Here is a 144,179-nt window from a genome sequence, read left to right on the forward strand (position 1 = left end):
ACAAAAAAAGCTACAGGACCAGATGGAGTCAGTTCTCAAGTACTTAACACCTATGCAGACCAACTTTGGGGTGTCCCCTGTTCAGTTTGTCACTAGGTCTCCAGGATGTGGTGCTGTTTTGGAAAACATGATAGATGCCTCTTCAACCAACTGACTACACACCAATGGTCCTTACATTCAACATCATGAAGCCCTTCGCGAGGTTGGTCCAGGACTACACGAGTCCGCTTGTGACAGATCACCTGGCCCACTGCAGTTTGGGTCTTGGACAAAGATTGTAGTGGAAGATTCAATTATGTATCAGTTCCACAAGGCTTAGGCCCACCTGGACAAAGATAGCAGCACTGTGAAGATTAGATTTTTTTTTTCCATTTCTCCAGTGCCTTCACTCCTATCAAGCCATCCATGTTAAGGGGTCAACTTAGAAATATGTAGGAGGATGAGCATATGGTGTCCTAGATAATGGACTACCTGCCCAGCACTCTGCAGTTTGTAAGGCTCAAGGACTGTGTCTCTGACTTGGATGTAAGCAAAACTGGAGCACCACAAGGAACTGTCTTGTCTCCTTTAAACTTCACACAATACGCCGCAGACTCAAAATATAACAGGACGCCAGGTCACTTGCAGAAATTCTCAAGATGATTCGGCACTTATGGGGTGTAATGGTAGAGGGAATGTCACAGAGGAGAGGAGTCAGGGGGAGAACTTTTGAGAATTGCCTGCAACTGAACTTCAGCAAAACCAAGGAAGTGCCATACCAAAGAGTGTCCACACCCAGTCATTTACTCATGGAGTGGATATGGAGGTGTTACCCAGCTACAAGTATTTGGGGTCTACATCAGTGATGGGCTGGACTGGTATCATAACACTGAGGAACTACATTAGAAAGGGGAGAGCAAACCCTTTTTTCTTAGGAGACAGTTCTTTTAACGTGGGTAGTGACATCTTTTACATGTTCTGTTCCTTTGTGATGGCCAGTATGATGTGCGGAGTTAGTAACATCAAATCACTTCAAGAGGGGCCCACCAAATTAACAAACTAATTAAGAAGAAAGGCCTATTTATGGGACACACTTTGGACCTCCTGTATGAAGCACCAAGGAAGAGTATGAAGACGAAATGGAGTGCCATTATGAACAACACTGCACATCCTGTCATGTGTCGACTTTCAGCCAACGAATCATTCAGCAGGAGTGTGTCAAGAAACGCTATTGGTTGGGGGGGGGGGGGGGGGGGGGGGGCTCCTTCATACCAGCAGGCCTTTATAGTGCCTTACTGGAGCTGGGACTGCTCTTTTTATCTTAAGCCAAGGCATAAGTATTTCTTTTAGTTGCCTTTCATTTCAGTCATTCTGGTGTGTATCCGAGAGGGTGTTTGCCAGATTTATTTATTTATTGGTTTTCTGTAAAAAGACAAAATTTCTCCCAGTAGTATACAGAGTGCTTGCTATCTATCTATTGTATAGTGCCTTTCACATCTATCAAATAATGCCTTTCCTATCTATCCATCAATCAATCAATCTAGTGCCTTTCCTATCAATCAATCATATACAGTAGTGCCTTTCCTATCTAGCTATCATATAGTGCCTTTCACATCTGTCTATCATATAGTGCCTTTCCTATCTATTTATTATATAGTGTCTTTCACATCTATCTAACAAGAGATGGTTTTGCATTTTTGTGAACACACTTCTAATCAATAAATAAATCTCAACGTATATTGCAGAGGTCGAATACATAAAAGCATCATTACCTTTTAGTTTTACCAGTTCAATTGCCTTAAATTAAAATACTTCAACTTTGTGAAAAACTAGGTTTGTATAAACCCAGTGGCTAGTAACTTCCTCTTCTGTTTCACGGAATACACTGGTTTCATCAACCTCTTGCCTAACAATGTAGTTACATTCTTTCCTGAGTATATGAACTAAATATTTTTCAATGACATGTGTGCACAGGGGTGGCACAGTGTTAGCGCTGCTGCCTCACAGTAATGAGACCCGCCGGGTCCTCCCTGCGTGGAGTTTGCATGTTCTTCCCGTGTTTGCGTGGGTTTACTCCCACAGTCCAAAGACATGCAGGTTAGGTGGATTGGTGATTCTAAATTGGCCCTAGTGTGTGCTTGGTGTGTTTGTGTGTGTCCTGTTGTGGGTTGGCACCCTGCCTGGGATTGGTTCCTGCCTTGTGCCCTGTGTTGGCTGGGATTGGCTCCAGCAGACCCCTGTGACCCTGTGTTCGGATTCAGCGGGTTGGAAAATGGATGGATGGATGGATGTGCGCACAGTGGTTAGCGCTGCTGCTGCCTTGCAAATCCAGCATGCTGGGTTCAATCCTGCATCTAGCTGCCATCCCCGTGGATTTTGTACATTCTCCCCTTAAATTCAGCTAACAGGGTTAGAGATTGCTAGGTTATCTTATTGGTTTCGAACAAAATTTCATACATTTCCATATAATATTCTTGTATTAGGAATTCCAAAATGTGTTTGGGTATGTGGGTACTTGTCCGGGATGCATTTTCATCCCAGAATGCTTCCATAACTGGCTTCTCATCTCCATGCCAACATAAGCTGAGACTGTAGCTGCATTCCATTTACCTCGGAAGTGGGAATGACGTCACAACCAAGTTGACTACATTCCAGAAAAACATTCAGTAAAGCAATTTCCTGCTTCTAGAAAAACCTTTGCTGTGCTTGCTCCACTTGAATAAATGGCAGTTGATATTACGTGGCATTTTGCATATCCATGAACCGTAGCAGTACGTCCACAAACAGAATTTGGACAGTATTGCGTGTACAACTGATTTAATGTAACACTTCTGTCCACTTGTGTCTAAAGTGTAGAATACTACAGGTGTCACAAATGTTCATGGTATTTGTCACCATTTTGGAGAAACTCAAACATGACAGACCAGTCCCAAGTTTCTGAGGTAGAGATGCAACTTAAGGGGGTGTTTCAGTGGAAAACCCCAATTAGGAACTCAGGAATTTCATCTTTCCATGTCAAATGGAACGCAGCATGTGACATCAACCCACAGACTCACCGAGGTGAACCTCGCAAGCAACTTGACGACTGTTAGGTTTCTGCTGTTCCTACAAACACATCAAGGTTGTCCTTTAATAACTGCTATTCGTCCACCTTCAGCCAATCATCATTAAAGTCAGCCTCTGACATCATACAAAAGGCGGCCAGCAATTTCACACATTTTAATAAAACTGCTTACCTAATCAATTAAAATGGTGATGGCTTTTTTACCTCAAAACAGTAAGTTATTTGATTAAAGGTTTAAGCCAACTGCCTCCATGTGACAGCTGAATTACAGGCAAGAGCTGAACCACGCCAAGGTGAGGTGTGCGCTAAACATTCATAGGACAGCTGGTGACTGCCCTGCTTATGCCCTACAACTGGTTGGCACTGCACCCACTCCTGCTTTTCACTGTGCAGACTGAAATCGCAGTTTGGCACAATGTGGTTCACCTGGTGCCAAGCAAAGGTCTTTGATTTAACGTTAACCATCATGGGTGTCCATTTTGGATCATTGTTTAATTATTGGCCTCTTCTATTTTGATCACCCTAGTCAGAACACTAGGCACTCAAAATCCCTACAGGGATCCATGAGATATGCAAAGCCCCCACGAACCCAAATGTCAAGAGCATGATTAGGATAAGACAGTCAAAAAACAGTCTAAAGCCCGATCAGTTTTCTTAATCAGATACAGATATCGGCTTTCATTAAAATTCCTGCTATGTATTGGACTATTTCAATTAAATCAACACTTAGTCTTCAGGTCCACCTTTTGAATTAACCTATTTATATACAAGTCTTTTACAAATGCCCATATTTGCTGTCTTACTTGAAAATTAACAACTTTTGCACAGGATTAACCCAAGTTAGGAGTAAACTTATCCCGGCTTCACTGGGTGCAGCGCAGGTAACAGAAGAATGAGACAGTAGACGCGCACACACAACATCAATTTAGAAGTGCAGAAGAACCTCACGGAAATCTTTGGGATGACTGAGATGAGCCACCCAAGCAAGGGGTGAACATATAAACTGCACACACAACCACAAAGCTGGAATTTACACCAATAATATGGAGCCACAAGGCAGCCACTCTAGCCAATGTGCCACTCCGCCAATTTATTTGGGAATTTCTTGGTTGTAAAGCTTTTTGCTTTCTACTCTTTGTTAATTATCACTATTTGCACCCACTTTTTGTAACCAAGAATCAACAGGAAAAAAAAATCCTGTGCTAAATCACATTAAGAAGAAGTAAAAATCAAAGTGTCTATCAAAATACAAAATAAGACCAGAAAAAGGGTGTACTAATTTAAAAAAAGGTTACAGTCTGGAGCAGCAATCATTAATTGAAATTAAATAGTCACAATGTAAGGGCAGATAGGGGGGCAAATGAATGGAGAGGGTGCATCATGGTTATCTTGAAGACCTACAAGTAGGGGCAAAATGCAATCTGTGTTTTAATACCCATGTGTTTAAGCATTTGCCTGATCAAGTCACTAAACCTGCCTGTAGCAAATTCTAAAATATTTATAGAAACTACACACCAGGTAGCTGTAGTGGCATCAAGCTCACTTTATAGTGTATGTATGTGATTGTTAAACTATTCTCCTGTCTCATTGGAGGACATATGGACTGAAAAAATTAAAACGCTGTAGAATATGTACAAATATAATCCACACTGCATATAAATTAGTACACAAAAAAATGTGCTAAAAGAACAGAACATCAGAATCACAATACATGGAAATACCTCGGGGTCAATTCAGAACCCTGAAAGTTTCACCACTGGTTGTGGATGCCACCTTGTTCTGGGTTAACTCACTGACTCTTTACATGGATTCAGATAACCGTTTCAAATACAAGAGGTATCAGAATATACAGTGCACCCGGAAAGTATTCACAGTGCATCACCGTTTCCACATTTTGTTATGTTACAGCCTTATTCCAAAATGGATTAAATTCATTTTTTTCCTCAGAATTCTACACACAACACCCCATAATGACAACGTGAAAAAAGTTTACTTGGTTTTTGCAAATTTATTAAAAAAAAAAGGACATTCACAGAGTTGTCCTGAAGCCACTCCTTTGATATCTTGGCTGTGTGCTTAGGGTCGTTGTCCTGCTGAAAGATGAACCATCGCCCCAGTCTGAGGTCAAGAGCGCTCTGGAGCAGGTTTTCATCCAGGATGTCTCTGTACATTGCTGCAGTCATCTTTCCCTTTATCCTGACTAGTCTCCCAGTTCCCGCCGCTGAAAAACATCCCCACAGCATGATGCTGCCACCACCATGCTTCACTGTAGGGATGGTGTTGGCCTGGTGATGAGCGGTGCCTGGTTTCCTCCAAACGTGACGCCTGGCATTCACACCAAAGAGTTCAATCTTTGTCTCATCAGATCAGAGAAATTTTCTTTCTCATGGTCTGAGTGTCTTTCAGGTGCCTTTTGGCAAACTCCAGGCGGGCTGCCATGTGCCTTTTTACTAAGGAGTGGCTTCCGTCTGGCAATTCTACCATACAGGCCCGATTGGTGGATTGCTGCAGAGATGGTTGTCCTTCTGGAAGGTTCTCCTCTCTCCACAGAGGACCTCTGGAGCTCTGACAGAGTGACCATTGGGTTCTTGATCACCTCCCTGACTAAGGCCCTTCTCCCACGATCGCTCAGTTTAGATGGCCGGCCAGCTCTAGGAAGAGTCCTGGTGGTTTTGAACTTCTTCCACTTATGGATGATGGAGGCCACTGTGCTCATTGGGACCTTCAAAGCAGCAGAAATTTTTCTGTAACCTTCCCCAGATTTGTGCCTCGAGACAATCCTGTCTTGGAGGTCTACAGACAATTCCTTTGACTTCATGCTTGGTCTGTGCTCTGACATGAACTGTCAACTGTGGGACCTTATATAGACAGGTGTGTGCCTTTCCAAATCATGTCCGGTCAACTGAATTTACCACAGGTGGACTCCAATTAAGCCACAGAAACATCAAGGATGATCAGGGGAAACAGGATGCACCTGAGCTCAATTTTGAGCTTCATGGCAAAGGCTGTGAATACTTATGTACGTGTGCTTTCTCAATTTTTTTATTTTTAATAAACTTGGAAAAGTCTCAAGTAAACTTTTTTCACGTTGTCATTATGGGGTGTTGTGTGTAGAATTCTGAGGAAAAAAAGGAATTTAATCCATTCTGGAATAAGGCTGTAACATAAAATGTGGAAAAAGTGATGCGCCGTGAATACTTTCCGGATGCACTGTAAATTGTATTAATAAAAAATATGCAGCAAACGGGACTCTCGACAGTTATGTTCAATAAAAACAGCAGAGAAAACTGCAATACATAAATAACCACAAAGAAAGGTCAATGCCAGGACAAACATAGTCAGGGGTTGAGAAATTTGAGATTACAATATAAAGCCTACATTAAGTTTCAAACCAAACAGAAAGGCCTTAAAAGACATAACAGATTACAGCAAACATTACTTTATCCTAAATAATGCAACACGACTGGATTGCAACATAAATCAGAAAAATGGAGATTGTACTAATTAAACATGTGCACAGTGGCACCAGTAGTTTTTGCTTTAACATTTGTTGCAAGTTCATTTGCAACTGTATTCCTTCTATTGAATAAGTTCCTAACTGGCACAAAACTGTACCAAATACAGTACTTTTCCTGCCTTGTATTTTTGATATTGCTGGGTTAGATTCAACCACGGGTATTATGATACTGAGGAGACTGTTGTGGTGAGAAACTCTTGCTGGGTTCAAGCACCATACACCTTTGTAATCTCAGTTTAAAACTGCAAAGGTTCAACTAACTTTCTAGTAGCAGTATGCTATAAAAATCCAAAGCTGCTTTTTGCCATGTCTGTGCAAAAGCACATACAAGAATTAGACAGTATTTGTTATTAGTACTCAATAGGTAAAGTCATTTACATTTCACATTTATAATATCTATGTATAAAATAAGGGATATGTGCATCCGGACTGAAACCCAAGCTTATCCTTACACACAAGATGCAATGAGATATACTGCTCAGCAAATAGTTTTGGTCGTTGATATACACAGATACCATTTAGAGATTTTAAGCTTAAGAATCTACTTTCATTTGTATTTGATGTAGTTGATACAAGAGTTTTACTTGGTGAGCTGGCTTCAAATATTAATGTACAATACTACTATATTAATACAACTATGAAACCTGTACTAACGGAAGCATTAGTCACAACATTGTATGCCTGGGTATTTCAGGAGTCATTTCTGAGTAGATTAACCAAATAAAAAGGATTAAACAAAATTAGGTTAAGGCATTTTTTTATTATTCTTCTTCTTCATGATCTGTGGCAACAAATGCCACTATTTTAGAAACCAGTTCCCTTTCACACATGCTTATTCGTTAAATATTCACTGCAGCAAAGCAAGTGCTCTCTGAACTGTTTATACATATATATATAAAAAATACCAGCATTAACAAGTAATTAAATAGTCATACTAGTCATTTTCAATAAGGAATGATGCAGTAAAATTGTAAAACCTTTTAAAATGTCAAAGTTATTTAATCACTCCTACACTGAGGATTACATTAGTTGCCCAGTCCTACAGTACATTAATATCAAGACTTCATATTTGTGTTAATTGGTCCACCCCCCACATCGCCAAATTCAACTTTTTTTCCCCCAGGTATCTATCAAACCCCTACCCACTTTTCCTACAGCAGCATTACATAGTGGAATCTGTACAAGTCAGTTTAAGAATAACTGATAAATAAAAAGGAAAGGGGAGAAGTTTTAAGGTAGATAAATAGGAACAATGGGGTGAAAAAGGGAACAAACGCAGCATAGATTAAATCAGACAGCCAGTTTGCTTGCAACAAGTGAAGGTTTCCTCTGAGGCAAGTCCTGAGGAGTAGGGATATGGTCTCCTGTGACCTCGGTTTTATCTGCTGCAGCACTCAACAGTTGCTTATTCTTCATCTTAGCCTTTGCCATATTGTAATCACCAGAGTCAAAGTATTTTTGCTTTATGATGGAGAAGTTGTGGTTGGCCAAGAAGAAGGGAGAGAAAAAATAAATATTAATGCAAATGAGACAAAAGAGCTCCATATTCATACACATGATGAAATACCAAAAGTATGGGGGCAAGGAAGAGAAGGAGCAATTTAAAAATCAAGGCTGCATAATTAATGCCAAAACAAAACATTTTACCATAACAAAATGTAAATTTGAGTTGGTGCCGATATATACACACACAGTAAGCAAAACTATTTTATAATTGGTATACCACAGATTACTGGCCCAGAAGGACTATGGAATTTCTCTTTTCTTTTCTTCTTTTTTCTGTGAAAGAGTTTTGGCAGATGCAGTCCTACCCTCCCCAAAACAATTCCTCCTGGCAAACAGGCACTTATACACTTAACCAAAATGGAAAATTAAACCAGCCTAAATGGGAAAACTAAAAATCCAAAACAGACATTTCCTCAGATACTTCTTACTTTCACATACAAGTATTTTGTTAAATTTAAAAACACTAATACAAAAACAAAAAACATCACTTTAGCCATTTATGTTCAAGCACTATGGAATCCTTGTTATTTACTGTATGTCTCTAGCCAATGGATTAGAACAAATGTTGTTACCCCTTTTTGCAATCTTTTTCTTAAGAAATCGGAGCCACCAGGCTTGGCACCAAGGTGTGGATATCTTGCTTTAAGTTTGGCTTCTTCCACCTTTTCTGGACTGACAACCTTGTCTTCCATTTCCTTAAAAGAGAAAAAAATAATTATTGTTTGTACATGACTCAACCAGTTTAAAAGGTGAACTAGAATCTGCAACTAAGGATAACTTTACACCCTGTAGAAACCAAAAGTAAAACATCTCATGCCTAAAGGTCTAATACTGATGTTCGAGATGTTGTACTACAAGTGGTGCAAACAGAGGACACTGGCATAACAGGACAAATTAAAATAACTTGCATGTTTGTTTGCACCTAGGTATGATCTTTTTGGATTTGAGACTAACTTCAATGGTTACTCCATCAATATTAGAGAATTGGCAGTTTGTGTCTGGGCTTTATTAACACTTCCAAGTTACAAAAACAAGCACTACCAACTTCAGCATCAACAGTCATAATTACAAATAAAGAATTTTTCTATGCTGTATTGACCAGTTACCAAAGGTGGTGTTACTGCTGCATGGATAAATCAAGACATCCAACTGGTTCTCTCTATTCCACCTTCTCCTCATAATGCATACTACATTAACTGGCGCCATAAGTGTCTATGATTGTGTTTATAAAAAGTACCCCATGGAGAATGGACAGGCCACCTGGTGTTCATTCCTGTGTTCTGCCCAAAGTTGCTGGGATTAATCCTCACTCCTGGACAACATCATACTAAAACAGATTAAGCAACTGGGGGGTAAAGCGATGGACATCTATAATCTTCAAAAATGATTAAATATTTGAATTGATATTCTGCTCATCAAGCCAAGAGCAGGAAATTGATATGGCACAGATGAGAAAGTCAGAAAAAGGCAACAACCTCCACTATCACAAAAGAATGGCAAATATCTTCACAGCAGCAGGACACACGAAGCCATGTACAAAACAAATTGACTTAAACTTTTGCTCAAATACTGCAAGTTTAAAGACAAATCTCTTACTTCTCAGACACTATCAATAATCAAAAGAGAATAAGCTGTCACTTCTACAGTGCAATATGAAACACTCAATACTCTGAACAAAGTATGTTGCACAATTTCTAAAAATAGTCATGAATCTTAACTCCCTTCCCTTAATGACAATTACACAGCAAACAACTTGTAGAGCAACTAACATCAGTTTTTCATAACTGGTATCGCTTATGGATTTTAAAAAGGTACAAGAAAAATGTCAATTTCAATTTCCTACTTTTATGACCAAATAAACTTCACAAAAAACATTTGTCAACTTTAAGGCACTATATTCTCTACATGTATTACTTGGGGAAATTGGGATTAATAAAGCAGTGATAATTTTTCCATGTACAGTAATGCTAAATTTAACACAGAAAACTGCCTTTCTAAATTAACAGACAAATTTCAACTTCTCATCCAAATGTCACTGCCTATTTGGCTAAAATTAATGGTTTTAGGGTGACAGTCTAACCAGTATCAGGTAAAAGGAAGGAAAAATTTAACATACACCACCTTGATGCAGGATTGTTAAGTTCTTTCAAGTTCATTTCAGTAACACAAATAATTTGAACTTGTTTTTGCCAACTGTGTCCTGAATTTGCCTCAATTGTGGTTGGAACCCTGACTAATAAAATGAAAAAGCAACATACCAGATTTTAGCCTGTTAAGGCAATTTGTGCCCAATTACATGGATTTGAATTCTGCTCTGGTTGTTTTAGAATTTTCTTCCTTAACAGTGATTTTTTTTTTTTTAATATATATATATATATATATATAAGACAAAGGTTATTCCCACCTACACAGTTATGTGTTGCATATTTCAATGTAACTGGAGTTCATTTTTATGTGGAGTGCATTCAATTTCAGTTAATATTACAAGGAAGACATTTACAGTATATGAAGTCTACAATCTGAATTATATGGAAAAAATCAAGTAATCTGACACCACAAAGTCTCAACTCAAAAGGCACCACCCAGAGCAGAATTTAGACAAAACACCAGTATGTATTCTCTGTCTATTGAGATATCTGAAAATCATTGCCAGAACTAAAACCTTCCAAAATTGATGAATCGACTGAAATCTGGTCAATATTGGAAAAATGTCGAATTACACTTTAGACTACTAAAATGACCAGATTATATTGCTTAAATACTCAATGAAAATGCACACACACCTTTTACTGTCACCATCTTTGTCAAAGGTGGAAATACTTTCACTTAAAAAGACAACATATTACCATATTTTTTATATCTAATACCAATATTTGTGCTTACCTCATACAAGTGCACTTATACATTCTAGTCTTGCTACAAAAAAAACTTTACTGGCAATTTAAAAAATGCACTGTTTATGCAAAAAAGCAAGGAAGAAAGTGAAGTAATAAACAGAATCAGGAGTCTTCCTGTGCAATTAGATACAGGAAGAGCTACTTTAATGAATTCAGGCATTATTGTCATTTAATTTAAATGAAAACTGCATTTCAGAGTTTGGACGGTGAGGGAGCTTGTGTCAAGTACAGCTGCTTACATTAACAATTAGAAAAAGAGAAAGAATTTGAAATTGCTGCCAACAAGTTTGTTAGCCTAACAGCAAAATTAGTCTATTTTACTTGTAAACTTGAGCATGTCAGCCTTGCAACTTCTTGATCTTAAAAACTTTTGTTTAAAAAACGTTTGTACTGTGTGTGTGTGTGTGTGTGTCATGTAGTAAATGTTTTAGGAAGAAACAAGTACTGCATAATCAAAATGATAATCCATATTTATAATCAAACCTCTAGTATCAGGAATATCTAGGTGGTACACTGGGGGGAAAAAACCCTGTAAAAATATAGTAAATACACTTTAACAGCAAAGAAACTATAGTGCAATTAAGGTTTAAAATCTTTAAGTGCAAGTACATTTACATTTAGGCAGTATTCAACTGCCAATACCAATTAATTGAATCAATGTGTGAGGATCGATACAAATGGTGCTTAACTACTTTAAATTATGCTTTGTTTCATGTAAACATTACAAAAGAAATTAAATGCAATTACAACTTGTAATTATGAGAAAAAGTTTAATTCCATATGTATTATGGATAAATACTTTTCTAGATATTTTAGTTACAAAAAAGTATTTTTAAGATAATTTTATTTATTTTGGTAGTTTTATGGTCATTGAACTAAATGCCAACAGAATTTCAGGTTGTTAAAACAAAATGAAAAGGCCACACCTGTGGTCAATAAAAATACCCAACTTAACACTTCAATATAGAACAATACAGAACTTCTCTGTACAGAATCTGGTTATTCATAAGCTTAGTGTAAAAGTTTATTTTTTTTTTTTTAAATGATAAAAGAAAAATTTGAATTAGCAAACACACACAACAACCCACACGCTGATGAGACCATTCTTATTACTAATTTTAAAAGGTCAACCTCAGCACTTTCAAGGCTGCTGTTGACATCAAGGGGTTGAAAGCTGAAGCCATTGTTCTGCATACAAAAGTTGCCTAGAGTATCATTTTATTTTATCCACTAGATGGGAGCAAAGACCATAATATGAATCAAGTGCCCTGTATTTCAGGTCTCTATTTTCTTTACAGTAAAAGACAATATAGCAGCTGTCATCATAATCAAAATATATACTTTGTAAAATGAGTTCTCTATGAGACTATATGTATATTACATTGATTCTGCAATGAAATAAGGATTTTGAGCTGTCAGAAGAAATAGCAGAATGTGAAGAGTGCTGCTGGATTATCCCAAAGTGTGACAGAGAGATGGATCACCGTTACTTCAATGAGTTTTCTTTTCAGGTGCTCCCAAACAAAGTGAGCATATTTTTTTTTTTTTTTTAACAGATCTTTGAAAAGACAATTAACCAGATGTGTAGGTGAAAGGACTTCACACTTTTGAATTCTTAGATCTTCCACCATATTTACATCCATCCCCACTACATCTTAAACTGTGATTAACACCTGGTCAATGAAGTAATGTACGTAATGGGACTAACTTTCATGAGGGGCAGAGGGGGAATACTCCCCGAAACAAGGAGATGAGGATAAGTAATGATGCAATCATGGACTACCTGATTGACCTTAACATGTATGTAGCAAGCTGATAAAAATATGTATTAGACCATTGTAGCCAGTATGTTCTACACTGCAGTCTGTTGGAGAAGCAACTATAGCTCACAAGAAGCACAATGCCAGAACAAACTTAGCAGGAATTTCTGCTCCACTACAAGGACAACCCTGGACACACTGGGAGCAGTTGTGAAAAGAGGATGGTGACAAAATTGGACACCATTCTGAAAAATCCCCTTCAGTAGCCACAGGCTCATTTCTCCACAGTGTGGTGAGCGGCACCTCTGGAGGGGAGGTCTGTTCTGCCAGTTGCTATCAGGCAATTCAATGCTACCTCCCAACATACTAGAATTTCATTTTGTAATATCTGCACAATATTTTTAAGCGACTAATTGGCTGTATTGCTTCTTCTGTAAGTCTGTATTCTTGTTTACATTTCTGCTACTGTATGTACCGGAGTTTTCCCCCATGGGATTAAAAGTTCTATCCCCCAAAAAAATCCTCCTCCTCCTAACCTCAATATTAAAACCAATTACTATCCTATCATTGTCGCATGAAGTGTTTACTTTCACGTACATGAACTCTTGTTGCATGTTTTAAACCAGGTTTGTTAGAAATCTACTTTTCATTGTCAGGTTTGTGGCAGTTCTTGTAAGATTTATGTTTGCATGGTGTATAGTTAATGCATTAGCTGATTATTACCCATTAAGAATATTTAATAGACAAGTCAAATTAACTCAAATTGCAAATGTCAAACACCAGATGCTTTGATTTCCCCAAATGACTACCCCCTTTTCATATATTGGTAGCAACTTTAAGGCTACTTTTGAGAAGCCATACATTTCAATTTAAGATACTTCAGGATTCCAGTGAAGCAGCCTGGATTCCCCATCCAACTACCTCACATATATAGTAAAACTCAGCTATTGCTTATGCCTGTGCACTAATACAGAATTAACTGTCAAACTGGGTTGTAAATGCAGTACTTACTCTTAAATGTAGACTGCTTTCATTCCACCTCATACCATTCAAATATGCATCTTAAGGCTTTCACTATGATAGTTATACTTCAGTAGTTATATTAACAAACATTAGATTGGCTTTAAAAGACTCGCTGCTTACAGATTAATTTACAACATATAGGTATGCCGTTGTAGTTGCACCATAACCCGATTGATCATGCACATCTTTTAATGCATTACATATTGAATCACTGCACTCCAAAGCAGTAGCAGCTGAACCACACAGATGTCTAGAAACTTAAACACTAAAACTTTTTTAGAATATATAAATCAGCTAAATTTTCACTACTATAGACAGACATGTGCGAAAGATGCATCCTATCAAAGGTTGGAGCCTGTCTCACATCCAATGCAGCCAGGACAGGCACTAGCTCACTGCAACCCTAAACTGGATAAACTTGTTACAGAAATGGATCCTGGGTTGGAAGGACAACTATAGCCATGTTCCTAACAATCAGAAGGTGAATGCAAAGCTTTCCTCTTTTTTAAACAAATCAGTGCAATGTATCACACTTAAAAGGTAATCTTGTCCCCATTTCAACTCACTAAAATGTGGGACAACAAGGTAAAGCAAATGCAACCAACAGCTTATTGGTCACATCAATGCAATCCAAGCATGCACAGATTGTATATTTATTTTCTCTCAAATAATTCCAAAAATAGGATAAAAAAGTGGCAATGAAAGCCCCCCCCCCACTTACAGAGCAGTAAGATTTTCCGGTTTTACCAAATTAAACAATGCATGACCCTTAAACAGGAAAAATACCCAAAGTCTCAGCAAAATTCAAGCGCCAATATAACTATGACAACTAATAACTAATAGAAGTAAATTCACTGGCAACTATTTTCATCATGAATTATTGATATTGACCCCTCCTTTAACCGTCACCTTATCGTGGTGGAGGGGTTTGCGTGTCCCAATGATCCTAGGAGCTCTGTTGTCCGGGGCTTTATGCCCCTGGTAGGGCCACCCAAGGCAAACTGGTCCTAGGTGAGGGATGAGACAAAGAGCGGTTTAAACAAACCTCCTATGAAGAAAAACCATTTTGGACAGCGTTTTCCCTTGCCCGGACGCGGGTCACCAGGGCCCCACTCTGGAGCCAGGCCTGGAGGTGGGGCTCGATGGCGAGCGCCTGGTGGCCGGGCCTGCACCCATGGGGCTCGGCCGGGCACAGCCCGAAGAGGCAACGTGGGTCCCCCTTCCCATGGGCTCACCACCTATGGGAGGGGCCAAGGAGGTCGGGTGCAGTGTGAGTTGGGTGGTGGCCGAAGGCGGGGGACCTTGGCGGTCCGATCCTCGGCTACAGAAACTGGCTCTTGGGACGTGGAATGTCACCTCTCTGAAGGGGAAGGAGCCTGAGCTAGTGCGCAAAGTTGAGAGGTTCCGGCTAGATATAGTCGGGCTCACCTCGACGCACAGCTTGGACTCTGGAACCAATCTCCTTGAGAGGGGCTGGACTCTCTACCACTCTGGAGTTGCCCCCGGTGAGAGGCGCCGAGCAGGTGTGGGTATACTTATTGCCCCCCAACTTGGAGCCTGTACATTGGGGTTTACCCCGGTGGACGAGAGGGTAGCCTCCCTTCGCCTTCGGGTGGGGGGGACGGGTCCTAACTGTTGTCTGTGCGTATGCACCGAACAGCAATTCGGAGTACCCACCCTTTTTGGAGTCCTGGAGGGGGTGCTAGAGGGCATACCTTCTGGGGACTCCCTCGTTCTGCTGGGAGACTTCAATGCTCACGTGGGCAATGACAGTGAGACCTGGAAGGGCGTGATTGGGAGGAATGGCCCCCCTGATCTGAACCCGAGCGGTGTTTTTGTTATTGGACTTCTGTGCTCGTCACGGATTGTCCATAACGAACACCATGTTCAAGCATAGGGGTGTTCATATGTGCACTTGGCACCAGGACACCCTAGGCCTCAGTTCGATGATCGACTTTGTGGTCGTGTCGTCGGACTTGCGGCCACATGTCTTGGACACTCGGGTGAAGAGAGGGGGCGGAGCTGTCAACTGATCACCACCTGGTGGTGAGTTGGCTTCGATGGTGGGGGAGGATGCCGGTCAGGCGTGGTAGGCCCAAACGTGTTGTGAGGGTCTGCTGGAAACGTCTGGCAGAGGCCCCCTGTCAGAAGTAGCTTCAACTCCCACCTCCGGCAGAACTTCGACCACATCCCGAGGGGAGGTGGGGGACATTGAGTCCGAATGGGCCATGTTCCGTGCCTCTATTGTTGAGGCAGCTGACCGGAGCTGTGGCCGTAAGGGTGGTCGGTGCCTGTCGTGGCGGCAATCCCCGAACCCGCTGGTGGACACCGGCGGTGAAGGATGCCGTCAAGCTGAAGAAGGAGTCCTACGGGACCCTTTTGTCCTGTGGGACCCCGGAGGCAGCTGATAGGTACCGGCAGGCCAAGCGGAATGCGGCTTTGGTGGTTGCTGAGGCAAAAACTCGGGCGTGGGAGGAGTTTGGGGAGGCCATGGAGAATGACTTTCGGACGGCTTCGAGGAGATTCTGGTCCACCATCCGGCGTCTCAGGAAGGGGAAGCAGTGCAGTGTCAACACTGTATATGGTGGGGATGGTGCGCTGCTGACCTCGACGTGGGGTCGGTGGGGGGGAATACTTCGAAGACCTCCTCAATCCCATTAACATGCCTTCCAATGAGGAAGCAGAGCCCTGGGGACTCAGAGGTGGGCTCCCCCATCTCTGGGACTGAGGTCACCGAGGTGGTCAAAAAACTCCTTGGTGGGCAGGGCCCCGGGGGTGGATGAGATACGCCCGGAGTTCCTCAAGGCTCTGGATGTTGTAGGACTGTCTTGGCTGACACGCCTCTGCAACATCGCATGGACATCAGGGACAGTGCCTCTGGATGGCAGACCGGGGTGGTGGTCCCCCTCTTTAAGAAGGGGGATCGGAGGGTGTGTTCCAACTACAGAGGGATCACACTCCTCAGCCTCCCTGGAAAAGTCTATTCAGGGTCCTGGAGAGGAGGGTCCGTCGGATAGTCGAGCCTCGATTCAGGAGGAACAGTGTGGTTTTCGTCCTGGTCGCGGAACAGTGGACCAGCTCTATACCCTTAGCAGGGTCCTGGAGGGTGCATGGGAGTGTGCCCAACCAGTCTACATGTGTTTTTGTGGACTTAGAAAAGGCATTCGACCGTGTCCCTCGGGGAATCCTGTGGGGGGGTACTCCGAGAGTATGGGGGTACCGGCCCCCCTGATAAGGGCTGTTCAGTCCCTGTACGATCAGTGCCAGAGCTTGGTCTGCATTGCCGGCAAGTAAGTCGAACCCGTTTCCAGTGAGAGTTGGGACTCCGCCAGGGCTGCCCTTGTCACCGAGTCTGTTCATAACTTATGGACAGAATTTCTAGGCGCAGCCAGGGTGTTGAGGGGGTCCGGTTTGGTGGGCTCAGGATTGGGTCACTGCTTTTTGCAGATGATGTTGTCCTGTTTGCTTCATCAGGCCGTGATCTTCAGCTCTCTCTGGATCGGTTCGCAGCCGAGTGTGAAGCGGCTGGGATGAGAATCAGCACCTCCAAATCCGAGACCATGGTCCTCAACCGGAAAAGGGTGGAGTGCCCTCTCAGGGTTGGTAGCGAGATCCTGCCCCAAGTGGAGGAGTTCAAGTATCTCGGGGTCTTGTTCACGAGTGAGGGAAGAATGGAGCGTGAGATCGACAGGCGGATCGGTGCGGCATCCGCAGTAATGCGGGGCGTTGCATCGGTCTGTCGTGGTGAAAAAGGAGCTGAGCCGCAAGGCGAAGCTCTCAATTTACCAGTCGATCTATGTTCCTACCCTCACCTATGGTCATGAGCTATGGGTAGTGACCGAAAGAACGAGATCGCGAATACAAGCGGCTGAAATGAGTTTTCCTCCGCAGGGTGTCTGGGCTTTCCCTTAAAGATAGGGTGAAAAACTCAGTCATCCGGGAGGGGCTCAGAGTAGAGCCGCTGCTCCTCCGCATCGAGAGGAGTCAGATGAGGTGGCTCGGGCATCTGATCAGGATGCCTCCTGGACGCCTCCCTGGTGAGGTGTTCCAGGCACGTCCAACCGGGAGGAGGCCCCGGGGAAGACCCAGGACACGCTGGAGGGACTATGTCTCTCGACTGGCCTGGGAATGCCTTGGGATTCTCCCGGAAGAGCTAGAAGAAGTGGCCGGGGAGAGGGAAGTCTGGGCATCTCTGCTCAAGCTGCTGCCCCCGCGACCCGACCTCGGATAAGCGGGAGACAATGGATGGATTATTGATATTGATTAGTTGTCACGGCTCTAGCACTTTCAGATTGTAAATTAAACAAGTGAAGGAAATGTAAAATGTGGAAACATTACAGAAATGAATGAGAGTTGACATATCATGCCTTTGTAAGCTTGGATAAATCTGCACTAAAACAGCAATGAAAAATAAAATTGCTGTAGGCAAGACAGATACTGACAAATTAAAAAAAAGTTCACTTCTTACAACATTCACTAAAATAGGTGTAAAAATGCATTTTTCTTTGCATATAATTGTTCTACAGATGAAAAATCTAAAGTTACTGTATGTAGCTTTAACTTCATAGCAGTACCTGAAATTATAAGTTGCCACCAGACGTTCAGTGCTACAATGTGATCGTAATACGTTATTAGAGCCTACTATTTTAGTTATTGTGTGTCAAGTCAGCAGCCACCGAAGAGCATGCTTGAAGCTGTATTGGCTGAGGTAACTAAAAAGAAAAATGCCAACATTGAAAAGGTTCTTTAAAATGTCAAGTAGTATCAGAATCAGAAATAAAGCAGCTACTTTATATTGTCCATAATGAGAAAGAAATATTGCTTTTGCTTGCTGAGATGGGTACTTAACTGCTGCTTTATGGTAAAGCTGTTATGATTTTCTCTTAAACCCGAGAAAACTTAATGGGCTCAGGACATGAACAATACTTGTAGGCTGCTGAAAAAGAATTTAAAAAGCCTGTTGTTTGCACAAAGTGAGATAGAAAAGTTTGCCCCAAAACTTGTGTTGTGAAGGGGTGTGTTCAAGAAATAACCATTAGTAAAACGGACAGATACAACCTAATCATTTAAAATTAAAAAACTGACACAGTCAGAATAGATCCCTAAAGAGGCATGCAAAATGTATAAAATATAATTCTTCACTGTGTGGTAAAAACTCCTTTCATATTAAATCAGCAGCTTGTGTCTATGAAGATTTTTTGAAAACAGATTCAATGCCACAGATTAAACAATTCTAATGTGACAGACCCAGTGTGATTTAACTTTGATTTAAAAAACAAGTTGAAGTAAAGCTCAAGGACTAAATAATCCAACAAATATATTTATTTTCATTAAAAAAAAAAAAGAGCTCTAGCATCTGATCTCAGCCAAAACAATTCAATCAGACAAGAGTCACTGATGGTGGATTTCTCCAAAACTGAGTATCAAGATAAAAGTGTAACAATTAGAATATAAAAAAAAACATGCTATTTATTTTCAATAATGCATTAAAAACTAGTAAGACAGCACAGCTCAAAGTGCCACTTTCTGTAAAGCTGGCATGCAAAATGGTCTTAAGTTAACTATCAGACTTGTTCAAGTCACCTCAGTCTTCCATACCAACCAAGCCCTCCAATGCTTTTGATCAATGAGCATTTCTTAATATCTTGCATTTTGGTCTCCTTTTCTGAGAATGACAATTTTTCTGTCAGTATTTAATTACCATCTTTTGCATGATACTATCAGGTTAGTCCCTGAATGATTAGGCAGATTTAATCATAAATGAATTGATAGATGAAAATTCTTAAAAGAAAAAAAAAAAAACTTTTGCCAGAATTTGTACAAGTTGAGAATGTGCCAAGGAAAAAAACAAAAAAAAACAACAACAAAAAAAAACCAAAAAACATACATGCTACTTTTAGACTGATGGAAATAGTTTTGATTTGTAATTGCAAAGCAGTTTTCTTTTTTAAAAAAAAAAACCCTGATAATGCACTAGAAGGTAAGCAGTTATGTAATCCTCCCCCCCCCCCTTAAAAAAAAAAAAAAAAAAAAATTATATCCTAACACAGGGTCACGGGGGTCTGCTGGAGCCAATTCCAGGCAGGGTGCCAGCCCACCGCAGGACACCAACACACACACACCCAACCAACCAAACCCACAAAAGGGACAATTTAGGACAGTATGCAAGTGTATTCTGTAATGCATAAAAATAACAAATATTACTGTACATATATGTAGAGATCACAAGGTAAATGTATCTTAACATTTTACCAACCCAGTTAATCATACAGTAAGAATTAAAATGGACAATCACAACTTATCTTCCTGTGTGTACAATATCTGGAATTATCAGCGTGCACATAAACAGGAAAACCAAGAACTCACAGGAAGGCCTTTTGAATAAAAGGCAGGACTCCTGACTAACAAATGTGAATTGTGCTACATGAGCAGTGCAAGATCTCCTCCTCACCAATCCATGGACATTTTTCACATCATTTTCCACTGTACTACTCTGGTCATGACGGACATCCGTTATATCAAGCGTCTCCTCTGCATTTTACTGGAGAACTTCTTTCAGCTGCTCCCGTTAGGGGTTGCCACAGCAGATCATCTTCTTCCATCTCTTTCTGTGCTCTGCATCTTGTTCTGTTACACCCATCACCTGCATGTCTTCTCTGACCACATTCATAAACCTTCTCTTAGGCCTTCCTCTTTTCCTCTTCCCTGGCAGCTCTATCCTTAGCATCCTTCTCCCAATATACCCAGCATCTCTCCACTGCACATGTCCAAACCAACTCAATCTCGCCTCTCTGACTTTGTCTCTCAACTGTCCAACCTCAGCTGACCCTCTAATGTACTAATTTCTAATCATATGATTCTTTGTCACACCCAATGCAAATCTTAGCATCTTTAACTACCACCTCCAGCTCTGTCTCCTGCTTTCTGGTCAGTGCCACCATCTCCAACCCATATACAATGGGGCAAAAAAGTATTTAGTCAGCCACCAATTGTGCAAGTTCTCCCACTTAAAAAGATGAGAGAGGCCTGTAATTTTCATCATAGGTATACCTCAAATATGAGAGACAAAATTAGAAAAAAATCCAGAAAAATCACATTGTTTGATTTTAAAGAATTTATTGGCAAATTATGGTGGAAAATAAGTATTTGGTTACCTACAAACAAGCAAGATTTCTGACTCTCACAGACCTGTAACTTCTTCTGTAAGAGGCTCCTCTGTCCTCCACTCGTTACCTGTATTAATGGCACCTGTTTGAACTCGTTATCAATATAAAAGACACCTGTCCACAACCTCAAACAGTCACACTCCAAACTCCACTATGGCCAAGACCAAAGAGCTGTCAAAGGACACCAGAAACAAAATTGTAGACCTGCACCAGGCTGGGAAGACTGAATCTGCAATAGGTAAGCAGCTTGGTGTGAAGAAATCAACTGTGGGAGCAATTATTAGAAAACGGAAGACATACAAGACCACTGATAATCTCCCTCGATCTGGGGCTCCATGCAAGATCTCACCCCGTGGGGTCAAAATGATCACAAGAACGGTGAGCAAAAATCCCAGAACCACACGGGGGGACCTAGTAAATGACCTGCAGAGAGCTGGGACCAAAGTAACAAAGGCTACCATCAGTAACACACTACACCGCCAGGGACTCAAATCCTGCAGTGCCAGACGTGTCCCCCTGCTTAAGCCAGTACATGTGCAGGCCCGTCTGAAGTTTGCTAGAGAGCATTTGGATGATCCAGAAGAGGATTGGGAGAAGGTCATATGGTCAGATGAAAAAAACTACTCATCGTGTTTGGAGGAGAAAGAATGCTGAGTTGCATCCAAAGAACACCATACCTACTGTAAAGCATGGGGGTGGAAACATCATGCTTTGGGGCTGTTTTTCTGCAAAGGGACCAGGACGACTGATCCGTGTAAAGGAAAGAATGAATGGGGCCATGTATCGTCAGATTTTGAGTGAAAACCTCCTTCCATCAGCAAGGGCATTGAAGATGAAACGTGGCTGGGTCTTTCAGCATGACAATGATCCCAAACACACCGCCCGGGTAACGAAGGAGTGGCTTCATAAGAAGCATTTCAAGGTCCTGGAGTGGCCTAGCCAGTCTCCAGATCTCAACCCCATAGAAAATCTTTGGAGGGAGTTGAAAGTCCATGTTACCCAGCGACCGCCCCAAAACATCACTGCTCTAGAGGAGATCTGCATGGAGGAATGGGCCAAAATACCAGCAACAGTGTGTGAAAACCTTGTGAAGACTTACAGAAAACCTTTGACCTCTGTCATTGCCAACAAAGGGTATATAACAAAGTATTGAGATGAACTTTTGTTATTGACCAAATACTTTTTTTTCCCCACCATAATTTGCAAATAAATTCTTCAAAAAATCAGACAATGATTTTCTGGATTTTTTTTCTCTCATTTTGTCTCACATAGTTGAGGTATACCTAGGATGAAAATTACAGGCCTCTCTCATCTTTTCAAGTGGGACAACTTGCACAATTGGTGGCTGACTAAATACTTTTTTGCCCCACTGTAACATAGCTGGTCCCACTACCGTCCTGTAGACCTTCCCTTTCACTCTTGCCGATACTCGTCTGTCACAAATCACTCCTGATATTCTTCTCCACCCATTCCACCCTGCCTGCACTCTTTTTCATCTCTCTTCCACAATCCCCATTACTCTGTTCTGTTGATCCCAAATATTTAAACTCATTCACCTTCGCCAACTCTGCTCCCTGCATCCTCACCATTCCACTGACCTCCCTCTCATTTACACACATGTATTCTGTCTTGTTCCTACTGACCTTCATTCCTCTCCTCTCTAGAGCATATCTCTAACTCTCCAGGGTCATGAGATTAAAAATGTTTCACAACCACCACTAGGAAGTGTATAGGGTAAGGACCATATAAAGAAAATAGTATTGTGGGGTAATATTGCAATATTCTTTTAACACAATTGTATCTATTCATTGTTATCTCGTTTAAAGATGAGCTACCATAGCAATTATATATTTTTAAAGTATTGCTTCTAAAAGTGAATTAAAACAAGTATATAAACAAAAAAGCCCACTTCAGCTATTAAATGCGTAACAAAAACGATCAACTTTATTTTTGAGGGGTGAGCAAAGTAACAATTAGGTAATAAAACTATGAGCTTAATTTAACGAATGAATGGGTTTTAGGTTATGAAATTTTGGTGAAAGAAACGCTGCAACCGGTGTCCTTAAGACAAACGTCAGAAATCTAAGCTCTACTTAACAGAAATCGACCCCAACCGCACCAATCACACTCACACCCTAACCCAGCCCCACCCCATCACATCAAAAGGGTTTTTCTGACCAACACCTGCATCATTCTTGAATTGTAAATCACATTATAAAAGCACCATGTTGGCGTTAGAGACAGAACAGAAACAAGTCTGTTCGATCGTCTTATTTTTCTTTAAGGTATCTGCCAATAAATCGATGTTTCAGCTGCTGCCTTATAACAAATCGATTTCATTTCCAAAAGCACAATAAAGGTTCACGAAAGGTGACCGTAAACAACAGGTTTTATCCTTCATTAAGGACAGAATGAATCGAGCTAAAAACCGAACTCTTTCAAGACTATCAACTTTCAACTATTTCCATTTTGTATAGTGCCTTTCGTCACTGTACGCAAAGCTTGCAGATGATGCCAAGTGTGTGTTTCTGCTCAAAGAAACGACCAGATACGTTATGGTGCCACACTATATGCCTAATAAGACTTGAGGGATCAGGCTCTGTCCAGCCGGCCGCACTGACCATTAGCAATTGCGCATAAAACCGTAACAAGGGCGTTAACTCTGGACTTTTTTTTTATTATTATTATTTAGACCAGTATGAATGGAAACTCCAGGATATGTGCTTTTCTTGTCTCTTTCTCATTTAATCACACCATCTCTTCATGGTTTGTCAAACAAATAACTTATACAATTACTCCTCCATTTTAAAGCCGCTAAATCCTATTAAAAGTCGGGAGGAAGCCCCAGTATTAAAAACTTGCAATGCTGCTTCAGCACATGAAGGAGAGCTCAAACATGTTCTACGCTGAAATTATGAATGGTGCAATATTATACATGTGCTCTACGGATGATAAATTAAATGAACTAAAGAAAGGTATCCGCTACACGCGAGCAGAGCCCACAGCCTCACCAACACTCTGCAGGCTGACAGGAAACGCTCTATGAAGAACACAAAACGTGCCTTACAGCGCCTTAACTCCACTTACCCGCTGCTCTTCAGCTGAAGCGTCTTCAATAGTCTTCACTTTTTCCACTTCACTGGACATGACTATAAAGAAGCAGCAGCAAAATAAAAAATAAAAATAAAAAAATAAAACAAACCCTCAACGATTTCTTTCTTTTTCTTTTTTTTTCCTCGATGCCTTCACGCGTATCACGCTTCTTACCACATCCTCCTCCTACACCTCCTCCCGCGTAAATATGGCTGCCGCCTTTAAGCGGCCCCCACCGTCAACGGGTCACTCTTCTCGATTACTTTAGAGCGCATGTCCGTCACAATATCAGCCATAAAGTACAAATCTGAATAATATTTGCCTGTCGTATCGTCTATTCGTTTTTTGCAAGTCTTATTAAATCTAAATAAAAAAGCTACAAACGTTTTGCCGTAGGGGATTTTGGGAAATGTAGTTTGCACTTTTACTTCAGTCATCGAGGCGCAAGGGGTTGACGTCAGCTGTTCATGAGGATGAAAACAAAACGCTTATTCAACAGACCGCGTGGCCTAATGGATAAGGCGTCTGACTTCGGATCAGAAGATTGAGGGTTCGAGTCCCTTCGTGGTCGTTTTTTATTTTTTTTAATAACCACCATAAATAGATACTTGATACTTTATATGTCTTCAAAGGAACGTTAAAACGTTATAAAAGCTCAATAAATATAAATGTTATAATAAAACAAACAGCACATCCCTAAACACTCATAAGAACTTCTGGTTTGGATAAGAGAGAGCTGCTGCTGTTAGCAACAACTACAACAACTCAGACTTTAAAATAAAAAAAAATCTTATTTATACAGGTATAACGTTAGGCTCCATCTTTCTTGCAACCTTGCCCTGGATAGAGCAGTTTAAGGAAACTGATGTATGTATGGATGAATGGAAGAATGTTAAGAATCATTTGTGAATTTCCCCCTGGGATTAATAAAGTATCTATCTATCTATCTATCTATCTATCTATCTATCTATCTATCTATCTATCTATCTATCTATCTATCTATCTATCTATCTATCTATCTATCTATCTATCTATCTATACATATTGTCACATTCTCAAACTCTGTTTACCCATAGTTAAGGTTGCAGGGCACCTGGAGCCTATTCTGACATTGCTGGGCACAATGCAGGAAACAACACTGGACAGGCTGCCAGTAAATTGCTGGCAAATTCACAGACACACCATCTCATGCATTAGGTGTGGGTTGAGTTGGGAGTCAAACTGGAAGAGCTGAAGGAAGACCAAGGCAGGAACAAGAATTACAGTTACTGATATATCGTCTTCCAATACAACATATAATTCAAGGCGCCTTACAAATGGGAGTAAGTGGAAACAAAGAAAACCCGAGAATGAAACCCGTACAAGAACCCAGAACCTTTCTGGCCATTAATTATTATTATTATTATTATTATTATTATTATTATTATTAACAACTGGTGTGAGTGATTGCCTTAAAGTGTGTCCTGAAGTGGAATGGCACCTGATCCATTGCTGGTTTTACTCTGATGTAGATTAATGTGGTTTAATAATTGTTATCTAGACACATGGATATTTGTTATCCATCCATCCATTATCCAACCCACTATATCCTAACTACAGGGTCACGGGGGTCTGCTGGAGCCAATCCCAGCCAACACAGGGCGCAAGGCAGGAAACAAACCCCAGGCAGGGCGTCAGACCACCGTAGGATATTTGTTATTGTGTAACTAAATGGCAGATGTACCCTAAAAAGTACTGTTGTCCTGTCTGGGACAGATTCCTGCCCTTTACTAAGTGGTTCCAGAATGACCCAGTAAGTGTAATGAATGAGACTGGAATGAATTAAAATAGTTCATACGCAAATCTACAGTGCCCTCCATAATGTTTGGGACAAAGGCCCATTTGTCCTTGATTTACCATATGGCTCCACGGTTTTAAATTACAAATCAAATAACTCCTCCACTTCAATGAAAGTCTGCAATGTGCACTTTAATCACACCTGAATGGTCAGTCCTGCGGTGGGTTGGCACCCTGCCCGGGATTGGTTCCTGCCTTGTGCCCTGTGTTGGCTGGGATTGGCTCCAGCAGACCCCCGTGACCCTGTGTTCGGATTCAGCGGGTTGGAAAATGGATGGATGGATGGTCAGTCAGTCAGTCATTCTCCAACCCGCTATATCCTACCACAGGGTCACGGGGGTCTGGTGGAGCCAATCTCAGCCAACACAGGGCACAAGGCAGGAACAAACCCCGGGCAGTGTGCCAGCCCACCGCAGCACCTGAATGGTCTGATTTGTAATTATTCATTATGGAGGAGAGGGGTAAATCTAGGACAAATGGGACTTTGTCCCAAACATTATGTAATTACATAACATTACATAACAGTGTAAATTTGCTGTCCCCTCAAAATAACTCAACACACACATCTAAACCGCTGGCAACAAAAGTGAGTACACCCCTAAGTGAAAAATGTCCAAATTGTACCCAATTAACCATTTTCTCTCCCCGGTGTCATGTGACTCGTTCGTGTTACAAGGTCTCAGGTGTGTTAAATTTGGTGTTATCGCTCTCACACGCTCTCATACTGCTCACTGGAAGTTCAACATGGCACCTCATGGCAAAGAACTCTCTGAGGATCTGAACACAAGAATTGTCGCTCTACATAAAGATAGCGTAGGTGATAAGAAGATTGCCAACACCCTGAAACTGAGCTGCAGCACGGTGGCCAAGACCATACAGCGGTTTAACAGGACAGGTTCCACTCAGAACAGGCCTCGTCATGGTCACCCAAAGAAGTTGAGTGCCCGTGCTCAGCGTCATATCCAGAGGTTGTCTTTTGAAAATAGACGTATGAGTGCTGCCAGCATAGCTGCAGAGGTTGAAGGGGTCGGGGGGTCAGCCTGTCAGTGCTCAGACCATACGCCCGCCGCACACTGCATTAAACTGGTCTGCATGGCTGTCGTCCCAGAAGGAAGCCTCTTCTAAAGATGATGCACAAGAAAGCCCGTAAACAGTTTGCTAAAGACAAGCAGACTAAGGACATGGATTACTGGAATCATGTCCTGTGGTCTGAGGAGACCAAGATAAACTTATTTGGTTCAGATTGTGTCAAGCGTGTGTGGTGGCAACCAGGTGAGGAGAACAAAGACAAGTGTGTCTTGCCTACAGTCAAGCATGGTGGTGGGAGTGTCCTGGTTTGGGGCTGCTTGAGTGCTGCCGGCACTGGGGAGCTACAGTTCATTGAGGGAACCATGAATGCCAACATGTACTGTGACATACTGAAGCAGAGCATTGTCCCCTCCCTGGGCTGCACGGCAGTATTCCAACATGATAACGACCCCAAACACACCTCCAGGACGACCACTGCCTTGCTAAAGAAACTGAGGGTAAAGGTGCTGGACTGGCCAAGCATGTCTCCAGACCTAAACCCTATTGAGCATCTGTGGGGCATCCTCAAATGGAAGGTGGAGGAGCGCAAGGTCTCTGACATCCACCAGCTCCGTGATGTCGTCATGGAGGAGTGGAAGAGGATTCCAGTGGCAACCTATGAAGCTCGTGTGAACTCCATGCCCAACAGAGTTAAGGCAGTGCTGGAAAATAATGTTGGCCACACAAAATATTGACACTTTGGGCACAATTTGGACATTCTTCACTTAGGGGTGTACTCACTTTTGTTGCCAGTGGTTTAGACGTTAATGGCTGTGTGTTGAGTTATTGTGAGGGGACAGCAAATTTACACTGTTATACAAGCTGTACACGGACTACTTTACATGGGATCAAAGTGTCATATCTTCAGTGTTGTCCCATGAAAAGATAGAATATTTACAAAAATGTGAGGGGTGGCTGTACTCACTTTTGTGAGATACTGTAAATTATAAGTGTATAAATTGTGAGATTTTTGAGCTCTTTTGAGACCATCCCCAGCAGTGCTGCACACTGAAACGCACTTGACGCATCTGTCGAGGGTTGCTTGTCTGTTGCCAAGGCATCTGCTGGGGTGCGGCGCCATCAAGGCAACAGTAAATTTGCAGCCTCCCTGCGTAACATGTCTGTCACCTGATGGTTGAGGTGGGGAACATTATTTTTTTTTTTTTGTCTTATTTGAATTTATTAAAAGCATGTAACGTTCCATACAATCAAGTCAAACTTAACAAAACTAAATTCAATTCACCCCTCACCCATATGAGAAAGAGAGGAAGGCCAACAGCCTGAGTAAAACTTGTAGTGAGAGTAGTAAAGAGGGAAAGGAGTCCTCCTCCCCAATATAAGTGCTTATTCTAAAACACTAGGGGGCTCCGCCCCCTGCTCGCTTCGCTCGCCAACCCCTGGTGTTGGGAATGACAAAGAGCGTGATGTATGAATGAGATATAGAATAGTGTGACGGTGTAGATGATGCAAATAGAAAGCAAACAATAAAGTGTGTGGCACAGTGTAAAGGTTTATTTGAAAATGTCTTTGTACACGCCGTTTAAGTGTAAAAGGTAATTCCAGCTCAGAACTTGTAAGGTCATTTAAGATGGTTATTGTTGTGATCAGAGTCAAGTTTGTCAGAGCTTAGAAAGAGTTGTGTCTCTCCAGGAAGTAATGGAATGACTTGGGTATTAATGTTTTCCATATTAATATTTTTTGGACATAATATAGTGCGTTGTGTTAAAAGGGGCATTTGGTCTAATGAGATTGCTGTTCCAAATCTCTCTGTAACTAAGTCGTCGCAGATAAAGGCTTGAGGAATTGTAATAATATGTGCCTGAAGTCCATCTGTATTGGTGAGTGTACCATCTCTCAGTTGTAATAAGCAATTGTTATGATCTGGTTCTGGACATCGTATCTTTTTTACTAACTGTATCTTTTGAAAGCAATGCCAATTGTCTGCGTATTTTAAGGTGCACTGAACAATAGCTGAGTGCATGGCATCTGGAAGAATAGCTAATCACTGTCTAAAATCTCCTCCTCATAAAAGTACCTTTCCTCCAAATCGAATATTATTATTCATAAATGTTTGTAGAAGTTTATGAATGGTGTTGAGTAAGTGACTTCATGCCATTGAACATTCATCAATAAACAACATTTTTTCAAGACGGATGTCACGTGCAGTGCCACCGTTAATGTTCATAGTGGATACCGATTTGTAGGATCTAATGTAGTTGCTAAAGATTTTACTTTCAGGTACATCGTCAGTTATAAGCCTCTGTAGATATTCAGTATATGAATGTAAAGAAGGCAGTCTAATTTGACCCTTTTGACAACAACGTGTAAATGTATAACTTGTATTGCCAGTTGTTTCTTCAGGGAAGTGAACTGAATGACAATGATTGCAAATGACATTCATTAATCCGAATGAATTTTCCTGGTGTATGTTTTCCTTGTGCCGTTTGAGAGGCGCGTTGTTGCATGTGTAGTATTTGGGACGTGTTGTTTTGGAGCTGTAATCGATTTGCCTGTGCTGTGTGAGAAGCCCGTTGTAGCCTTCGCTGCCATCAACGTATGTCTGAGACGGGAGGTGTTTCGTTTTGAATCCGTGCCTGTTGCGATGCAGCACTTTGATTGATAGTTTGCGTCATGTGGATCTAGGATGTAGATTTGTGCATATTTGTGTTGTTGATTTGTCTCAGGGTGCACTGTTCCAATGCGATGCAGTATTTGTGCACATATGCGAAAGTAGTATGGGCCATTGCCTTTTGGTGGCCTGATATTTACTCCGGTATATGCAAAAGCAAATGAACTATTGTAGGATCTCATGCAGTTCATAAAGTTTTTTACTTTTAGGTACATCGTTAGTTAGAAGCTTTAGTTGAGCTTTGCGTTTTTTGGAGTCGAGACATTTTTTCTTTTAGAAATATGGATAAGTAATAAGGAGTATTGCACTCACTGTTAATATGGAGCCTTTTCTGCGGTTTGAAACGGTTTAATAGAGCCTTATTGTAATGAGATCCACCTATGCTGCATAGCCGTCTATTTTGTTGTTTCTTTCGTTTTCGTGTGTTTGTTCCTGTTATCCTTTCCTTTTCGTTTTGTACCCGTGACCGTGTATTCATGACTTGTTTCTTTCTCAGCATGCGAAATATGGATAAGTAATAAGAAGGATCGCAGTCACTGTTAATATGTTTCCTTTTCTGCAGTTGAACGGTTAATAGTGCTTTATTGTAAGGAGATCCACCAATGCTGACACCTATGCTGTCTAGTGTGAAGGTGTTGATGTTCACTTTAGAATATGTGGCTTTGGGTGTCACTTCTTATGGATGTGTGTGTGTGTGTGTGTGTGGGGGGGGGGGGGGGGGGGGTTGAGGATTGTTGTCGCGCGAGCGTCTTCTTTCTTTTTGTGTTCCTGTGTCTTGTTTGAATCCCCCTCTTTGTGTGTGTCCCGTCCCTTGCTTGTAGGGTCTGTGGGGTGGTTTTGTGTTCTTTTTTTTGTGTTCCATGGGCTTGTTGAATCCCCCTCTTGGTGTGTGTCCCGTCCGGTGCCTGTAGGGGGGGGGGGGTGCCTTGCTGTTGTGCGTGAGCCTCTTTTTTTTTTTTTTTTTTTTTTTTTTTTTGGGGTCTAGTTTCGTGTGCAATGTGTTTTGTGCTTTGCTTGCGTTTGAATACTTTTTTATGTGCCGTTTCCTTTTTTCGGTGCTCTTTGCGCCTCATTTCTCAATTTTTCCTGTGCCCACTCCTTTTTTCTGTGGTCTTGTCCGCCTCTCGCGGCCCCTCATCCGCCTTTCTCGGCTCCTCAGCCGACCCTCGCGGACTCTTTTTGCGCCTGCGCAGTACGTCTTTTTGCAGCTACGGCCCATTGCCGGATGTGCCTGCGTCCATCATCCGGTTTAGCATTCTCGGTTAGTAATATGGATTATTGATTAGATCCTGCCGGGGTTTAACTCTGTGAGGGTTGAATATTTTTTCCCAAAACCTCAAGTTTTCTGAAAAGCACACAAAGCAATGGTTTCATACATAAATCAACATAAAACTGTGCTGCTGTTGACGCAAATTCGGCATTTCTGGGAGCAGTGGCTGCGCAGGGGAGCCTCGATGGCCAGCTACCTGGCAGTCTTCGCAAGTGGGCATTGTGACCCAATATGGTTTGTTCCTCTTGTCAGCATAAATTGTGATCAATCCCAGGTGAACGCTGCTGTAGGAGTATGAGCTACACGAATGTGTTCAGCACCACGATCAGCTGGGGACTGATCAGCCAATGCTGGTACCTCACTTTCATTTTTGATCTCCATCTCCAGATCACTTGCATCAAATTCCAAGTCTGACAAGTCAGAGTCCGGTTCAGCAACAATATGTAAAACGTCCATGGAGCTCTTCGCTACTCATGCACGCACAGGAAATCTAGGTTAAACTAGCAAAGCTACTTAACTTTTCTTCTAGCAAAGAGAGTCGAACCAAAATGTAAGGGCGAGTTTTGTCACAGTTTACAGTTGATTACCATCCTTTACCCTTGAATTTAGACAAAAGTCGACATCAGCCCTGAAAGAGTTAAGAAAGTTTTATTTACACAGATCCTCTAAGTGAGAATTTGATTGTTTCCAATTTCAAATAATATACAACATAAGTTACCCACTGACTTAAAAGAGGAGAGTCAGGATTCTTCCAGTTGAGAAAGATAGGTCTACATGCCGATAGTGTAGTAAAGGCCATTACAGTTTGTGTGTCCTTCTCCACTTTAAGCCCCTCTGTAAGCCCACCAAACACGGCTGTTAGTGGATTACGAGTGATTGGGACACTAAGGCCGGGTTTATACTTCACGCGACGCGACACATGCTGCAGTGGATGCTCCTGCTACCCAAGCATTTCACTGTTTATACCTGCGCGCATACTTTACGTAAATCTGGAGGAGTCCACCAGGTGGCAGTGTGAGATATTATCACAGTGAGAACAGGTTCATCTTTGCTGTGTTGTGAATTGCCTGGAACACCCATTTAATTCCGATGACATCTTACCGCAATATCTCTGAAAAGGATGTTTAATGATTAAATCCATCAGTCCAGGGATTTGTCCATTTCATGTACGCATTGGGCACGAAAAAGAAATAATCCCTGGACGAGGCATCAGCTCATCGCAAGGTGAATACAAGCACACACTCACATACACTGGCATGAGTTTAGTGCCACCAAATCTGCATATCTTCGGAAGGAAACCCAGCAGGAAAACATGTAAACTCCAGGCAGGGAATATTAGCGACGTGACTCCCTGCAAGAGAGCAGCGCTACCGCTCCGCCACCGTGTCACCCCCATGTGTGTAATTATTAACAGCATTCATTATTTAAATGAAATTACCGAGTTATCTGTAAAATGTAACATACATACTTTAATATCAAGTATAAATCTAAGGATTCTAAATGTGCAGAGAGTTGGAATATCATACATTTAATGTGCTCTGTGTGGCGATTGCTGCTGTCAGGACCGGATGGAAGCCCTAGAAAAAAAAGACGGCACAGAAGACGGTATGTGAGACATTTAAAATGTACCGTGTCATTACGATCGGGAATATGTGACGCTTGAATATGAAAGCACCACGAATGCATCTGTATGTCTGCATTTTGCTTCACCACATCGAACCATTTATCAAGTATCGAAGCGTGCACACCGATCTCATAGGATCCGCGAAGCGGCTTTCTGTCACATGTAGATAGTAAACAGACTCTGACGTCACATTCCAACTTTTAGCACACTGCGCCCCCCGACTTTTTGCTGGTACTGCAACTCGCGCACGTGTCACATTAATTTCCGAGGACCTGCTCAGAAGACGCGTCAAATGAACGCTGGGAATGCGTGACAGCCATGATGCGGGCGCGTACGCGTTCTGAGCGTGAAGTATAAACGAGCCCAAAGGCTGTCCGATAGGCTTTTAAACATTTTTGGTTGACATTAATGTTAATTTGGTGCACACCCAAAACATGTGGCCCAGTGAGCTTGGTGCACGATTGCAACGTTTGCAGGTTGGATCTTGCCCTAGAAACATTTTGGACAGTTTTTAAACGAGAGACATGTGCTCGATAAAAGATTTTGAGTTGAATAATTGAATGCTTTGCACATATGGAGCTCGAATGAATTCTGGGCATGGCTGACTTCCACTCCTTTTCTGAAATGTTGAGTAAGAGATCCTTTTCCTACTCTACTCATGGATCTTTAAAAGGAAGTGACTTTAAAATGGTTTCATGTGGGGAACATTCTAACCTGGCCCCATCTTTGTTCGTTTGCTGTGTCTCTGTGTTCTGATGGGTTGTTGGTTTTTTTGAGTCTGTGCCTGTACAAGAAAACTGATGTTTATTGTGTGGCCTGGGTTAGACTTGGGATTCCCGGGCCTGAATAAAGTTCCCAGTCTGGCCCTGCTCCACCATGTGTGGTTAACTTGTGTCTGTGCCTGTCTGTCACGCTCCTAATGTATTGAAGTGGTAGCTCCCATTTGAATGAATACACACCTTGTCTGTTCCTGTTTTGAGTGGAATTATGTTGGTTTTCTTGAAGACATTGGACTCAGCGTCTTCTCATGGTTGTAAGACAGTAACTCAGCGTCACGATGTATTCACATATCTTAACTCAATTCAGAGTTACAGGGGGGCAGAGCCTGAATTAGCTGAGATAACACTGTGCTCAGATCTCCAAAGGTCACGCAGAAAAACAATTTCCCCTCGGCGGATTAATAAAGTGTACCAAATTACAAAAATAAATAAATAAAAGTCGGGCTCATGATCTCTTACAAACTCTCCTGAATCCAGGTAAAGGTCGCAGTAGTTTCCTAAATGAAGAGAATAGCATGCTATCCCTCCTATTCCTGAAAGTAGAAACCTCTCTTGAGATGTTTGAGCCACTTAGGACCATTTTCCTGCTCTGTGGTGCCTGATAGATTCAGGCACTGGTGCCCCATCAGGATTTGGACCTTGTCCTGTACACAGTGCTGCCAATAAATTGTAGAAGAACCCTGAACTGGATTAAGAGTGGTTGAAAATGGATGAACAAATAAGGAAACCTGCATTCCATCTGGAGAAGCTGTCAAGATGGCCCCCAGGACCTGAATTGGATTAAATCAGTTTGAAAAATGGATGACTGGACAGAAGAGTAATGAAATTGGCATCCTTCTGGATTTGGATCACATCTTGCACACAGCACTTCCAAGGAGGCTCTTATGACCCAGGATTGTGGATGAAAAATATAGTCACTACACCAAATCTGATTCCTCAAATCCAATGTCATCTGTATATTGCCTCACTCGAAAAAGCACTGCCTTGTTGCTTTGAGGTTCTGAAAGGTGCTATACACTCACCAGCCACTTTATGAGGTACACCTTGTTAGTACCCGGTTGGACCCCCTTTTGCCTTCAGAACTTCTCCATGTCATCGATTCAACAAGGTACTGGAAATATTCCTTAGTGATTCTGGTCCATATTGACAGGATAGGATCACACAGTTGCTGCAGATTTGTCAGCTGCACATCCATGATGCGAATCTTGTGTTCCACCACAACCCAAAGGTGCACTATTGGATTGATATGTGCCGAGTGTGGGGGCCATTTGAGGGCAGTGAACTCATTGTCATGTTCAGGAAACCAGTTTGAGATGATCTGAGCTTTGAGATGTGATATGTTATCCTGCTGGAAGAAGTCATCAGAAGATGGATACGCTGCTGTCATAAAGGGATGGATGTGGTCAGCAGCAATACTCAGGTAGGCTGTGGCATTTAAACGAGGGTACTGGTACTGGGTACTGAGGGGCCCAAAGTGTGCCAAGAAAATATCCCCCACACCATTACAACATGACCACCAGCTTGAACCGTTGATACAAGGCAGGATGGACCCATGCTTTCATGTTTTTAACACCAAATTCTGACCCAACCAACCAAATGTCACAGCAGAAACTGAGACTCGTCACACCAGGAAACGTTTTACCAATCTTCTATTGTTCAGTTTTGGTGAGCTCATGTGAAATGTAGCAACAGTTGCCTGTTCTTAGCCGACAGGAGTGGCACCCAGAGTGGTTTCTTGCTGCTGTAGCCCACCTGCTTCAAGGTTCGACGTGTTGTGTGTTCAGAACTGCTCTTCTGCACACCTCTGTTGTAACGAGTGCTTATTGGAGTTCCTGTTGCCTTTCCATCAACTCAAATCAGTCTAGCAGTTTTCCTCTTCCTCTCATCAACAAGGCATTTCCACCCAGAGATCTGCCACTCACTGATATTTTCCCTTTGTCGGACCATTCTCTGTAAACCCTAGAGATGGTTGCATGTGAAAATCCCAACAGATCAGCAGTTTCAGCAATACTCTGGCACCAATGACCATGCCACTTTCAAAGTCACTTCAACCCCCTTTCTTTCCCATTCTGCTTGGTGTGAACGTCAGCAAGTCGTCTTGACAATGTCTATGTGCTGAAACGCATTGAGATGCTGCTATGTGATTGGCCGATTAGATAGTTGTGTTAACAAGCAGCTGAACAGGTGTACCTAACAAAGTAGCCAGTGAGCGTAAAGTATATTTCAGTCACTGCCTGTGACACTCCCTTTCCTAATGAGCATTTTTATAGGTTTATTACAGTCACATTCATTTTGTCGGGAAAGTTGGCTATAGTGAGGAGTGAAACTGACGCGTTTAGTCAAACAGACTCTATAATTAGCTTTGCACGTAATTTCACAAATTGAGAAAATGGGGAAACTCGCTTAAGAGTTTTAAAGGTTTCTTTGTAGTGGAAAATGAGAACGATCCATCTCTGAAGCCTCATTCCCACTTTCGTTTACCTGTGTTCTTCTGTGTAGCTTTTTGGTCTCCAATGCAGTTTTAGACTGCAACTAACAACCATACCAGCAGAACAAACACCAACGCACATCTGGAGGCTCAATCAGATACAGGAATTATCAATACATCATAAACACTTCTAGACTGATGCTCATTCTTTCTTTTTAACATTTTCCATTTCTCAAAGGCATAGTCTTATAATAATTATTTACATTTATATTGCACTTTCCTCACTACTCAAAGCACTTTAAAAAGTGAGTGGGGAGCCACTTCAAAAAGTAATGTGCAGCACCCCCATGGATGATGCAACGGCAGCCATTTGTGCGCTAGTACGTTCACCACACATGAGCTATTAGGTGGTGAAGGGATGACTAGGGGTCCCAGAATGACCAGGCCATGGCGAGATATTTAACCAGGACATTGGGATACCCCCTACTCTTTACAAAGGATGCCCAAGAACCTTTAAAGACCAGAGAGTCTCAGGACTTTGGTTTCACATCTCACTTGAAGGATGGCACTAGCACTGTATCCCCCGTCATTGCACTGGTATCCCCACACAGACCACAGGGTAAGCATCCCCTGCTGGCATCGCCAACAACTCTTCCAGCAGCAACCCAAGCTTTTCCTGATTGGTCCCCTATCCAAGTACCGGTGGGGTCTGAACGTGCTTAGCTTTAGGTGGCTGATCTCTTCTGATGTGCAGGTGGTATGGCTTCTATGGTGAAGTGTCCTCCTTGGGCAGTTTAAGTAAGCCACATTGCTCCTGTGTGAGCAATATTAACAATTCTCAATTCTGATGGCTGTCTTCGACTGGGTCTTGAAGACACCAAGAAGGGCAAGACTGGGTCACAGGGGGTGGGGGTGGGGTTCTGGAGGGGGAAGTTTTAACAAACAATAGTTTAAATTTTTTGGACTTCTGTTTTGAATTTTATTTCCCCAAAGTGCAGATTTATGGTTTGATTTGATGGCATTTTAGGACTGTCGTTATGAAGTTAGTCTGTAAGCAAAGAGTGATAAGCTTGTGGACAAAGGGAAAGAGACCTGGCAGGTGACTTGTTACGGCACATTATAAACCAATTGCAGCTCAACATTATATAATTAAAAAAAAATATATAACGATATAAAAAAAAAAAAAAATTTTTTATTGTACTTCAGGAAGAGCAAGGATTGGGCTATACAGGTCTCCATCCAGGTAGTGGAGGGTTAGGCAATTCAAGTATGCAAATGTCTGACCTGGACAAAACTGTGCTGCAAAAACTAGTCGATGGACTCTTTGACAATGTTGAACCCGTGCACACAAACCCAGACTTACAGAATGAAAACAAGCCTGTAGACTATTTAACTAGGTAGGCACTAACCTGGAATCGGGGACAAAACAAAGTTATTGGTGACGATCTCCCACGAACAATGCATCATATAGGTTTTTATTTTTATTTATTTTTTTAAATAAACCAGTGGATTTCTCTTTGCCACTAGGACCCACTGTAGCTTGTAACTACACAGAAGTCTTTTGGTGGCCTCATTTGTTTTAGATTTACAGATTTCTAGCTCTGCCATACTGTTTCTACTTCTTCATGGTTAATTTAACTGGATTCACAGTGATTTGGAAATTCTCTTTTACAACCCCTGACTTATGCTTTTAATAGCAATTCATTAAATTTATATTAGTGCTTTTCTCACTACTCAAAGTGAGATGTGTAGCACTTACCTGGATGAAGTGACAGCAGCTATCATTACACCCATATGCTCACCACACACAAGTTATTAGGAGGTAAAGCGATGAAAGGGAGCCAGTTAGAAACCAGGGATTATTAGGGGGACCTGAATGACTACGCAATGGTGGGAAATTTAACCAGAACAGTATGATACACCCTTACTCCTTTACAAAGGATGCCCTGGGATCTTTTCTTACCATGGTGGGTCAAAACCTTGGTTTTTACGTCTCATCTGAAGCAGTGACCCCATCACTGCACTGGTGCATTGAGATCCACACACCGACTACAGGGTACGTGGCCCCTGCTGACCTCACCAACACCGGTACCAGCAGCAACCCAAAGCTTTACCTGGTTGATCTCCTAGCCAAGTAGTGGCTGGGCCTGAAAATGCTTAGCTTCAGGTGGGTGACCCGTTCTGAAGTGCAGGTGGTATGGTTGCTGCCAGCCAGAGTTAACTGGTGTCTTGTTTTGTATTTAGCATGTATGTTAGCTCACCATACTGTCGCAATACAAGTTGGAACTTCCTCATACAATGGCATTTATTTATACTAAAGTCAAGTGAATCTCCAGACAGGTGATGTTCACTGAATTAATTGACTTCTAAAACCAGTTAGCTACACCAGCGATGATTTAGGGATGTCGTATTAATTATTCAACTATTTTGTATCTAATTTAGACCACTTTGCAGAGATCCATTTTCACTTTGGCATTCAAGAATTTTTCTGATAATCCACTGACCAAAAAAAAAAAAAAAGGCAAAATTAAATCCACTGTAGCTCACTGTTATATAATAATAATAATATAATGACAACTCTAAGGGGGTGAAAACTTTTTGTAAGCACTCTATCTACACCAGGATAAGATGTTCTAAGAGTAACAAAAGGCAGGGCAAGGCCCAGATATGTCCTCTTCCAGTCTTTGTCCTGCATTTGCAAACCTTTTCACAAGGAGTACTGCTCAAGAACATGTGCAGACTTAGACTAAACTCCCAAGAAAGTAAAACAGAAATAAACAGTATGTTAAACAGGAAAACGCAAAGTGCATTTTAAAAGTATATATATCTTAGATTTGGTAAGTAATGTCAAAAATACATAGTATGAGTTTACATACATCTTTTATACTACATTATAATGCTAAGACAACCACCATATGTAGCATCTGAAAATATTAAATAAGTGACAAAACCATGTAAACACTAAATAGGGGTTTTTTTCATTCTTTAATAGTCTATTGCAACAATTCCAATCAAATGACTCTGTAACAGTACAAAAAAAAATTACTAATTTTCCCACTCATTTTGGAAATGCACAGTGTTCTTCTCATCACAACTATACAAATATTCCTTGTTTTTTCACTATTCTAAAACAACAAACATTTGTCAATTGTGATAAATTGGGTTAACAAATTTTCCTTTTGTTAAAATAAGGGGAAAACTAAACAAGAAGGCGCATTCTCCTTTATAGATCAGCATCTTGGAGAAAATGGAGGATTAGCTGGGGTTTCAGTGTATGATTTGAGTTCGTATGCAGCACCACTGTCAACTTCCATAGATTTGCGAGAAAACAGGAGCCTTATGTCTGTATGGAGGTAGATTTTTCCAGATTTAGTGCTCTGGAACCTGTAAAATACAACAGTTTAGGATTATTAAGATGCCTTAGTTTGAAACATTTACCCTACATGAAATGCCAGAAAAGTGAAAAACATACAGCATCCACCATTCCGTATTTCATAAAAGGCACTTTCACAATACTATATTACGTTTATCATATGCAAGCACAAGTATATGAAGTTATTGAAACATCTGCTGGATATACTGCATTTGATCACCTTTGTGAAGTAAACTCTACATTTTAAAATGATTGTGTGTCAATAAATTAACATCTAAACCTACAGGACTGAATGTTAATTTGTGGACTTTTCAATCAAAATGTAACCATTTCTGCTAGTGAATGACCAATTAACTGGCTAAAAATTGAAGTTAGCCAGCTCTCTTCAAACTCAATCAGCAATTGGTTTATAAAGTGGCTGTTATTGTGCCAAGTGTATGAGTTAAATAATGCAAGTCTCCAGAGTGTCCAGGTACCAGATTTTTTGGTTTTGGTGGTCTGGATCTTTTTTAAAAGAGAAAAGGCCAGAGTTTGTTTCTGCCAGCTTAAAAAGTGCAGTTTATTATCTAAACACAAATTATGACAAGCAATCTGCATTTACTATTGTCTCAGATCTTGTCAGAACACACAAATGGCCATTAAAAAGGGGCCCAGACAACTTCATGTATTATATAATAAGTTGAGAGTGGTAATGGAGCCGACCGCATTGTTGGGATTTAGATGGCTACTCAGATTTAAGTGGTTTAAATAGTGTATTGTCCCAGATGCAAACTAATGAAAACATTAAGTTGATCACTACTAAAGGCCACGTTTCAGGAATTTTCCAGATGGTTTGTATTTAATTTTTTAGGGAGAGGGGGGCATCCCTTCCACAGAAACAGGCTTTCATTTAGTTCGTTTTCACTAATATCCCCTAAACCTCACTTTACTGCATATTTGTGAAGGAGACATGTCAGAGCAGAACTGAAAAGGTAGAAAATTTTTTGTACTCCATCTATTTGCATGACCACATTGTTAATTTCCATGGTATATTTAATTTCTAAATGTACCATATCATTAATGCATGGTAAGGCACATGGCTGACAAGGCTACTGTACAAGTCACATCAATTTAATTGATTTGAGTACGTGCCTTAAGTTAAAGGTGGCTGTTAGATGTTTATTAAAGTAATGCACAGATACATTTTTTTTTTTATTAATGTTCGAGAGGCTGAGGAGTGTTTCTCCTTTACAATGCATATTAATGGATTGGCAGGGGTTAGCCGAAGTGCACATGTGGAAATATGGATGTAGACAGAGCTTCTGGACCGTGTGACATGAAAATTTAATTAATATACAAATTTATCAGAACCTGGCAGGATACCTCCATTATATACAATAACAGGCTGAATGTGACACACTACCTTGTTAATAATTTGAACATCTGTTTTAATAAAACACTTTAGATACTGCAAAAATGCATCAATTACTCATTAAGCCTTGCATAAGACCCTAATAAAGGCGTCTTTTGGTCTTGATTATGCTTATTAAGCATCAGTAAACATGTTACAGTGGCAGTGTGAGATATTAGGAGCCTTTGAAACACTGGAAAAATGATCTGCGAACATGAAGGTTCAACAGATCCCATGCAGAAACATGCAAGCTCAAGAGAAACACGTCTCAATTAAGCCACTTCTGACCGGTCTAAAGTGAAATTATTTTTCTAGTCTACATTACACAGATGAAAAACCACTTTACTGATGCTTTCTAAGTGTCACTGACACCAACAGAGGCCTTTTCTAAAGGTCTAATTACATAGGACTAAATGAATAATAGACCTATTTTTTGCAATACCTAAAATGAAATGTTACCCCCCAAAAAATCTCAAAGCTTGAGGCTTTGAGGAGATTTTCTTACTTCACTTTACATATAGTTTATTTATTTATTCATTTTAAACATTGGAGGAGGATTTCTTGGGTGTAGAATTAAATTTATCACAGTCTGATCAATGCTGTGTACTTGCACACACTGCTAGCCTCTTGCTCAGCCAATCCCTGCTCTCCTGGAAATGGCAGCACAGATAATTCATGGATCTGTGGAGTAGCAGTGCATTTCTGTTCATTTTCACTTGAGCTACAATCAGCTATAAACATTATTCATCTTCCCCCCGTTCTCCTGAAAGGTTTTCCATTACTTTTTATGAGGTATGCTCTAGTATGAAGTACTAATGTTTCCTGCTTTGTAAGGAGCACTGCAGATCCATGAAGCACACCGACTTATTTTGGGTGTGTGTTAGTTTTTAGTAGCCCTTTATTCTCCATGCAGCTGGTCAATGAAAAATGTACCGAAATCTGAATGATGGCCTGGGACAAACTTTATTCAATTAGATCATTTAACAACAATGTAGAATATACCACTAAATTTGTCTGGAGGCATGTGCACTCATTGTCACTTGAGCCAAATAGTGAAAGGATTTGACACCTGTGCAGTTGAGGATTCATATGCATAAGCAAGGAAAATGCAGCACATTCAAACCTGCAAACACAGCCTGAGGGAACTGGCCTGCTGAGGGCAAACCAAAAAAAAAAAAAAAAAGCTAACTTCAGCCAAGTGTGAATTTAGCAAAGATAACACATCTATCTTGTAAAAATAAAATGTCAGGATGTGTGTAATATTTATTAAAATTTACATTAAAAATAGATTTGCTTCATCCCAATGCACATATTTTGCAGATGTCCCTACCAGATTCTGCCTGGATTGGCTTTAACACTCCTTGACTATGAAGTGGACTAAGCAGGCAAGAAACAGAATGTACTGAAAATTGCTGTAACATTTCTAAGAATAAAACAAAATTTGTGGGCAACATACTGCTTTAGAATTCGCAAACTGATTCAGAATCTGACAATATTCTGTGAAAAAAAGAATCTTTTTGGGGGGTTGGGTTAACCCAACTGACCATTCTTTAAATTTCAGTCTCTTCTAATTCCTTACATAGATTGTTATTTGACCTTTAGTTTTAACAGATGTCACAGAAAGACTGAATCACTATGACTACTTCACATATGGGTTTGTCATGTCACATTTTCCAACTCACATAATCCAGTCCAGGGTCATGGGAGTGGGGCTGGCGCCTATCGAGGCTAGCATAGGGTGCAAGGAAGGAACAAGCCCTGAACAGGGTGCTAGCCCATCACAGGGCAAACATACTCACCCAAAGTCCCCTCAACCCCACCCAAGCCCCAAACCATAAAATCGCGTCAATTTTACTTTGCCAATTCATCTAACCAGAACGTCCTTGGACAGGGGGAGGAAACTCACACATACATGGGAGAACAAGCAAACTCCACACAAGGACTTAAACCCTGGTCTCCTTACTGCAAGGCAGCAGGACTAATCACTGCTCCACTGTAACACCCATCATATGTGGAGTTAATCAAGGTAAAATATATTATTGCTTTAGAATCTATACTAATAGCAACATAAAAAATCCAAAGACTGGGCAGCTAAATTATGTGGTGTTAACCTAGATACACCAAATTGTGCAGTTCTACCAAAATGAAGCAAAATACAACAGCCATGATTGGCAACTCTAGAAGACTCGAGTATCCACTTGTTTCATACCTCCCTTGCCCATGGACAATGGTAATATAAAAAGGCGGTTCATACCTCAGGTGTACGAGGTAGCGCAGAAGTCTTTCCTCAGTCTGAAGGAGGGTTTTTTTATTGCCATTTCTACTGACATCATGTTTCACAGGAACAGAAAATGTCCTTTGTCTGAGGAATGTTTGATGATTGGCTGGCATCTCTCTTAGATTATAAATCACAACAAACATTTTCACCACTGTCTTGTTTGGATTAAATAAGGTCTAACAAAAAAAAAAAAAAAAAAAAAAATGCAGAATTTAATGTTCAAAAGTCTATTCTTCTAAAATGGTACATTTTAAAAAAATAAAACAGGAATTGGAAGACTCAAAACTGAAATGTGGCAAGTTAGCTCTAAAATACATGATTTTCTGTTTGACTACCTGCTAAACCAACTCTTCCGTAACTGCACATATTACAAAGTCTCATTAAATTGTTACTGCATATCTAATTTTGGGCCAACCAAGGTTACTGCACAGATCAAAAACAGATTAGCAGATTGTGAAGTGAAACTAAAAAAGTTATTTTTATACACACACACACACGACAAAAATGCATCTCAAATGTACATAAATGTTCTATCTTAAAACCATTACATTTTAATTTTCTTAAAAAAAAAAAAAAAAAAAAACAGTTGAAGAATTTTACATGCTTCACATTTAAACTCACCACTTGAATTGTTCCTGATGGAGGTACTCTATAACCCTTTTTTCCTAAGGGTTCCAAGTTGATTATACCCTTAAACCAAAAGGTAAATAGGATTAATTGCAGTTCTCAAAAGTAAAATGAAGACAGCCCTAAAATTTTAAGCACTTTAAATGGATTGTTAAGTACATAAAAAATTAACATTTTTTTGTAAATCACAAATAGGGACTGACTCTAGAGTCCAATTGAAAATTACAGGTTTGGAAAATGGATCTCTGTTCAGAGGTAGTTGCTCATTTAACTCCACAAAGAGTAACAGTTAAGGAAATTTTTTTGTGCTGCCAATCATGTACTGATTGTAAAAAAAGAATTTAAAGAGATGCACAAATGAAAAATTGATACGCAAGCAGACGTTCAGCAATCAATGTACAAGGTAGCTCAAGATGAGGATTAATTCTTATGTAGCCCCTACATAACAGGCAGTCTCATAGCAAAGCATAGGTACTAACGATAACAGTACACTTTCGCAAATGGCACTTAGGAGATCACTTTAATACAAACACAGATTGAGTTCCATTTTATGTTGTCCTCTTGACATTTAAGGTAGGTAGGCAACTGGAAATGTAAAGTTAAGAATTCAGATTGACAGTTTGTTCGTGGAATTCTTTTGGTCTCATTTAGTACTCAGTCTATTTTTCTATAAGGTCAAGGTGTCCTCCATGTACATCCCATCCAAAAATACGTGACTGGGAAAAAATTATTAAAAACAAGACTTAAACAAAAATTCTGCAAACTGTTTTTTAATAGCAGCCAGTATCACCTACTGCTGACCAGCCAACCTATGTAAAAGATCACCTATTGGGCCACCAGATTGTTTGAAACATTTACATTTCTTGTAACATAATTCACACAGGAAAAATATGTTGACAGCTTGCATTTAGTATCCGAGAACCAAGAGCCATTAGGTTCAAAGATGTCTCCATGCCCTATGTGGTCATTTCAGTTCTGTTGGTTACTGATGCAGTGGATTTTTTTTTTCTGTGACAAGAATTCAAAGACAAAAATAAAATCAGCAGAAACTAAACTGATCAAACTTGATTCTTTTGTATCAGTTCTATATTCTTTGTTCCCCACACCCTCCACCCCCCTTTGAAAGCTCAAATCACCGTTTGTGTTAACTATAATACTAGGGTGTTAGCCATTATGAACATAGTGAGAAGTCAAGCAAAATGACCCCTTTTATTGGCCAACTAAAATGTATAAAATGATCCCAATACAATACAAACCTATTCTGCAGCTTGCAGAACTATGCTCTAAATGGTACAATATAGCTATTATTACATGGAGAAAAAGGAAAGTAGGCTCTTACCATGTAGGGAGAGGGGGCATTATCATCTGAAACACTATAAAATGAAACTTCTACGGGGAGGGTCATGTGACTGGGACAAAATATTCCGCTAGCACCCACTTCTGCTGTGAAACCATCCACAACACCCAAAGGTTCCAAACGAAAGTTCAGTACCGATTCCTGTTTATAAAAAAAGAAAAACTATTATTCAAGTGCAAGTTTATCTTGTGTAATAAGAAAATTAATGACCACTGAGTCACTTATTTTATAAAAAGGTCTTACTCCAGGGCTATTCAATTACAAATTCAGTTGGGCCAGATTTTCAAAGCAAGAAATTTAACAGGGACAGACATGTTCAGCAGCAGGTATGACAAATTTTAAACTAACATGAATCTATTGAAAAACAAGTAATGTTTATTCATTATTTGGTCACATCTGACACAGGCAAATAAAGTGCATTAAAAAAGCTAACACGGAACAGAATCTGAGGTAGTAGCAATACTTTTTCCCCCCACTTTTGAAATAAAAATTTGCTCACATCTCTGAACCAGGAACATCTCAATGTGATAAAATCAAAATAACTGCACAGTATTTAGCAATAACATTTGCTTCCCTTTTGAAGAAAAAAAAAAAAAAAAAAAAAAAATCAATATTTTGGTCTACATGACCCAGACACATCTAAGTGCATTTAACAGAAACCAAAACAAGTGATAACAGTAACTAACACACAAGTACAACATTTACTGCTCACTGAGGGAACACAGGGTTGTTTTAAATCACCACACGTGATTAATTAGGCTTGGCTTTGTTACATTCTACATTATATGTTTATATTGTGACAGGTCTCACTACTGCAAGGGCTGTGGAGGGTGGAGTCTTGGGGGAAGGCACTTTGTGAGGGCTCAGGGCAACTCCTAGGGAGAACTGAGAGACAGGATCAGGGTGAGGGGAGCAAATAGTAAAGCAGGCAGAGGCAGTCAAACGGAAGACAAAAAAAAAAAAAAAAAAAAAAAAAAGGTTAAGAGGCGTTCCCATGACTCGGACAAGGAATGGCATGGCATCATTTATAAATAATAATAATACATTACATTTATATAGTGCTTTTCTCAGTACTCAAAGCACTATCCACACAGGGAGGAACAAGGAAGCGAACCCACAATCTTCCACAGTCTCCTTACTGCAAAGCAGCAGCGGCACTACCACTGCGCCACCTGCGAGGACATACGCCGCACCAAATAAAAAGCCAGTCAGCAATTTGAAGAGTCCTCTGGAGGAGTGGCTCCTGTACGTCTTATTTGACAGGTTGTCAAGTATCATGGACTACTACCACCACTTCTAGACACACAATGTATTGCATTGTGGTGTGAATGTTGCTAGGCTATGTGTAGTGTTGCATTCATGGTCGGTAGGAATTTCTGGAGGCTCGTGAAATGCGTTTTTCCCCTAAGAAAGTCTAGCTGGACCATGGGCTGGCCCACTCAGAGGTTGCCTCTAGGTTGCATGTGGCCCTCAGGCCGCCATTTGATTAGCCAGTCTTAGGCCATCCAAAGAAAGAAAGAAAAAAACAAAAACACACACAAACACACACATTCGTAAAGCTCATCTAGACCTTGTTTCTTTTTTTCTATTTTCATATGAAAACAACATTCACACATTGAAAAAAATTAACAATATCTCGGGTTTTCAAAAAAGATATGGCAAGACAGTCGCAGGTTTGGTTCCCAACCCTATAAGACACGTCAGCCATTCCACGGATTTGTTAAATTTCAACCAACAAAACGGATTCAAACTAACAAAATAAGTGATTTTATACCACTAGCCCACCTGATTTGGCCGAATGTAGTGGATGGTTACCACAAATGCTGGAGTAACTTGAAGGGAAATGTGGAAATGGCTAAGCTGACACACACTGCTAGATGCACATATAATTTAGAGTTGGGGGTAAGGGTATAGTCAGTGACCAATAGCACATCAAACAAGATTAAAAAGAGGTGCTCAAAAGGGCAAAGAAATGAAACGAAGATGGCCAAGTTGAAGAAAGAAAGCAGGGTGGAAGACCCACAATGTATCAGATGCAGACAGCTTTAAAAAGGCTGCCATCTTGGGGGAAATGAGCTTGTTCAGTATCTACCCAAAGTACAGGTTTCAACTGCATGAAGAAGTCTTATAAGAGATGATCTTGTAGGAAAAGATGCAGCTATAAAAAGAAATTCAATAGGAAATGTTGGTTCACAAAGCTGCCAGTATGTTAGAAGGTGGCTTGGTGTGAAGTATACAAATACCTGACTACTGCCTTCTGTGCAGCATAGTGGCAGCTCTGCCATGGTATATTGGAGGACTTCAGAAAATATGATTGGGGAAAAAACTGCCAAAGTCAAAAGAAGAGTGATAGAAAATCTTGCAATAAACCTGGAAGAAAGTAACTCAATAAGCTCAGGGCTACTTGAAAAACGTGCAGTGTACCCAAGTAAATCACTTTAGTTTTGCACATGATGCTGTGACTTGTTTTTAAAAATCTGAAACGAGAGTGTCTTTTTTACTGCTATATATGCTGCTACTACATTCTAATACACAAATACTACTGAAAGCTAGCTTTAAAAACAAAAATTATACTGGGTGGTGCAAAACTTTTGCATAGTACTGTATAGCATATATACTGAAAAAAGAAATCTGGTCTGGTTATATGCACAAAATGCCTAATACACACAACAGTGCTAAGCTTTTAGGTTGGAAAAAATTCTTCTGATCCAGGACAAGCTGGTTGATGTAGTTTTACAGTCAACTAGAGCTTTACCAGTACTCAATTTGTGGAAAACCATCCATCCATCCATTTTCCAACCCTCTGAATCCGAACACAGGTTCACAGGGGTCTTCTGGAGCCAATCCCAGCCAACACAGGGCACAAGGTAGGAACCAATCCCGGGCAGGGTGCCAACCCACCGCAGGACACACACACACACACACACCCCACACACCAAGCACACACTAGGGCCAATTTTAGAATCGCCAATCCACCTAACCTGCATGTCTTTGGACTGTGGGAGGAAACCGGAGCGCCCGGAGGAAACCCACGCAGACACGGGGAGAACATGCAAACTCCACGCAGGGAGGACCCGGGAAGCGAACCCAGGTCCCCAGGTCTCCTAACTGCGAGGCAGCAGCACTACCCACTGCGCCACCGTGATGAGCGCTTAAACACAAAACAAAATTTTATGCATGCGAAATGGAAATGTAATTTTAAATGTTTGGTATTGGTGTCTTACAGGGAATATTTGTGTATGGAGTTGTATGTGGACTGTGTATATACAGTAAGTGAGCCCAACCCTTTCGCAGCAGTTCACCACAGTGCAAATCTCTGAACCGAGAGGTTTCATGGTGCGAGTCCACACCAGTTCAGGTACTCATCAGGATGTGTAGGTCAATCGGAATGGCAAGCCAATGCTGGCTTAGAACCCACTCATGATTGTGCATTAAATGAAGTGGGTTTGATGATTTAACCATGTTCAAAGCTGCTGATAAACAGAAGACAGGCTTGGCAGAGAATATATCTACTATCATCATAGCAGTCTTCTATAACAATATCTATAACTGGGTGGGTCCCACTTTTAGACTTCTTGCAAAGGATTACACAATTTGGTACAATTAATTGTACAGTGCAGTTAACCTTTTATTTGCATGGTTTTGTGGTTTCTGTTTGTAAGCAGAACTTCTCCTTGAGTTATTTGATTTGTTTTGCCACATCTAAAATTAAACTGTTTACTAGCTGCATGAATTTTTTACTACACAAATTTTATTCCTTTGTGCAATTGTCACTACATGCTTTTGTCAATATCCATTTGTCAAACTGCCCTTTCAATCAACTACACTACACTAATCTTCACTTTTTAAAACACCACCAAAGCAAAAGAAATTATGTGCTGAAGAAAGGGATGAGCAAACGCTTGGTCTACAAGCAGAGATATGCTAATAAACGTGGGCGTAATTTTCTAACTTAGTGGTTATAAGAAAATTCTCAAGAGTCAGGAAGGACCAAAAGATGAGCAAACAGAATATTTAAGAACATGGTATCTTTAAAAAAAAAAAAAAAAAAAAAAAAAAAAATTGGGATAAATACACATTCAAGAAACCAAAAAATTTATAAAACCAAAACAAGACTATACCTCAAAGTTTCCTAGAAGGCTAAGACTTGTTGTTGGTGGGGCACTTGTACTTAGCAGCTGTTGACCTTGTTGTTCTCGGCTATGTAGTTTTAGAAACACTCTGTCAAAAGGAAAGAAATCAACAAGCCATAACATTAGTGTAGTACGCACGTGTCTAAAATCAATATACTAAAACTCCAGTGGAATCTTAGCATATTTTAAAAATATAAAGTTGTAGTTGCTTAATATTTACAGTAAATAAATGCAGAAAACCCAGGTAAATCCCAAATATCTATGTACTTTAAAATAAAGAATACATTTTATGAACAAGAGCATTAACGTAGTCAACATGTGAAAATAGAAAGAGTAGCTAAACAAAAACAAACATCAGATTGTAACAGTAAATATATATGAAGTTTGTGGACATTTTTTCCTCTTCTACTGATGATCTCCAATGGAGAATCAATGTTATGTAAAGTTTGGCGTTAATGCTTGCTATAAGAGATTTCCATCCACTGGTGATGGTAAGCAGAAGATAAGCTACCTTGTATAACATGAATCTCAGCAGGAATATATGGTAATGAAAAATGAGATGATGGAAATAAAGAAAACAAAATAAAGCCACACACATATCCAGCAATAACAAACGACAAACCAAAAAGGTACCTCTTTGTAGCAGACCACGGTAAGCTTTTATAAGAAGAGAGTGTAGTATCTAAATCAAAACAACCACTCCTTGTTCTTCTTTGTGGAACCTAAAAAAACAAAACAAAATTAAAACCCAAAATGGTCTCCATCCCACACCATAGCACTCAAAGTAAATGTTCCATAGGTATGCTGAGTTTACAGAATACCATTAAACCCACTTTAAAACAGACATTAGCCAGAATGTATATAGTATTCTAAGAAAATGCACACAATTACAGCACCAACCCTTTATCAAAAAAAAAAAAAAAAAAAATGCATGTACAGCAAAAATGATTCAATAGTTAAATCAGTTAACCTCCAAAATTAAGGTCAAATAGAAAATACTTGAATGCTTACATTTTTATTTTATGTTAGTACTTTTTTAGAACACTTGTCCAAAAAACAATGACTCTTGTAGCTACAAGTCTCTATGTGCCTTTTCTTTTACTGTACCAGTGACAACTTAGTACAAAAAGCAGATGTACTACAATTTCAAAGACCACACTGTAGAGATTTAAAGGTCAGAACTCTGGCCAGGCTACCCAGCAACATCCATTTTCTTAAATGTAAGACACTGCTGTCCTTCAGGTTTCAAACCTCACTGAAGTTTATGTCAATACCAGTAACAGTGCCAAACCTTGATGGTGAAAATGGCTCCCATGCTACTCATTCATAATATTTCATGATGGAAGCAGTGTGACCTGGCAAGATCGCAAGGTTTTACTTAAAACATCGTCGCTTAGTATTTTGGTTCTACTTTGTCACATATCAGCACATAATGTTTGCAGAGTCTTGCTGAGGCCAAACACTTTGCAGCAAAATACACCTTTTTTTTTAGTATGGACATCTTCTCAGCAAATGCCTTATGAAGACATTGTTGAATGTTATGCTGAAGTCAATGTGTCCATTTCAAGACATCCTTTTCTCAGTCCCTACAATCTCAAACAAAAAAAAAAAAAACCACAAGCTGGAGGCACTAAAACAGATGCTACTGCAGGTACAAGGGAGAAAGCATGAGGAATTTTATCTCAGTCTGAAGGGTGGAGTTAGCTTTTCCCAGATATCAGAGATCGTAGGAAGGATGAAGCTTTGTCAGAATAAGGATCACCCATGACGGATGCTACTGCCCTATAAATTGCTAATATGATTAACTACAGTAGTTGACTTCTGTGATTCATTAAGAGTCACAACTGGTCTTACTGTAAATTCCAAAAAAAAAATAAAAAAATAAAAAATACACTTGTGAATAAGCAAAGTTTAAAGTGACAGCTGGATGTAGTCTAATCAGCAGCAGTTTCCAATTTTGATTACTTCAGTACAATGGATTACTTTGAGCTACAACAGACACGTAACGGCTAGTGAAATGATTTCAGTATGCTATCTTAGACGTCCACTTTTTATTATGAAACTTGCATCTGGCTTGGAGACCTTGAACAGTAAGACTTTTTAAAATAAAAAAATTCCCAAATAAATGTGATCCGTAATTTTTCAGTTGTGTCAGTTATGTTAATCAATAAACTGTATATTTTAGAAAAACTTGTAAAATTCGCCACCCTGCTTAAGCAAATATAATTATTATATCTGTGCAACATGTAGGCGTGTTACTCTAAAAGGAATACACACTTAACCTAATTGTGTGGAGGAAAAAAAAAAAAGCTTACACAATCTGATTTGAAATGTTGCACACTTTTATATAAAACAAAAGAAGTTGTTTATTTCAATTTTAAAATCTACAACAAATGTTTCTCCATCTCTCCCCCCACCCCACCGCCCAATAAGATAACCTGAAGTAAAGAGAATGTAAAATGACTTACAGGGCTTGAGAGAAGAGGCAATCCAGTGCATGGATGAAATGCTTTTGCAGCAGTCCCATCTAGAGAACGACATTTTTGACTTTTCCAAAGGTTACAAGGTTTAAGGGAAGACTCTCCATTGATTGTCTGTGGAAATAATTTTATTTTTAATACTTATAAAAATGGACAAACATATTAAACAAATTTTAGAACAAACATTCAAATACAGTTAAAAACAATTTCATGAACTTGAGTCCATGATAAAAGAAATTCCCAATGTGGCACTTAATGCTAACAGGAAATAAATCAAAGAGTAGGTGTCCAGTCTAAGACCAAAATATAACACAGAGCCTCAGAAATATCACAGACTAAGCATGAAAAGGTTCCCTAAGAACTGACTCAAAGAAAGTATTCAGTAATTGTAATTGTACAGTTTCTAGAGAGCAACAGGCACATCATGTACAGGTATATAGGTTGTGCAATGGGTAATTAGTCCATGAACCAACAATATAGCAGTGGCTGCAAGTTGTATAGTTAAACAACTTCTGATACAAGACAAGGAGGGAATGGCAGTCATCAGATAACCACACTTGCAAACTCATACTGTGGGATTCCAAGGTGTTCCCAGGCCATCTGGCAGATGTAATCCTCCCAGAAAGCCCTGGGTCTTCCCTGGGGTCCCCTCGTAGCTGGTCATGCCTGTAAAACCTCCAGAGAAAGGCACTCATGAGACATCTATATCAGGTGCCACCTCAATTGGTTCCTCTCGATGTACAGGGTCAGTCAGTGGCTCTACTCCAAAGCTCTCCTGAATGTCTGCACTTCTAACCCTATCTCTAATGCTATACGAGTTCAACATTAATGGTAAGGTTACCTCAAAAATTTGTTTTGCTTCTTTCACTTTCATAACACAAAGCAGTACACATTTAAAATTTATGTTAAAATGATAAGTAAACATTTAAATGAGTCTTATGCACTTATGTTTCTTCTTAAAAATCTATCTGGGCAGCCTGAGCTCCTACTGCCAATTATGTTTTCTTGTAGTTCAGGGACATTATCAAACTAATCCTACTCCCAGCATTTTTCAGTTCTTCAGCAGCAAGCAAGAAAAAAAAAAGGTGCTTTAAAATAATAAGCTACAAACATTGACAGCCTGCCTGTGGATTCAGACTAAATAATTTCACACCTACCCATTCTTAAAATACATTATAGCAGTGTGACTAAAATGTAACCATCCTGTTATTCATAACACTTTAATTACAGGAAAATGTAGAATTCTTGTTTAAAATCATGGCCAGATCATTTAAAAACCACCGGTGATGTGGGCATTAGGAAACAAAGCTGTAAAATAGTGCCATCTTGTGTCACAAATGCATTACCACATTACATTTGCAGCTAGTAAAAAATGCTCTCTTTGAGCATGAGCATTAAGTTTTTAGACTGATTTAATGAGCTGAAAGCTCTTTTCCAACACTTTGTGACATGGAAGCCAGCATAAGTGTAGTCTAAGGAATGTGACAAATTTGAAGAAAACTAGCTGAAAAGTTTTGAAGCTTTCAGGACTATCTGTTTAACAAAGATCCACTGTGTTCACCATTCACCATTTAAAGAAAACTGAAGATTTGCTCTTTTGTTGACAATGCTTGTATCAATCTACCCATGTGACTCTGGCTTTCCCACCAACAACCTGATCAAGAGCAGCTAGCCTAACCCTCTCATAAATGAACATCTCAAGCAGAATCTGCACGTTGCCCTGACTTCTCAAGACTCCTACATTCGGCAAGGTGGCTATGGACTATAAAAACTGATCCTTCATTAGATTGCTATTTTTGGAGGTATAAGATTTTTTTTTTTTTTTTACATATACACACACACACACACAGTTTGGCTGACTACAGTAAGGTTATTTATAATCTCACTATCTGGTGTTTTTGATGCCAGAGCTCAGGAACTACAAAGGAACTATTTTTGTTTTGTGTTTTGGCTTTGTGGTGTTTGGCCAAAAATAACATTGGAAATGGAATGGAACTCTCCTGGAAGAAAACAACAAAATAGTAGACTATCATTACATTTTAAAAATAACTAGAACAAATAACTAGTACAAATTTGGCCCATGAAATCTTAAAGGACCCCAGTTCCTTATCCCAGTATTTGAAGCACTGCAGGAAGCTGGAACCAGAACTCCGTATCATTAAGAGCGAGGTTGGAACTAAACCAGAAAAGGCTCATCTTGATCAGGTCTTTATTAGACTTGGGTTTGTGTAGTAAAAGGAGATGCTTAGTTAATCATTTAATGTAAATAAAATACTCAATGTGATTTTCAATTTATATAAAAAAAAACATTAAATGGTGTGTTTGACTCAACAAAATCAGCAACATAAAACATTACAAAGTGTCAAAAATGTAAAGATCAGCTCCTTCATAAACAAGTTTAAATAGAAAATAAACAGCAGAACTTTATTCATAGCACTAAAGTACATTCCAGTCTAACAGCTAAAGACTTTTACACAATGTTACCTCATTAAAAGGTAAGCAAAATGAAAGCTTTAACATTTGACCACTTTTTTTCGCTTGTTCTGGATTAAAACTTTTTGTAGTACACTTAATTTTCACCTTTTAGAATTAATGCTCCTCCTCAAATTCTCAGATTTACAAAATGACAAAAGATGTAACACTTGAAGTTGCAATAATTTCAAGTTCTAGAATAAGCAGGATTAATACTTTTCTAATACACAAAATTTAAGGAGCGGTTTTGATGTGAAAAATTAAGATGGCACATATTGCTCTTTTTTAAATTATGTAACTAATTTGTGCCAGTGGACTATTTTCATAAAACCTGAAATTACTAAGGATGTAAATTTGAACATTCTACTGCCAGTGAAAATAGAAAATAAGTTGGACACATGAACTAGCACACAACACTAGTAACATGTAATTAACATGTTATATGTCAAAGTTGAAAATTTACTGCAGTGAAAGTTACTTTTAAATAAGAAAGGAAAATGAAAAGGCACTTACCAGCACATTCACATTTCGCATCCTTTCATCCTTCTCTTTCCTGTCTTTAAAGGCTCCTCTGAATAAAGTGCCAGGAAATGTGCTAGACTCTGGGGGATCCTTGTTCTCATCTGGTAAAGGTTTTTGTGAAAATGGAATTGGATCTTTTGAATGATTGATCTTTTCGTGCAAACTGGTTTCCGAAAGTTCCAACTTGCTTTGTTCAGATAAATCTGTTCTTCGAATACAGTCTTTATTCATAATATTCTCTGGTTGCTTTTTGGCATTGCAAAAGCTATCTGAGGATTGTGAAACATGTTTATGGGTTGCATCTTCAAGTTTCGTACAGGACTCTTTGTGCAAATTTGAGAAGCAGTCTACTTTGTCAGGGAGGTTTCTTATACTACTTTTAAAATCTGTGCAAATTTGTGAATCAGTGCTGGTTTCTTTAACTAAGACAGGACAATTATCTAAGCAAGGTATTTGGTCCTTACTTTGACCATTCGAACATACTGTGCTATTCGGGTATGTCACTTTCAATTTACCATTTTTGCATTTTTCATATGTGCAATTTAACAAACTGCAACATTTATTGTGGGGCTGTGGAAATGAAGTGTGAGTCGGTCTAGAAACTTCCTGTGCAGTCGGCAATATTCTACTATTTTCTGGAGAGCTAGATAACAACAGCCGTCTCCGGGCCAAGGGAGAGCACTGTGTCTGTCTATCCCGCTTATTTGTGCTACATGAGGTGATAGGAGTTTCAGGGCTAGAGGACCTGCTCTTCCCTTCAGAACCATGTTCTTGGCAAACACTGTGTTGGGTAACATAGCTTGAAAGGGAAGATTCTTTGCATTTCTTTAGTAGGACATCATCTTCAAGAGAGCCCCATGGTGTTTTTGAAACAAGCGAATTTTGGTCATGGCTACAGAACAGATTTCCAGATATGTGTGGGGAGGATGGATCACAGTAGTCTAAATGTTGAGCAATCCTTGCTATTACTTCTTGCCTCTCTTGAAGAAGGGACCCTATAAGGGGGCTTGGTTCCACACTAGGAAGTCGAGAACATGGACTAACAGATGTGCAAGAATCATTCAAGGACAGAGATTTGAAAGATCTAGTTTGTGTCTCAATATTCTGCACCACTGAACAGTCTTTGACACTTGAGGAATTAAAGCTTTCAGAACTGCTGTACAGTTTAGGATGAAACCACTTTATACTGGGAGAAAGGACTTCAGCAGGCAGACATTTCCTAGGATTTGCTATAGATTGTGGAAATTGAGCCCATGATTGTTTGGTAAAACGCTGTGCAGAACCTGGAGAATTTATCTGGTTTTCATCTGTGATGCTAGTATGTCCTGTTGGCATTCCTTCATATTCTTCAGTCTTCTTTCCAAAGTGCGTTATGCTGGTGTGTATGCTACATTTTAGAACAGGGTAATTTGGCTGTCGAGGAAGGGACTGGACACTCACTTTCAAGGCAACACTATGAGAAACATTAGGTACTGGAAATACATGTTCATTTGGGTGCTGGGAAAAGTTCCACAACAGTTCTTCATCTGCAGCACTTACTCTATATTAAAACAAAAAAAAAATATCCAGTAAATTTGGGTAAAAAGACATACACAGATTTTTCTAATAGCTATTCATATTCACAGTACACATTAAAGTTATAGCATTAAAATGCTTTAGATCAGGGGTCACCAACCATGGTTGCAGGCTTTCATTCTAGCCCTTTTCTTAGTGACCCGTTTTTGCTGCTAATTAACTTCTTTTGAACTAATTTTAATTGACTTGCTCTTAAAGACTCAAGACCCCTTTAATTGTTTGGCTCCTAATTAAGGAAAAATAAACAATAATGAGATACAAAATGAGCCATAACAACTGGTGTCCAACATACAATATCTGAAAATGAAGATCTCAGGACACCAAAAAATTTTAAACAGTACTCTGGGAAAAGAGAAAAATCAATTTCGGAAACGTCTGCTTTGCACAATGAGTGCAGCAACAAGCCACGGAATTAAAGAACGAGTTTAATTAACGACAAGAAATCGGCATCTCACTAAGCAGCTGGCTGCAGTGAAACTGGTTGGAGTTTCAGGCCCGGACTTCGTTGGTCTTCTGTTGGCTCACTAACTTCACATTTCATTTCTGTTTGGGTGCCATTTAAGGAAAGAAATGAAGCAATTCAGAGGAATGATGAAGAAACTCAGAGGAACAAATCTTAAAAAAATAAAAATTCAATTAAAATGAATTCACAAGAAGTTAAATTAGCAGCACAAACAGGGCACTCATTAAAAAAAAAAAAAAAAAAAAAAGATTAGAATGAAAACCTGCAGCCACGGTGGTCCTCCGGAGTTGGTGACCCCTGCTTTAGATAATGTTCCTTACTAGGTTGATAATGGTTAACCAAAGCATATTTGGAATTACAAGTAGAACTGTCAGTTTTGTTTTTCAATGGAGGAAAAACACTGCTTAATCTGCAGTAGATAGCTCAATTATACATAAAATACTTTGTATTTGAGTGTACTGTGTGAAACTAATCCTCCATTTTTACATACCTGTAAAGTATATTCCTAGGAACAACTCCATGCGATGCACTGAGCCATGCACTCAGCTGAGAGAAAAACACAAAAGATCGAACGGCCAGCAGCAGAGTCTTTTCCTCAATGAAACGATCTCCACTTCTACTCAAGATAAAAGAAACACACAACAATTGCACATTACCTTAATAAAAAATACATTTACTAGAACATTTTAAATACTTCTATGACTTTCATAGCAACTGGGCTGTTAACTCAATAATTAACTGCATTAAGTTGGCAGAGGAAAACGTTTAGAATTTGGTTTAGGTATAAAATGGACCCGTTACTATTAAACAAAAGTTTGTTACAAAACACATCAAAATATAAACACATTCTGGATACTTCCACAGTCAGACAGAAATATATTAAATGCAGAACTATTCCCCCCACCCAAATTGTGACTATGCTTAATTATTCACTTGGTCACAGCCTAGACATCACTTACAATGCAAAGAAATTTGACTACGATTCTTGAAGTAGTTACTAGCTTAAACCTTAGCAACACAGGAAAAGAAATTACACTAAATCAGAGCCACAATAGGACTAGAAATGCCAGTGGACATTTTTTAAACAAACCTAGGTTTACTTCCCTTCTGGCTGTAATTAAAAATACATTTACATTGCGCTATTCTCACTACTCAAAAGCACATAGGCAGGGGGGAAACTGCTTGAACCACCACCAATGTACATCACCCAATCGATGATGCAACAGAAGCCACACATTAGCTATAAGGTGGTGAAGGGTTGAGAGAGATTGCTAAATAGATACAGGGGACGATTAGGGGGCAGAATGGATGAAGCCATGGTGATCAAATTAGCAACACACCGAAGATAAACCCTACTCTTTTTGAAAGATGCTCAGGGATTTTTAATGACCACAGAAATTTAGGACCTCTGTTTTATGTCTTATCTGAAGGATGGTGACTTTTTCACAGCACTGAGTTCCTGTCACTGCACTGGGGCATTGTGATCCATACAAAAAAAACCGCTGGGATTAAGTGTCCCCTGATGATCTCACCAACACTTCAGGGAACAACCTAAAGTTTTCCTAGATAGTATCATCGGGGATAAAACACCTCCCATCAACACTGGGCACAAGGCAGATATAATCCAGTATACAATAGAAAGTGTAAACTCCATGTAAAACAATCCAACAATTTAAATCCAGGACACTAACCTCTGATCCTCCATGACTGCGCGTTCTATGCATACATTCTCATTTATTACAGATTAAAATTTAATAACTTAATTTCAAATGCTAACTTTAACTGCAACTCTCCGATTGGTAATATACAGATGGTTCTTAGCACTAGGCCAATAAAGATCAGACTGGGGTATCTTAGTAATAAGAAAAAGTATACATATTTTTAAAAAGCAATTTAACTTAAATTATATCCAACGTACTGCCTAGGAACTGGTTGTAATGTCCATCTTTCTAATAATAAAGCATCCTGTTTGATGGCAGGATCATGCAGGTCATTCCCGTCTGTGGATGGATATTCATCACTGTAGCAACAATCTGGTAGTACCATCACCTCAACCATGATTGGAATATTATTTCTCCAAAGCAGCACCACTTCAGATCTTGTCCTTCTAGCTTGACGGCACTTTAATAGAAGCACAAAAAAAAAAAAAAAATTTAAAATTAAACATACAGAAAATTTTAATACGAATAATTAAAACACTACTTGAACTAAGACTGGTATTATATTCGATTAACCCTATCTAGAATCCTTTTTTCTAGAATCCCTTTTTTTTTTGGTTTACAGAAGATTGTGCAATGTACAAACTCACCATTTCTCAAATTCAATAATTTACTTCCCTACTAAACCCCACATTCTGTTGCTGTCTCATTATTCCTTTTCATGCAAGAGGAACAGAAACCGATCAACTTAAAAACAGATAAAATTGTCATCCATCCTTATTTTGGATCTACTTTGTTAAGATACCTGTGGAAGCTTGTCGCTGCATTCATGCTTGTTATTAACTGGCTGTCCCGACTGTGCTGGAGGGCAGTGAAGTCCTTCTGTTCGACCTTTAACAGAGAACTCGGGTGTTCGACCTTCTGTGATGAGCAGCGTCAGGAAAACCAAGAACTCCTCTGCATCAAACTCAAAATATTCCTCTGCAGCATCTGAAATGTTTAATACATAATTAACTTATGTGGTGGAAACCAAAGCAACAAACAAAATTTGAGATACATTTATTTTGTTTTTCCCCAACTGGAGCACAAGTAGGTCACACAGGGTCAGTAGTGGGATATGAAGTCACAACCTCAGGGTTTAAAGTTCAAAGTACAAATCCTTAACCTTTATGCCACAAGTAATTAACAAGCACATATTAGATCAGTGAACAAATCAAAAATTGTACTGGGGCAAAACCCTAACAAGCACATAGTAATTAGATGGAAATACCTTTAATCTCATGTAGAACACTGTTAACTTCTTTTCTGAAACTTCACTTAATTCAAAGTGCAAAACAAAAATATTTAAATACTATTTTCTTAGTTTTACTTGAGTGCTATTTCTCCTTGTAAGGTCATTAGCAAACCACATCTTAAAATTACTAAGACATTTTGAAATGACACACAGCTTTAAAGAATTGTCATACTTGTTACATTCCTTCAGAGGAGAAAAAAAAAAAAATCAAAAATAAAACAAACAAACCTAATATGCAATTATGTACTGATAAAGTAAGGGAAGAAACCGGAAAACAAAATGACAATTATAAGCAGGAGACGGTTCAAATGGCAACCTACACCAGCTGTGGCTACTATAGCCTGGGCACTAGATTTTGGAGTGGAACTTGACTGCTGCACTGGCACAACTTTAACAGGAAGTCCCTTCATATCACAGGGGATGATTTTACACGTGTAACAATCACAACAAATTTAAGAAACAAAACTATTAGAAACCTGAAGGTTTCATCAGGCATGACATTGCAAAGTATGTAAAAATGTGGGCCTTCCTAAGAGACTTTACAGTAAGTGAAACCATTCCTCATTCTGAAAGTTCTGATCCAGTAAACTATGGATTGAAGCCTATCCTGCTTCAGAGATTTAACACCCCCCCCCCCCCCACACAAAAGTGTCCTACCCTAAAAGGATCTATGTATCTGATGCAAGGATCAGTTGAGAGCTGTGCAGTTTAAAAATACTTTGCAGAGAAGACCAGAAACAAAGAATGAAAAAACACTTGAAGCTAAAAAGACCTAAAACAAAGATTCAACAAACAGAGCCAGTGACTTGAAAATGTAAAATTCTTATAACTACTGTACATCTCACCCATGTATACAGGCAATACAATTATATTACAAATTAAAAAATGTAGTGTTCAGAAGACTAAATAGAAAAGGTAAACTTATGGCACCACTCTCTTCCCACCCCAACCAAATTAAAGACCAAAAGGATATTTCAATCTGTCAAACCAACAGGCTTACTTAGAGGAGGTACAGCAAGTATGCATATAAAGTGCAGCCAAAGAAAGCTGATGCAATAAAGAAGTCACAACTTGCTGTGAGTGGCACAACACACCCAGCGTTTTTTCATCTGTAAGCACTGCAGTACACATGCAAGCATTCAGCACAACAACTCACTGAATCAGCAGCTTAAATGAAGGGACACATGAATGGCATCTAGATTTCACTGCAAACCAGTTCTATTTTAATCTATGCTCTGTACTAACAGCAAATGTACAAAACAATGCACAGAGCCATTTTAACTACTTGCTTCTAGGTTAGAAATAAAAAGGAAGGAAACATGTGAATCTTAAATTTGACCCAAAAAACGTACATGGAGCAGGGAAATGTATGACAATGTATAAAAAAAATGCATCATACAAGTACTTGATTCTGAACCTTATCAATCCTGTCCTAATAGACTATACATTTAATAATGAACAATTAACAAAAATAGTACCAAAAAAAAAAAAAGTGGCTGGGGTACACAACACTGTAAAATTAAAGGCCCATTACTTCTCACAGGTAGAAATAATGCTCTATTGTTTAGAAACTACCCCTGATGAGCACATATGACCCATTACTTTATGAAAAATTCAGTTTGGATGTGGGCCTTTATAGACAGAAACTGATTTGTAAAACAAAAATGTTACCATTGGAGAGAATCACGTAGCAAACACAAAACAAGTCACACTTACTTGACTATAGCATTTTTCATAGTGACTAAAATCAAACTGTACTTTCACAATTCTGCATTTTTATTAATTTGTAAACAGTCAAAAAGGACTCCTGATAATGCCAACATTCAATGCCTTAAATAAAAGTTTTACTTAAAGTCTCAATTTTCTTTATAAAATGAATTCAGACACTGGTTTAAAAAAAAAAGCAAGCTATGTGAGGTTTTGGAAACTCATGAAAAACACAAAATTGCCATTTTAATCTTTGCATAATTATGGGCACATCCCTTCGAAGAATTTGCAGAACACACTATCAAGAATGGAACCATGTTGAGAATCTGCAGGATTGTCTTTTTTGTACATAATGTCTATCTTAAAATAATGTTACTTCTAGGATAACCATGCAACTGTGGACACATTTGTCAAACCCAATTGTTAAAGTAAAACACAAAAAGTACAATTCTTCCATGATATTCTTTGTGCCCATATTGACATTTAAAAAAACCACATGCAGATATGATTTATAGTAAAGAAAAACAGAAATTGTTATATATAGTTATCAGAAAGGAAAAACATGCACATCTTTAACTTTAAGCTCTGAAAACACTGCCAGAAATACAGCTTTCAATTCTTCTCCATACCTTTCCTCCGGTATTGCTGACAAACCTTTGTTTTCTTACAAAACTACAGTGATATAAAAAAAGGTAGTACAGACAAAAGTATTTAGAAGAGCTTGAACCTTGGTTTATTCACTGACTGAAGTGCTTTCTAATTGGAATATTAAAGAAGTTTCCCCATAGGCAAAAATCGCAAAAACATTCAGGAAAGTGTCTAAGTATCTGAGTGACTCGCTCTCCAAAGACACATGGTAAAGATAGAAAACCTTTATGGATTATCCTTAGTTAAGCAAAGGTGTTTAAACTGGTATTTAATAAAAAGTGTTCGCCATCTACTATGCACTTCTAACAAAACAGAACAGATGAGAGAACAATCACTCCCATATAAACCAACTTAGTGACGAAAAGTGACTGAAAGAAGCTCATCACCTTCTACACAACCCAAACCCACTAGTTTAGATACTTGTATTATTTCACAAAAATGTACAACTGTTGTAGTTATAATTACCTCACTGTAAACTTGCACTACAACTAACATTGAACAACCCGAGCCAGTTTATGAATCACTTGCAGTATCTGCACTGTATGTACATTTATTGTACTTGTGCTTTTATATTGTATATTTTATCATTTTATAAGAAAATAAAAGTTTATGGAGGATTTGCACATTGAACCTCATTGTACCGGACAAGGACAATAAAGGAATTCAACTGAATTCCATAGAAGAGAGTGTATTTACAGATGACTATGAACAGCTTCTCAGTTGATTTAGATTTTCCAGAGCCATCTCCTTGGAGCGGTGTGCTGCTATAATACTAGGATATATACTTGATATCATTTTTATAATGAAATCCATTAAATATATATAATATATATTATATATATATATTTTTATATATATATAAAAAAACTATATATATATATATATAATTTAATGGATTTCATTATTTAACGATTTATCTGTAAAATATATTATATATATATATATATTATATATATATATATATATATATATATATATATATATATATATATATATATATATATATATATATATATATAATATATATATATATATATTTTACAGATAAATCATTAAATAATGTTTACCGTTAAAAATTAAAACACTTGAGGGTGCAGTGATACCAATGAGCTGGCTCCCTTTACAGGGATTGCTCCTGAAAGGCACTTGATGCTTGCTAGGATTGATGTGATCCTGGATTGATGGATTAATTAAACCTGTATAACAAAGATTTTTCAATGTTGCATAAAAGTTTTGAAGAATTGACGTTCTAAGCTTACAGCTGGTTTTACATTTATTACAGAGGTAATTGGGTGGCGATTGGTTATGTGGAGAAAGACAACGTTGGTACGTTTGACAGAGACAGTACTGTTGCGTTTAAATATTCCATTTCAATGTCATATGTGTCCCAGCATGCATCTTATGGGAGACTGGAATAATCCCTGGACGGGGCACCAGCTCATTGCTATCACTGTGCCATCGTGCCCCCACATGTTTAATACATGCATTAATGCATTTCATCATGAAAATGATATCAAGTATACATCTTACTATTCTAAAACGTTCAGAGAGCTGTAATATAATGAATGCAATGTACTCTATGTGGCGATTAGTGCCTACGCACTCCTGCCTACAAAAGAGAAAGACCGTTTAAACAGCATGTAGTGATTCACACATGTAGAACACAAAGAATACAAAGCATTTAACATGCTACTTTAGTTACGATGGGATTTGAGAAACTCTTAAATTAAACATGGATTTTAAGATAAAGTTTGACATTCTACTTTAATAAAGTAAAACTATGAGATTAACGTGGAAATTGAGATTAAAGTCAACATATCACCTTTTTTCTTCACTGTGTCCCCAATTTTTCTTCTTTGCTCTTGCCCTAATATGCTTCCATAAAACGCTGACGGTGGGCTACAACACACCTTTTCATCTCAACTTTGACATCTGACCACTTTTTATTTATTTATTTAGGGCACTGTGCAACTTTCTGAACTTGAATATTTGAGTGCCACTTCATCAATTCCCTTTTGTTGCTCCACTTCATGTGTGCTTTTGCCATTGTCTGTTCACAAAACGCTGAATGCAAGTGGCTATTTTGATAAAATAAAAATAAAGAAGAGGGACGGTTTTAAACTGGCCAGCAATGAGTCCTAATCTCAATCCCATTGAAAATATGTGGAAAGAGCTCAAATGTGCCATTGGGGAAAGGAATCCTGCAAACATTCAAGAGCTTGAACAAACTGTAAAGCAAGAAGGGGAGAAAGAAAATTCCATCTAACAGGTTCAAGAATCTTATAGATGGCACCAAAAACGTTTGCAGGCAGTAATCACTGCCAAAGGCTGTGTAACCAGGTATTAAAGGAGGGGTGCATGTCATTTTGTATTTCTCCTGTGAAATTAATAGATGTATGTTGAACAATAATACACTCTGGATATCAATTTAAAATATTCTGATACAAATTTGGTACATTTCCATCTACTTCTGAAGACACTCTAAGTTATGCAAAAAAATTAAATAAAAACGAAGGGTGCCAATAATTGTGACCAGGATGGACAACCTTTTAATTCAACCCATATTATTTCATGTTAGTCCTACAAACACGGTAATTTGTATACTGATCAACCGAAGTCTGAAGAATACAAAGTAAGTACTCCACAATCCATTACTCTTAATCTTCATAGGTTTTACTGCAAAAAACAAGAAAGCTGCATACAGTTGCGGTCAAACTTTTCTGAATACCAAAGCAAAACCTTTTTCATTAACACCACACACTTCACATTGATAAGATACACTGATAATACAGTGACAAACAATACAATTCAAGTACTACTGTACTGAAAATTTGCAAAAATTGATGTAAGCATTTTGTTTGGAGAGTTGTAGTGTTGCTTTGAACGTTTCATTTTGTTTAGACAAATACTTTAAATAAACATAATGATCCCCATGTCCATCCATTACCATTCTCACTTGAGGCAGTCCTGTCAAGAGCCTGGTGCTCAAGTGTTCCTTTCACTTCAATAAGGGATGGCATATCCTTCTGCAACTATGACAGAACAAATTTGGGCCAGTGTCACATTACAGCAGTTGATATGGCAACTAGTCAGGGAGCTTGTTAAATGTAACAACTGCAGTTGCTGAATCTCAACAGCCTTCAAGGGAGTCATATTAATAGGACTAGAAATCAGAAGGTGTGACTAACTATACGATTCCCTCAACTTTTCAGAATGGTTCCAGATCTCATGTTATGCTCTCAATATAGCATGTCGCTGCTCCTTTTAGCGGCCAACCAATGTGTACAGTATTTTGACCCATTTTGTTTTCCTTTTTCTACTCCGACATCTGTGCTGGCTCAAATGTTTGACGAGACTCTCTTCTAATTTACAGTCCAAAACAGCTGCATTCCTTCTTTCTCTTGCAACTGCCAATGTTTGTGGGTACTGCATGTACCGTACTTTCAGTTGCATGCTCATTGGCTACAAGAGCCCATACCCCAGCCTGACTTTGGTGTAGCAAGTTGCAGAGTGCTATAACAGATTTGTTAAAGGCTGTTACATTCTATGGATCCCCATATTTTTTATTATTAAAAAAAAAAAAAAAAAAAAAAAAAAATGGATGGAGTGGCAATCCTGCCACCAACCCAAGTTTTTCCTGCAATCCGAAGAACCTGCTTGCAGGACTGGATGCAGGTCAACACCATACCCAGGACGGAGCAATTGCAGGTTAACAGTCTTGCTCAAGGCTTCCAATGAAAACTGTTAGAAAAAAGTCTACATGTAGGTAATGTGGTCTTTACCTGCTGCACCATGAATTTTAGACTAAACTGCTGCAGCTAGTCTAGACTTAATGACACTCTAGATGAACAATCTACTTCAGGTCTATTCATTTGATCACGTCTACTGGACCGACAGATGGCCCGAACCGGTCAATGTCCTTCTTACTTCTATGCTAGTATTTTGCTGTGGAGAACCCATTTTCTCTACTAACAAAAGGAACCAATGGTCTGCTCCAAAACATATTACAGATGCCTTATTGACAAGATGCCTTTAACAGTATCTTGAAGAGCATCCCATTAACCATGACACTGCCACAACTATGATTAACAATGGAGATAAGGCTGCCTACCAACAAAATTAAGTTAGGTTATTACAAAAATGGATTGGTCTTTCCCTCTGCAGTCAAAAAGGTCAATTTGAAAATTATGTCTAAAAAGGTTATTCGCAAAAACAAAAAAAAATTAAAAAAATACATTAGGCCCAGATGGAACAACTCAAATATGAGCAGCATTAGAAATTTCAAAGGAGAATGTTTCTTCTTTTTACTATTTAATTCAAGTTGCTGTTACTGAGAACATATTACTCCAGAGTCATGAGCATACAGCAAGGGAGACCCCAGAATTCTTGAATGTGGTCCCATTTCTTTTATGTGAATATCATACATGTGGTTTGCTGATGATCTGTGGGTTAATTCTTAACGTGTATAGGTGCAGACATTGAAATTATTTTGCATAGTTCCCAGACTGCTTAACACTTGGTACCATCCAGTGTCCTGGATCATGGGATGGCTCACATTAGTTTGAAGAGGAAAGCACAAACAAAAAGACAGTAAAAAGTGTGTTTCAAAATTTGTCCTTGGGAAAGCACATGTTTTAGCCAATGGTTGCTGTCAATTCATTGATCATGATCAGGACTGGTTAAATTCCACACTAAACAGAAAAAAAAAGTGGTTTGTTTATGCAATATACTATGTCACACACATACATACTAAATTTTTTATTAGATTGTGGAATTAAGTTTGTGTACCTTACTCCTTTCCAATACTGTATAACTAAAAGGCTTATTAACCAATGGCCATTCATTTTTAAGATAAGCCATTAAACACTAACCCCAACCCCAAAAATCTGACACCATTAGGCATGCTGTTTCACAGATTGTGCCCTCTGTTTGAATTATTCTGCACATTTTTTATATGTTAAGGTTAACTGTTACAAATAGGTCATGTATGAAAATGTCACCATTACCCTTATTAGGAGAAGTGATTCTAGATGAGATATAAAAAGTCAGCCTGCTTTACTATTGGAAATTGGTTGAAGTGGAGAACTTAACAGCCAGTGCCGAAGACTTACATTATATATATATATATATATATATAAAAAATGTATTATTTGGCAGATGCCTTTATCCAAGGTGACTTGCAACATTTATGATACAATTAGTTACATTTCTTTTGGTTTTCCAATTGGAACACAGGCAGGTCAAGTGACTTTGCTCATGATCACAGGGTTTTAAGTTGAAAGCCTTAACCACTATACCACACTGTCCACCAATGCCCAAGCTGGCCTTATCTGTTTTATGGCAAATATTAAGTTCAGGCAGTAAAAGTCAAAGTCCGGAAGTAAGCAGAAACTCACAGCAAGCCAGTCAGTCGGTTTAAAATAATTAATAGTTGGATCATTATATCAAACAAAAACCTTCAAAAGACTGGTGTATGACATATGACCAGTAGGAGATCTCTCAGTACTGAGTTATCCTATACAAAGAAGGGCAACAGGAATAAAGGGAATGATCTAGTCTGCACTCCAGGTTGTAAAAATACTCAAAGCACATCCATTAGCCTAATTTAAAAGGATTCTTTCCAATACAGAGAATGAAGCAAATTAGGATGTCTGGTTGAAATTAAGAAGCAGTGCACTTACAACTTACACTTACAACTTTGAACTTGAGAGCTCTTAACATACACATAAAACGGTGACCCTGAATTTAAGGAGTGACTTCATGAAATACTAGAACAGTTCGGTAACCAAATGAGTCTGGTGGAACGAATTGCCTCTTCACACCTGCAAAACATCTGTTTTGGGATTCTTATTAAATTGCAGCTAGGGAAAAAAAAATACAATATTGTCCACCATAGCAGCAAGTAACCTATAGGATTTATTTTGAACACAGCTGAAAAGGAGTACCAAAGGTGACAGGCCAGTATTTATATGGTCTCAATCACATGCTGAACTCTGAAACCATCATGAAGAATGTCTTGGATTAATCTGTATTTTACACATAATTGTTCTAAAATGTTAATCTAAAAAAGATCCATCATTTAAAAGGTGCGTTATTTCTTAAAACACACATATACATGCACACATACAAAAAATGCCATGAATGAATGTCTTCAACTATAACACCTAGTTAAATGAGTACTGCACAAAGGCCAAATGGCACAATCAATTTTCTTTGAAAAGGCATCTTGAAACCAACACTGCCATATTCAAGTATTGTCTACTAATACCGACTTCTGTTTTTTTGCATTGATTGTTACTCCAACCAATATTCAAAGTATAAGGTGGTGTAATGTACTTCCTTCTAAAACTGCACAGTCTTTATAATCCATTTATGGATATCAGACAGGCAGAAAAATGACAGGTGTACTTCTCACTGGCTTGAAAACTCAAGTATAACAGACTCAAATTGGGTGGTAAAAAAGGGGCAAAACAAAAACAGATTTGAAAGTATACAGTACATAAATGCAGTGCATTGAAGTAATATTCAGCCCTAAAACTATTTTCACATTTTATTGTCTCAGATCCTATACTTACAATATTAAAATATGAAAAACAAAATTACGTCTTGCCTGAAGGGGCCTGAGTTGCCTTGAAAGCTTGCATACTGTAATCTTTTTAGTTAGCCAATAAAAGGTGTCATTTTGCTTGGCTTTTCTCTACATTCATAATGGCTAACACGGTACAACACCCTAGTATTACTTCAAAGAAAAGAAAAAAAAATGGAGAGATTTTAAAAGTATTAATACACTTCGTAAATTTAGAGCTAATTTTGCTCAGGCGCAGTGAATTTCCTTACTGACTCAAAACAATTTGTTAATGTCTCCACCTGTGGGAATGGGTGGATGTCTTACAAGAATAACAAATATTTTCTCTGAGGTCCAACAGTAATAATAATAAATAAATATTCTCCATTACAGTAGAGATTTTACACTAAGCTAAAAAGGATGGCAAAAACTACATCAAGGTTAGAATTACAGAAGAGATATGAGGACGGGTGAAGACCTCCTCAAAAGGCACTGCACATACCACAGTGCTAGGGGAAAAATGAAATTTCAGCCACACTGCTTAGGTCAGGCCATTTTATAAACTTAATTGACAAGAATGGGCACTGGTCACAGAGGCTACTGTGATATCAGTCAGTCTTGAGTTGCAGAAGTTAGTGACAGATTGGAGAGATGTTCATGGCTCTGAGATATTGCACAAAAAGGGAATATTGAAGAGTGGTAAGAAATAAGCCCCGACTAAAAAAGAAAAACACACCCCCACACACACTTTTCTGTAAGGAACTCACTAAACTTCACTTAGAAAATACTTCAAAAATGTGGCAGAAAGTCTTGTGGTGTAATGAGGCTAAAGGGAAATTTGACTTGAACAATAAGTGGTATGTGTGGCAGAGTTTTAACACTACACACAAGCCAGTTAACACCACCCTCACTGTATAACGTGGAGAGGGTAGCAACATGCTGTGGGGGATGATCTTCTGCAGTAGTGCCTGGCAATCTGGTCAGGACCAGATGGGAAGATGCATACTACACCACACAGATCCTGGTGGAAAGCTGACTCCTCTGGCAGAAGGCTTAAACATGACAGCCACTTGGAAATTAGACACTGAAAGACAGAAGACAAGTTGCAAGTGCTTCAAAAAGAGGATTCCTGCTACACTGTATTAATGGTAGCCTCTCGCCAACAACTGGACCAGTTATATTTGACCTCTGTCTAAATCTAACAGACACCAATGGTAACCCAGATTGCACCTTTCTTGTCCTTTCCCCTTCTATTTTTAAATGAAACTAAATAAAGACTCTTCCTCAAGTGGCCTCTAAGATTCTAATGGCTTGACATTTGATTGCTATTATACAGGAGATGTAAACATGACTTCCTTAACCTAGTTTCTGAAAAATTAGGATGTTTCCCAGTTAACAGTATAGTAGAACATATCAGAATATCTACATTAATATATTATCAGTTAACACTGGTTAGTAAAATCCTGTTTATCCATCTGAAATATTGAGAATGGCACTGTAAAATGAATTTGGATACAATACATAATACTCTGTTTAAATAAGTCAAATTCCTGACATTTTATAAACATCTCCCCCCCACCCCCAAGATATTAGCTCTTTAAAGACAGAGGCTGTGCCTCCTTAATCCTGCAATTTAACTGTAGATGTAATTTAAGACATTACACACTGCCAACCAGATGGTTGATTTACTAAAATAATTAAAACAAAAGCACAGTAAGAGGGTGAACTATGGATGATAAAAAAAATCAACACAATAACAATTTCTACTAGATTAGAAAAGCATTTATTTTAACTGTTAGTCTTACACCATGACAAAAAGTTAAATAAAAGGACTAAGCCTGTATTTTTAAATTTTTCTGCAGCTGCATCTGTAAACCACAAATATTTCCTTTAGTAAAAGGTTTGTGGAATGCAAGGGGTCATCAGGTGATTGTTAGTTTTGGGAACCAGACAACAGCTGGACACTGGATTAGATATTGGTGGCAGACCAGGTGGCTGTACTTGAACCCTATAGAAGATATTGGTGTCTGAAGTTGGGCCTAGATAGGAGGGGGCTGAGTCCATGGAGTCGGGAGGATAACAAGGAATGATTAGAGACGAGGTAAGAATGATCAAGGTTATAAAAATGGGGTTGACACTTGATTCTGGGATCATTTCATTGAATTGAGACAGTTCTATATTTTTTGTAATAAAGAGTACCATTTCTGCCTGCACATCCTGAAGTCTTAGTGCCTTCTTTGAACAGCATTGCTGAGACAGAACCCCTATTGAACACAAAATGTAGAATTTGTGAAAAATTACACTTCACATTATTCTGCAACAAAAGTTACACACCAAAATTAATGTGAGCAAATTTTATACAGCACATTCCAAGTAAATTTCTCCCAAAGTAAAAAAATCTTCCATATAGTAGCCTCTCAAAGAATTAAATTTCAGACACCATTACCAAACTCATAAATTTAACCCCAACTTGCATACATCTGCTATGTAATCTGTCCCAAAATTGGATAGAGTTGGGCGAGATAGATGCAACCAAGGCCATATGTCATTGTGTTTGCACTCAACTCCCGATGTGTAAGCTGATGATTCCTTTACCCAGAACACCTGAAAATGAACAATGTCATGCACATTTGCAACTTTAATAAGTTTCAAGTTTCTGCTTATTCTTAATTTACCTATTAAGAAGCAATTCCTAACTTTTTTTTTTTTATATTATATATATTATATATATATATATTATATATAATATAATATTAATATTAATATATATATATATATATATATATATTATATTATATATATATATATATATATATATAAGTTTAAGCAATCAATTGACAAGATGGTACAGTGGAACCTCTGTTCACGAACGTCTTGGAACACAACACGTACAAATTGGTTTACGACCAAAAAGTTCGCCAAACTTTTGCATCTGTTCACGACCACACACAGTATACGAACAAGCCAGTGTCCCTTTCGGCTTTATTAGATGCAAATTTTTCCAGGGACCGTTCGGGGGGTGGGGGGGTGGTTGTGTGGTGGTGGTGGGGCAGTTTTATACACAATTTACATAACATTTCTATTATTATTGTTATTAAGCAGTTTGCATACGTTTGCAACCCGAGATTTTTCTTCTTTTTTTGCATATAACAAAGACATATGCTTTGCATTTGCCATCTCAACAGATTGCACATCACAAACATTAACACTGCTATCTTTTTTTCGTGTCTGCCATTTCTATAGGAGGGTGACAATGAGTTAAATTCCAATGGATGTTTTTCAAATGTTGACAAGCAATAAGCAAAAGGTATCCCTGAAAACCACTGAAAACAAAAACAGCAAAAAAAAAAAAACGGTACGAGGAAAGTTCGAAGAAAGATTTTTTTTTTTTAAAACAATGTTTCTGTTTGGGGATCGTTGTGCAAACGTGCACAACTGAGCTGCGACCACAGATCTAACTGCTCTGCGGATGATTCGTTCAAGCATTTCAAGGTCACTTCGTTGTAATGAAAGCATTTGCTGAATGTACTTCGTAGTAACGCAATTTCTATAGACTCATGTCTATATATGGGGAAACTGTCGGGACCATAAAAATACTTTGTTGTAATACTCTCTCACCTCGGTCTGTGCCGCTGCAAAGCCCCGCCCTGCCAAGTGTTCTGAAAAGTCTGAGTGAGTCTCCATTGCCGGCAGTTCTCTCGCGGCCCAGCTGTCAGACGGCTGCGGCCCGGTAGTGGGCCGCGGACCGGAGGTTGGGGACCCCTGTTTTAGTGTATGAAAAGAGTCTTCTTCAAAAGTGTGACACAGGAGATCTATTCTTCTGTACAAGACATTCTCTCAACATAGGAGCATTTACTAGAAAAAGTAAACCATATAACTACTGCAAATTTATCATGTTCACAATGCAAGAACCTTGATTATGACGAAAATCAAATTCGTCAGACCCTGTATATGGGAAGTTTTCCCATATACTTGCTAATATAGTAGAAAAAAATGAAATGAGATTATTGTTCTAACAGGTTAAAGTTTATAAGTAATTAAGGTCAATAATTAAAGGGGGGGGAAAAAAAACTTCACTAAACTGTCAACACTGAAGAGATATCACAATAAGCAAACTATCAGCATGGGTTAAGGCAAGTTGACTGAAGAGATAACTACTTGGGAATAGACAGATAACTAGAAGGCTGTAACTTGGTTTACATGATTAGATAAATAGACTATTGACATTTCTGCAGCGGTTGCATATTGTGGACTTCTCTAATACAACTGGTGAAAATACTGGGCAAAAAAAAAGTTTGCCATATCACACAGTTGGTATATACGGTTTTCTTTACAAAAATCATGCTAATTGAAAAAGCTGCAAGAAATAAAAAGTACATTTTCAATCTTCCCACAGTGTCCACATATGCATGAATTATACACGTCTCCTGGACCAACTGTTAAAGTAAAAACTAATAATCCATGTGACATTTGAGCAAAACTATGAAAATCTATGTCATTTGAATTTGCTTTCTCAGTAATTTCAGCATAAACAGAGACAAGATATAAATTCAAATTTAGAATCACATTTTCGAAAAAAAGTGTACAACCTAAAAAGGGCAATCACAGTGATGGTACAAGAAAAAAATTGAGCAATGTAACCTGCATAAGTCAGCAACTGAACTTTCTTTCCCAAATAAATTATCAAGTACTGCTTTTGGTTAAGGGTTTGAAGGATAATGAAACTTCCATTAGATAGATAATTAATCCCAAAGGGAAATTCACATTATTATGTGGAATAATCACCTTTCTGTGACAAATGTATACATATTTCTCAAAGAGCAATGAACAGGAGGTTTAACAGTTAAAAAGGAGTTTCATTTACTGTATTTTATCTGATACAGAAAGGAGTGCTTCAGAGAATAATACAATCTTGCTACAGGCAGTCAATAGCAAGTAATTTACACAGCAACCTCTACCAGGACATCCTGAAACTTAGTCAAAATGGAGAAAGAAGTAAATGAGAAAACAAGGCAAAAAGGCAAATCTGTTAAGAAATATGTAGTAGGACTCGTACTCTGGTCACGATTTGTAAGGCAAGACATAGAATGCAACACAAGTAATTGTCCCACTTTCAGATAAACAAGGCATTCTACAAACACACTGAGGAAGATTACTTCAACTTCCTTCCAGCCAAGTAACAAACGAGGAGTCAAAGCAGGTTTTGCTGGGGTGTTTTAATTACGCTATTTACACATTTTCTGAAGATAATGTTTACCTTTAGCATATTGAAAACTATGATATCACTGGATAATAGCTGTCTATTTTTAGGTCAATTTTAAGTAGCCTGATATTAAACTATAAAAACTAGTCTTCTAAAAATGTAACACTTTGTTCATTTTATTTTTATTGCTTCCTGTTCAACAGAGTGTCAAAACCCATGAAAAAAAAAAAAGTTTTAATATATATAGGTTTGCTAAACCATTAGACTCACTATTGCTACCAGAACTCCTAAAAAAGAGTAACCCAAAACCACACCACGGAACTATAACAGATCAGATTATGGAGCACTGTGAATGTTTAAACTGTTACTAATCAAGTTGTTTAAACAACTGAAAGCTGGATAGGGGCATGAGACCAGCTGATGATTACAAGATATTTGCGAAAGTGGGATGATGGCCACCTTAATTCTTTCCAAAAAATAGATCGAAAAGGCCAATACTTTTTAATATTTACAGAGATGTGAGGGGGGCCAAACATATAATGGTCTATTATGTAATACTGCTGTTCCATCATCACTGAAGACTGCATGTGGACAGATGTTTCCTGCAGTAGCCTGGACTGCCATGAATTTTTCAGCAAGTAGACCTGCTTCTCTCACTGCGGACAATTCAACTATTTAAATAAAACAGACAATAGGGGTGGGCGGTATGACCAAAATTCTATATCACGGTATTTTTCTAAATTATCCCAGTTTCACGGTATTTGACGGTATTTTTTCCCCCATGCATGAGTGGATGTTAACCACATTTTCCACTGCAATGACTGGCAAAGAATAACCTATTCCACTGTCATGAGCATTGTACAAAAAAACCATTTTAATGTGCACACAAGTATTAATACAGGTTTGCATTGCCCCATAAAGTGATAGTTTTCAAGGGGGTGGCACTAATGAAGAGAAGGAATCACATTGCATGACAGATGCAGTCAAAATATAGAATTTTTATTGAACAAATTTTGCAAACAACTTAAACTAATTTTGACAACATATTTTCAACCATCCAAAGAGGTATTTAGACTTTGTAAAATATCCAGAAGTGCTTGTCAAAAGTTGTATTGCACTGAACTTGCCTTAGAAAAGGAATAAATAGTAATTTTTTTTTTGTAAAACAACTACACTTTGTTAATGTTAACAATCTCTGTCCACTGACACATTAAAGTGACTTTTTAAACAACTTTACCATCATTAAACTGCATAATATTTAAACTAATAAATAACAAACAAAATAAATAATTGTATTATTACTGATAGTTGAACTATTACTTCAAGGCTTCAAGCCCAGGTGCATTACACAGTATTCACCAAATTAAAATAAAACAAAACAAGTGCAATCTTGGTGATGACATCTTTACCAACTGAACCATCATTTAGGCAAACTGCATTAATATGGACTTTGCTTTAAGCTAAGCTATATGCATAAATAATAAAACTGCAACTTGCATTGATAATGCTATTTGTGGTATAGCCCTACGGAATTGTATTAGGGCCACAGTGAAGAAAAAAAAAAAAAAAAACAACACCCCACTATACGTCGAGATTAAAGTCGACATTTCCACTTTATTCTCATAGTTTATAATTAAAGTAGAATGTCGTAAACGAAACTTCATCCTAAAATCATTGTTTAATTTACTAGATTTTCTCAAACCTCGTCATAAGTTAATGCAGCACATTAAATGCTTTGTGTTAAGTGTTCCCAGACCCAGTTGTTAATCACTACGCTTCTTAAACTGACTTCCTCTGCAGTAAGAGGAGACAGCAGTCACCACACAGAATACATTCACTGTATGATATTCCTGCTCTGTGAAAATTTAGAATGCTAAGATAAATACTTGATATCATTTTCATGATGAAATGCATTAAAGCAGGTATTAAACATGCATGGTAGTGTGGCGGTAGTGCTGCTCCCTCGCAGTAAGGGGTCCCCAGGTGTATGTTCAGTGTAGAGAACTTTATGGCAGGTGTGACGAGGCTCCAAAAAACTGGATGTATGAATAGCTATTGCAGAGGTTTAACTTAAATACTGTGTAAATGTTGGGTTTGTGATCTGGTGGTCGGAGACACGAACACAGAATTCAATGGATGTTCTTCTGTGCAGGCATTCTTTAATGCATGTGTGCCGTCTCTGATGTACCAAAACCCCAATTCCTATCCTTCCTTTTTCTTTCTCCACATAACCAATCACCACACGATAAATGTCTTTGTGAAATTAAAACTAGTTATAAAAACTTAGCCCACAGAGTGTTCAGAACTTTAAAAATATCTTCGTTATACATGTTTAATTATGCCATCCATTCAGGGTTGTGCCCATCCCTGAACGAGTCGCCAGCACATCGCAGGATGAATACGAGCAAAACATACACTAGCAGGGTCAATATAGCATAACAAAACCCCACATCCTACATGACATTGAAAGGAAACTGAAGCACCCCAAGTAAACCCACCAGAAAAACATGCAAATTCAACGAAGGGTACACCCGAGACACCCTTGCTGCGAGGCAGCAGTGCAACCTCCATGTCGCCATGCCCCCAACATGATTAATACATGATATAATTTTCATGGTGAAATGCATTAAAGCAAATATTTATCTTAGCACTCTAAATGTTCAGAGAGCAGGAATATCATGAAGTGAATGTATTCTGTGCGGCGATCGCTGCCGGTGCCTCCTCTTAGTGCAGAGGAAGTCAGTTTAAGAAGCTCGGGGAACACTTAACACAAAGCATTTAATGTGCTATATAACTTATGACGGGGTTTGCGAAAATCTAGTAAATATTCATTTTACGATTTAGTTTAGTTTATGATGTTCTACTTTAATGACAAAGTACGAGAATAAAGTCAACATGTCGACTTTATTCTCGTCATAAAAGTCGAGATTAAAGTGGAAATGTCGAGTATAAAGTCAACATGTCGTCACACTATTACACAGTACATTACACTGTATTGAAAACAAATAAAACAAGTACATCTTGGCTTGCAGTATTATCCAGTAGTATAGAAACAATATTTACACATTTGACCTTTCAAAACCAAAAGCATCTCCAGGCAACGGACATGACACACGAACTTTTGCTGAAAAAAGGAGTCATGTTCAACTTTATCGTCTGCTACAGTTTTGGAATGTTCTCTGTCCATTTTCACCACGCAATACCTACACTACCACACCTATTTAGAAGTGTAGCAGTGAAAAAGAGCCCCCGTGCAACTCCTCTGTGTTTAGCGGTGTAGCAGTGAAAAAGGTCCCCACTTAAACAGTTTCCCGCTGCGCCACGTTCCGAACGTCGTTTAGGCAATTTAAACCGGTGTTGCGGTATAAGAAAAATCCATATCATAACAAAAATAAAAAACGGTTTTCGGTATGAACCGGTATACTGCCCAGCACTAGTAAACAATGGTGCAAATTGCCCAGTATTCTCAATAGCACGCCACCAGAACAGTGGGTATCAAGCAATCACCCTTAGGCAAGGCAATATCCAGTCACACATGGCTATCACTCACTTGGAATATCTGATACATAAGCAGCCTTCCCTGGACGCCAGACATGTCTCTGATAGAGAACGTTCCTCACATGTTCTAATACCAACTATCTGCTTCACCTAGTGCATGAACTACTGCTTCTCTGGTTAAGCAGATGCAAAATGCTGAGCTAGATAAACCACAGGACTCCCTACATTATTCTTTGCTATGAATCAAACTACTGTCATTTTTAATCTAGGGAACTTTATACCATATGGCAAAACATGCAGTACCATTTCGGACCAAGTTAAAAAAAAAAAAAAAAAAATCAGAGTTAAAATGTTCAAATCCATCTACGGTTAATATAACGACAACAAATTTCAATACATATTAATGTATTGCCAAATGATAAAATAACCCTCTGGAGGATGACTTTTTATTGGCCAGGGTCAACTGGTGGGTTACTTTAGCTACCCATTCTACAATATCATAAGCATAAACCCGAAATTCAGAGAATAAACAAACCAGTGTTGTGCCATTAATGGTTAAAACCCTTAGGATGCAGGTCCAGTTCAATCAGTTTCCTAAAGTCTTCAAAGCAAAGAAAACTTTTGGAATTAAATTTTACTGCAATTATCACCCATTTACCTTATCAATAAATTGTTTTGGGAGGTAAAAAGAAAACAATTTAAATGTGAGGCAATTAAATAGATTGAGACAGCCATGTCCTATTCAGCACTACTGGCCTGTGCGACTACAGTCTGCATGGACTTTGCAGTACATCCTCGTCTAGCTCTCTCCCTAGGAAATTAAGCTCAGTAAATGCAGAACCAATGGCAAAATGGAAAAAAGTGTAAAGAGTGAAATGGGACAAGTGCGTTATTAATATGTACAACTATACAGAGTATACTGGGGTGTTTACTAGTTTTACTTTTATTGCTGGTGTAATAGTAGGCTTAGGCCAGGTTTATACTAAGCTACACAAGCGTTGTACTGTTTATACTTGCGCGTGTACTTTATGTAAATCTGGAAGATTCCACAAGGTGGCAATGCAAGATTCCATCACAGTAGGAACAGGTCCAGCTTTGCTGTGTTGTGAATTGCCTGAAACATCCATTAAATTTTGAGGACACCTTGCCACAATATCCCTGAAAAGGATGTTCAATGATTACATCCAACAATCCAGGGATGCGCCCATTCCAGCAAGCATCGGGCACAAGACAGAAACCACCCCTGGATGGGGCACCAGCTCATCACAAGGTGAATACAAACACTCACTTACACTAGCAACATTTTTGCATCACCAGACCCCCAAACATTCATGTCTTTGGAATGAAACCAGAGCACACTGTGGAAACCCATCAGGAAAACATGCAAACTCCAGGCAGGGAACAAAAGGGATGCGACTTCACTGTGAGGCAGTAGCGCCAATGTTCTGCTACTGTGCTGCCACAACGTGTAATATATTATCAGCCTTCACTATTTAAATGAAGTTAATGACTTATCCATAAAACATAACACTTTAATGATGAAATACATTAAAGCATGTATCAAGTATAAATCTAAGGATTCTAAATGTGCAAAGGGCAGGAATATCAAATATAATGTGTTGTGTGTGGCGATTGCTGCTGTCAGTTCAGGAGGAAGCCCCAGAAGCACTTCGCAATTAACTGGGTCGGTTTTAAGATGACGTTTACAATGGTCTACTTTAATGATAAAGTAAACTACAAGGTTAAAGTGGACATTGAGATTAAGGCTGAAATTTCCACTTTTAATCACAAAATACACCTTTCACTGTTTCCTTAATATTTTTTTCTCTGTGGCTCAAATACACTACCATGCATTCTGATGCTGTTGTGAAGGAGAGACCTTTAAAATGTATCGCATCTTTATGTTGGGGAATAAGCAACGCTTGATTATAAAAAAAAAAAAAAAAAAACACCATGAATGCGTTTGTATATCAGCATTTTGCTTCACCACATCAAACAAACATCGAAGCACGCACATCGATCCTGTATGATCCTCAAAGCAGCTTTGTCACATGTAGATAGTAAAACAGATTGACATCATGTTCAACTTGATTATAGTGCTCCCCTTGACTTTTTGCTGGTACTGCAACTCATTCACAGCATCACATCAATTTCTAAGGATGTGCTCAGAGGACACGTCAAATGAACACTGGTAACACGTGGCAGCCATGATGCATGCACATATGCGTTCGGAGCATGAAGTATAAACTGATTTTGACTCTGAATTTTTGGCTACCCACATTTCGTTACCCCACCATCCCCTTTAAAGTGACAGCTTGCCTAAAGTACCAAGTATAGCTTCAAGTAGTATGCACTGAGTAACTCCCACCATCCTGAATAGTCTCACATTTGTTCTGTGTTAACGGTGACAACTCCTGCAAATGAACAAATGGGGGGAATTCCAGAATATTAAAACCTTCTCTATTAACAGGCTCCAATGCATTGGTCTGATAAGGGAAAATGGACCTCAACATCTATAACCAATTAAAAAGCAGTCCTTCAATTCCCCACCCAAGGTATTCATTCCTGAAGTGTCAGCCGATCCTTGTTATTAAAATGAACAGGACATAACAGAAAGAACCTTGAGTGTTTTTTTTTTTTTTTTTTTTAAATATATAAACTGGACATCATCTCCCCCCAAGTCCCAAAGAGATTCCTGAAGGTGGCTGCCTAAAGGCTATTAATAAACTATTCAGTTTCTAGTTCGCTTATGTAGTTTAGGGCTGCTGGTGCCTATCCTGGCAACATCGAGTGCAATGTACTAACACACCACTGGTGAGGCATTTGTCCACGTCACAGTATAATTGCACGCACATCCACACTTCTACTATATTTAGAGAGTCACCAATTAATCTTGTATACACTAAACTGACACACAAGAGGGACTCTGAGGCAGTGAGCAGAAACAATAAGCACTGTGCCAAAGCAGTAAATGCAATTAAAAAATTGAAGAGTTTAAAAAAAAAAAAAAAAAAAAAAAAGTATGCAGATCATGTTAGTCTCGCAAAAACACTTTGTTGAAATGTTGTGTAATGTAATTAATAAATATGGTTTCTAAGTCCAATTTTTGTCTAGTGCCTATAACAAGGAAATAGAATGATGTTTGGGTTACATGATCACAGTTAATTTGCAGCTCATGACTGGCATTACTCTGCATGCAAGTGTTACATGAGGCATGTGGCCTCTGGGCACAGAAAAAGCAGCTGCAGCCAAATTCCTTATTTGCCACACTCCCCTCCACAGCTATATATATACTTTGCTAGGCAATAGTGCCAGCTGCACTTCTCTCAGGATAGAGACCAATGAGACACATGGATTTCCCTATTTAAAGTACTGGCCTTAACTTGAACAATATATCCATGCATTGAAAGGAAAATACCAACTGACATTAAAAAGATACTTTATAACCCAACACTGCTTTATGCAAAGAACTTGTCGCCAAGGCTTAAAAACCAACCTTTTCTCTCATGCAGCTTCAAATGAACAACATATTTATCATCATTAGTGAGTTGATAGCTGTGGGCCAAAAGTGTGCAAGGTATTTTCTTTCATCATTCATGGAGTAGATCCTCTTGACATGGAGATGTGGCCAGAAATGTACAAATAACTTGTAGATAGATAGATACTTTATTAATCCCAAGGGGAAATTCACACAATACACACTTGTACACTCCTAGAATGTTCTTGCACCTCTGGTTTCTACCCACACAACACCTGATGAACAGAATTCACACAGGTATTGACATTTTACCTCCAATATTAACAGAATGATACTCTCAACACTAATCTATTTTGCTTCAGAATTGTTTATACATTTTATTAGTGTTACTGAATCAATGGGAAAAAATTATCCAAATTGTGAAAACATTACAGGATACGAATGATTTGCCAATTTCCCTCATAAAAGGCAAACACTTTGCTACTGTAGCAAATTCCTGCGATCATTAATTAACTGGAATACAACCTTAAACGGTGCTACACATCAACTGGAGGGAAAAATCACCTGAGCCCACTCCTACCAAAAGCTTATTTTACACTTTTAATCAAACCAGTACTATACAGTTTTGTTTTACAATATATTATATATACACATATACACACACACAAACAGTATATCTCTCAACAATGGTAGTTTTTGTGGGGTACCTCAAATTTTTAGAAGTATGCTTCTCAGGATCACCGACAACACTTAGCCAAGGACCAGTGGACTGCAGTACTCTACCTCACTTTCTTTGCTTTGGTCTCATTTGTTAAACTGAGGACCACTCTGTTCTATAATTCTATTGTTCCAGGTGTCCCTATATTGAAAGGGGATTCTGAAAATAATTCTATATGAAGTAATCAATTTTATGTACTGTGCCTTATAGAAATGTAAATATTCAGTCTAACATGTGCCACAATACGAGTCTTCTATATTTTTGCTGTAATGTCACTTTTCAGAAAAAAAAAAAAAGTTCAAGTTCTCATACAAGTTAACTTGTAATTAAAAAGGGTTACAAAAAATATTTCATGATTAAGTTTGGATACTTAAAATGGTGTATAAATCCTTAATTTCCCATTCCTTCCCAGCACTGCTGGTTTAATACATGAACAAATGGACACGGACACTGACATTAGAGAAACATGACACTCATCACAACAAAGACACTGGTATACAAAAAACCAAACAAAGTTTTGTAGTGCAATGGTGGAGAGGGCTGTAAAGGTTAGTCAATCAAGTATATACAACCAGAGTTCTGTGTGACACTGTCCTCTGGGATGGTGGCAAGCAACAGTTATAACAGATCACCTTAAAGATGCCTCAGAGATTGTCCAACACCACAAGAGCCAGATTTTGGGAAAGTTTCTCATAGTTTAGTTTACTTCTATATGTCACAAAACAGTCATTCATATCCCCCCGCCCCCGCCCCCCCCCCCCCCCCACTATGCTCTTGTAAAAACAAACATATCTAGATTAAGATTGCGACTCCTATGTACAGCAAAGCCCAACGCTAGTAATGCCCAGAGGAACTTTAGTTAATTCTAGTTAAGTGTGGTAACAAGTGCATCATGCCGTAGGAATGGGGAATTCATTAAATTGAGTTGAAAAGAAAAATGGGTTGAATCCATGCTGAAAAATATTGCTAGGAAGATTGTTTCTATCAACTTAAATGACTGGAGGAGGATTCCTCTTTCAATATAAGAATGAGCCTCAGTCCATGGACAAACACCGTGGTGGTTTGAAACAAAGGTGAATGTCAAAGTCCTGACTTCACTGCAGTCCAGAATCTGACCTGACTTTTATATTATGGTGTTTGTACCAAATTCCATGAGCCAAAAAAATCTGCCACTTTGCCAAAAAAAAAAAAGGCTCCTAGCTAGTAAGCCAAACTTAGATTAAAAGCTAAAAACATCTAAGAAATAACATGTTTTGGGCTTACAAGAACAGTACTGTGGAAGTTGTGTGTAATATTGGGAGCATTCTAAAAGTAAACTGGATATAAATATTTTAGCAAAGGACTGTATAAATAAAAATTCAAGGTTCAGTTTTAACTCAACATTCAGCTAAACCAGTGCAATCCTATACAAACTTTAGATGAGTTGGTAACATTGGTGTACCGTTTGGAGGTCCTCGACCAATGGGTTTTTTTTTTTTGTTTCTTTAAAATAAAAAAAACGTTTTGCAGTACTGGAGCAGCTCTCAACTTAAGACGGGTTTTACTGATATCTAAAGAATGGACTTTACTATTGTAGTAACAACATGAACATACACGTGTATATTTTTAAATTACAAAGTAGACAGTAAAAGTCCTTTACAGCAGTGGTATTCAAAATGTTTTGGACCGAGGACCATTTGTCCAAAGTCAAATCTGCCAGTGGACCACTGGATTCAGACAGTCACCTGTTAGTGAGATTCTATGTTATGTTATGTTTCACAAACTTATCTTAAGGTATTTCTGTGAAAAATATTACAATTCAAATTCAATGTTACTGGATTTGTGTTTCAAAAACTTAGATTTCAAAAAGTGATCAGTAAAAACACCTTAGCCACCAAGCAAGTAGCCTGTCACAGCAAGAATGCAGGCGTCACCATTGACATGGAGTTAAAAAGACTCCCCTTGACCAGAAGTGGGTTCTCCAGACCAACAAAGTGAGTTGAGAAGAGAGACCTGCACAATGATCAAGGTCGACTGGATGTGAGGGAGACGGATGCTAAACAAGTATTGCAAGGTATATTGGTTAAGTATTGGGGATATCTGCTAGAAGACTTAATTGTGAAAAATAAAGGCTTATGTAGGAGTATATAGCAGACAGGTGTACCTGAGCATCAAAAGTTATTTTGCCCTTAAGACAGTGTTCAGACTACTTTGTGCTCACTTTGGGACCACTGATGATCCATGGACTAGACTGGGAACAACAGTTTTGTGGTGCAAGGAATGACACCTGGTAGGGTACATTTGCCCTTTAGAGATAATCAGTATCACTACTGCTATTTTACCAACCTAGCATAATGTGTGCTAATGACAGACTTTCAGGTGCCAAATTCAAAGCACAGGCTTTTAATATGTTGGTATCATCCCAGAGGGACACGTCAGGTGTAGCCAATGTGTACCACAGTGACAAGCAAATCATGCACAAATTTGGGTAAATGGAAAGCATACTTGTTCTTGCTTCATAAGCACAGGTGAAGTGCTCAGAATTCAGATTTCTGCAAGCTTTTCTATATGTTCCAAATGTAGATTATAAGATTTACTGGTGAAGTTAAGACCTATAAAATGGAGGGGAAAAAAACCCCTAAAACTATAGGACGTTATGTGCGAAATTAAGATCACAGAATAAAAGTACCTGGTATTAGCTTGTGGTTTACCAGGTTACATTTTGATAGAATCTTAAAGAATTAACAGAGGGTGCACCACATTACTTTAGCCAGCTATTCATTGTTTTACTTAAATGAGTAGGTCAGTTTGCTGCAAAATTGTTCTTTTTCTAATCAAGGACTACACAAAAGAATCTGCTTTGACCTAGACACAGCAATACAGAATAGCAAAGAAATTCTGTTCAATTGGTTAACGGATGAATGAGTAGCTAGCAAGCACATTTGCTACTAATGTAAAAATCAAGGCACACAACACCTGTCAGTTTCAAAATTCGGCCGAAACATTGATTTTGCTGGGCTTGACTTGGGCATGGCACATTTCTTCATACATTGTACCTAACCTAAAGCTGACGAATGACATCTTTCTTTAAAACTGGGGGAGGGAAAAAAAAAACACAGCCAGCTAATATTCCTCAAAGCCATAAAATGGTAAAGCCATTCTTTGTCATTTTCTCTTAAATTTTCATAGCACAATAAATGGTGTATTTTAAAGGATATATACAGTAATAATTGAATTGTATATTCTCATCTTATGCATTTATTTTTCAAATATAGAGTTTAGACAAAATGTGTTAAGACTAAAGAATAACAAATACATTTTTTTAAATAAACATTTATTAATTTTTTAAAACAATGTTACATTATTAGAATGTTTAAAAAGATCTTGTTACAACTGTTTTTAGCAGGGAGAGTAAAGCTGTTCAAGTAGAAAAAAAAAAATTGTGCATTATAACCAGTATAAATGTGTAAATATTAAATCTTGATTCTCCTTATTCTTGAGTTAAACAATTAAAATGTCAAGAAAAGTTAAAGCATTTTAATGAAGAGTAAATCAAGGCTGTAAATGCCCAGTGACATGTTGGTAGTTGCATACATCCAAATCAACAGTGCCTGTAGACCTCAAATGAAAGTGGAGAGGTGGTGGATGGGGGGGGGGGGGGGGGGGAGGGGGTGGTGCTGGCTTACATTTCTTTTTTGCAATTGTAATGTTGACAGTTCATTATGCTTATATGGAGGTTTTCCATAAAAAGTCATTACAAATTAATCAAACTACACTGCTTCATTTATGTGCAATTACTCCAAATATTATACGTCAAAAGAGGGCTATATAAATTGTAACAGTTGCTTTGTCAGTGGAAGTGTACATAATTGTTATTGTCGACAAACAGCTATATTATGTATGACAGCAGCAGCCACTCACTTGCTTTGTAACAAAGAACTGTAGAAAGAAACCTTAAGGGGAACGGAAAAAGAAAGCAAGATTAAAAAAAAGGCATTTAAATTACATACAAGTCATCTTAAATTTTGAGTCTAAATTTGCAGACTACCAATTTATTATAACAGGAATTTACTGCGTGTCTAGAGGAAAACACATTCCTTAAGCAAGAATGAGAATTCAAGTAAAAATAAAACTGTTGTTGTTGAATACACATTACACCTAATTCAAAAAGGTAAAACTACTCTAGATTTACAATTACATATTATATAAAGTAGTTTTTGAAATAGGCCTAATTAACAGGCTAATTCTATCTTTAACATGAAACATGTACTGCAAGTCATTTTCTGATTCATACAGCATTCAGGAAATTAGATCGTGCTGAAGGTGGCACATTACCAACTTCCTTTGTTTAAGATACCCAACACACTGTAAATAAAAGACTAAAACACTCCAATCCAGTACACACCTTCTATCAGCAGCAATTTCTTTTCTTTGTAGATCATATTTAGAACCCCTGTGTAAAGGAAGTTGCCTCCCGGTTACAACTGGGTTACACTGTCAGTATCTAAGGGCTCCAGATGTCTGCAGTACTCAGTTCTTGCTGCATGCTCTGTTTCAGCTCGCTCTCTCTCTCTCTCTCTCTGCAAGACACATGCTTAGCCCTCCTCTACCAACCACCTCGCCCGTCCTACCCCCCCCCCCCCCCCCCCCCAAACTGGAGAGGGAAGATTTCACAACACACATAGCAACAGTGCCGCGCTCCAATTGGTGGGGAGGTGTGTTTATATCCTTCGACACTTGTCTAACTCCACTACTGTTTCCTGTCAGTTTGGCAACAATAAATGTATTCTTTATTGTGCCCTCGTGAACTCAGCTGTTTCTAGAAGATAAATTATTTGCAGAGTAAAGAACACTACTGGAGCATATTCAGTCATATTTTCTAACATTTATTTGCAAGCGGCTGGAACGAAAAACTAAATCTGAATTAAGGCAACAAAGTTGTCACAGCACAAGAGGAAAAAAAAACTTGGCAAAGAATAAAATCAGCAGAAATAACAGGAAAACTATTTAGATAATACATACTAAATCTATATCTACTGGAAGAGCTTGTAATCACTATAGTGTCATTTTTTACTATCCAAACTTTAATCAAGTACAGTCTCTACTTCAAGGTTTCTTTTGAAATGTCAAAAAGCTGGTAAGCCAGACACCAAAAACAACACACACAACATCTGCTGCCACATTTCATAATAATTAAAACACTAGCAAATTCAAGCCTTCGTCAACCACTGCAAGTGAGAGATTGGAATATATTCTGCAAACTTTGTGGTTTACAGTCTCTCGGCCATTACAGGGTTTCATTTTGAGGTAATCACCTGCTACTGAGCACAGGGTTTACAAGCAGCTTTTTACTATTTGGCAGACTTTGCTTATTTGCAGGGCTCCCAGGCTACACAGTAGGCCTAAATTGCACAAATTTATACTTGCAAAAGTCCACAGGGGGAAAAAAAAAAAAAGTCTATGAGCCAAGAATATGCTTGAATTATTTATATGGTATTAACAATATAGTATTCTGATGTAAGAGTATGCACAGAAAGCTTGGTGGTTAATCTTCATGTCTCTTTGCATTTAACAGGCAGCAGTTTAGTAAATCAAAGCATTTAACCATCTCATATATATTTCTCTTCTGGTTCGTCCTGCTTCCACTTCAAAACCAGTCCCGCCCACACGCAGCCGACACAGCATTTCTCGATTCCTATTCGTCCTCTTCCATGTCATGCACTATACTGGCCTGCTGAGCATTATACAGCCAACAAGTACTCGAGGTGCTGCCACAACGGTAAAGTAGCTTTACCGCCTTTGCAGGAGCCACCTGTGTCTTTGCTGTGTAAGAAGCTGTTGTAAACATCAGAAGCTAAAAATTATCGTGAACACATTCAAAAATACAACTCTTCTCTAGTGTTTGCTTAAATGGGTGCACAGATAACAACCTCCTGGCCACGGACCATACTGTTTTAAAATACACGGGCAAATTTATCACCAAATTTCTCCACTATATGCTAACACTTCTACCTCAGTTGCATGTTTTTGACACAGCGCAAGCTACTGAAGTACGCTTACAAAATAAAGCAAACTCTGCATGCAGTGAAAATTTACTTCTCTAGCTAGATTCCATGCTCAGAACCATCAACCCCTTATAACTTCTTTTATAACTTCTTAATTCAGTTCAGGGTGCTAGGGAGCTGCAGCATACCCCAGCAACACAGAATACAGTGCAAGTAAAGCTCAGGGCATACACATAGCCAATTCAGAAATTATACAATTCCACTTTCAAATTATCTTGATAGAACATGCAATCTTACACTCCTGCTTTTCAAAAAGTTAGAAGGCTGCAAAAAAAAAAAAAAAAAAAAAAAAGTTTTACTACTTAAACCTCCACCTTATTAAATGGTTAAGTGTCTGATTGCCAAGTCCATAGTTCCAACAAATGGTGCATCACATAAACTGCATTTCAGTTTTTGTTTCAAAAAGATGGTGCATCAAAAATAACACTGCTTTTACAAATCCCATACCAAATGGCACATAACAGAGGCATATGCATTGTACTGGTCATTCCAACAGATGGTGCATCATCAACATTGGCAGTAATAAAATGCACTGCAGTTTTCATTCCATCATCAGATGTTGCATCACAAACATTTGTAGTAATAAAATGCATGACTACAAATGTTTGATGCGACATCTGTTAAACTGCATTACATCCATCTTTCTAGCACTACATGCAGTACAAAATACATTCCAATAGACGGTGCATCACAAACATTATTGCCGAGGTCCACATTGATTAAGTACTTCGATTTCATAAAATAAGCGGTAAGAATGGGCAAAATCTCATTATTGAGAGGTCATTTTGTTAAATGCTTTCTACATTGAGCTTGGCAGATCCCAAAGTATAATTTACACCAAAGTTACAGGTCACTTTTCCCTCACACTTGCATCATAAGTACAGATCTATAGTATTTACTTTGTTTATATATTTAAAAGAAAACATCACACACTAGGGGCCCCCTTTGAAGTCTGCAGAAAAGTAAACCAAGAAAGCCCATCATGCATATGGTCATATTTCATGCATATTCAATAACTTGAAGATATAGGTTTATCTTAACGCTGCAACTCTGGAGAGAAAATGCACACCAGACCAGTTTATAAATCACTACTTGCCTAACACTGAAATCTTTGAGATATGGGATTAAAACCTGGAGCACTCTACAAAGAATCCACACTATGCAAACACAGGGAGATCATGCATACCTGACAGTGATAAGATTCAGGAACTAGCCTTCTGAAACAGTGAAGCATCAGTGTTAACTACTGCACCACAATGCACATTTATCTATAGAAAGTCAAACTTCTGTAGAAAATTCAGACAAAGTTGTGCAGTTTAGGGCTACTCTTGAATATATATTTAATATTTCATGTATCACAAACATATCTAAGAATATAAACAAATGCAAATATATTTTAAATGCACACACACGGGGGGGAAAAAAAAATTTCACATCAGAAAAATTCATGGCTAAATTAATGTTCTGTGAAATCTATACAGTGTGAGCCTCTGCACCTTTACTGTGCTGCAGTGACAGAATGAAATGCAAAAAAAACTGACAAATAGCTATTGCTGGTGCAGTTTTAGTGCTTGCACATAATGCGCAATAAATGGTCCAACAAACGAACAATTTTTGTGCCACAGCACAAAAAGAGAATTAGCAGTACCTAGTTATTTTTTATATATAATATACTGTTAATCCTGGAAGCTAATTTTAAAGCTGTACTTGGGATAAAACTCGGAAGACCTGTTCTTGGGACAGGTGGCCTTTAAGGAACCGTTTTTAAACTCTGTTTCATGTCAAGTGATCAGCGGGACCTTTGGTTACAAACAGGCTACCAAAATTTTTTGAAAAAATTGCACCTAAGTGTTTTATATTGAATATCACATCCTCATACACTTCATCCATCTCATCAAAGTGCTCTAAAGACACCACGCAATTGAACAACTTGATCAACATAGCACTCCCAATGAAGCAAGAATCACAAAAACAGCTGCTGATAATGTGACATTTATGCTGATTATGCAAGGCAGTTTAGTATTTGCCCTGTCAAAACAGCCTGTCAGGCTGTACTCTCATAAAGACAGCATTCTTGAGCTTTGTCTTGCTAAGCTGCTACTGCAGATAATATGGTTATTTGCCCATGTTAGTTTGCCAGGTCAGGGCCACCAGAGGGGGAAGAGACCAGTTGGTGGCTTCTGTACAAGCTTGGCACAATGAGCAATAAAGCTTTCAAAGGCAGGAGGGAACAATGCTCCAATAAACTCCAAGAACAGGAAGGGAATCATAAATGGTACTAGAACCAACTAGACTGCCAAAAAATGATTTGGAATATAAGCTTTTGTATACAGATTTATCAATTAGCACAAGTTTGGGTTCCTGTTCCATTAATCGAGAACATTTCAGTATATGCTTCTTTCACTTCAATATTTGTTCTATAAAAGGGAAAAGGAAATAAAGCTTTACAATAGAGTTTTGATACTGATCAACATTTTCAAATCGGAAACATAAAATACAAATTTTTGCAAACTATTTTAATTACAAGAGGAGGTGAATAAATTAAAAACATTTCAGCAATTTCTCTACGTAGGGCATTAAAAACCTGTACAATTGCTTCTGCATCTCTAAAATGGGCTAAAATGCAAAGCGAAAAAAAATGTGTCTATAGTGGCGACTAATGTGGCAACATTGTTATTGACATTTATGCTCTTTGGCCAGGAGTTAACATAGCACACTTAGTGTGACACACATGCAAAGTTTAAAACATGGAAAGAAAAAAAAAAAAAAAAAAAAAACACCTTTCAGGTGATAAAATAGGTAAAGCCATTCATAAGGTTCTTTGCCCTGTCCTATGGGACATAATACTGGATCTCTGCACTCACAAAAAAAAAAAAATGATGCTAAACGGCTTGTTATCCAATGATGGATGCCAATTAAATAGACACACACATTTGCTCTCACCCCCCATCCCCTGTGCCAATCATTCAACGTCAACACTTTGCACTGGAGTTAAAATAGATGGATAAGATTTTGCAAAGATGCAATTCAGAGGGAGACCCCTTTCCAGGTAGTTTGGGTGTGCAGTGGGTATCAAAAATGGGCTAAAAAAAAAAAAAAAAAAAAAAACACACAACAGAACACAAGCGCTCCTTTTCAGAGCTAAACTGGAAATCAATCGTTGCCGCCTCAGAAATACAACAATACTAACTGCTTTGCTCTTCGACCTCTTCTTTCTGAAGGCCCAACTTTTCTCCCTAATACTATTTAATAAAATGCATCGTTTTTCACAGATCTATAGCTGTGCCACATTCCACTCTTTTTTTATTATTATTATAACTGACTGCAGTGCATTGGATATTTAGGGACTTGGTTTCTGTTGAAAAGTACCAAACTACAGAAATCTGGATCAGATCTCATTTTAGGTGCACTATTACAAAATGGGTGAAATGTGCCATTTTCTGCAAAAAATCTGACCTTATTGAAATGGTATTAACAGATTTATATTGTACCCCTTACATTTAAAATGCATCAGAAGATGTTTTACATTTCAATATGTATGAATCATTAAGATTTCTTTAAAAACAAAATACTAGTTGGCAATTAAAATTTAAAGCAACACTGGAGTTAAATAAAAATGATGTTATTTTGAAATTGGTCAACATTGCTCTTCAAATAATGAAGAGCAATCTGTAAAAACTGAGTTATTAAAATTTAAAAGAGACTAAGCATAATATTTTTTTTCAAATGAATTAAAATGCACACAAAAGACTCGAGTCTATTTGCTATGGTGATGCATTCAATAAGAGGAATAAAAGTATAATTATAAATTACAGAAAAAGTTGCTTCTAACAGAAGGGACAGGAAAGAAAAACAGTACTTTCACTGTAAATGAATTTTTGATATTAGCGCTAGCAAATGTAAAATCAAAAGATCAGGGGTACCCTGTCAACAATTCTCACGCAGAGGGAGTGTGACTGACTCAAATTACAAAGGACTGGGTGGGGCTCCCTCCTAATTTCCAAGGTTTTTTTAAAAAAAAAAAAAAAAAAAAACTGGCAAAGCAACACTTCATGAATTAGCGACTGATGATCAGTGGTGAGAACCCCTAATCAAAAACACATTACAATTCCATCTTGAAACACTTCATGTGAGAAAAGCCCCATAGTGGAGATTATATTATATATATATATATATATATATATATATATATATATAAAAAAAACAAACAAAAAGCTGGTTACTTTGATTTTCACAAATTCCACCGATAAATTTATTGTAGACAACAGTGCAAGTTTTACATTCTTACACAACAAAGAGATTGACAACTATCCTGGGTTTCAAACAAATTTAGAATATTTAAAACAGACTTGAGAATAAACTTCTTACAATTGTTCTCTGCATACTCAAAACAGATTATAATTTTTAAAATATGTTTCAATTTTTTTTGACTATTAGGCTAATTAGTAAAGACAATTATATTGGGTTATATGGTCTCAGGTAAAATGAAGGAAATGTGAGTTTGCAAAACTTTAGGAAGAACATTTGTGCACAATTTAAATCTTTCAGCTGCGAGATGGATCACATTCTGAAACCTGTCTTTGATCTATACTGTATGCCTTTGTAAATTTGCTTGGGCACGCCTTGATGGTATCTGCTTTTATTGATCAAGCTACCCTTCAAGACACACCCTGTAGGCCTGTAAACAAATACCTTTTCATAGGTGTTGGACATTTTTTTTTTTTTTATTTATAATTACAAAGTTTAACTTTGTTTTTTCACCTAAGGGGGTATAAAGGCAAGATCACTTGTAGGCTGGAATGAATAGAACTGGAAAGACCACCTATAATATTCTCAAAATTAGATTTAATCCAGGCAGGGCAGATGAATCTTCCTGCAAATTAAGTAGTTAAAAGGCTTTCTGGACACTTTTTCTAAACAAAGATTGAAACTTTTGTTTCCTTCACAGAGGACAGGAAAAAAAATCTTGGGTTGAAGGAGATTGCTTGGAGTAGGGGCAGAAACAAAAACAGTAAAACAACTATTAACCAAAAACCTTTGAACACTTTTAAATTAATTAAATGATTGAAATCAATAGAAGACGAGGGCTGCACTGATAATGGGCTGCCATATACTAAAAAGAATTCAGGAGTTCTTCAAAGAGTTATATCTACTATACAGTGATCCCTCGCTATATCGCGCTTCGCCTTTCGCGGCTTCACTCCATCGCGGATTTTATATGTAAGCATATTTAAATATATATCGCGGATTTTTTGCTGGTTCGCGGATTTCTGCGGACAATGGGTCTTTTAATTTCTGATACATGCTTCCTCAGTTGGTTTGCCCAGTTGATTTCATACAAGGGACGCTATTAGCAGATGGCCGAGAAGCTACCCAACTTACTTTTCTCTCTCTCTTGCGCTGACTATCTGTGATCCTGACGTAGGGGGTGTGAGCAGGGGGGCTGTTCGCACACCTAGACGATACGGACGCTCGTCTAAAAATGCTGAAAGATTATCTTCACGTTGCTACCTTCTGTGTGCAGCTGCTTCCTGAAAAGACATGCTGCAAGGTGCTTCGCATACTTAAAAGTTTGAAGGGCACGTATTGATTTTTGACTCTCTCTCTCCCTGCTCCTGACGGAGGGGGGTGTGAGCTTCCGCCTTCAACATCTTTGTGCCGAGGTGCTTCGCATACTTAAAAGCAAACAGCCCTATTGATTTGTTTGCTTTCCTCTGTCTTTATGACAGTCTCTGCTCCTGACACGCACTCCTTTGAAGAGGAAGATATGTTTGCATTCTTTTAATTGTGAGACAGAACTGTCATCTCTGTCTTGTCATGGAGCACAGTTTAAACTTTTGAAAAAGAGACAAATGTTTGTTTGCAGTGTTTGAATAACGTTCCTGTCTCTCTACAACCTCCTGTGTTTCTGCGCAAATCTGTGACCCAAGCATGACAATATAAAAATAACCATATAAACATATGGTTTCTACTTCGCGGATTTTCTTATTTCGCGGGTGGCTCTGGAACGCAACCCCCGCGATGGAGGAGGGATTACTGTATAATAAAAACACTAAGGACTACGTGTTCGGCCTCTCTACACAATCTGATTCGTCGCATTACCAAAGTCAAACTGACCAATGAGAAAACACGAATGTGTGGCGCATGTCGAAAAGCAAGCGAGTATGAGCCACACAGTCGCCTTTAAAGATGGAAAGTATAAAACCGGACAGAATGCGAGAATGGTGCCTTGCAAATTAGAGCAAGAGAGGCAGGCTTTACAAGAACGCGTTTAACAGCTCCAGTGAAGAGACATTCTCACACACACACAAATAGGGAGGAAAGGCACTGAAGGTATGAACAGGGCAGAAGACAGAATTTAAAAAAAAAATAAATAAATAAATAAATAAATAAATAAATAATATGGTATTACATTTTTAGTCATACCGAATATTTTTCCCCATTCTATTAAAGTAGTAAGGTTAAAACTTCTTCAGTTTTGTAAAATGAGGTGGCACTCTATCAATCTCGTTATCTATCATATTAGAGAAAGTTAAGCATAGGGCTTCAGTCCAATACATTACAGAAGGGGGAAGTTGAAGAGCATTTATGGTAATTCTGTCGATCCTTTAAAGTCCAGTGAGGTATGAGGGCAAAGCAAAAACATGTAGCTAAGGAACACTTGACCAACATCTCTCATGGTCCAATCCAAAATAAATTTCAAGTCAAGACAGAAGCATAGGATTCACAAGTTGTGAAGAGAATTAGTCCATGCCCCATACAAGTCAAGAATGAATGTACTTTGTCCACAGAACTAACTATACTTGCTCATTAACCACTGTATCAGATTATCTACTGGAGATTATTATTGTCAAAACACTGGTACTGCACGCTCTATACACACAACATTTGAAAACAAATTGATCATTGATACACAACTATTATTGCATTACCTAATATTAATTGTATTTACTGGTTAATAGGCTATTGATGTACCTTCCATTTACAAAGCACTTTATGCCATTAACAGGTAGAAATCCTTCCTGCTGATTATTTGAAAAAAACTTTGTTGGTAAAAGAAAACTTGGAACAGTATTTTCCAAGAGTATCTCTGGAATGTAAGCATCAAATGGGAAATTGATGTTAAAGAAACTGCAATGAACAGAGCATAATGACGACCGATTTCTGCCCGATGCACCCAGCAGCAGGGGAGAACCCAAGTCTAAGACACAATGAGTGGACCCAAAAAGTATCCATACATGTGAATACAAATATGTACACAGATCAGCCACAACATTAAGACCACAGACAGGCAAGGTGAACATTGATTATGTTATTACAATGGAACCTGTCAAGGGGAGGGATATATTAGGCAGCAAGTGAACAGTCCGTTCTTGAGGTAGGGAAAAAAAAAAAAATGAGCAAGTGTAAGGATCTGGGCAACTTTGACGAGGGCTAAACTGTGATGGCTAGATGACTGGGTTAGGGCATCTCCAGAACGGCAGGTCTTGTGGTGTGTTTACATGTCTACTGTATGCAGTGGTTCACACCTATCAAAAGTGGTCCAAGGAAGGCCAACCTGTGAACCAGCAACGGCATCACTGGCACCCAAGGCACACCAATGCTCAAAGGGAGTGAAGGCTAGCCCCGTCTGGTCTGATCCCACAGAACAGCTACTGTAGTGTAAATTATATACATGTTGGCCATGACAGAAAAGTGTCAGAACGCATGGTGCATCACAGCTTACTAAATATGGGGTTCCACAGAAGCAGACCAGTCACAGTACCCATGCAGACCCTTGTCCACTGGGAAAAAAGTGCCTGCAATAGGCACATGAGCGTCAGAAATGGACCAAGGAGCATTGTAAGAAGATGTCTTGGTCTGGTGAATCATGTTTTCTTTTAAATCATGTTACTATAACAAATACCACCTACCTACCTAAATATTGCTGCAGACCATGTTCATCCCTTCAAGGCAACAGTACTACCAGATGGTAGTGGCCTCTTAGCAGGATAATGCTCCTGCCATACTGCAAAAATTGTTCAGGAATGGTTTAAAGGAACATGACAGAGTTCAAGGTGTTGACTCGGCTTCCAAATCCCACAGATGCTCTAACAAATTGAGATCAGGGGAATGTGCTAGAAAAACAAATCTGACCCATAGAGCCCCCCTCTTTGCAACTTACAGGACTTAAAGGATCTGCTGTGAAGACCTTGGTGCTAGATACCACAGGACACCTTCTGATGTCTTGTGGAGTCCATGCCCCAACTGGTCAGAGTGGTTATGGCGGCACACAGCAGGTGGTTTTAATGTTGTGGCCGATTGGTATACATACAGGTTTTGCATGCAACATTCCTAGCTGGTAAGTTTTCAAAAAGAAAGGCGAAGAACCTTTATATTACATGAAGAGTAGATTTAGTTTAAAAGAAAAAGAAAGCAAAGCATTCGCAACCAAGTTATTTCCATAATTTCTTAAAACTACTATTAAAATACAATGAAAATTAAAGCACAGGACCTTTAAGGCTAGGTTTTAATGAAATAAAGTATGTACAAAAGGAGTTAGAATACAAAATAAAAAGGCTAAACAATACACAGAGTTGTGCATTACACAACAAAGAAACTGCGCAACATTTTCACAGTACAATGCTTTGCAACCATTAATTTCAGAGTTCCAAGTGGTAAAGGCATACAGTTACACATGAAACTTTTCTGAGTACTTTGGCTTTTCTTACTGTATCTCAAAGGCCTTCATATTAGGTTAGGAGCCATACAAGTGCTTTTTCCATGTGCCCCGAGATGTAACAACACAACTTCAATATTTTAGACAAGGAATAATAATTCTTTGCATTTATATAGTGCTTTTCTCACTACTCAAAGTGCTCAGCAATTGCAGGTTAAGGGCCTTGCTCAAGGGCCCAACAGAGCAGAGTCCCTATTGGCATTTACGGGATTCGAACCAGCAACCTTCCGTTTGCCAGTACAGATCCCTAGCCTCAGAGCCACCACTCCACCCAAAAGGAAGTATTTCTTTCTTGAGCACTTGCTACACTATCCAAGATCTGCTTTAATCTGTGTTCGGGAAATGACCTGCTCCATATGTAATGTTTATTACAAAAATTAAAAATTTTCGAATTTCAAAGATTCCACAATAGCTGAACACTCAGATGCTACCCTAACTCAGGCACACGAAGTATAAAGCAATCTAATTACACTATCAAAACAACTCCTGCATGAATGTGGAGAGCACATGGTCTTTACCCAGGAAGTCTGACCGACTAGTTGTCTGGGAAGTTCGAGCAGGAAACCAATTGTTTTCCTAATAACACATGCGCTTCTGGGGGGAAAAAAAAAAAAAAAAAACCCACATTCCCAGCTCATCCCTGATACCAACCTGGGCAAGACAGGAGGTGATGTTGCCAATGGAATGGTCTTTCTATTCCCACAGCACAGGGACAGCCAGTGAGGACAACTGACTACACCCATTCTGGTCAGAGGACTATATTCAAGGCACTCCCAGACGATGGGGTCTAATTTAAACAACAGCTCAGACAGAGATGGAACTCTACTCCAGACCCGACAAAATTTATAATGCATAGCATCCCTATATTTGCTTGCTCCAACTCAAGCGATTTTTGTTATGCTTTTTTCTCATTAAACTGGGCAACCTGGCTGGTACACCAACATTTGTTTTAGATCCCGCAAACACACTTTGCACATCAGCCAGCAGCACTTTCTCAGTGAATAGAAACTGAAAACAGTGTGAATCTTCCAAGTGAGGCAAGTCTGTGGCAGTCTCAGATTTACAGAGTTTTAGTGGGCTTGAAAGTTGGACTCATCCCAAAAAATATTAGGAATTTACCATGGAAAAGGATTTAAGCAGGGAGGTATAGTGGATATCAAAAAGAAACGATGCAAGTGTTTGGGAGACCTTTATAATATCTTACACAGTGAGCATGTGGCTGATCCACCTCAACAAGTAGATAGGTGTTCAAAATGATCAGATTTAAAGACCAATGCAGCAATAAAGTATGTGCTTTACTTCAGTACACTTAGTAAATTGTATTGATATCATTTTTGATAGTTTAGCTGCCTTTGTTGGAACTGTTAATAAAATTATCAGTGCCATCTATACAAAATTAAGATAGTAAATATTGCACATCAGTTACTCTGTTAACCAACATATGGAAAAAGTATTTTGGCCCAAATCGGAACAAATGGACAGCTGCTTCTAATTTCTGATAATGTAGGCATTTCCTGATCTCTTCTACAAAAACAAAATTCTGGTCAATTGCAATAATGAAATAAATCAATCTGGAACACAAACAATAAAAGAAAAAAAAAAATCAGGTAAAAAAAAAAAAAAAATCCTATTCCATTGTCACAAGTCAAAACCCATTGCTTGGTAATATGTAACAGTTGAAATATGTAAATGGATTATTATCCTCATTAAACTACACAAAAAATGCTAGACTGAGCAAACTGGTTATTTAATGCAGCCTTGTTTTAGCACAGCACTGAAACAAAATTGTTAATATGCACACCTTGTGATTAATTAAGTTAAATAGTTTTAACAAGTTTAAAACAAACAAAAAAAAACAAAAAAAACACCATACACACAAATGTAGTCTACGTAAGCGGTTGACAATATACCAAAAAGTAATTTCCCTTAAAGGAATACACTATGAATTCTTCAAAACAAATTGCTTGTCTAATGAGTTGTTTGTAGTGAGGGTTGAAAAAAAATTAACTTCTTGATTAGTACAATAATTAAAATGTCAAAAAAACAGTCACACAAAAAAGTTGTGCGCATGATCCACGTGCCAGTTATTCATTCATATCTTCAATGTCCAAAAACATTTTTGGCTAAAATAATATGAAATAAATACTTCCAGAATATTAAAGTAGCGCATGAAAGTTAAGCATGTGCAAATGGGACTGAACTTTTGACCTGAAGACTATAAACCAATGATGGAGGAGACGGTGGGTCTTCAAACTTAAAATGATCAACTTTGTCTGAATGCATTTCATGTTTGTACATCACCACGATTTTCTATATTACACAATAACTTAGGAAAAAGGCATGTTGTGCAAATAGTCCAATAGCTGACATGTGCAGTATGTGTAAGAAGTATAATAGATACTTTATTAATCCCAAGGGGAAATTCACATACTCCAGCAGCAGCATACGGATACAAAAAACAATATTAATTTAAAGAGTAATAAAAATGCAGATAAAAAACAGACAATAACTTTGAATAATGTTAACGTTTACCAACGGGGTGGAACTGAAGAGTTGCATAGTTTGGGGGAGGAACGATCTCCTCAGTCTGTCAGTGGAGCAGGACAGTATTTTTATATCTCTCTCTCTATCTATCTATCTATCTATCTATCTATATATATATATATATCTATATATATATATATCTATATCTATCTATATCTATATCTCTATCTCTATCTCTATCTCTATCTCTATCTCTATCTATATATCTCTATCTCTATCTATCTATCTATCTATCTATCTATCTATCTATCTATCTATCTATCTATCTATCTATCTATCTATCTATCTATCTATCTATCTATCTATCTATCTATCTATCTATCTATCTATCTATCTATCTATCTATCTATCTATCTATCTCTCTCTATCTATCTATCTATCTATCTATCTATCTATCTATCTATCTATCTATCTATCTATCTATCTATCTATCTATCTATCTATCTATCTATATATATATATATATATATATATATATATATAAATAAAAGGTGGGAATGACTAACAATTTACTCCTTTCAACTAATGGGACAGTATCTCTTAGGGCTAAAAGGAAAATGGAGATCATGAAGAAAGATGGCATGTCTGCGATTAACACACTATCTGGGCTTTAATTTCAGGGAAGAAAAAACACTTTAGTTAAAACACGCACTTTTACTGTATATTATATTAAGAAATTACCACATGGTCAATGTCACCTGGTTAGGCTCCAGGCCCACGACTCTTTAGGATTAGGATGGTCAAAATAAATAATGTAATCATGTATAAGTAAAAGGAAATTCAAGCAACAGCCTCCTTCCACCCCAAAAGAAATAACAGGGTTACTGCAAGCAGGTTTCTCCACCTCACCCTTGGCATACTATGTAGATGACTCATAAATATGCATAAAGAACACAAAGCAGGGTATGAATGTGTGTAACTGGTTTAACCATTTTTCTATATGTCCATTAACATAAAAAAAAAAAAAAAAAAAACTTCAGACAGATCTAGCAGAATGGTGCCAGATGCTCATCTTTGGGATCACAGGTTGAACCAAATATGCATGTAACATGACAGGATAGCAGAACAGTTACAATATTTCAGATGTCTAAATGTACGCAAAACTCAACCAAATCAAAATCATTACAAAATAATGCTAAAATAACAAAAGTACAGACTGAATAAATCTGTACGATGCATACATAGACACACGTGCACACACACTATATTGTTATTTACTTATTTAGCTGATGCCTTTATTCAAGGTGACTTACAACACTAGAAATAATTGTATTTCTTTCATTTTTCCAACTGAAGCACAGGCAGGTGAAGTGACTTGCAGATGGTCAAACTATTTAACAGCCCCATACACTTTTCAGGCTAAGGCAGGTGGGGTAAAGTGAATAGTAAGATCAACCAGTGCCTACTAACATTATACCACCTCTAGCTCGTTTCCTAGAGGTGGGGCCTGCTATCCTTGTTCTTGGAACACTTGACAGGATTAAATCTGTATGGTCCTTCAAATTAAAGCTGGTTGCCAAGGCTGGCCCTTCAAGGGCAACTGACAAAACAAATCCAAAGGGACAGCAAGTCCATCTATCACACCATGAAAACAACCCTCACAGCTGTTGTAGGAAATGCTGGTACCGGTCGTCAAGAAAGGGAAAGTCTACATGACTCTTGTCAATTTGCTGTCCTAGGACCGTCATTAAAAGGTTTAAAGAAGACCGTATATTACCATTATGAACCTGGATTGGGGGGGGGGGGGGGGGGGGGGGGGGGGGGGAGTGACTATTCCTCTTAATGTTGCAAAAGGAAACTAATGATAGTGTCAGTACCAGCATTCAACCTTAAATTACAACAGTATTATCTATCCATCCATCCATCCATTATCCAACCCGCTATATCCTAACTACAGGGTCATGGGGGTCTGCTGGAGCCAATCCCAGCCAACACAGGGCGCAAGGCAGGAAACAAACCCAGGGCAGAGTGCCAGCCCACCACAGAACGTGCGCGCACACACCCCCACACACCAAGCACACACTAGGGACAATTTAGTATCGCCAATGCACCTAACCTGCATGTCTTTGGACTCTGGAAGGAAACCCACGCAGACACGGGGAGAACATGCAAACTCCACGCAGGAAGGACCTGGGAAGCGAACCCGGGTCTCCTAACTGCGAGGCAGCAGCGCTACCCACTGTGCCACCCAAAACAGTATTACAAAAAAACTTATTGCATTAATTACATTGCTGAACATGTATTGCATGTGTGTAATTCATGGAGCATGGCTACACAACTGAGCATCTTTGTTAAAAAATAAAAACACACACACACACACACACAGTGAGTGTTCCATGCTGTTGTCTTGATTAGAAAAATATTTAACATTCTAATACCTTTTCCAACTGTATTCTTTTGCAAGGAACAAACTTTCACCTACTTTTGCAAAATATCTATACACTCTGGCCTGGACACTGTTGGAATTGTTTTTCGTGTATCTGCATAGACTTTTCTCCCCCATCCAACTATAAATGGAGTGCTTATGTGGTTTGTCATGGATTGGTGCCCCACAGAGGTCAGGTTTCAGACTTGCCCACTATGTTGTTGGGATAGGCACCACTCCTCCAGTCCTAAAATTAAATTGATTCAATAAGTGGACACATGAATGAATACTCGGACAATAATGCAACAGTAAGAATGCCACATTTAATTTCTACATGAACATGAAGTGTAGAAGCATAACGTAACAATACAGAAACAGTGCAACAGAAAAACATCAGGCAGCAATTGAACCAGTACTTGGGCTCAACTGGGGAAAAATGGGGTGGAACAAAAACAGATGATGGGAGACCACAGTCCTTAAGGAAGCAACTTTCTGAAAAGCTTTTAGGGGTTTATGGTTAAGACAACACTTTCATCATCTAAGCAATGCCACAGAACCTGCTAAAAAGATATATAAAAAATGTTAAGTGTTAGAAAAGCTGAATATAAATCAAGGAATGTTACGCCTAATCTACATAAGCTAGTGAGACTGCATCTGGGTATTGTGTTCATTTCTGGTAAACCATGCTATAAGACATAGCAGCACTTGAAGCTGTGCAGACGGGAGCAACCAAGTGCATCCCATGACTAAGAACGGTCATACTCCAAATAATTTTGCAGGGCCAGACATACAATATATATGTCTAGAGACAATCCTGAGTAAATTGTACTCAAGTGGGAGGGAAAAAATTAAGACAACTCATCGAGTGTCACATTTCAAAACCAATGCAACACACATCTTCAAGGTGGTGCTCAAAGTAGGAGATGGAGATGTTGGTACTAAAAACATGCTAATCAGTAAATGCATCTACAACACTGACAGCAGTCTGGCAGAAGCACAAATGAGGCTACATAGTTTCTCCTAAATGTGGACATTACCGTTTAATTGGAAATGCAAATATGCCATATCAGAACATAGCCACGGTGTTTTAACACGTAGTATATACACAGACTGCAATGCCCTGTCCTTTCTTAGTTTGGTTTATGTATTGATCTAATACACAAGGATTTTTTTTTTTGTGTCAAAAAAAAAAAAAAAAAAAAAAAAATGTAACCCTAGCCACTTAAAAGTGCACAAAGCCGAGGAAAGTGGGATGCGGGTTTTTAGGAAGAAACCCTATGCCCTTTTCAGGGGCAGATACTCACTACAAACTAATTTTTTAATAAGCTGTCCCCAGACGTGTATTCCGATTTGAGAATGCTACTGGACTATACAGAGAATTACACTAATTTAGTCTCGAGCAGATGAGATTGCATAATGCCAGGTCTTTAAAATTCTCAATGGCCAGATCTAGCAGAATTCTTTCAGCTTAAGAGTGAATCGTGTACTTATGGAAATGCGTGGAAATTAAGAGGAAGAGCATTGAGGGCTGAAGTCAGGAAGCACTTCTTTACGCAAACAGTTGTGGGAATCTGGAACAAACTACCAAAACATGCAGATGAAGCAGAAACCTTGACAATCTTAATAGCTTAGCTATTAGCTTAACTTGATGGACTGAATGGTCTCCTCGTTGTGTCAAATTTATGCTCTTTATATACTGAGAAGTGATGCACACAAGAGATAGATAAATGAAAAACATGATCCTGGTCTTGTATTTATACATTTTCTAACTTAACCACTCTCTAACAAGATTAACTCTTACACTTCACTGTCAGAGTACTTATGCAGAACACTTAAATGTGTAGACACATGTAAACCCAAACCTATGTTCTTTTCCTATAAGTAACCATAGTATTAGGGTGTTGTACCATGTTAGCCGTTATGAATGTAGAGAAAAGCCAAGCAAAATGACACCTTTTATTGGCCAATAAAAGGTGTCATTAAGCTTGGCTTTTCTCTATATAAGTAACCAATAACTTAAATCTCAACTACCACTTTAATTATCTTTTACTTTGAGTTTCTTAGTAAACAGAATGTTCAATGCAAGGCTTGAGTGGAAGAGGCTGTATACAAGAAGGGTCAGAGAGTCACCTCTATTCCCCGCCCCCGCCAAACCCCGAGGTCTTTTGGTGTTATCTGTAGTGCCAAGGGTATTTTCTGTATGGTAGTATACTGGGGAAAATGGCAACAGATTAACTGATAAAAAAAAAAAAAAAAGGCTGGTTCAATCTTGTTAAGTTAGGCTGGACTCGCTAGAGAAAGTGGTAGAAAAAGAGGTCACTCAAGAAGATACTAACTATTCTGGACAATGAATCTCACCCTTGAAAGGTTTTGACTTGAACAGAGGAGCACATTTAATAACTGACTGTGACAAGTGCATTTCTCGAAGTAGTGCTATGCAAGGTCGTTGCTACCTTCAGCTATCAGGGTTCTATGAGTCATCTCTCAGCTGAGGTGGCATTGTTCCCTGTGTGCTGGATGGCACTGAGCTGGTCAAGAAGACAACTTAATAGATAATGATATCATATGCAATTTATTGTGCCAAATCCGGTACTGTAACAATGCAACTATTAAGTACCATGCAATTCAAATTACACTTCAGTACTAGGGTGCTGTACCGTGTTAGCCATTATGAATGTAGAGAAAAGCCAAGCAAAATGACACCTTTTATTGGCTAACTAGAAAGATTACAATATGCAAGCTTTTGAGGCAACTCAGGCCCCTTCTTCAGGCAAGATGTAATGATTACATCTTGCCTGAAGAAGGGGCCTGAGTTGCCTCAAAAGCTTGCATATTGTAATCTTTCTAGTTAGCCAATAAAAGGTGTCATTTTGCTTGGCTTTTCTCTAAATTACACTTCATAAATACCTACATTTTGGTAATATACACTTACGAGCTATCAATAAGTATTTGAACCTTTTTACAACTTATTACAATTGCTATATGCTTTTTTGTCTGCTTCTGTAACCCTGTAAATTAGCCTCATGTCTAATAATGGCTCTCTGTTTCACCCCACTGCCTTAGTGTTGATACCAATTAAAATTGTACAACTGTACACACTTAAAAAAAAGATCCAGCTGAACAAAAAAAAATATACAAAAAAAAAAAGCCTACAAACCTGGCGTCAACAAGAACAACGTATGCTACTGGCTTCCTGTTATACCATATTGCTCCACTATTCATTTAAAAAGGGCTTGCAACAAAACAACTTTACTATTTGCATGCAACTTAGGTTTTACAAGGGCCCCGGAAAAATTGCTGTTTTGCTTGTTATACAGGGGAACACACACCTGCAGCTTTAGATTCCTACATTTATATATAACACAGACCACAGAAAGTAACTGTTTTGCTTGTTAAACAGCAGATCTACACCTGCACTTTACATTCCTATACTGCATTTGTAGATACTTGATAAAAAGTTACTAACTCGCCCTAAATTTTCAACCTTTAAAAAGACAGTTAAAACTTTTACCAAAACACGGTTCACCAACTGATTTCTCAATACACTTTTGACGACTATATAAAACTTTTCCCCCTATAAAACGAGGAGCCCCATTTGAATCACTTCAGTAATCACCGTTTCAGCAACGTTGCTCTTACTCTATAATTGAAAAAACGCACACGCATGTTCCACAGCTTTGCCTTAATCTGTCAAAACAGAAACAGCAAGAACAAATAATCCATCTAGGGCACCTAATGAGGTCAGTCTTTAAATAGAAGAAGCGACTTGATCCTTTTTTTTTTACCTCGGTCCGGCTTCATATCTGCTGCTTTAATCTTCCACTTCCAAATGGTGCTGAAGGCTGCCGCTGCCCCTCGTCAGTGGTGGTGGTTGTGGGGAACCTTCTGATATGAACGTCGTGATGGCAGTTGATCTCTTTTAGTGTTTTAAAGCAAACAAAACACAAAGTCCTTCTCTCCCCACAAACTGGCGTTCAACCTCTTCGACACGTCTGTCAGCCTCTCCCTCTTTCGGTCCGTCTGCAAGTAATGTTCTAATGTGATCGTGACTCCACAACCTTTGAAAGCCCTCGTAAACCTACGGCCTTCGGTACTGCTGAGATCGGTTCTACTCAATCAACGCTGAAGCCCTCTAAGTTACACCTTTGTTCTTTTAGGAATACTGGCCGAAGGCCTGGATCCTGTCTCCGTCTAGCCTTTCATCGTGATCGTCGCCGTACAAACCGCCTCCGTCCCCAAAACAAACACACAACACTGCTGTTCAGGTATGCGCTACCTCCTCAGTCCTACCGCACCACCTCCTCTACCTCCAAACACAGCTATCTCAGGAGCACTTAAAAATTAATTCAAACCAATAAATAAATAACAGTCCAAAAGAAATCTATAAGCAACTGCGTGCTCGTTACACAACAGTCATTGTGTAACGAGAAGAAAGCAGAGTGCCTCGTTCACAGGCATGACGACCGACCGTCTGTCCGTCCACCAACACGTCTAGCCTTCCCGGCACCACATCACTAACACATCACTAACCCTCACCCTTTCCTCCTCCTTCCTTGTCTAGTTTATCTATCTTCTCGGTGGGTTGTCATGGTCAGGACTCTGGATGCGTCGCGGTGCCCAGTCGGCCAGCGGTCATCAAGTCTCCGCGCGTCGCCCGCGACGACCACCAAACGACCTCAGGTGTATCGAAGCAAGCTTGGGCGCAATAGCTTTGCCCTCCAAAAAAGAAGTCATTTAGTTCAAAGCGGCCCTGCTGCGAAAACAAACACGGATTCCCCTTCCTGACTTTTTTTTAAGGGGTTGGCTACTGGTTTTGTCTTTTACGTCGCCAACCCGACGTCTTGCACTCTTTCTAATGACTGTATACGCTTTTTAATCTACTCCGGTTTTCATTAAAACTCGTCTTCTTCCCCCCCCTCCAACCGCGTCACGCACACAAACACAAGCAAACCACCTCCTCCCGAGACCGAGACGAATGCCGTGTTCCCCCCCGACTCTCGGCGTCTATTTATAAGCGAACTCCGTTCACTCCGTTGCTTGTCAAAACACAGCGAGACAGGCTGCTGAGGTCACGTGTCCCAACAACAGCACCGCCCTCCCTGGCGTCACTTCCCTCTCTCAGCCCCCGGCTGAACTTGCTGCCATGGCAACGGTACATTTTCAACTTTTCTTTGTTATGGCTTTTTCCCTTTGTTGTATTATTTTAAGCAGAAAAGAAAAAAAAGTGAAACAAATACACAGTCTAGTCCGTGACATTCGAGACATGTCTCACCTGCACGCGTACGCAAAAAGCTGGAAAGACAGACAAGGGGTCAGTCTGGAGAATTTTTTGTAATATCTAGTTATTTCTTATTATGTTACTAGTTTGGGCTCTTTGTTCTGACTGTTCTGAAAATGGCACGGCCTCACATCTTCACGATATCGACAAAGGTAAATACACGCACCGGCCACTTTATTAGGTACATCTTTCATCTTTCCCTTTTGCCTTCAGAACTGCCGTAATTGTTCATGGCATAGATTCAACAAGGTGTTGGAAACATTCCCCAGGGATTCTGGTCCATACTGACATGATAGCATCACACAGTTGATGCAGATTTGTCGGTTGCACATCCATGATGTGAATCTCCCATTCCAACACATCCCAAAGGTGCTCACTTGGATTGAGATGTGGTGAGTGTGGAGGCCATTTGAGTCCAGTAAACTCATTGTCATGTTCAAAAAACCCAGTTTAAGATGATATGAGCTTTGAGACATGCTGGAAGAAGCCTGTGGTGATAAAGTGGTGGACATGGTCAGCAACAATACTCAGGTAGGCTGTGGCATTTAAATGATGCTCAATTGATACTAAGGGGCTCAAGTGTGCCAAGAAAATATCCCCTATTACATTATCACCAGCATCCTGAACCATTGATACAATTTAGGATGGATCCATGCTTTCATGTTGTTGACACCAACTTCTCATCCTGCCATTGGGAGGTTGCAGCAGAAGTCAAGACTTATTAAACCAGGCAACATTTTTCCAATCTTCCATTATCCAATTTTGGTGAAGCTGTACATATTGTGGGTGGCACGGTGGCGCAGTGGTAGCGCTGCTGCCTCGCAGTTAGGAGACCCGGGTTCGCTTCCCGGGTCCACCCTGCATGGAGTTTGCATGTTCTCCCCGTGTCTGCGTGGTTTCCTCCGGGCGCTCCGGTTTCCTCCCACAGTCCAAAGACATGCAGGTTAGGTGGATTGGCGATTCAAAATTGACCCTAGTGTGTGCTTGGTGTGTGGGTGTGTTTGTGTGTGTCCTGCGGTGGGTTGGCACCCTGCCCGGGATTGGTTCCCTGCCTTGTGCCCTGTGTTGGCTGGGATTGGCTCCAGCAGACCCCCCCGTGACCCTGTGTTTGGATTTAGCGGGTTAGACAATGGTTGGTTGGTTGGTTGTACATATTGTAGCCTCAGTTGCCTGTTCTTAGCTGACAGGAGTGGCACCTGGTGTGGTCTCCTGATGCTGCCTATGTACTACAAGGTTTGGCGTGTTATGCCTTCAGAGATGCTCTTCTGCATACCTTGGTTATAATGAGTGCTTATTTGAATCACTATTGCTTTTCTATCAGCTCAAACAAGTCTGGCCATTCTCTTTTGACCTCTGGCATCAACAAGGCATTTTCACCCAGAGAACTGCTGCTCACTGGATATTTTCCTTTTTTTTTGGACCACTTTCCGTAAACCCTAGAGATGGTTGTGCGTGAAAATCCCAGTAGACAAGCAGTTTCTGAAATCCTCAGAGCAGCCCATCTGGCACCAACAACCATGCCACGTTCAAAATCACTTCAATCACCTTTCTTTTCTGATGCTCAGTTTGAACTTCAACAGGTCCTCTCAACAATGTCTACATGCCTAAATGCATTGAGTTGCTGCCATTTTCTTGGCTGATTAGATATTTGTATTAACAAGCAGTCGAACAGGTGTACCTAATAAAGTGGCCGGTGAGTGTATACAGTATTACAAGATTAAACATTATTTTCATGCTGAAAAGGAAAGAAGTTTAAAGACACTACGTTTCATCTGTATGGACCTCAACTTAAAGAGTTAGCCGGTCATTGAGACCTGGAGAAATATGTGATCCCAGGTTGAGAATGAGATTAGAATCTTCAGTTTTTGTTTGAAAAGCATCTTTGAAGCCCTGTGAAAGAACACAAACTGAGAGATCAGTGTGGCTATGATCAATGAATGTGAATGAATAAGCTTTGTAAGGACTTTGATTTCAACATCTCAAACTTACCCCTAAAACAGCCTACTAGCCACCTAGCTGTTTCTCCTATTTTAGATGGCTGTATACTTCCCACAAGAAATGCAGTAAATAAGATTTTTAGACTGGCAAACAGCCTGTTGTTTAATACTAAATTTACCACAGGAACCAGACACAAGGGTATTTTTGGTGACATTTGTGTAACTGACACAGCAGCTCTTGTTACAGCACAAAGTGTAAGGTGGGGAATGTGTCTCCCCTCTGTGAATTGAGCTACAGATGAGATGTTTACATAGGTTAGGTGGTCAGCAGAAGGAGAGCTCAAGGGAAGGTTAGGAAAAAAGGCCTTGATAGCCTCCAGTCCTCCATCGCTAGAAGTGGATCAACTGAGTTTGAATGTGATAAAATATGGTAACTTTGTGTTCAGCATTGTATTTTAATTGCAAATAAACTAATGTTTAAGCTCTATTGTAGTGCTGTGCTTGTGAGTGCTTACCCAATGGATTCTTGCTGATTATATTGCCCTTTTAGGAAGACTAGTATAATTTGAAGCACAGTCATTCTAGAATAGAGATCATATGTCTGTGGCAAGCTTGCCCTTTTTTTACAGGCTCCCCTGCAGCTGGCGCTGAAGCTCCACATTTGAACATGGAATGCCAGCTTATACAGCTGCTGATTCAGCGCTGCTGACATCACCAGGCTGATACAAGAGTCAGAACTGTTACAGTATTATAATAGTAAAAAGTGTATAGTAGTAATAATACGTATTGTCACAGTACAAAGTGCTTTCCAGCACCATAGTGAACAAAAATGTATTAAAACACATAACTTCATTGTATTTAATAGAAAATGCAAATCAGCTTACCCTTGTCATCCTTAGCCCTGCTGCCATACCACTTGTTCTGGGAAATTTCCAGATTCTGAAAACTTGTGGAAAAAAAAAACCCTGAGAAAAACTATTACATAAAACATACTGTATGCTTCAGGTCCTGCAATAACATTTCTGTGGTGTCTAAAATCAAAGCACAAGTTATTTGAGCTTTCATCGATCTGACATAACAGATTCAAAACCACTAATTCAGTTCTGCTGTTCAAGTCTATAGCAAATATGTTTTATCAACTAATAAGGAATATTAGATTAGATTTGATTAGATAAAGTTTATTAATCCCATAGGGAATTACAGTCGCATACAACAGCTGAAATATGAAAAACAAGGATACATACTCACAGGACAAATAATACAACCAATAAATGAATCGATCTATCTATCTATCTATCTATCTATCTATCTATCTATCTATCTATCTATCTATCTATCTATCTATCTATCTATCTATCTATCTCTCTAGTAATACATTAAAAAATTAACACTGTGCAGATATTTCAAAATGAACTTAAAGAGTACATAGAGAAGAAGTTTTGAATTGCCTGATAGCAGTGGGCAGAAAAGACCCCCAGAGGTGCTTCTATTAGCACACCATGGTGGAATGAGCCTGTGACTAAAAGCGCTCCAAGAGAGCACCTCCTGGAGGGGATGGAGAGGATTTCTCATGATGCCATCCAGTTTGCCATTATTCTCTTTTCCATGACAGCTTCCAGTGTGTCTAGGGTTCACCCTGTGATGGAGCAGGTCAGGTCAGGTTGGGGACTATGCACTGGTACAATGTTTTGTGGCACCCACTACAAGACAAATCAGCTTGGGATCCTGGTTAGCAAATCCCCCAGGCAGACACACAGTGCAGTCCCACCCTCCGGAAATGACCCCCTATCTGCTGCAGCCAGGTGTTATGTGGGCACCCCCCTTGGCCTGGTCCAGCCACTCGAGTCCTCAACAGTGAGGATCCTGCGAGCCGGATCACCCATGGGGTATTGAGCCACATGGCAGTAGTGCCATAACTGACGCTCCCTCATAATGCAGGTAATGTGCCTCATTCGGGACTCCATGAGTAACACAAAATCAAACTAACGGTACCCAAGGATTTCCGGAGAGACACAGTACCAAAGAAGTCCAGTGTTCGTCTCAGGTCACTGGATAGCGTCCATGTTTCACAGCCATATAGCAAGACAGGAAGCACCAGGACTCTAAAGATTTGGACCTTCATCCTTTAGCAGAGATATCAGGAGCTTTCCAGCGACCTCATGACCCTCCATGCTCTCCCAATCCGTCTACTGACTTCATAGGAAGAGTCACCAGAGACATGAATATCACTGCCGAGGTAAATAAACCTCTCTGCTCTCTCAGACTCTCTGGTACGTTTGTTCAGGCATTGTGTATCTTTTGAGCTCAAGTTGCTTCCCCAGGAGACTGCAGTGTAGAATACCACACTGGCTACTATGGATTTTAGTATCTACTGAACCGGTTATCAGGTTATGGTGCCATTTCCATGACTGCAGCCCAGAGAAGAGGCCATGGCTGGGATGGCTTGTATCTCTGATTATTCTCTTTGCCCTGTTCTGACATCGCTTGGTGTAGATCTCCTGAAGTTAAAGAGTACACACCCAGTGATACGTTCATCTGGCCACTCCACACTCTGCAGTGCCTTGTGGTCCTGCTGTGTGCTGTTTCCAAACCAAGCAGCAGTATTTCCTGCGATGGATAAGTAGAAGTTCTTTAATATCAGGGACTTATAGTAGAATGGAGATGGGTATTTACTTAGCAGGGATAATCTCTATTGTTATTGTAACAGCTCTGACTCTTGCATCAGCTAAGAATGATATCAGCATTGACTCAGCAGCAGTATAGGCTGACATTCCATATTCAAAATAGCAGTTTCAGTGCCAGCTGCAGGGGAATAAACCTGCAACAGTCACATGATCACCATTTTAGTATTGCTACAGAGAGCTCTCCATTGAAGAATAGAGAATTACCTAAAAGAGCAATGAAATGAGCGATAATACATTGGGGCAGAGCTGGCAGGCACAAAAGAAGAATGCTCAAAGTTTGAAAATGTATACAGAGAAAAAGCCTTTATTGTTAAGTAGTGAACTGAACACAAAATGAGCTTTCCATGCAGAATCTGATCAGCTGGTATCACTCTGCATAGTCTCACCTACATGAAATCACAATGTTTCAGCCATCCTGATGCCAGAAGATAAAGAAAGATCACAGGCCAGACTAAACAATGTGTCAAAAACAAAGGCCATATAATAAAATGCATAATAACGTGTGAATGCTTACGCAACCATCAGCAGTAGCTGTGGGCCATAATTTTTAGAAAGACATGACCAATATCTTTATATGCAGCTGAATTCTAAACTTTGCCTAGTTCAAGTTCAAAGTTTATTGTCATGTGCACAGTAAGGAAACACATTTCCATGTACAATGAAATTCTTTCTTTGCTTGTCCACACCCAATGCCAAAACCAACGTATAAAGATGAACATAAATAATAAGTAGTAGATAGATAATAAGTAACAGATTGATAATAAGTAACAGAGGCAGGATAAAGTATAAAAACAGAATAGAAGTATTAAGTGTAATTGTGCAGATAGGTGTGTGATGGACAAGTCAAATACAGCTGTGTGAGGTAGATAGAATGAGGCAGACCATGGTTATAAATTCCAATTAGTTATTTAGGAGTCTAATGGCCTTGGGAAAGAGTTCTTTAGCCTGGAAGTCCTGCATTTCCTACTCTATACCTCCTGCCTAAGGGTAGAAGTGTGAACAGTTTGTGTTGGGGGTGGGTGGTGTCCCAGGTGGGGTCCCTGAGGATCAAGGTAGTTCTCCTTCGGACTCTACAGTTGTAGATACTCTGCAAAGAGGGCAGTGGGGTCCTGGTGATCTTCTCAGCAGTCTTTACCACTCTCTGCAGGCGTTTGCGGTCCATAGCGGTAGTGTTGCCGTACCACACGGTGATGCAGCTGGTCAAGATGCTGTCAACAATGCAGCTGTAAAAGTTACCAAGGATCTTAGTCGACAATCCAAAACTTCCTCAGCCTCCTCAGAAAGTACAGCCACTGCTGAGCCCTCTTGACCAGCTGTGTGGTGTTAAGTGTCCAAGTGAGGTCCTCACTGATGTAGACACCCAGGTATTTAATGCTGCTCACCCTCTCCACTTCAAGCCCTCGGACGAACAGTGGCCAGTGAGGTCTCCTCAAGTTTAGTATTTGTCAGTTAGTTCATACGGGGTGCCCATTGGTCTTTGCAGCAGCCATAATCCTTTGCTTTTTACCCTGACGAGGGTCCATGTGGCGCTTCTTCTTGTTTGTCCGTTCACAAGGGTTCTTCTTTTGTTGTCATTTAGAACTTTGTACTCTGCAGGGTTATTTGGGGTTTATGGCAAGGGCAGGGGTGGTGGGGTGGTAAACAGGGATAGAGGTGTCATTTTTTATACATAAAAATGATTTTTGGTCTCTTTAATTCACAGTTTTTCTTTTTGTATGCTTTTCAAGAAAGATTTAATAAAACAAATGTAGTATTCACATTTATATAATCAGTACCCTTTTATACATTCAAGGGTCAGTGATGACCAGTCTAGGTGAGTTATTGGCTTTTAGACCTATTAGTATGTATTTAATACCAGTAATGGTGCACTGCACGATAACGTGAAGTGAATCCACTTGACTTGAGCATTCCTAGTTTTCATCCTCTTTCTCTGTTTGTTTAACATTCGTTTGCTCAGAGGTTGATGCGCTTGCTGCTTCCTGAGCCGCTCTTCTTTTCTCCACCCTAGCGGCCCGCTTCTTCTCTTCTTCCGTTGGCATCTTTTCACGTTAAAACTGATTAAGGCAGTGTTTGTGTTGCAATTTTCCTTAATTTTTCACTTAAGCTGGCACTTAAGTCTTCAATCTGCTTCAAAAATGATTTAAGATATGAAGAGGTAGGGGAAGTGATAGCGAAGGTGGTAGAGATGAGAACGGCAGCCATACGCATGCTCTCCACGGCTGTGCTGCTGGCCGCTGCCGAGAGTTGATTCTACAATAAAATAAAAAGAGGAATAAACTTGGAGGTCAATAATCATCCCGAAAGTGGATAGTAGACGTCATGTAGTATATGTGTACCAAATTTCAGGTCAATCGGTCAAACGGTTTGCAAGCTACAGGTGATTTAAAATTCTGGACAGACAAACGAACAGCCATTGCAGCGTATTATAAAATCTAGATTATATGTAACTACATCACAGCCTTTGTGACCTTTGTGACAATTGTTGTCATTAAAGCAGTGTATCACAACATCCTGTTTTCACCTGCAGCAAATTAGTATTATGCTAAGCACATTAGCAAGTAAATATAATAATACATTTTTATTTATATAGTGCCTTTCCCATGCCAAGGCGCTTCACAGAGTCTCATAAAGAAACAGCAGGTATATGTAACATTGGATACAGATGTTTCCTGAGCAGAACATTTAAACAGATAGATACAGGATAAACAAAGGCATTAAATAGAATAAAAGGCAATAAGCCAAAGTAAAATACTAAATTCAATTCTAAAAGAAAGCCTAGCAAATAACACACACACACAGATTATCCTGAGCATCTGGACAGAGAGGAAAACTGAAAGTGGAGGCAGAACATCAGGATTAAAAGTTAAAAGCCTTCCTGAACAGACGAGTTTCCAGTTGTTTTTTTTAAAAGAATGAATGGAGTCAGCTGATCTCATTAATTAGGGAGGTCATTCCAAAGTCTGGGTGCTATACAGCTAAAAGCCTTGTCACCCATAGATTGTTAGGGTTAGTGTTGGGTGCAACAAGATGGCCAGAATCAGAGGAACAAAATGGGAGAACAGGAGCAGAGTAATGGAGAAGGTCACTGATGTAGCCCACTGCAAGGCCATTTAAAGCTTTGTATGTTAATAATACGTAGGGTGTTGTACCATGTTAGCCATTATGAATGTAGAAAAAAAGCCAAGCAAAATGACACCTTTTATCTTTTTAGTTAGCCAATAAAAGGTGTCATTTTGCTTGGCTTTTCTCTACATTATAATAGAAGTTTATACTCGATCCTGTAAGACACAGAGAACCACTGAAGGCAAAGCGGGATGGCTGTGATGTGCTCGCTGTTGCTGGTCTGTGTCAGGACTCTTGCAGCAGAATTTTCAGTTAACTAGAAATGGGGTATAAGATTTGAAGTGGCACCTGCCAATAGGGTGTTACAATAATCAATGCAGGATGTGATAAAAGCATGGACACGTTTCTCAGCGTTACAAAAGGAGTATTTAATGACAGTGACCAGAAAAATAGACATAATCAAAGCAGAAATAAAATGCAAATAAAAAAAGTCTTCAGTAAAATCAGATATTGAGCTGTTTTCTCCAATATTTAGACCTTTGCTATACGGTATGTCCTTCAAGGGTTTGGGTGGCTCACTGTTATGTTTGTCGACATTCCACGCTGTGATAACGTCACTCACACAGCAGTGACAATAGTTGTGTGTGTTCAAACATTAAATGCACCTTCTCAGGTTCCCCCACCCTAATCCTTGGAGACATTAATGGATGTAAACTGAATACATTGTTTCCAGCATATCAGCTGTATATTACAAGGGCCACAAGACAAGACAAAATAATCATCCTCTGGTCTGAAAATGTGAAGGACACATACGAACCAAACAAATAAGAAACAGCCCCCCTGACTACTGGAGAGCACAATGCCTATTCCTTTTAATCTGGCGTAGCATACCAGACTACAAAGGGAGGTGTGGCCTAGAAACAGGTTAATACTGTATATAGCATGAGGATGTATGTGAGACACTGTAGGGCTGCTTTGATTGGGAGGTGCTCACCCATGGGGATATGTGCTCACTAGCTGCATCCTTTTCCGTGATATTTTTTACACAGAAACCATCAACAAGATGAATTTCAAAAGAGGTACAAACAATACATAATGAAAAGAATATAAGAATATAATATAGCTCAGCATACATTATTTGTGAGTTCCTGTAACACTGCAATCAATACAGTATCTATCTATCTATCTATCTATCTATCTATCTATCTATCTATCTATCTATCTATCTATCTATCTATCTATCTATCTATCTATCTATCTATCTATCTATCTATCTATCTATCTATTCTATCTATCTATTATTTGTGAGTTCTTGTAACACTGCAGTCAATACAGTATCTATCTATCTATCTATCTATCTACTATCTATCTATCTATCTATCTATCTATCTATCTATCTATCTATCTATCTATCTATCTATCTATCTATCATATAGTGCCTTTCCTTTGTCTATCTATCTATCTATCTATCTATCTATCTATCTATCTATCTATCTATCTATCTATCTATCTATCTATCTATCTATCTATCTATTCTATCTATCTATCTATCTATCTATCTATTATTTGTGAGTTCTTGTAACACTGCAGTCAATACAGTATCTATCTATCTATCTATCTATCTATCTATCTATCTATCTATCTATCTATCTATCTATCTATCTATCTATCTATCTATCTATCTATCTATCGGTGTCTTTCATCTGTGTTTAGCTGAGCCAGATCAACTGTCCATGTGTCCATGTATTGACTGCAAAAATATATACAGAGACAGTTGTACTGAGAACTGTACAATTTACATCTGATCTCTGCCTGTGGGGCCATCAACACCTAATAGCATTAAGTTACCAAAGAAATGAAAGGAAGTTTTATGTGGCCCTACCAGGATTGGATCTTGTTCATCACAATGTCTCATTGCCCATCTGGTCAGTGTTCACCATATTCCAACACAGTGGACATACAGGAGTTGCTTTCCATGGCACTTATTGAATTGCATACTTGCCTGCATCTGAATTGCATTTTGTACAGTTTTACTGCCACATACACATGCATAGTATATATGTCAGATGACAGGAAAGTCTGGTGGCATTATCAACCCACGTTGGTCATGTTAGTGTGGACAAAGACACTTTTGCAAACAATATGAAAATGCTAGTTTGAACGAAAATTGTTTTTGTCTTAAATGTCATTTTCAAATGAAGACGTAGTAGTGTGGATATAGCCTTTGTTTAATTTGCGGATGAAACTACACTAGGTAGCTTAGCATGTACTCATGACCTTCTAAACACTCTTAATTTAATTCAGGATTTGAAGGGTCTGAGTCTATCCCAGCAGCACTGGGCACAGCCACACACACTCCTACACTGAGTCTCACCAAAGACCAATTTGGAAACATCAATCGACCAAATTTGCATGTCTTTGAAGATGTTAGAAAAAAATTGGAGTGCACAGAGGAAAACCACCGCAGGCACAGAGAGAATGTGTAAACTTGAGTCAGGAAAACACCCACTGAAAGATTTAAACAAAATGAGGGTAGAGATAGATACAATATATGGTAAATGACATTTTATGTGAAAAAATGTGTAATGGCTTACAGCTCCAAAGCAACAAAGCAGTCTACAATAGTATTTCTCAACCTTGTTGGTGTTACAACCGTCTTTTTCTCATATAAGTGACTTTGCAACCCACCAGGGGGGAGAGAATGTGGGTTAGTGGGCCTGGTGGGGGGGGGAGCGTCCCAGCAAATCGAATGTGATTGTCAAAGTTACATCTAATTTGGTGACCCGCTGTGACCCAACACCAAAGCAAACAATAGAAAATCACAACCTGCTGGCTGCAGCCCATAAGCCACTGGTTGAGAAACACTGATCTACAGTTTTCAAACGTGAACATTTCAGTTTAGGCAAATGAAGATTAAGGAGTAACCAGAGAGAAGTGCTTTAAATTATGAAAGGAGTAAGTAAGTTGAGTGCTCACTCTTTCTTTGAGATCTGCTCCTCAACAATAACATGCAAATCCAGCTATACGCTAATTAGAGGAACATTTTATGGAAATGTTTGGAGATATTTAAAAACATGGAACTAATTAGCATCACAGTTTGGTGATCTGGGTTTGCTTGTTCTCCCTGTGACTGTGCGGGTTTCCTCCGGGTGCTCCGGTTTCCTCCCACAGTCCAAAGACATACAGGTTAGGTGCATTGGTGATCCTAAATTGTCCCTAGTGTGTGCTTGGTGTGTGTGTGTGTGTGTGTGTGTGTGTGTGTGTGTGTGTGTGTGCCCTGCCATGGGCTGGCACCCTGACCGGGATTTGTTCCTGCCTTGCGCCCTGTGTTTGCTGGGATTGGCTCCAGGAGACCCCCGTGACCCTGTGTTAGGATGTAGCGGGTTGGACAATGGATGGAACTAATTAATAATAATAATAATACATATTATTTATATAGCGCCTTTCCCATGCTCAAGGCACTTACAGAATATAATAAAGAACTGATGTGCTGGTGATTGTTCAGATTATCAAACACTGTACACTGTGTGCTTCCAAAGAAAATGCTCATATCAAATGAGATTATATATTTATTCATTGACTACTGGTTTTTTTACATACAGTAGATTAAGGGAAGATAATGTTTCTGATCGCACTTCTGGAAGACATTCTCACTTCTGCAATACATTGCTTTCTTGTGGAGAAATCTGGATCTCTTATCATATTGAAAATCAGTAACAGACTTAAAAGATAATGGAAGATTAGTGTTATCTTCTTTATCAGGTGTTGGATTTCAATGATTATTCAAGTGCCTTGCTATGCTTGGTTAAATATTCTAACAATTGCCTTGGTATTAATTACACTGTCACCTAGCTCTTCAATTGTACAGTATATTGTTATACGCCGCCTATTCTTTCTACAGACTTCAGTCCTTCTTGTGTTACTGGAGTGAATGATCTCGTCAGATTTAAAATCTTTTTGAATTAATGTGTGCAATAGAACTGCTATTGACCATTTTAAAGAATGTACAGACTGTAGGCTTGCAATCTCTTTTTTTTGGAGAAGGTATAGTTGTTAAGCATCTCTGTTTTTCATGGACCTTGCACCAGATTTTACTGTTATGTGAATAACATGAACTGATTTTACTTTAGATAGATAGATAGATAGATAGATAGATAGATAGATAGATAGATAGATAGATAGATAGATAGATAGATAGATAGATAGATAGATAGATAGATAGATAGATAGATAGATAGATAGATAGATAGATACTTTATTAATCCCAATGGGAAATTCACATTATCCAGCAGCAGCATACTGATACAATAAATAATATTAAATTAAAGATTGATAATAATGCAGGTGAAAAAACAGACAATAACTTTGTATAATGTTAAATGTTAATGTTTACCCCCCTGTGTGGAATTGAAGAGTCGCATAGTTTGGGGGAGGAACGATCTCCTCAATCTGTCAGTGGAGCAGGACAGTGACAGCAGTCTGTCGCTGAAGCTGCTCCTCTGTCTGGAGATGATACTATTTAGTGGATGCAGTGGATTCTCTATAATTGATTGGAGCCTGCTGAGCGCCCTTCGCTCTGCCACAGATGTTAAACTGTCCAGCTCCATGCCAACAATAGAGCCTGCCTTCCTCACCAGTTTGTCCAGGCGTGAGGCGTCCCTCTTCTTAATGCTGCCTCCCCAGCACACCACCGCGTAGAAGAGGGCGCTCGCCACAACTGTCTGATAGAACATCTGTAGCATCTTATTGCAGATGTTGAAGGACGCCAGCCTTCTAAGGAACTATAGTCGGCTCTGTCCTTTCTTACACAGAGCATCAGTATTGGCAGTCCAGTCTAATTTATCATCCAGCTGCACTCCCCAGATATTTATAGGTCTGCACCATCTGCACACAGTCACCTTTGATGATCATGGGGTCCATAAGGGGTCTGGGCCTCCTAAAATCCACCACCAGCTCCTTGGTTTTGCTGGTGTTCAGTTGTAGGTGGTTTGAGTCGCACCATTTAACAAAGTCATTGATTAGGTCCCTATACTCCTCCTCCAGCCCATTCCCGATGCAGCCCACGATAGCAGTGTCATCAGCGAACTTTTGCACGTGGCAGGACTCCCGAGTTGTATTGGAAGTCCGATGTATACAGGCTGAACAGGACCAGAGAAAGTACAGTCCCTTGTGGCGCTCCTGTGTTGCTGACCACAATGTCAGACGTGCAGTTCCAGAGACGCACATACTGAGGTCTGTCTGTAAGATAGTCCACGATCCATGCCACCAGGTATGAACCTGTCAGCTTGTCCCTAAGGAGCAGAGGTTGGATGGTGATGAAGGCGCTAGAGAAGTCTAGAAACATAATTCTTACAGCATCACTGCCTCTGTCTAAGTGGGAGAGGGATCGGTGTAGCATATAGATGATGGCATCCTCCGCTCCCACCTTCTCCTGATATGCAAACTGCAGAGGGTCAAGGGCATGTTGAACCTGTGGCCTAAGGTGGTGAAGCAGCAGCCTCTCCATGGTCTTCATCACATGTGATGTCAGAGCAACAGGCCGAAAGTCATTCAGCTCACTAGGACGTGATACCTTTGGGACTGGGGTGATGCAAGATGTTTTTCCAAAGCCTCGGGACTCTCCCCTGTTCCAGGCTCAGGTTTATCAATATTTGATCTTCATTTAAATAGTATCTGTTGATAAAGGTGATGTAACATAATGCCACATTTACATTTTGTAGCTCATTGTATAATTTTTATAACCATAAATGCAAATTTCACATGTGGAAAAATTAAGCCCTCCCCTCCATTTATGAAGATGATCATCATGCCGGAGAGACAAAACGCTACATGCGCTTACCCAGATGGGCTGCCCTGCCATACAATAGGTGAAGCCTCAACACCACACCAGTTCTGATCCCCAACAGGCCTGTTTGTTTTTCTTTTTCTAACTTTTATTTCACTAACCTTTTGGTCTTAACTGGCAACAATAACTAAAACCCACTATCTGCTGCTTCTTTGAAACTCACATGATTTTACCGCCAAGTTATCCAACCTCTGCTGACGATGAATCCGCTTGGTGCATATTCATTTCCGGTGAGGACTAAATAGAACTATTAGTATATAGTACATCCCAGTACATCCCACAAGATTCAATAAATTAAACATGATCGAGTTATGTTCAAAAGTGGAACATAAACAATACATGTAATATAAAGGAAATACATTTTTGTAAATGTAACAACCTGCCATTTCCCATTTTCTCAGTGTACCACACCGCAATGCAGGAGGTAAGGATGCTCACTACCACACACCTGTAAAAAGAGGTCAGAATAGAGGGGCACAGACCAGCATGCTTCAGCCTCCTCAAGAAGCAGAGGCACTGGTGGGCTTTCTTTACCAGACAGGCTGTATGGAAGCTCCACGAGAGGTCATTTGTAATATGCACTCCCAGGTATTTGAAGCAGGTAACAATTTCAGCTTCTTTTCCATTGTTGTAAAGGAGAGTACCAGTCCGCAGGAAGTCCAAAATCAATTTTTTTGTGACATTGATGCTTAGGTTGTGTCACACACATGCGATTAGGAGGCAGCTAAAGGGCCTGAGTAATTGTAATAAAACATCCAACCAGGGGGTGGCGGAGTGCGCTGATTTTCTTTCTCAGTTCCCTACAGACCTTTCCTGGGAAATCCTGCAAGGTTCTGGTTCCTTTGATGACGTCACTTCCGGTCCAGAAGACATCACTGCTGATTCCGACCCCTTTGATATCGTCACTTCCTATATGTTTAAAATGATAAAAATGATAAATGATAAAAGGCCTTTAAAGCCTCCATCTTTGTCTCATGTAATCAGTTCTGTTTTGGACTTAAACTTGTGAACAACTCTTTGAAAAATTATCTATATTTGCAGCCAGGATACATTATACGGGTGACTGCCCCAAACCTTTATGATGTCTGGTGTGATTATTTGTGACAGCTGTTATCCTTACACCAAGCCTCCAGTTTAGCCACTTCCAACCTGTATGCTGATTCATCATTATGAGTGACTATGTTCAGTGGCAGAGTGGTGGCTCTGAGGCTAGGGATCTGCACTGGCATTCGGAAGGTTGCCGGTTTGAATCCCGTAAATGCCAAAAGGGACTCTGCTCTGTTGGGCCCTTGAGCAAGGCCCTTAACCTGAAATTGCTGAGCGCTTTGAGTAGTGAGAAAAGTGCTATATAAATGCAAAGAATTATATGTTATGGGGACTTTATTCTCAGACTACGTAATGTATTAGTGAGACCACATCTGGAGTATTATGTACAATTCTGGTCAACATGCTACAAGAAAGACACAGCAGTATTTGAAGGTGTGCAAAGGAGAGCAACCAAGTGAATCCCAGGACTTACGGACATATCCTACTGTGACAGACTCAGGGAATTAAACCTGTTTAATCTCAAGCAGAGGAGCCTGCATGGGGACTTAATCCAGGTCTTTAAAACCCTCAAAGGCATTGATAAAGAAGATCCAGACGATTTTTGTCAGCTTAAGGCCGGGAGTATACTTAATGTCACACAACCCATGTGCTTGAGGACAGTGTACTGTCTATACTTACATTGTGCATGCACTTTAAGTAAATCTGGAGGATTCCACCAGGTGTCAGTGTGAGAAATCATCACAGTGAAAAAACAACATCCGGGTTTCTCTGTGTTATGAGTTGAGGGAAGAAAGATGTTAAAGATAAAGCAACAGCGACATGGACCTTTACATGTATTGCATCATTACAACAGGAAATATGCAACGCTTGTACTGCTTATGTGAGAAATGGATGAAAAAAGCACCATGAATACATTTGCATGTCAGCAGTTAAGTTTGATGATTTGCTTCACCGCATCGATCCATTCAGCAAACATCGAAGCACACGGATTGATCCTATTGGAGAGGCATTGCGGCTTGCTGTCACAGGTTAATAGAAAACAACAATGCTGTCGTCACGTACCAAAACTTGAACACACACCCCACCTATATTTTTGTTGGTAATGCAACACAAGCACGCATCATGTTAATTTCTGACAACGTACTCTGAAGATGCGTCAAAAAAACGCTGGCAGCCATGATGCGTGCAAGTATAAACCGGCCCTAAGGGTGGATGACGTAACTTGAGTACACTGGTGGAAATTAAGAGGAAGTGCCAGGAAGTACTTCTTTACACAAAGAGTGGCACCAGACTACCAAAACATGGAGCTGAAGTAGAAACCTTGACAACCGTTACGAAGTCTCTGGATGAGATATGGTGACAGCCTAGCTATTAGCTAAACAAGCTTGACAGACAAAACAGACTCCTGTCATTTGTCAGAATTTTTAATGTTCTTAAATTCTTATGATTAATTCACATACTGTACATAAAAAACAGATTTCAGAATAGATTTCTTCATTGATGACATAAAGCCACCAATGGAAGCCTGATAAGATTAGCAAATTAGGAAATAATTCATCACATAGTTGCCTTACCTAGTAATGTGGTTGTGGCATTTACATTTCAGCCCCATGTTGCCGTATAGGAATTGATATTTCTAACACAACTTGTCCTATTGGTGATAAGCACATGTGGCAGACCATACACAGACTGTGACTGTCGTAGGAATTTGGTTTTTTGAGATCACTCTCTCATGCTATCTAGTGTGATTTCCCTCAGGATGACTTGAATCTCAGCCACTGACAGAGCCGAGCTAACAGAGGAGTTTAGTAAATGTCTCACCTTCTCTCTGACTCCTTTGTTTCTGCGAGGACCTGATCACATGATGACAACTTCCACCAGATGTTCTAAGAAATGTTAATGGGCCTTTATAGCTGTTGGTGAATATCTAGACCTCTCTGTTAATTGCTCTTAATAAGACCCTAGACAGGCTTTAGAAAAAAAAAAGAAAAAATCATTTACAGTTCTTTCCTGGGTAAACTGACAGAAACACATGGCTGCTTCAGTGAATAAGCTGTTGCTTGGTAGCATATTTAAAAACAATAAAAAATATTGTTTGCATAGTATTTACTCCCTCTGACCGAAACTCAAAACGCTTTTTGTCCATTCAGATTTGTAACTAGTATACAATATATGAGAGTCTCCATTTAGAATAATTTGAATTAAATAATTGTATTTTTGATAGCTTCTAATTTTTAATATGTTGGCTTTTTTAGTTTAAGCATTTTGTGCGTTTTTATTTAATCTTATACTAGATGTCCCCCATGGCTTCACCCGTGTAGAAGTGAAATAGGACAGCGAGGAGGGCCCTGCCTGGCTCCCTACTCCTGGCGTCATGCTTCCCCCTCCCCTCGGCCTGCAGCCTCTGTCTCGGATTAGCGCAAATATATCGCTCCTGCCAGCGAACTATGATTCTTAGTGCGATGAGAGAAATTGCAAAATCAGCCAGAGTGTTTGAGCAAATTCTAGAAAAATGCCCGATCTAAATCCGTTAAGTAGTTCTCTTGTTCACTAGCTAAGCGGATGTAAGTTACGCCCCGAGGCTGGCATGTGAGTGAGGAGGGCCCTGCCCCCCTCCCCTTGTCCCACTGTGTCTCTCTCGGATTCATGCAAATAAATCAGTACTGTAAGCGAACTATGATTTTTAATGCAATGAGAGAAGTTGCAAAATCAACCGGAATGTTCAAGCAAATTATAGAAAAAAACCTGATTTATAAGTAGTTCTCTCATCAAAACAGACAGACAATGTATTATATATAGAGAGAGAGATTCTTGCTTTATTTCCAGTGCTCTGTAATGTCAATGTTTCATTGTACAGTTCTGAGTACTTTTTCTGAGCCTTCCTATGCCAAAACAGTTCTCATAAGCCAGCGTTTCTCAACCTTTAAGTATTTGCGACCCGAGTTTTCATAACAGTTTTAATCGCGCCCCCCTAACGTTTTTTGAAAGGAGCCCACTAATACCAATTTGTTCTTTTTTAATTAATGATATATCATAGATGCATATTTTATTATTACTACAAAACATTTATTGACATTTATCTAACTCTGTATTTATTTTTCTAGTATCAGAATGTAGTTTAAGTTAATTTGTTTTGGTTTCAATAGATGTATTTTTCATATTTTTGATTCTTGTTTTCTTTTTTTCACATCGTTTTGTTTCTTCGCGCCCCTCCTAGCGGGGCCCACCCCACATTTTGAGAACCACTGTCATAAGCAATACTCATCTCTGGTATTAACCTTAATGGGCCACTATAAAAAAAAAAAACCTCACACTGTTCCATTCCAGTCAAACTAGTGTGGTGCTGAGGTATCACCCACTGCATGGCTCATTTGAGATCCTGAGGTGGTTCATCATGTGGTGGGTGCAGCAACACTCTGTATTAGCTGCCTGCTTCCAACCTCTCTCTCCTCTGTCTCTTCATAAGGTAGACATAGAATCAAAAAGCTCTTACAAAAACACACATAGACAAGGACAGGCCTTCTGTACAGTGTCTGGACTGAGCCTTAAACACAGTTTATCGCACTTTGGCTATGCCCACACTACTACATTTTCATGTAAAAATGTTGATTTTTTTTTTTAAACGAAGATGATCTCTGTCCACTTTAGCATTTTCACATCATTTACGAAAATATCTCCAATCACACTAAAACAACTGAAAATGGATATGATGCAGTTGCCCACAAACACGGCATGCACATGACACGGGCATCTTATTCTAAACCACCAAACCTTAAGGGCATATTAATTCTGTTGGCCATGGGACTCTTCATGTAACTGCTAGTTAGTTAAAGGCCATCGGTTTGGTCCTGAACCATAGTGACTTGATGGATAAATGATCTGTAGGAATATCAATCTTGTGTTAGTTGATTAAGTTCATCCAAAGTCCTTTTTGTTGCTGTAATGGTATCAAGCCATCATATTGCCGGCCTTCCTCGTCGCCTTGTTCCCTTTCTTCTGCCAATCATGATATCTTTTTCCAGTGACTGTTGTCTTCTTATGGCTTTTCCAAAGTAGGCGAGCTGTAGCTTTGTAATCCATGCTTTGAGTGACATTGCCAGCTTGATTTGTTCCATGACTGATTTGTCTGTTCTTCTGGGTGTCCATGGTATTGATAAAATCCTGTCTCCAGCACCACATTTCAAACGCATCAATTTGTCAACTGTCCTGTTTCCTTAACGTGCAGCTTTTGCAGCCATAGGTGACCATAGAAAAGATCAAACTGTTTGTGAGCCGTATATTGGTCAGTAGAGAAATGTCTTTAGATTTGAAAACCTTCTCCAGTGATCTCATTGTCGACTTTCCCATTGCAATCCTCCATTTGATCTTCAGGGTAGATGTAGCCTCAGAGTTCACCATTGATCCCAGTAGATTAAAGTCCTTGACCACTTCTATTTCATCTCTGTCTAGTTCAAAAGTGTGTTGATGACAGTTGTCTAACAACCGACATGTAACTCTACCGATCTTTAAATTATTTGCATTTTGTGCATGTATGCAGCATTCAAACAGTACAAAACATATTTTAGATACATATAGGTGAAAAGCACAGTAAGTGCCATGGAAAGCAACTCTTTTGTGTTCACTATTTTGGAATATGCTTTTCTTCTTTTAAGGATGACCAGTCAGGAAATGAGATGTATGGAACAGGATCCAATCAGGGAAGGTCCATGTAATGAGCACAAACCAATCAGAGCGCGATTAGAGTCTGCATTTCCAGAAGATAGCATTTTGGCCTGTCCACACCGCAAAGAAATGGAGGCTGCGTTTTCAGAAGTACAGGTAAAATTCCGTTACAATGAACTACCAGGGACCTAAAAAATATTTTGTTGTAATGAAAATTTCGTTGTAATGAGATTCTGTATTTGTTGCTCTAGTGCTTTCTTTAACTTGCGTCCAGGCATTTGCAGTCATTTCAATAGCTTCTTTCGCGTTAATTTTCATCTCCTCCTGTCTACAAGTTATGCTGATGAGATAATACACTTTCAGGGTGCGAAATGATGCCCAAACCCAGCCGTGCAACTGGATGGGAGGAATTCAATGTGAACATTATCTAAATGTGGAAGCATGTTGTGGGCAGCACAGTTATCAATCAGAAGCTGAATCATCCTTTTCTTCTTCTTCATATTGTGAGGTTTCTGAACTCTTTTGGGATCCCCCCACCCAACGGGAACGTCACGCTGAAGTGCGTCCCAAAGCGCGATTGCCGCGTATGTGGAATATTGTTTGTCCGTTACCAGGGCAGGACAACAGCAGGCGTGAGCGCCACAGAAGCAAATCCTAAAAGATCATGGGTGCGCTATAAGTCCCTGCCTTACACGCCAAAACACGAGGCTGAATCTCAGTACTTTAGCAAAACCAGCTTTATTCAGCTTGAAACAGGAACAACACGGTTATTTATTGTAGCGGGATCTGCTGCTCTCCTATAAACACACAGCAGTCAGGCGGGGTTGTGACCAGATTAGTGGCCAAGTAATCCTGTTCCCTGCATTTACAATGTTCCTTGCATCACCCATCAAGATCTTTTCTGTTTGCTTCGATGAAGAACTGCAGCAGAGCTGTGAGCCTGCTGTTTTCTGGCAACAGATAAACAGTCATCCACAGCCGCGGTGATCGCACTTCGAGACGCTCTTCAGCGTGTCGTGCACTTGGGGGAGTCCCAAGAGAGTTTACAAACCTCACATTTTCTTGAACGAGTGCCGCATTAATAGGAATGTTTCTTGAACGAGCATCACTAAACCACATAAAAACTACTTTTTCGGCATCTTCAAATGCAGCAGTTCACATACATTTACAACCCGAGGTTTTTCTTCATTTTTTGCTCGGTTTTTGAAGAAAGTTGACAGTGTCGATAGCGAAATTCCGAATTCACTGGCAATGTCTTTTTTCTTTTTGCCGCAATCGAGAGCTGCAAAAATGTAAAGTTTTTTTTTTTCTTATATGAACTGTTATCGTTTTTTTTGTGTCTGTCGTTTCTATAGGAGGGTGACATTGAGTTAAATTAGAATGGATGTTTTTCAAATGTTGACGAGCAATAAGCAAAAGGTATCACTGAAAACCACTGAAAACAAAAACAGCAAAAAAACAGTACGAGGAAAGTCTGAAGAAAGAAAATTTTTTTACAATGTTTCTGTTTGGGGATCGTTGTGCACAACTGAGCTGTGACCACCGAACTAACTGCTCTGTGGATGATTCATTCAGGTATTTCAAGGTCTTTTGGGCACTTTGTTGTAATGAATGTATCTGCTGAATGTACTTCGTAGTAACGAGATTTCTATAGACTCGTGTCATATAGGGAAACTGTCGGGACCATAAACATACTTTGTTGTAATGAAAATTTCGTTGTAAAGATATTTGTTGTAACGGAAATTTACCTGTATGCGTCTCTGGAGGGCGTTTTCAGAAGTCTCTGTTTTTGGGGGTTAAAGCGCTGGGGTATTGTGGATGACAATTGAAAATGGAGAATAATGTCTGCACTTTTTAAAATGAGAACACAGTAGTGTGGACGGGTTCTGAGTCTGCTTGTCTCCCAGTGGGTTTGGAAAGTGAATGAGTACATAATGTGATGAGGCCTGTCACGGAGGGCCTTATTAAGCAATCAGTCTTTGCTTTATGTGGTGCCATCAATAATGAACACTGTTAAACCTCTTTAAAAAACAGTTATTCTTTGTTTAGTGCAGTACTTTTCAAATGAAAGCTTTTTAAACAGTAATTTAAATGACAGTACAAGATGAAAGAATGCATTTTATGCATGTACAATAAGCATAAAATCATAATGCATTGTGAAGACAACAGGCCCCTCAGACCCTCATAGCTCATTACTTCTCACTCCCGGTCCCCAAGGTGCTATTTTGCACCACACTGCTAATCAGCTGGCACCATATGCTGCATTTAGGATTCTTTGTGTGAAATGGTGTTTTCTAGCATGAGTGGAAAATCTCAGCACAGTCACATTTTAATCTGGATTTGGTTATTCATATTAAAATGTGTTAACTAACACATCCTGAACCTGGGGCCATTAGTGTGATCCTTTGACCTTGCTGAGATGGCTGAGGTTGGGAGCATGTGCTGAAAGCATGTTGCCGCACCCACCATACGGTGAATTGCATTAATTTTAAAAACTGACATTAAAACCCAATTTATCTGTTATAGCAGGGATATTCACTCATGGCTCTGGAGGGCCACAGTGATTGCTTCAACCAAGTTCTTGATTAGAATCCATTTATTTGCTGCTAACGCAATGTGTTTTTTTGGGCTTAATTTTAGTTAACTCTCTTGTTACGATTCAGAACCCTTAATGACCTATTTTAATTTTAAGAAGCAGCTTTTAGATTTTAATTGTTTCCAGTTTTCTTAAGGCTATGCCACATTAGACGACTTTTCGATTGATTTTTAGTTGTAGCCTTCATTTACGTAATCTTAGCAAATCACAGGTAGTTGCCTAATATGACTCACTTAATGATTCACTCTGCGGATCGCTCTGATAAAATCAAACAGGTTTGATTTTGTCTTTAGTTGTAGGTGTGCATGAGGGCTGACAATCAACCAATAATGCACATACAATGAATTTAATGTAGCAAACAGAAATAAGGAATGCACATGTTTTGGACCTCACAAATGGAAGAGAAGCTCATCTGTCTGATGTTTTGTGTTTTATGTACCATGATAGAATGGAAAAAAGAAAAAAAACAGGACTGAGACTGCAACTAATCTTGTCGTACCTGTTAACCCTTCATGCAGAACCAGCTCCGTAAAGCTACGTGCTATTAGCTATCAGAAAAAGGGTGACCATAACTGTGCTGATGGAGTTACTAAATTTGACATGCCCATCGATTTTCAGTTTTGTGTATTGACCAAATCCAGCGATGAGATTAACAGCCTCAGTCAGCAAGTCTGACATACTTTATGACGAGGAGTCGTGTAATGTGACATCAGCTTTACCACTCTGCTTTCTGACACTTTTGTGACTACACATCCTGAGTTCAAAACTGCTGTCACTTTGTGCAAGAAGTGCATCATGGCACTGGAGAGTGTTGTGTTTAGCAAATTCAAGTTTGAATTTTATTGGATTCTGTACATGCGGCAACAATGGCCCTATAAACATGTGCAGAGTTCAGCGAACTTCTAACTTGTTTGTCTGACCAACACATAAAACATCTCAATCCACCAGCACCAAGAATGTACAGTAAACAACATGTCTGGACTCTCTGGTACCATAATAAACAAGAATATTTTAAAATAGATAACTTTATTTTATTTAACCCGAAAACACAAATCAGCTTACCCAATGTACTCTGTATCCCAGTGTCCATACCACTTGTTCAGCTGTTGCCCCTGTTTCCTGAAACCTACACCTCCAGTAAAATTAGGTGTCACACGCGGGTGCACCGGGAACAGCTTAATGGCTGTAGTGACTGTAATTCTCCACTTCTCCAGGGGCTGGCGCTGTGTGCTAATGACTTTTCAAGTTTGTCGTTAATAATGGATATTGAGCAACGCATTAACATGAAATTTTGTTTCAAATTTTAAAAAGCTCAGGAAATCTATCAAATGTTAAAATCAGTTTATGGTGACACTGCACCGACAATTAAGACTGTTTACAAGTGGTTTGATCGATTTCGTAATGGATCTGACTCTGTTGAAGACGAGAAAATATCAGGACGTCCTTCAACGTCAATAACCGAGGAAAATGTTGAAACGGTTTCATTCTTCATCATGACAACGCTCCTTGTCACACATCTCTTCATCATCCCTTTGACAATTTTTGTTGAATAAAAAGATTGCGCTGTGTCCGCATCCACCTTATTCGCTGGATCTGGCATCGTGTGACTTCTGGCTGTTCCCTAAATTGAAAATGACGATGAAAGGTAAACGATTTCAATCCATTGAGGACATCCAGGCAGCCATGATGGCACAACTAAAGACACTCTTGAAAGAAAACTTCCAGAATGGCTTCACAAAGTGGCAGGAGCGTTGGGATAAGTGCATTCGAAGTGGAGGAGAGTATATTGAGGGTGACTAGTAGTTGTAAATCTTTTACTGTAATAAACATTTCTTCTTTAAAACATTCACCGTATTTTTTGATCACACCTCATATATATACATTATACTAATGTTTTTATATTGTATATTTCATAGTGCATACTTTTATTGTATTATTTTTCTCCCTCTGTGGAGTTTGCATGTTCTTCCAGTGTTGGCATGGGTTTCCTCCGGGTACTCTGGTTTCCTCCCACAGTCCAAAGACATGTAGGTTAGGTGCATTGGCGATCCTAAATTGTCCCTAGTGTGTGCTTGGTGTGTGTGTGTGTGTGTGTGTGTGTGCCATTTGGTGGGCTGGCGCCCTGCCCGGGATTTGTTCCTGCCTTGCACCCTGTGTTGGCTGGGAATGGCTCCAGCAGAACTCCGTGATCCTGTAGTTAGGATATAGTGAGTTGGATAATGGATGGATGGATGTATTATTTTTATCATTTTATAGTAAAACTAATTTATGGAGGAGTTGCATATTGAATCTCATAGTACTGTGTAAAATGACAATAAACAAATTCAATTCAATTCAATTCATTTTGAATGGTGCTGATAAGAGCTAGAGAGAGATCAGGTGGAATTCCAGCCTTAATTTGAATACTGAGACAGACCTAGGAAGTGAAGGGAAGAGCTTTTGTCAAAAGATGTGAAATGGGGGTTTGAAACAGTGAAGAGGCCTGTGCCAGAATTATCTTAACTGTCTGACACATTCATATGGTGTGAGGAGTGTAGATAAGTAACTAGAGTGTTGATAAAAATAGCTTTGAAAGTTACTAGCAGGCTCAGACATACAGTAATGTGATATTTACCAGGAAGCCAATTTAGGCAACTATGGTGTGGTGTGGTGTGGTCAACTTATTTTGTTTAAGCCAGGACTCTCTGGCAATAGTCTTCAGAATCTACAGTAACCTGTTAGCACATCTCGCAGGAAGACCATCAAAAAGAGAAGAAATGATAACAGAGTGGCGAATTACGCACTTCAGCATCTGAGTTAGAGAGATAGGGTTGGACTTGGGGGGATGTTCTGATGATGATAAAATGAGGTTTTGACTATACTAGATATGAGTCAAAGGTCAGACTTCTCTAGAACGAGCAAACTTCTAAAGTAGTCTAAGTGGTCCAGTGAAAAATAATTAATTTGTGTGTTCTCTGCGTTTGCTAACATTTTGTCACTGAGGCAATCATTCAGCTTTACCTTGGGTGTATCTGCATGTAGGGGAGCTGGCCGGTGTCACCATAAGAGTGGAACATGAAGTCATGCTTACAAATCAAGATATCAATGGTTATGTGTTGCCATGCATGATGAAATTCAGGGCTCAGTAGAGGTAAGCCATACCACCCTGGACTGAGAGGAGGCACAGTCACTAACTATCCTTTCTCTTTCACCTGATGTACCAAGAGGAACTTCAGCAACTGACCCCACCTGTGAAGCCTGGAAAAAGTCCTGCGCCTTCTGGCCCAGTCCAGATAAAAAGAGGCATGTCTGGAGAGTAACGTCTCCCTCTGGACCCTGACTGCACAGTGGAAGAAGCTCCTGAGCTGCCTGAAGCCTGATGTGTAATTGTAGAATGACTGTGAGGCTGAACTGAATAAATATATTCGGAAATGGACAGATCTGTGATGTGAGATTCATACTGGGGCTCCATCATTGCCTTTTGTTTTATTTTATATTAGTTGTGTTACCTGTCTAAGGTGGGTTGAAATCTAAGTTTGCAGTGCATCATTTATTGAAATGTATTTTATAATACATGTAGTAATAAAATACAATACATTTTGCTTTCAAACCTTTGCATTGCTCATGCCAAATAGAACATAACAGAGACATAGCATCTGGATGGAAACACAGATACACTGACACAAACACAAACACACACACACACTTTACAGACACTTGTCTTCTTCTTAATGTGGATAAGCTGATAAGGATATAAAGATAAGCTGTCATTCTGGCAGTTATTCACTGTTGGACATATTCAGTGTTAATATCTGAAAGGCACCGTCTGTTGGAATGTATTTTTTAATGCATGTAGTAATGATACGCATTGCATTTTTCATTCTAACAGATGCCTTACAAGCATTAGCACTGCTTTGACTTTTGCCACACTAAAGAACCTCTCTATGTCTAGTCACTATTCATGGAGGAACCTGATCTCATCTGCAGAGCCTGAAGAAGGTTCTGCCCATTTTTGCTCCAGACCAGATAAAACGAGGTGAGTCTGGAGAGCGATATCTACTTCTGGATCCTCTGTAGAGGTGGTGCACTCTGACAAGTACTTTGGGGTCCACATTAATAATAGGTTGGCGGAGATGAAGGTACCTAAGAATTTGAAGGCTGGGGCCCCCCCCCCCACACCTCCACACAATCTCGTTAATATGGAGGAAGGACAGGTCTATACTGTTTTTCCTGAAGTCAAAGATAATTTCATTTGTTTTCATTGTGTTCAGTGACAGGTTATTGGCTGAACTCCGAGCTGACAATTTCAGGATCTCCTCTCTGTATGCAGACTTGTTCCCTTCTGAGATGAGTCCAATCCCTGTAGTGTCATTGGCAAATTTCATGATGGTGTTATTAGGTTGGGCTGGTCTGCAGTCATGGGTGTAGAGGGCAAACAGAAATAGACTTAGCACACAGCCTTGTGGAGAGCCAGTGCTGAGTGAGGAAGTTGAGGAAAAGTGGGGGCTGAACTTTACTTTCGGAGGGCGATTGATAAGAAAGCCCTTTATCCAGGTGCAGAAGGGTGGGGAGAAACCTCAGTTAGACAGTTTACTGACTAGAATATCCAGAGTAATTGAATTAAAAACTGAACTATAGTCAATAAAAAAGCATTTTCACATGCTCTCCTGGGTGTTCCACGTGTCTCAGTGCAGTATGGAAAGCTACAGCTATGGCATCCTCAGTGGACCAGTTTGCTCTGTTAGCAAACTGGTGTGTGTCAAACGTGGGAGGGAGACAAGCTTTGATGTAGTGTGACACCAGCCTCTCAAAGCACTTCATGATGTGAGATGTGTTATTGGGCGATAGTCATTGAGACTGTCAGTGGCTGATTTGAGATTGGGTGTTGATGTACTGTCTCAAAATGTGCAAAGAAACTGTTCAGCTCCTCTGCTAGTGAGGCCCCCAAGTCCTCAGATGTTCTATTGTGTCCCCAGTAGTTGGTGATGTCCTGTATTCTCTGCCACACACCGAAGGCCTTTCTCTTTCTCTTCAGTTTGGCTCCGGTAGCTCTATACAGAGCACTCTCATCCGACCTGAAGGCTCAGTCACGGTCTATGAGGAGGGACCTGACCTTGCTGGTCATCCAAGGTTTCTGGTTAGGAAGGACGTGGATACGCTTCTCTACAGTGACATTATCAGCACTGTACTTAATATAGGACAGGACCGACTCTGTGTATTCACCTAAGGTCTGATGTTCAAATATGTCTCAAGCAGTGTGGGCAAAACAGTCCTGTGTTCGAGAGAGTACATCCTCAGGCCATGTTTTAACAGACTTTATGTATGGCTTTGTTTTTCTGCTAAGAGGGGTGTATGCAGGAATGAGGAGCACAGAAAGGTGGCCTGACTGGCCTAAGTTGGGGAGGGGGGTGGCTCTATATGTATGTTGAAGTAAACAAGATCAAGTGTATTTTCACCCCTTGTTGTTGAAAAAATTTAGATAGTACCGACTTCAGGTTTGCCAGATTAAAATCCCTCGCTATAACGTGAAAGCCATTGGGGTAAGCCTGCTGGTGTTTGTTTATGGCGTTTGGCAGAAGATCAAGAGCCATACTAACTTTAGCATTGGGTGGTGTTGTGATATAAGATTTTGCATATAAGTTGATAAGTATTTTGTATGTCTTTATTTGTAATTTAGGCAAAGCAATGTAATTTAGTGTTACATTAGTGAAAAGCATTCATGTTTACAACCCCCCCCCCCCCCGCCCCCACCAGGAATGAGTCTTTTTGAATTTTACGACAGAGTTGGGGGGGGGGGGGGGAGTTTTATGTGCCTTAAACCAGTTTAGCAAGTGTTTCTATGCTAAAGTCTTTCAACCCCCACAAGAAAGCCAGACTGCCTAACTGCCAAGCTTTACCTTAACATTTGATCTTGAGGGGTGGCAGGTGTTAAGATGTTCTATTCCCCCATTGGTCTGAAGTATGGCTGTTTGGAATTGGCTTGGATCAGAAGCTTTTAAGTACCATGATGTCCTATTGGCTCTAGGGGTTGGACAGAGAATCCATAAATCTGCTTGCTCAACCACACTTCCTCTCTCTTACTAACATCTGATGAAGGAGCATCTCTCTCTCTAAACAAACTGATGAACTGAAAGGACAACACAATGGAGATCACAGCTCGGTAGCCATATTGAGACAGGCATGTGGCCTGTTCTGAAGAAAGCTGAGCACCAATGATGCCTTAACTAGAGACATTGTAAATAACTAACAAGTCTGTGTGCCACCTAAACTACACATCACTATTTAATCAGGTTGTATGCATGCCAATATTCAAATGTACTTTGCATATTGTTATTATTTATGAATATTGACAATAATACATTGTTTAAATTGTAACTTAACTCTTGCTTGTCTTTTACTATACCTAATTGCCTGAGGTTATAGATATAGAAGAGAAGGTAGGGATAAGTTATATAATATAATACCTTATAAACAGTGGTAAGTCTGTGAGATTAGGCATTCTGACAAAAGCTACTTATTAATAATACAATAGGGGAAAGTAGACCAATATATATTACTCTATCAAGACAAAACAAGTGGTATATAGACAGCAGTAAAAATCACTTCTGCTAGCTCTCTTGGAATAAGGAATAGCTGGCATTTAACTAAAATAAACTCTAGGTCAGGAGAACAATGTCTGTCTATGATTATGCTGTTTCTTTGATCAGTCATTATCCACATAGATGCAAAGATCCTCTTGGTTTTTGTCCCCGCGGTAGACTGTGTGGCATGCTAGCTGTATTGCGGTGTCTGGAATCATCGGGTGAAACCAGGTTTCGGTTATAATCATAACACAGCAGTCGCAATCTAATTTACAGCAATTAATAGTTCACAGTTCATCCATTTTCTGACTCATGGATCTTGTGTTGGTGAGAAACATATTTGGTAGAAGGTGGCTTATGTGGATTGGCGATTCTAAATTGGCCCTAGTGTGTGCTTGGTGTGTGGGTGTGTTTGTGTGTGTCCTGTGGGTCAGTGTGGGTTGGCACCCTGCCCGGGATTGGTTCCTGCCTTGTGCCCTGTGTTGGCTGGGATTGGCTCCAGCAGACCCCTGTGACCCTGTGTTCGGATTCAGCGGGTTGGAAAATGGATGGATGGATGGCTTATATGGTTGTTTCCTGAGCCTCTCTTGTAGGCCAGACCGGTATCCACTCTTCTGCTTCCTTGTTGGACACTTTGTTGTGCCAGGATACAGTAATCCCTCGCTATATCGCGCTTCGCCTTTCGCGGTTTCACTCTATTGCGGATTTTATATGTAAGCATGTTTAAATATATATCGCGGATTTTTTGCTGGTTCGTGGATTTCTGCGGACAATGGGTCTTTTAATTTCTGGCACAGGCTTCCTCAGTTGGTTTGCCCAGTTGATTTCATACAAGGGACGCTATTGGCAGATGGCTGAGAAGCTACCCTACTTACTTTTCTCTCTCTCTCGCTCTGACATTCTCTGATCCTGACGTAGGGGGATTGAGAAGGGGGGCTGTTCGCACACCTAGACGATACGGACGCTCGTCTAAAAATGCTGAAAGATTATCTTCACGTTGCTCCGTTCTGTGCAGCTGATTCGTGAAGCGACATGCTGCACGGTACTTCGCATACTTAAAAGCACGAAGGGCACGTATTGATTTTTGCTTGTTTGTTTTTCTCTGTCTCTCTCTATCTCTCGCTCTCTGCTCCTGACGGAGGGGGTGTGAGCTGCCGCCTTCAACAGCTTTGTGCCGCGGTGCTTCGCATACTTAAAAGCCAAACAGCCCTATTGATTTGTTTGCTTTTCTCTCTCTCTCTGACATCATCTGCTCCTGACGCGCACTCCTTTGAAGAGGAAGATATGTTTGCATTCTTTTAATTGTGAGACGGAACTGTCATCTCTGTCTTGTCATGGAGCAGAGATTAAACTTTTGAAAAAGAGACAAATGTTTGTTTGCAGTGTTTGAATAAAGTTCCTGTCTCTCTACAACTTCCTGTGTTTCTGTGCAAATCTGTGACCCAAGCATGACAATATAAAAATAACCATATAAACATATGGCTTCTACTTCGCGGATTTTCACCTTTCGCGGGGGGTTCTGGAACGCAACCCCTGCAATGGAGGAGGGATTACTGTATACCCAGAATACGGTAGATACTTCTCAGATTAAAGGTGTTGAGTCTTCTCTCCTGTCTCTCATACTGTGTGTGGTCCAGGTCTCACTGCCATATAGGAATGTGCTGATGACACAGGCGCTGTACACTGCCATCTTTGTCTTCACTGTCAGCTTGGGGTTTGACCACATTCGAGTTGTGAGGCATGAAAATGTTGTAACTGCCTTCCCAATCCTCATGTTAAACTCAATATCTAAGGAGAGATCGTCAATGATGGTGGAGCCAAGGTAAGAACTGATGGACAACATTGAGTTTATAGTCGTCGATGGTGATGACTGGAAGTGCCGCTGTATCCTGTCCCAAGATTTTCTTCTTCTTCACACTTCTATGGTGCCTGGTAAGGTCCTTGCTAGGGTCTTCCTCAATAGGATCCATGATTACTAGATCACCTAGAGTCTGGTTTTATGCATAAGAAATTTACCATAGATCGTATCCTGGCACTATTCATAATGCATTTGACTGAGTTGATCGAGCTGCCCTTTGGGACATCCCGAGACTTCATGGGATCCCCCCATGAAAATCATTGCTGGTCTATACACTAGCACTACGAGTGCTATACAGAGTGGAGGCAGAACCGCTGCATTTTTCCCAGTTGATTTTGGGGTTCATTAGGGTGTGTTTTTGCTCCTACTCTGTTCAATGGTTGTATGTCCTGAGTGTTAGGCGGGGACGTGGGGTCCAGAAGCTGTGGGGCATCTGTTGGTGAAGAAAGATTCACTGATCTTGACTTTGCCAATGATGCTGTGATCTTTCCAGAGTCAATGGAAGCTCTGATCAGGGTCCTCGAGAGACTGAGTGAGGCAGTCCAAGTGTCTGGGCTTGTGACACAGGGCTCTGTGTCCTGGATAAAAACCAAGATCTAGGCCTTTAGTGACCTCTTGGGCACAGTCATCAGCAGTGTGTCTGTCGGCAGAGAGAGTGTTGAACTCGTTGAGAAATGTACTTACCTCGGCAACGACATTCATGTCTCTGGTGACTCTTCCTATGAAATCAATAGATGGATTGGGATATCATGGGAAGGTCATCAAGTTGCTTGAAAGGGGTGTATGGTGCTCCCGATATCTTTGCAAAATGATGAAGGTCCACGTTTTTAGAGTCTTGGTGCTTCCTGTTTTGCTATATGGTTGTGAGACATGGACGCTATCCAGTGAACTGAGATCAAGACTGGACTTCTTTGGTATAGGGTCTCTTTGGAGAATCCTTAGGTATTGCTGGTTTGACTTTGTGTTGAACAAGCGGTTGCTCACAGATCCCAAGTGAGTCACATTATCTGCATTGTGAGGGAGCATCAGTTATGGCACGATGGCCATTCCTGAGGGTCATCCTGCTCACAGAATCCTCATTGTTGAGGACCCAAGCTGCTGGACCAGGCCAAGAGGGCTTCCACGTAACATCTGGCTGCACCAGATAGAAGGTCATTTCTGGGGGGTGGGACTGGACCACATTTTAGATTTTCTCACTAACAGACCACAAACTGTGTGCATGGGTAAGCACTTTTCTTCATCCATAATACTGGGGTACCGCAGGGCTGTGTACTGAGCCCTCTCTTTTACTCCCTCTTCACAAACGACTAGAGACCTACCCATGATACTAACATCATAATAAAGTTTGCAGACGACACCACAGCAATAGGCCTGATCTCCAATAATGACAAAGCAGCCTACAGAGAAGAGGTCGAGAATCTGGGGAGTTGGAGCCTAAACAACAACCTTGCACTCAGTTCCAAGAAAACAAAGGAACTGCTTCTGAACTAAAGTGGTCACCATCCCATCAGTATCAACGGCGAGAGAGTGAAGACAGTCCAGAGTTTCAGATTCTTGCAAGTCCAGATCAGCCAGGACCTGTCATGGATGACAAAACACAACATCAGTGGCCAAGAAAGGTCTTCATAGGCTTCACTTTCTGAGGAGCCTGAAGGAAGCACGACTCCCACATCAGCTGCTGGTTAACTTCTACAAGTGTACCATAGAGTCTGTCATCACGTACTGCATTACAGCGTGGTACTCTGGCTGCACCTCTGAGAACAGGAAGACCCTCCAGCGTATCATCAAAATGACTCAGAGAATTACTGGCACTCAGGTACCGTCACTGGAGGATATATTCACTTGGCAAAGCAAAGAACACTTGTAGAGATGGACGCTTCATGCCTGGCATGGAGCTGGACAGTTTGACATCCGTGGCAGAGCAACGGGCACTGAGTAGACTCCTGTCAATCATGGAGAATCCACTGCATCCACTGAACAGTTTCATCTCCAGACAGAGGAGCAGCTTCAGCGACAGACTGCCGTCACCATCCTACTCCACTGACAGACTTAGAAGATCGTTCCTCCCCCACACTATGCGACTCCTCAATTCCACCCGGGGGGGCAAGGGGGGGTTAAACGTTAACATTATATAAAGTTATTGTCTGTTATACCTGCATTTTTATCACTCTTTAATTTATTGTTTTTATCAGTATGCTGCTGCTGCTGGAGTATGTGAATTTCCCCTTGGGATTAATAAAGTATCTATCTATCTATCTATCTATCTATCTATCTATCTATCTATCTATCTATCTATCTATCTATCTATCTATCTATCTATCTATCTATCTATCTATCTATCTATCTATCTATCTATCTAGTTCCTTTCACACCTACCTATCTAATATATAGTTCCTTTCATATCTATCTATCTATCTATCTATCTATCTATCTATCTATCTATCTATCTATCTATCTATCTATCTATCTATCTATCTATCTAGTTCCTTTCACACCTACCTATCTAATATATAGTGCCTTTCATATCTATCTATCTATCTATCTATCTATCTATCTATCTATCTATCTATCTATCTATCTATCTATCTATCTATCTATCTATCTATCTATCTAGTTCCTTTCACACCTACCTAATATATAGTGCCTTTCATATCTATCTATCTATCTATCTATCTATCTATCTATCTATCTATCTATCTATCTATCTATCTATCTATCTAGTTCCTTTCACACCTACCTATCTAATATATAGTGCCTTTCATATCTATCTATCTATCTATCTATCTATCTATCTATCTATCTATCTATCTATCTATCTATCTATCTATCTATCTATTATATAGTGCCTTATATAGTGCTGGCTCCTGTCTTCTGCTCAGTCCTTCTAGAATGATGCCCCATGACCATCTATTTGAATAAGCAGTCACATAAGCTGGATAGATGGGTGCATCTCCTCCTTCCCAACTGTGGTTGTGCATTTTGAATATTTCCCTAAAACCCAGGAATTGTTAACACACGAGTAATCAGTTGGTCTGCATTTACTCTCTGGGCAATCAATATTTTTGGCTGACTTAATAATCCTAAGTAACCCCCTTATAATAGATGAACCTTTGAGCTGCTCAGTCTTTTGTAATCTGGGGACCTCATTACAGGTTTATTTTAAGCTGCTTTTGAGCAGAGTGCAGTGGGGAACATTGTAATTCAAGGACTGGGTGATGTATTTTTAAAAAGAACAGCTTATTGTTTCCAGATGTGTCAGATATGAAAGGCTTTTACACTTTGGTGACACGTATCTTTTTGTGCATGGAGAGAGCCAGTATTTTGTGAACATGGCCTTCCCTCTAGGGACGCTTACTTATTATAGGTTAATGAGTACTGAATTTCAGCACCGCCAGCTTCATCTCAGAAGAGTGCCACACAAAGTGTGTAAAGTTTAAGCAGCTGTAGCCGTCATATTAAGCAAAGTGGCATTACTGCACTCTGCACTCCGCTGCTCCTAGCAATTATGATAAAAAACATGATGCTTTAGACATGCAGATTAGGTGGTTTGGCAATGCTAAATTGGCCCTAATGTGTGTGTGTGTGTGCGTGAGTTAGTGTGTGTGAGTGTGTTTCTCTGTGATGCATGGTGCCCTGTCCGTGAGGGGGTGAGGGGTTTTGGGGGATGGTCCTACCTTGTGTCCTGTGCTGGCTGGGATAGACCACAGCCCCTCTGTGACTCTACTCATGATTATGGTATGGCAACGAGCCCATTCAGGCCAATGTGACTATCATTTTATATATTTAGCTGACAATTTCCTCTTAACTGACTTAGTCATCACAATGATACATTTATTTTACTGTTCTGCCATTGAATTGCTGTGAGTCGCAGAGGGTGAGTCACTGGTGGGAGCTGAACACAGGACACAATCTGTCCACAACAACCCTTCTAGAAACCAAACCCTGCCAGTTCTAGCAGGGGCTGCTTACCCTGTGGTGTGTGTGTGTGTGTGTGTGAATCCCAGTGCCTCAGTGTAGTGATAGGGACACTGCGCTGTAAAAACAATGCTGTCCTTTGGATGAGACATAAAATGAGGTCCTTTCTCAATGGGTGGTCATAAAAGATCCCTGAATATCCTTCGTAAAGAGCAGGGTGTATCTTGATGTCCTGGGTAAATTGCCCTCCATGGCCTGGTCATTCTGGCCCCCTAATCATGATCGGTCTCTAATTTCTAATGTTTGGTGAGCATACTGACGTAAAAATGGCTGCCATTGCATCATCCAGGTGGATACTTTACATTAGTGGTGGCTGAAGTGGCTCCCCACACACTATGAAAAGCTCTTTGAGTAGTGAGAAAGGCGCCATATAAATGTAAAGAATTATTATTATTTAATTCTGTCAATAATTTTTGATATTTATAAAGTCATGTAGGGTGCTGCAGTGGTAGCGCTGCTGCCTCGCAGTTAGGAGACCCGGGTTTGCTTCCCGGGTCCTCCCTGTGTGGAGTTTGCATGTTCTCCCCCGTGTCTGCGTGGGTTTCCTTTGGGTGCGCTGGTTTCCTCCCACAGTCCAAAGACATGCAGTTTAGGTGCATTGGCAATCCGAAATTGTCCTTGGTGTGTGTGTGCCCTGCCTGGGATTTGTTTCCTGCCTTGTGCCCTGTGCTGGCTGGGATTGGCTCCAGCAGACCCCCATGACCCTGTAGTTTGGATATAGCAGGTTGGATAATGAATGGATGGATGGATAAAGTCATGTATCATTGTTATTGTCCTTTTGTATTCTTAAAGTCACAGTCATTGGAACTGAGCAGCTAAGCTTGTCACTACATATTGTATTGTATGTGTAATTCATCTGTGACAAATACAATTTGATTTGATTTTAGACTGAGTATGGGAAGGTGCAGAAGTGTAATTGTCCAAGTCACGATAGGAAGTATGTCTTATGTATTTTTGAAGAATAATCTTTTATACAGTTTATTGCCACAGCTTTGTTGTGGTCTGTAAGACCAGGATAAACACTGCACCTGCCAACTGTGCTTCATGGCAATAAAGTTTTCAGTTGCATTAAACAGAATTGAACTCAGTGGGGTTAAAGCCCTGCTTGTAGCCAAGAGGTCTGAGAACTGACAGGAAAGAATTAAGAAAAGCCTTCACGTGGAAAGCAAAGGGCAGTGTTGTCACAATTGTGCCATTGTGTGGCATGTGGGTTGTGTGCTTGTAGTGTGCTCAGGCTGTTACCGGCCCAAACCTAAGTTCACAATGAAGCATTTATTTTCATCCATCTTGTAGCCTCCCAGTATTCAAATTATACAGCGCAATAAAAAAAAAAAAGTTCACCATATTTATCTTAAACAATGATACTGGCTGTACAACACGGCCGGCATGTGAGACAACGAGAAAGGGAACATGGGCCTGAAATAAGAGAGCTGAAGTTAGCACTTTATTATAGAAAGAAAACACAGGGCATTGCAAAAGTATTCATCCCCCTCAGTGTTGGTCCTGTTTTGTTGTATTAAAAACTGAAATTAAAATGGATTTTCATTTGATTTTTTGTAATGGACTTAACAAAAGATTCCAAATTGTTGAAGTCGAAGGAAAATAAAATAGCTTGTGTAATATATATATATATATATATATATATATATATATATATATATATATATATATATATATATATATATATATATACATACAGTACTGTGCAAAAGTTTTAGGCAGGTGTGAAAAAATGCTGTAAACAAAGAATGCTTTCAAAAATCATTTATTTTCATCCATCCATCCATTTTCCAACCCGCTGAATCTCAACACAGGGTCACAAAATGCAGTGAATGAACAAAAGAGAAATCTAAATCAAATCAATATTTGGTGTGACCACCCTTTGCCTTCAAAACAGCATCAATTCTTCTAGGTACACTTGCACACAGTTTTTGAAGGAACTCGGCTGGTAGGTTGTTCCAAACATCTTGGAGAACTAACCACGGATCTTCTGTGGATGTAGGCTTCCTCACATCCTTCTGTCTCTTCATGTAATCCCAGACACACTCGATGATGTTAAGATCAGGGCTCTGTGGGGGCCATACCATCACTTCCAGGACTTCTTGTTCTTCTTTACGCTGAAGATAGTTCTTAATGACTTTGGCTGTATGTTTGGGGTCGTTGTCCTGCTGCCGAATAAATTTGGGGCCAATCATACGCCTCCCTGATGGTATTGCATGATGGATAAGGATCTGCCTGTATTTCTAAGCATTGAGAACACCATTAATCCTGACCAAATCTCCAACTCCATTTGCAGAAATGCAGCCCCAAACGTTCAAGGAACCTCCACCATGCTTCACTGTTGCCTGCAGACTCTCATTATTGTACCGCTCTCCAGCCCTTCGATGAACAAACTGCCTTCTGCTACAGCCAAATATTTCAAATTTTGACTCATCAGTCCAGAGCACCTGCTGCCATTTTTCTGCACCCCAGTTCCTATGTTTTCATGCATACTTGAGTCGCTTGGCCTTGTTTCCACGTTGGAGGTATGGCTTTTTGGCTGCAGCTCTTCCATGAAGACCACTTTTGGCCAGACTCCTCCGGGCAGTAGATGGGTGTACCTGGGTCCCACTGGTTTCTGCCAGTTCTGAGCTGATGGCACTGTTGGTCATCTTCCGATTTCGAAGGGTAATAAGCTTGATGTGTCTTTCATCTGCTGCACTAAGTTTCCTTGGCCAAACACTGCGTCTACGATCCTCAACGTTGCCCATTTCTTTGTGCTTCTTCAAAAGAGCTTGAACAGCACATCTTGAAACCCCAGTCTGCTTTGAAATCTTTGTCTGGGAGAGACCTTGCTGATGCAGTAGAACAACCTTGTGTCTTGTTGCTGTGCTCAATCTTGCCATGACATGAAACTGTCTTCCACAACCTCACCTTGGTAGCAGAGTTTGGCTGTTCCTCACCCAGTGTTAAGCCTCCTACACAGCTGTTTCTGTTTCAGTTAATGACTGTGTTTCACCCTACGTGTGACATTGATGATCATTAGCACCTGTTTGGTAGAATTGGTTGATCAGACACCTGACTAGAATCCTACAAAATCCCTGACTTTGTGCAAGTGGACCTGTAAGATTTGATGCTGGTTTGAAGGCAAAAGGTAGTAACACCAAATATTGATTTGATTTAGATTTCTCTTTTGTTCGCTCACTTTGCATTTTGTAAATTTATAACAATAAACAATCATTATTTATATTTCTGAAAGCATTCTTTGTTTACAGCATTTTTTCACACCTGCCTAAAACTTTTGCACAGTACTGTATATATATAAACTGCTCAAAAAAATGAAAGGATCACTTTGAGCCCCTGAAATGAAGGGATTGTGTTCAAAAAATGCTTCAGTTGCCTCACATTTTTATACAATCGTTTTGTTCACCCCACTGAATTAAAGCTGAAAGTCTGCACTTCAACTGCATCTGAGTTGCTTCATTTAAAATTCATTGTGGTAATGTACAGAACCAAAATTAGAAAAAAGTTGTCTCTGTCCAAATATTTATGGGCCTAACTGTATGTAGTATTTATGTGGTACTGCAATGGTGGTTGTCCTTCTGGAAGTTACTCCTGTCCCCTCACAGATTCTATGGAGCTCAGCAAGAATGATCATGGGGTTCATGGTCACTTCTCTTACTAAGCCCCTTCTCACACGATTGCTCAGTTTGGCCAAGTGGCTAGCTCTAGGATAAGTTGTGGTTGCTCCAAACTTTAGCTATTTAAGAATTATGGAGGTTGTTGTACTCTTGGGAACCTTCATTGCTGCAGAAATATTTGTATTGCCTTCTCCAGATCTGTGCCTTGACACAATCCTGTCTCTACGCTCTACAGGCAATTCCTTCAACCTCATGGTTTGGTTTTCGCTCAATCTGTGTCATCGCCCTTATCAATACATGCAGA

The 144,179-nt window shown here is 39.4% G+C and overlaps 2 protein-coding genes and 1 non-coding gene across 5 annotated transcripts; 1 reads left to right on the top strand and 2 right to left on the bottom strand.

The window, feature by feature from the left end:
* Positions 1–7,300: 7,300 nt before the first annotated feature.
* arpp19a (cAMP-regulated phosphoprotein 19a) lies at positions 7,301–24,208 on the bottom strand. Of its 2 annotated transcripts, none has more exons than XM_051920388.1 (3): positions 24,000–24,208; positions 8,639–8,761; positions 7,301–8,021 (listed from the first exon to the last, which is right to left on the bottom strand). In XM_051920388.1, the coding sequence occupies exons 1-3, from the start codon at positions 24,057–24,059 to the stop codon at positions 7,851–7,853; spliced, it is 354 nt and encodes a 117-aa protein (XP_051776348.1). In that variant the 5' UTR covers positions 24,060–24,208; the 3' UTR covers positions 7,301–7,850. The 2 variants fall into 2 exon arrangements, with proteins under 2 accessions (XP_051776348.1, XP_051776349.1); XM_051920389.1 differs by having other exon boundaries at positions 24,115–24,199.
* A 295-nt stretch (positions 24,209–24,503) lies between these two features.
* trnar-ucg (transfer RNA arginine (anticodon UCG)) lies at positions 24,504–24,576 on the top strand. The gene has a single exon. It is a non-coding gene; the product is annotated as a tRNA-Arg (tRNA).
* A 14,029-nt stretch (positions 24,577–38,605) lies between these two features.
* Positions 38,606–105,789, bottom strand: atosa (atos homolog A). Of its 2 annotated transcripts, none has more exons than XM_028823850.2 (12): positions 104,536–105,789; positions 58,773–58,957; positions 58,228–58,430; positions 56,800–56,925; positions 54,263–55,811; positions 51,266–51,391; positions 49,431–49,519; positions 48,786–48,885; positions 44,647–44,805; positions 43,302–43,370; positions 42,657–42,856; positions 38,606–39,023 (listed from the first exon to the last, which is right to left on the bottom strand). In XM_028823850.2, the coding sequence occupies exons 1-12, from the start codon at positions 104,549–104,551 to the stop codon at positions 38,870–38,872; spliced, it is 2,976 nt and encodes a 991-aa protein (XP_028679683.2). In that variant the 5' UTR covers positions 104,552–105,789; the 3' UTR covers positions 38,606–38,869. The 2 variants fall into 2 exon arrangements, with proteins under 2 accessions (XP_028679683.2, XP_028679682.2); XM_028823849.2 differs by lacking the exon at positions 104,536–105,789 and adding an exon at positions 85,463–85,617.
* Positions 105,790–144,179: the final 38,390 nt, after the last annotated feature.

The sequence above is a fragment of the Erpetoichthys calabaricus genome, chromosome 17, assembly GCF_900747795.2.
Source record: "Erpetoichthys calabaricus chromosome 17, fErpCal1.3, whole genome shotgun sequence".
NCBI lineage: Eukaryota > Metazoa > Chordata > Cladistia > Polypteriformes > Polypteridae > Erpetoichthys > Erpetoichthys calabaricus.

What these genes read in the sequence shown, in the direction of transcription:
- arpp19a (XM_051920388.1), bottom strand. Translation starts at nt 24,059, where the DNA reads ATGTCCAGTGAAGTGGAAAAAGTGAAGACTATTGAAGACGCTTCAGCT. An exon ending in CTTCAGCTGAAGAGCAGCGG is followed by an intron (nt 8,762 to 23,999) that starts GTAAGTGGAGTT and finishes TTCTCTTTTAAG; the next exon opens with GAAATGGAAGACAAGGTTGT. An exon ending in GAAAAAGATTGCAAAAAGGG is followed by an intron (nt 8,022 to 8,638) that starts GTAACAACATTT and finishes TCCATCATAAAG; the next exon opens with CAAAAATACTTTGACTCTGG.
- atosa (XM_028823849.2), bottom strand. Translation starts at nt 85,499, where the DNA reads ATGATCTACAAAGAAAAGAAATTGCTGCTGATAGAAG. An exon ending in TGCCTCTTCTCTCAAGCCCT is followed by an intron (nt 49,520 to 51,265) that starts GTAAGTCATTTT and finishes TTGTTTTTTTAG; the next exon opens with GTTCCACAAAGAAGAACAAG. An exon ending in CCGTGGTCTGCTACAAAGAG is followed by an intron (nt 48,886 to 49,430) that starts GTACCTTTTTGG and finishes TCCTTTTGACAG; the next exon opens with AGTGTTTCTAAAACTACATA.